General features: G+C 41.7%; 1 protein-coding gene across 1 annotated transcript; it reads left to right on the plus strand.

Annotated features, from left to right (window-relative positions):
- Positions 1 to 72,675: 72,675 nt before the first annotated feature.
- LOC147455720 (uncharacterized) lies at positions 72,676 to 73,460 on the plus strand. Its single transcript, XM_086513747.1, has 3 exons — positions 72,676 to 72,923; positions 73,018 to 73,128; positions 73,217 to 73,460. Exons 1-3 carry the CDS (start codon positions 72,676 to 72,678, stop codon positions 73,458 to 73,460), a joined length of 603 nt encoding a protein of 200 aa, XP_086369873.1.
- Positions 73,461 to 144,179: the final 70,719 nt, after the last annotated feature.

Genomic DNA, 144,179 nt, shown 5'->3' on the forward strand with positions numbered 1-144,179 from the left:
ATGAAGAGATCATCGACATTATAAAAAGAAAGCGACAAGTACCGAGTGATCAAGAGTCAAATCCAGTTAAAAGCCAAGTGGTTCGTCACATTAAAGCAATTTTGGAAGACTATGAAGAGTATTTAGCAGATCTTGAAGAAGAAGAGCCAAAGCCTGTGGTGGTTCCAAGCGGGATTATACCTGAGGTAAGAAACATGCATTTTAATGACGGTGAAGATGAAGAACTTATACCCAAGATTCATTTTTCGAGGACTCATTGGGCAAGAGCAACGACAGAAACAGTGGTAAAGCTTGGCGACATTGAGGAGCCGGTCTTAGCCCTCATAGACCATGGGTCAGAAATCAATCTCATGGCAAAGAATTTGCACCAAAGGGGGAAGTGGTATATTGATGTAGATCATGGGTGGCAGAGTGCACTATCCACATGTATAGCATCTCGTGCATAGCTCGAGGTAAAAGTGACATCCCCGTCACTAGTATACTCCGACACTACATCTGCCTCAACTGTCAAAGCAACTGAGTCCATGGCATCACTACATACATCTCTGAGACTGCCATGTCTCCTACGATGTCCAATACGACGAAAACAGCGTCGTCTAACGTGTCCAGAATGACCACAATACCAACATGTCACCTATCGGTGTGCTCGTGAATGTACATGTCTCACACGAGTCCGTGATGACTCAGATCTATCATACATATCATGTAATCTGCGCCAAAGTGCTCTCGAAGTAGTCTCATACATAACAAGAGCATATACAGATTTCGCAAGGTGCAAAGAGAGTGTAGATAGTGCCATCTCCTCTAGCTCCTGCACTGATCGTCAGACATGTTTGAAGGTCTACCCACATCACCACTCAATGGTCGATGCAACCCTCGCTGTGTCAATGCATCAAGCATACACTCTCTCCATGCTGCAAAGTCTGACCCATCAAACATGCACATTTCGGAGAGATCATAATCTGAGCGATCACCTGTCTCTGCCATGAGCACAATGTAGCAAACTAGAAAGCAAAACCACCTCACCAACAACACCTGGAAACTGTCTACAAATATGGCAAGAAACACAATGTAAAACCTGTGAGACACACTCCAAAATAGAGCTCCTGCAATGTCAATACAAGCCTCGCATGCTCTAGTATCACACTGCAATCTGTGAGCTAATCACCAAGCCCACACTGTGCGGTATTGATGCATACACATGTACAAATCTCCCACCTGCAGAGAACACCGCACGCAAATGCTGAGTGCAACCCGCAATCTCTACCTAGATCACTTAAATGATGCGCATAAAACTCTTGGGAAAATTTCACCAGAGTGTCGTCAGTAAAACGGCCACAAAACAAGTAACCAAACTGACTGCACGCTCAAAACCATGAGCAACCAAAGCACATCAAACCGCATGCCAAATGCATGCACCAATCTCCACACTTTGCATACATCATTGCAAACACCTGCAAATCTAGTACACACATATCTGCTCTACCTGTGTGACTGCCAAAAAACATGCTCAAGGCATACATTGCCGAGCTCAAAATGCAATCACATTAGTCTCCCTGAGCATCAAAACACATAAGGCATACATCATATCCTCCCACCTGTGAGGAAACTTGCAGCAAATATCACTCTCACATCTGAGAGCAAACCATGTGTGGAATCCTCGACACACAATAAACAACTGCTACTGCAGAAAATTCAGCGTTCAGAATTTTAAAATTCTGATATGACGAGCGCGTCCGGAGCATGCCAAAACCCCAAGGTAGACTCCTGGATCACATGTATCTGAGTCCGGGTGTGAAAGCTATGCCAAAAAACCTCCGTTTTGACCTAAAAACGCAGCATAAACTGCCAAAAGAGGGCTGAAAATGCAGCTCCTCAACCGTAGCTCAAATGAGGTTTCTGATGGCTCGAATGGTTTCGCAAGGGGGGTAAACCGCCAGGACTTCTGGCGGAAACGCTGTCGGAAAGCTGAATTTGCCGATGTCTAAGTCGAAACCCTGTTTGTACTCTTGAAAGTGCATGCGCACGCGGACGCGATTTCGGGAATGAAACTGGCTCTCCGCTGTCGTCGTGACTATGCACACACGCGCTCCCTCCGCACCTATGCTCTGACACCAATTGAAGGGGATCGGGGAGCACCACAGACGGAGAGTGAGAGAGAGAGATGGAGACACACACACGATGTGGGTGGGGAGACTGTGAAGTGGCAGCTCCCCCTATACAATATACTCACTATAAGTATAGGGTAACAGTGGGCGGGCGCCCATGACCTGGGCGACCGGTCAAGGCACATAGGCCTGAACCCCAACAAAACCTTCTCTTCAGGATTTCTAGGGTTAACATCTGAGGGTTCAATATCTTACAGGAAATTTAATGATTTAACTAAGTGGGAGAAACAATATGTTTCAAGCATTCAAAGTGACTTGCAGGGATGTGATGTGCTAGAACCGGATGATGAATCTTCGAAGAGATCTCTTATGTTGATATTATGTTAGAGCTTGAAGATATCAAGCAGAACAGGTTAGAAAGTGGAACTGAAGTTGTTAAAGTGCACTCAATGGACCTGTACGAAGAGTTGGACATATACGAGGCACTTATGCATATTAAGGATGACTTGGATAAAAAAGTTGAAGCACAGGTAGAGATGAAGGAAATGTGCTCTTCGGTTACTGAAGTTCGTCGGTTTTTGGGTACATTTGTTTTCTATCTTATTTGGTTGCCACATTTTGCTCATGTTGCAAAAGTGCTTTATCAACTGCTGAGAAAAGGTAAAAGATTTGTTTGGGAAGAAGTTCATACACAGGCTATCACGAAATTAAAGAAGATGCTTCTTGAGGCTCCGACCTTGAGGAAAGTCGACTACAAATGCGGAAGGCCAATAATTTTAACGGTTGACACTAGCTCGACAGGTATTGTGTAAGGAAATAAGACGTAGCTAAATAGATAATTGAGTAGATTACTTAATGGAGAGAGACAGATTTATATACATGAGATTATAGAGTAGAGAGAGAGAGAGAGAGTACACACGATATACGTGGTTCACCCAATGTGGGCTACGTCCACGGGAAAGCAGCCACTCAATGGCTTTAGTACTTCAAAACAAGAAGTAGTTTACAAAGGGATTATACCCTTAATGGAGCTCCCGCCTTGCTTCACTCTCACCACCTCACACTCACCTTGTTGCATCAACTTCACACTATGAAATGTGTGTAGAAATGGCCTCCTTTTTTATAGGCCAAAAGGGCTGCCCTCTCTTATGAGAGACAGCCATGTGTAGCCGCCCTTGTGCGAATAAGTCCAAATCGGACCCTCCAATCCGCCCATGTGTGGCCGCCCTTGAGAAGACAAGTCCGCTTTTGAATTCGGCCACCGGCCATTGACTACCGGCCACCGGCCAATTGACCGGTTGTTTTCCGACCACTTTCCGGCCGCCGTCCGGCCATAATATTTCGGCAAAAAAGAATATTCCGACGGAAAAAAAAAGTCTCGAGGGCGGAGGCCCCCGAGGCCTTTAAAGTTGCCCCTGATTCTTGTCCATGAAAATTTTGGTTTCTAGTGAGTGATTTTCCTTCACGCACGATGGCTTCTCCTCATAATGGGGGCCTTACAAATGTGCGCTTTTACCACAGAAAATTACAAGGGTAAATCAGGCTCCATACTTAACAATCTCCCACTTGGAGACTGATCTCCAAACCAAACCTGTGACTGCTTTTCATTCTGGCTTCTTATCCTTGAATGCCGATTGAAGATGAGCAAAAGCTCAACTTCTCCTTGTTGACCACCTTTGTAAACATGTCTGCAGGATTTTCACTTGTATGCACCTTTCCTAGCTTTAGTTGTCCCTCTTCCAAAAGAGTGCGTATGAAGTGATATCTCACCTCAATGTGCTTTGTCCTTGAATGAAAGGCTGAGTTCTTCGCAAGATGGATAGCGCTTTGGCTATCACTGTACAAGACACAATTGTCTTGTTTGAATCCAAGCTCTTCTAAGAATCTGTGAAGCCACAGAATTTCTTTGCTTGCCTCCGTCATTGCTACATACTCTACTTCCGTGGTAGAAAGTGAAACCAATTTGTGCAGCTTTGAAGCCCAGCTTATTGCTGTGCCTCCAGCCGTGAACACATAGCCAGTAGTGCTCCTTCGAGTATCTTTGTCACCTGCCATATCTGCATCAGCATACCCTTCTAGAAAAATATCAGTTCCTCGAAAATACAAAGCATTTGTTGTTGTCCCTTTTAGATACCTAAGTATCCACTTCACAGCTTGCCAATGCTCTTTACCTGGGTTGTCCATGAACCTACTCACAACTCCCACTACATGTGCAATGTCTGGCCTTGTCCAGACCATAGCATACATTAGAGAACCTACCGCTGCAGCATATGGAACTTTAGACATATAGGCTATCTCCTCTTGTGTCTTTGGATACATATCCTTCGTTAGTTTAAAATGACCAGCCAAAGGTGTAGAAACTGGTTTTGCATTTTGCATTGCAAACCTTTCTAGTACTTTCTTGATGTAATCTTCTTGAGATAGCTTTATTGTCTTCTTCGTCCTGTCCCTTGATATTTTCATACCAAGTATCCTCTTTGCAGCACCTAAATCTTTCATTGAAAAAGATTTGGACAGCTCCTCTTTTAGGTCTTTGATGTCCTGCATGTTAGCACTTGCAATCAACATGTCATCAACATACAACATTAGGATGATGAATTTCCCATCTCCCAAATTCTCCGTGTAGACGCAGTGATCCGAGTTGCATATTGTGAATCCATGATCCAACATCCATCAATCAAACTTCAAGTACCATTGTCTTGATGCTTGCTTTAAACCATACAAGCTATTCTTTAATCTGCAAACCATTTTCTCCTTACCTTTTACTTCATACCCCTTTGGTTGAAGCATGTAGATTTCCTCCTCTAAGTCACCGTGAGGGAATGCCGTATTTACATCCATTTGCTCGAGATTTAGATCATGAGCAGCCACAAGGCTTAAGACAAGCCTAATTGAGTTCATTTTTACAACAGGAGAAAATATTTCATTGAAGTCAATACCTTTCTTTTGAGAAAAACCTTTTACCACAAGCCTAGACTTGTACCTTTTCTTCCCACCTTCTTCTTCCTTTAGCTTGTACACCCATTTGTTTTGAAGTGCCCGCTTACCTTTAGGCAACTCAACCAACTCCCATGTTTGGTTGCGATGTAGTGAGTCCATCTCCACTTGCATGCTCTTCGTCCATTCTTCTTTGGATTCATGTTGCATAGCTTCTTCATATGATTCCTGCTCTCCAGAATCTGAGATCAAGAGATGGTTGAAGGAAGGAAAAAACCTTTCTGGAGGTCTACTTGCTCTTGTAGATCTTTGGGGAATAGGTTGAGGCTCCTCATTTGGTTGACGTTGTTGCACATTGTCACCGTTTGCAGTCCTTGAGTCTTCACCGTCCTCAAGCTGCATGTACTCATCACCTGTTTCTTTTGTTTGTTTTCTTTCCAAGTAATCTTTGTACATATTTTGTTCGTTAAAAATTACATCCCTACTCCTTAAGATTTTACCATCTTCAGGATTCCATAGGCGATACCCAAAGTCTCCTTCTCCATAGCCAATGAAGTAACACTTTTTGGACTTTGCATCTAACTTTGATCTTGGGCTTCTATCTATGTGCATGAAAGCCTCACACCCAAACACTTTGAGAAATGCATAATTCACCGGTTTACCTGTCCATGCCTCTTCTGGAACTCTCCCATCGAATGCCGTTGAGGGTGACCGATTGATTAAGTACATAGACGTACTTACAGCTTCCGCCCAAAGCTCAAGCGGTAGGCTGCATGTAGCCGCATACTTCATGCTCGTTCCATGATTGTCCTGTTCATCCTTTCCGAAATCCCATTTTGTTGAGGTGTCCTTGGGGTTGTCCTTTGCCTCCGAATGCCATTGCTAGCACAAAAGCTTTCAAAAGCTTGGCTGCAATATTCGCCTCCATTGTCGGATTTGAGGCATTTAACCTTGGTACCTGTTTCATTCTCCACAAAGGCTTTCCACCTTTGAAATATGGAAAATACATCGGATTTATTCTTCATGACATAAACCCATGTTTTTCTAGTCGCATCGTCTATGAATGTTACATAGTACAATGAGCCACCAAGTGATGGTGTACTTGCAGGACCCCAAACATCAGAATGAACCAACTCAAGTTTTTTATTTTTTCTTTCGTTTCCTGATTTTTGAAATTTTACCCTCTTTTGTTTACCATAAACACAATCTTCACAGAACTCTAAGTCCACTTCTTTCAAACCTGGTAGAAGCTTCTTTGTTTGAAGGATTTGCATTCCTTTGGCACTCATATGCCCAAGTCGGTAGTGCCACACCGCACTGTCAACATCTGTAGTTGCTGCACAAGCTGAAGGTTGCGTGCTAACAGTACACAAGTAAAGTGTACCGACTTTTTCACCCTTGGCAACCACCAAAGATCCCTTTGAGATCTTCCACCGTTTGTTTCCGAATGCAATGTTGTGACCTTCATCGTCCAATTGTCGTGTAGAGATCAAATTTTTGCGAAGAGAAGGAACATGCCTAACATCTTTAAGCTTCCATTCATTTCCGTTAGCAGTTTTGACAGAAACTGTACCTTTGCCGACAATCTCACAAGCTTCATCATCTCCCAAGTATACATACCCAAAATTACCTTTGGTGTAGTCTTGGAAATGTTGCTTGTGTGGTGTCGCATGGAATGAAGCCCCGGAATCTACTATCCAGGAATTAGACACATTGTCTAATGAGAGAATTAGAGCATCTTGCTCTACTTTACCTGCCACATTGGCCTCCGATGTTGACTTGTTGTCTTGAGACTCTGTCTCCTTCTTCTTCTTGGACCAGCAATCCTTCTTGACGTGCCCCTTCTTGCCGCAGTTCCAACATTCAAGAACTGACTTTGTGCGTGACTTGCTCCGCCTTGAGCGATCACGACCCTTTTGGTTTTTGAACCTCTCCTTAAGCCTTCCTCTTGTTTCCACTGATAGAGCAGCACTTGATGATTCTCCTGTGCTTCTCCTTCACATTTCCTCGCTTAGGAGAACACCCACAACATCATCAAACTTAAGAGTATTTGTGCCAGAGATAGAATTACTTACAGCCATCACAAGGCTGTCCCAACTATCCGGTAGAGATGATAGTATAAGGAGAGCTCGCACTTCGTTATCGAAATTGATTTTCACTGATCAAAGTTGACTTATGTTTGTGTTAAAGTCATTTAGGTGTTCTACAAGTGAACCATTCTCTGCCATCTTTAGATTGAACAAGCGCTTCATAAGAAATACCTTATTGGATGCCGATGGTTTCTCGTAGAAGTCGTCAAGTGACTTCATCAAGTCCTCCGTGGTCTTCATCTCCGAAACATTGAAGGCCACCGTTGACGCCAAGCTTAACCGGATTGTTCCCAGTGCCTTTCGATCAAGGACAATCCATGCTTCATCTGCCATTGTTGCGGGCTTCTTCGCAAGACCGCCTAGTGGCAAATAGAGGTCCTTCTGGTAGAGATAGTCTTCAATCTGCATCTTCCAATGTTGGTAGTTTTTGCCGTTGAACTTCTCAATCTTGAGCTTCCCTTCCTCCACCATAACTCCCACTCAATTCAAGGAATCATTTCCTTGAGATAATTTAGGTACGAGCAAACCTTGCTCTGATACCAGTTGTTAGGAAATAAGACGTAGCTAAATAGATAACTGAGTAGATTACTTAATGGAGAGAGACAAATTTATATACATGAGATTATAGAGTAGAGAGAGAGAGAGAGAGAGAGAGAGTACACACGATATACGTGGTTCACCCAATGTGGGCTACGTCCACGGGAAAGCAGCCACTCAATGGCTTTAGTACTTCAAAACAAGAAGTAGTTTACAAAGGGATTATACCCTTAATGGAGCTCCCGCCTTGCTTCACTCTCACCACCTCACACTCACTTTATTGCATCAACTTCACACTATGAAATGTGTGTAGAAATGGCCTCCTTTTTTATAGGCCAAAAGGGCTGCCCTCTCTTATGAGAGACAACCATGTGTAGCCGCCCTTGTGCGAATAAGTCCAAATCGGACCCTCCAATCCGCCCATGTGTGGCCGCCCTTGAGAAGACAAGTCCGCTTTTGAATTTGGCCACCGGCCATTGACTATCGGCCACCGGCCAACCGACCAGTTGTTTTCCGACCACTTTCTGGCCGCCGTCCGGCCATAATATTTCGGAGAAAAAGAATATTTCGGCAAAAAAAAAAGTCTCGGGGGTGGAGGCCCCCGAGGCCTTTAAAGTTGCCCCTGATTCTTGTCTATGAAAATTTTGTCTTTCGGTGAGTGATTTTCCTTCACGCACGATGGCTTCTCCTCATAATGGGGGCCTTACAAATGTGCGCTTTTACCACAGAAAATTACAAGGGTAAATCAGGCTCCATACTTAACATATTGGATGGGCTATAGGTCAAGATGATGAAGAAGGTAACAGGTATGTGGTTCGATTTGGAGCAAAAGTGCTCAATGCTCACCAAAGAAGCTACCCACAGGTTAAGAGAGAACTTTGGGGCGTTGCTACTGCTCTAAGGTCTGATAAAGTATACTTTATTGGAGCTTCAGTCATGGTAGAGACAGATTGCTTGCCACTTATAGGATGATTGCAAATTGCTCTACTCCGGATATTGCTATGCTACGATGGATAGCCTATATTAAGTCTCTTAATACTGAATTTTGTCATATTGCAGGTAGAGATAATCCTGTTGCAGATATGTTATCAAGAGCTAGATTTGAAGATGAAGAAGAGATGCTGACCACAAGTGATGATGTTGGCTTGAAGTTCTATTCGTCTTCTTATCTGCATGAAATTTGTGGAAATATTGCTCATACTTTTGAGGTATTTTCTGAAGAGCTCTATGAAGGAGAGTGGCTTTTGATTGGCTGCTACCTTAGCACTCTTACTAAGCATGAAGGGTGGATGGATCAAGAGTACAAAAAGATCAGGAAGAAAGCTTACGGCTATTTTCTGAAGGATGGGCATTTATGGAAGCAGCCAAAACGCTCTAAAGGAGTACCACAACGGGTTGTTTGTGATAAAGCGACTCAAGAGTTTCATGAAAGTTTATGGGTTGGACACAGAGGGGTTTGGGCAACTTTTGTCAAGATTAAGGATCGTTACTGGTGGAAAGGTATGTATAAAGATGTGGCTCAGTTTGTAGAGACATGCCTAATATGCCAACATTATTCTAATGTACGGCATCGAGATGGATTGCATCCCACCTATCCGCTAGCTATGCACTACAAGTGGGTGGTGGACCTGATTACCATGCCAGTAGGTGTCTGGCAGATGCGGTATATTGTTCTTGCCAGAGAGGATCTTACTAATCAGGTGGAAGGCAGAGCTTTGCGTACCAAGGCTACCAGTTCCATATGCAAGTTCTTGCTTGAGGATTTTATTTCTAGGTATGGATGTGTTGTAGAATTACTGTTGATAGACGAGACCTTGATGCAGATGAAGCTCGGGATTTCTTTGCTCGCTTGGGCATTAAATTGGCTCTCACTACAACATACAATCCAGAGGGTAATGGCAAAAGTGAAAGAGGGCATCCGCCTATTGTAAAGCTTTAGCAAAGGCATGCCAGGGACATATTGGTGATTGGCCTAAACTCTTACCATTTTCTTTATTGGCTGATCGAACTACACATAGTTCTGTTACAGGTTTTATGCCATTTGAGCTAATGTACGGGCAAAAACCCATTATGCCTACAGAGGAAGCGGTTATCTCCTGGACCGTAATGCCATGGGAAGAAGGTATGTCTACAGAATATTTTCTTGCATTGCGCATACGCCAACTTGAGAGACGTCAAGAAGATATTGAACAGGCTAAAGTAATGCTTAAGGAAGCAAGGTGGAAGAACAAAGTAGCGTTTGATGGTAAGCACAGACTACGACCTCGTGCTATTAAAGATGGGGATTGGGTCCTTGTATATGATAGTAGCCTGGAGAACCAGTACATTGCTATGCGGAAGATGGTTAAACGATGGTTTGGACCATATGTTGTACTTCATGTTTATGATAATGCGACCCACAAGTTATGCGAGCTTGATGGCACTGAGCTCAAGGTGCCTATTGCAGGGAAAAGAGTTAAGTTGTTTAAGCAATGAGATGGTGAGATTAATATTGGAGACTTCAACACAGATCAACCTCCTGAAGACAATGTTATGTATGCATCAGACGATGAGTCTGATGATGCTCTTGAAGATGCTTTATAGGTACGGCTGGTAGGGACCAGAGGCTGTGCAGGTTCAGAGGGGGTGGATGTTGTGCAGCTCCGCTCCCATGCAAAGAAAGATGCCATAAAAATGCACATCAAGTTTGTTTGAAGCATACATGATTAATACACAGTGGTTAAGGACTAGTAACAGGCCAAGTTCAATACTAAATGTATGTCAAAAGCGGCTGAAAGGGCCAAAACATGCCTTAATGATGTTAAAAGGTGTTATGGTTGAAGTGGGCATGGATGGGATATTGTGACCTAGAACTGCAGTGCTCGATGTGCTCTACTGCCCTGTCTTTACGGCTCGTCGATTGGAGCTACAGTGAAGAAGTTATGGCAGTTTAAAGTTTGAGTCGATTGCAGATCCGTACCGGATTGGGAAACTGCAGTTGAGGTGACAGAAATGAAATGAATGTTGGGATTAAAGCCCAAGTGGCCTCTTATGCGGATATGGCCGGCCGCCCACCTAACTCACTTACCTCTAACTCTTTGTATATACTAACTTATTCTTTGTGAATACTAAGGAATTGGGAGATAACCCTTCTAACAGATCTCTGCGTACTGTACTGTGTAAGCTCACTGTGTGTGTGTGTGAGAGAGAGAGTCGACCCACGCTCCGCTCCGCGACTTCAATTGGTATCAGAGCCTTGGTTCAGTGCGAATTTACGCAATCGCGCGCGCGCGCACTTTTCCGGCAGATTCTGGATCCGGAGTTCGAAAATTCACACTCGGCGTTCCGGGAGCGTTTCCAGTAGGCGACCTGGGGTTTTACCCCCCTTTCGAAGCCGTTTATGCCCTCAGAATTTCGTTCTGAGCACTACAGCAGAAGATAGATTTCAGCCGCAAAGAAATCCGTCTTGTGTAGATTGGCAAGCAGGAGGTGGTCGACATCAATATCGACATCGACATACATCACTTATTCGTCTTCAGAGCATCATCTATAGACCAGGTACACATATATATCATCAGATATATATATTGCAGTCTACATTGCTACTTCTTGTGCTTGCCAGGTTCCAGGGGAGGTGTGGCCATACGACGGCTTGACACCACTGGCATGTATTGCAGATTGATGTACTGTGATTGTGGGTCTGCTAGTTGTGAGTCACGCTAGCAGACAGACCGCCGCAGCGATCATAGGACAGTGATTGGTCTATTATAGGATGTATGCTAGTTCTGGGCAGTTTGCTGAGCCATCTGAGAGGGTCGTGTGTGAGGTTTTTTGAAGCCAAGCACTGGGGGCTGGGTTACCCAGTGTGAGGTGGATTAGGTTGCTGGAGTTCCCCTCTACACGCATCCTCTTCGGCGACTTTTATCCCTTAGGATGTATGACTTTGTGTCGACACTGGATTGCATCTTATGCGTCAGGCCGTTGAGGCATTGTTCAGGGTTCAGTCTTGAGACAGATACAGGTTCTGTCATCGCCCAGAGAGGAGACAGTGTATGCTTACAGGATTTGTCAATGGTCAGCTATTTATGATTGTTTCTTGAGCTATCTTTTGGTTCCCAGAGCTCAGTTTACAGGGGAGACTCTGTCAAAAATTTTCAAAAATACTGACAGTTCCTGAGGAGAGGTGTTCAGCTTGTTGATTACAGCTTGTTTACTGTGTACAGAGGCCAGTTTACAGGGGAAACTCTGTCGGATTTTTCTCAGGAGTAAACAGTTTGGCAGATATGGCATCTTCTCAAAGTGAGACTCTTTACAACATAAAGAAGCTGGATGGCACAAACTTTCCATTCTGGAAGAAGCAGATTTGGCAGGTTTTGGTGCAGAAAAAACAAGTGAAGCCACTGAAGCTCAAAGGGGAGAGACCAGAATTTATGGCTGAAGATGAGTGGGAAGAGCTTGACGAGTTAGCTTGTTCCACAATCATGCTGACACTGGCAGAAAATGTTTACTTCAACGTAGCAGAAGAGACTACAGCGTATGGCGTATGGCAAAAGCTATGTGATATGTACAAGAAACAAAGTGCTGCTTCTCAGATTTACTGGCTCAAGAAATTGGTGGATTTGAAGATGAAGGAAGGGACAACCATGTCAAATCATCTGAATGAATTTCACTCAATTTTCAGCCAGTTAACAGCACAGGAGATAGTCTTTCCAGATTCAGTGAAGGCTATGTTTCTCTTAATCACTTTGCCAGACAGTTGGGATACTTTTCGTACAACGTTAAGTAATTCTGTCATGCCAGAAGGTCTTACAAGTGCCAATGTAGAAGGCAGCTTGCTCACAGAGGAAGTGAACAGGAAGAACATTGACAAAGGCAAAGGCAATAGTGCTTTGGTCGTTTGAGGGAGACAACAGTTTAAAGAGAAGAAGGGTAAGAAGGCACAAAACCGAAGTAAGTCTCGTGATTCGAAGTCAAAGGATGACATAGAATGCTACCATTGTGGCAAGAAGGGTCACATGAAGCGAGACTGTACGAAGTGGAAACAAGAAAAAGGCAAAACAAAGAGTTCTGAGCAAGATGAAAAGAAGAGTTCACTGAAGATTGAAGAGGTGAATGTCACAGGATCTGGTTCAGACAGTGATTCTGGTATAGCAGCTGGTGACATCTTCCTTACAAGCAATCTTGATTCTGTTTTCTTGACTGCAGAGGATGGACATGCTATGAGTGATTGGATTATCGACTCAGGGGCATCTTTACATGTTTCTCCGCACAAAGAGTGGTTTACATCATATGTGGCTACTAAAGATTATGTCAGACTTGGCAATGAGCAGGTTTGTGACATACTTGGAGTGGGAGATGTGCAGTTGAAGTTTCAGAATGGCTCTTCTTTATGGCTCAAGAATGTCAGACATGTTCCAGCAATCCGAAAGAGCTTGATTAGTACAGGGAAGTTGGATGATGCGGGTTATGTGACAGTTTTTGGGAACAGCGCTTGGAAGATCTCCAAAGGTTCGATGACTGTAGCACATGGCAGCAAGTCAGGAACTCTGTACACTTTACATGTTTCAGAGGTTAAAAACCATGTAATTAATGTGATTGAGCAGCCAAGTGTGTCACTGTGGCATCGTAGGTTGGGACATATGTCAAAAAGAGGAATGGAAATACTTTCTCATTATGGTTATTTGCCTGGCTTTTCATTTCAAGATTTTGAGTTTTGTGAGCATTGTGTTTATGGTAAGCAAACACAGGAACCGCACAGATCAAAGAGGAATCGTAGGGACGAACGGTTAGCTCTTGTACACAGTGACCTATGCGGACCAATGCCTAGTTTGTCACTAGGGGGAGCAGCGTACTTTTGTACATTCATAGATGACTATTCTCGCAAAGTATGGGTTTACTTCTTGAAGCACAAGGATGAGGTGCTCAAGGTCTTTAAGACATTCTTGCAGCTGGTGGAGAATCAGAGTGGTCAGAAGCTGAAGTGCTTGAGAACTGACAATGGTGGAGAGTACGTTTCCAAAGCTTTTCAAGACTTTTGTGAAGCAAAAGGGATTAAGCGGGAACTTACTGCACCATATAATCCTTCACAGAATGGGGTTGCAGAACGTATGAATAGGACCATACAAGAGAAGGTCAGAAGCATGTTGTCAAATGCTGAGTTGCCTGATGGATTTTGGGCGGAAGCAGTGGCTACAGCAGTCCATTTGATCAACAGGTCTCCTAGTAGGGTTCTGGATAAGAGTGCAGTGGCCGAGATACTATGGACAGGCAAGGCACCTTCGTATAAGCATCTCAGAGTCTTTGGTTGTGAAGCTTATAGCCATATTCCTAAGGAGTTCAGAAATAAGTTAGAACCAAAGAGCAAGAAGTGTATATTTCTTGGCTACGGAGAATCGGGCGAGATGGGTTACCGGCTTTGGGATCCTGAGTCCAGAAAGCTTATTCGTAGCAATGATGTGCATTTCACTGAAGCCAAGTTTCACGCTAAGCCAGAGAAGACAGAGGAGATCAGAAGAGTTGTCTTCAGGGAAGATGGACCTAGTGCTAGCACATCAAGACAGCATGGTCAGGCTCAGGAACAGCCTATAGTGGCTAGAGAGGCAGAATCAGTTGTGGTGAGACGTTCTGAGCGTGTCTCCAAACCACCTGATCGTTATGTGCCATCTCTAAATTATGTCATGCTCACAGATTGCGGAGAACCATCTTGTTACAAGGAAGCATTACAAGTAGTTGACTCGAAAAACTGGCAGTTGGCCATGCAGTCAGAGATGACAGCTCTGCATAAAAACCAGACATGGAAGTTGGTTAAATTACCACAGGGCAAAAAGGCTCTACCTTGTAAATGGGTTTACAGGTATAAGATCACCGCTCATGATAGTCAGCCAAAGTACAAAGCAAGGCTTGTTGCCAAGGGCTTTAAGCAAGAACAAGGCATTGACTTTGATGAAGTCTTCTCTCCAGTGGTCAAGATGACTACATTGAGATGCTTTCTTGCATTGGTTGCTATATTGGATTTGGTGTTGCACCAAATGGATGTCAAGACAGCGTTCTTGCATGGTGATTTAGATGTGGAAATTTACATGCAGCAGCCAGAAGGGTTTGTTGAGAAAGGCATGGAACATTTGGTATGCCAATTGTTAAAGAGTCTTTATGGCTTAAAACAATCACCGAGGGCATGGTACCATAAGTTCCACCAGTTTATGCTTTCTCAAGGCTACAAACGTAGTGAGTTCGATCACTGTCTATATACAAAGAAGGCTAAGGATGGCAGTTGGCTGATCCTTATTTTGTATGTGGATGACATGTTGATTGCTGGCAAACACTTGGAAGAAATTTCAGCTTTGAAGTCAAAGATGGCAAAATCGTTTGACATGAAAGACATGGGTGAGGCAAGTCATATACTTGGTATGCGCATTGAGAGAGACAGATCAAAGAAGTTGATTTGGTTATCTCAAACAGAGTATATTGACAAGGTTTTGCAACGTTTCAATATGGAGAAGGGAAAGGCATTGAGTGTTCCATTGCCACCATATGTGAAACTTAGCAAACAAGATTGTCCTATGTCTGAGGAAGAAAAGGCTGAAATGGATAAGATTCCATATGCGTCTGCAGTGGGTAGTTTGATGTATGCAATGATTGCTACACGTCCGGATATTGCATTTGCAGTGGGAGTGGTTAGCAGATATATGTCAAATCCCGGCAAGAAACATTGGGAGGCAGTGAAAGGTATCATGAGATACTTAAAACATACAAAGAGTATGCGCATATGCTATGGTAGTCAGGATTTGAGTGTCAGAGGATACACTGACTCAGATTATGCAGGAGACTTGGATAAGAGGAGATCTACATCAGGCTATGTCTTTACATTGGCTGGAGGTGCCATATCATGGCGATCTCGATTACAAGATTGTGTTACGCAGTCTACTACAGAAGCTGAGTATGTTGCAGCAAATGAGGCATGCAAAAAAGCTATTTGGCTTGGTAGATTGGTTGCAGACTTGGGAATCAATGCAGATATGCCAGAGTTATATTGTGATAGTCAAAGTGCTATACAATTGGCAAAGAATCCAGTGTTCCATTCGAAGACTAAGCATATTGATGTGAAGTATCACTTCATTAGGGAAGTACTTGAAGACAAGCAGATACAACTGCTGAAGATCCACACCAAGGACAATCCTGCTGATCTACTCACAAAGGGACTTCCAGGAGAGGGCTTTGTGCATTGTCGTGAGTTATTGGGCATTGGATAGATGGCAGCCATGTAAATCTTTGTACATTTATGTTCATAGATTTACAGTTACTTAAAGTGCCACATTGGACTTTAAGTGGGAGGTTGTTGGGATTAAAGCCCAAGTGGCCTCTTATGCGGATATGGCCGGCTGCCCACCTAACTCACTTACCTCTAACTCTTTGTATATACTAACTTATTCTTTGTGAATACTAAGGAATTGGGAGATAACCCTTCTAACAGATCTCTGCGTACTGTACTGTGTAAGCTCACTGTGTGTGTGTGTGAGAGAGAGAGTCGACCCACGCTCCGCTCCGCGACTTCAATGAATGCATGGGCCTGAAATGCTCACTTTGTGGTGCACGCCCGTCTTTTCAAATGAGCGATCGGAGTTTCGGTTCCCAAGATATTAGCCGTTAAAGATTCACCGGGGGCTGGCTCCGTACCAGTACGGTCCACTCGATCGATGTGTCAACTGAGGGTTTTGGAGCCTTGCCAGGTTATGTCTATGTTCTAAGCAACGTATGAAGGTCATAGGAAGTGACGGCACAACAAACAGAATCGTGACGGGCAAGTTATGGCAATTTCAAATCGACGACTGTTATTAGCCGGGAGGTATCTGTGCGGTGCTCGTACGGAAGCACGTAAGGTTACGAGGAGTATCATGTCCGGAATGACATCTTTTGGAATGAAATAATTGCGGGGAATGCTAACACGGTTGGGACAAGGAATCTCTAGGAAAGTTAATTATATGCAAAGGGAACGCTTTCCGCTAAATGTAATCACCTATACCTACATCTTGAGGGCATGTGGCACTATTCAAGACCTTCTTACAGGCAATAGAATTCATGATGATACTTTGCTTTGGTCGGTATGTATGCCAAATGTGAAGGCCCTTGAGGGGAATTGCTTGCCCAGTGAGGCACTAAGGCCGCCCAAAAGCCGGTGTGCGCCCATAGTGGCCACCCAATTAAAAGGGCTTGAGTGTGAATGAGGTAAAAGGGAAAAACAAAGAAAAGATGGCGTGCAGGCAAGGGTGCAGGCAGCGAGAAGGTGAAGAAGGACTCGCCCCGGGCGGTATGATGCTCTCATGGCAGTGCGCAAGAAACGAACTTTGATCAGCTTGCAAGGGCGCTCCGTTTTGGTGCCACTCGCGGCGCGTTAGGTGCTGGTCGAAAACCCGGTGCCACGTCAGCTAGAGAGCAATTTTATGCCTCCCTAGCAACGACGGCGCCGTCGTTGCTAAGGGAGGATGCATGCTATTAATAGCGGGTCTTTTTTTGCATGCGAGGTGTGCAAAAGCAAACGAAGAAGAGGAAGCTTGGAAGGAAACACGGGAGCTCTCTCTCTCTCTCTCTAGGAGAAGGTGCTCGCTCTCTGTCTCCCGAGCTTAGACAAGGAGCTCTCTCTCTTTCGTTCTCGAGCTAAAGAGAAGGAAAGGCAACAAAGAGAAGGGGAGAGTTGTTCGAAGAGAGGAGGAGAATAGGAGAAGGTCAAGCAGGGATTTTCTCTCTCTCTCTCTCTCTCTCTCTCTCTCTCTCTCTCCAGATCTCGGGAAGACAAGAGGGGGAAGCCATCGAGCTTGGAGCAGAAGGTAGAAAGGGTGAAAGAAGCTTGGAGAAAGCACGATTCTCCTTCGGCTTAGGCAAGGAGAGACCAACAAAGGCTGGTAAGCAGTCATAGGAGAAGAAATAAGCTTCGGCATAGACAGTGATTGAAGACAATCAAATAGATGGAATCGACACAATGGGATTTTGTTCGTCGGCAGGCAACCTAATTTTATTTTTTCTTTTTATTGAATCGCGGAGCTGTTAACGGCCCGGAGTATTCTTTAAAGGGAGTTTAAACTCCTAAATCGTCATTAGTATTAATTAACGGTGTCGTTAACGACACTTCTTCAAAATTGTGCATCAATTTTGTCGGTGTTATTGATTTCCGAGCAAGTTTTGTGCGTCGATAGCATTACCAAGTGATTAAAAGCTGTTGTACTGTGCGGTGCGGAAAATATTTGCTCTCAATTTTTCCACAGCCAGTAGCCCGGTGCTGACCTGGCTCAAGTTTCGAACATGTTAACCCTCACGGCTCACGGACACCCTATCACGTACGAGACGGACGTTGTAACCTACGGTGGACATTGTATTATTTATTTGGTAGAGTCAAGTACCGGGCTTGTCGGTCCAATAGGAAAAGGGTAAGAGTGATCGCCGATGAGAGGCGCACTCTAACTGGGACATTCAAGGGAGTAGTTGGCTAAGCATGGGCGCCCAAGTGTGAATGGGGTGAGCTCATATAAAAGCCAACTAAACCTAAAATTCACTCATTCTCTCATTTGTGCAATAGAAGAGTGCTCTTGCTCCTTCTCCATCTCCATCTTCTTCTTCTTCACCTCCTTGTGTGTGTGTGTATGTGTGTGTGTGTGTGTGTGTGTGTGTGTGTGTGTGTGTGTGTGTGTGTGAGAGAGAGAGAGAGAGAGAGAGAGAGAGCGATTGAGCATTGCGGTGGCACGACGGCGGTGAAGTGGTTGAGCGCGACGTAGCGGCGTCTCCTTCTTCTTCGCGGCGAGGAATCCTCCACGGCAGGAGCATAGAGCGGTGAGTGACACACCATTGCCCTCTTTTGAGCTTACTAGTTAAGCTAGTTGTGTGCTTGGAGCCGTCTATGGCTCGCACACAGTGTTAGGCAAGGCCCTTGCTTCGACAGTGCGGCAAGGAGCGCACATTTTTGGCGCCGCTGCCGGGGAATCGCCCTGCACTAAGCCCAAGAGGCACTTTGTGCTTCTCCTATGAGTTGTTTGTAGTAGGAAAGAAGAGGAAGAGGAAGAGGAATGAGTTATTTTTCTGCAGGTTGTTAATTTCTGTATCGTCTGCAACTTCTGTGATTTTTGCATAATGTTGTGTTTTCTGTTTGCACACAGTCTTTGCATAATTAGTAGTCGTGAGCTTGTTCGCAGTGAATGAATAAGTAGGAAGGCAATTAACAATTTCTGTTTGCACACAGTCTGTACACAGTTTTCTATCAAGGTTTGCCTGCACACAGTCTTTGCACAGTAAGGTAGTGAGAGAGGAAGTAGATGGACAATTAGCCCATTGTCAGTAAGCAATTAGCAGAGTGGTTAACAGATTAGTTAGTGGTTAGCAGCACTGTTAGTAAGTAGATAAGGTAGTGAGCTGTCTATGAGCTGTTGACAGAGAGGTTAGGTAGGTGTTGACAGTGTGTGTGGCCAAGAAAGGGTCACCTAAACCGCGCGCGGTCGTCGCCTCAAAAAAAAAAAAAAGACCGAAAATATTTAAGCGTGAGTGACTGGGGGGCTACACTAAAATTTTGATCGGGATCGGGATCATTTCCCCAAGCCCAAGCCCAAGCCCAAGCCTAGGCCCAGGCCTCAGTCCTATGATATATACTTGAATCACTCTTATATATATACCCTACCCCCTCAAGAGGGAATGAGAGCATGTGGGGCAAGTCCTCCACTCTCCTCCCTTCTCTTCCCACTTGCACCCTTAGACTTTCTAATTTGGGCCTAGTTCCCTACTAGAAATTGACGGTTTTAGGGATTCCGAGGGCATAAAGTGACCCAACGGAGGGCTGTAAAGCATGGCACGTCCCTCTGACCGAGATACTCGTTTTGAGCTATCATACGTTCTATTCTATAGCTGGGTCAGAAAAAAAGGACCAAAAAATCAAAAAATAAAAAAAATTTAAGAAAAGACTTGGGTTGCAAAACACCCAAAAATACTAGGTGAGCAGCCTTCACGGGCACTCACTGACACTTCTAGGGGATCCAAGTCATATGAACCTACACTCTAGATGAGTGTTAGAGCATGAGCATATTGGTAGTGCCTCCATTTACGCGGGCACCCATTATTCCTCCACCCTAGGTTCTGGACCTTCGGCCAGGACTCAAGGTAGCGCGACCCAAGATCCTCATATCGCGTCTAGTGATTCTTCCTCTGACTACGAAGTCATGGAGGGGTATCCTACACCAAACCCTGATAGTTCAAGTCAAGACATGCATGCCATGGACCCACGGCCCGGGTCCAGTGTGTTTAGCCACTTAAAAGAGACCCTTAGTAGAGCTACTCGCTCCGAACATGCGGTTAATGAAATAAATGAAGGGAGTGGGGAGGTAAATTCGTCATTCATGCCTAAAATAGAACCTATGCTTCTTGAGAGTGTGCATGTGAATGTTCCATCCACTGCACCTCCTGATCCTTTAGGACTATCTCCCTCTGAGGTTTTACTACCCGATGGTAGGAGTCTTGCCGAAGTACAAGAGATCGAACGCTATATGCAAGCAACAAGGGAGAGGGAAATTGAGAACCTACGAAGGCTAGAACAAAGTCGAGCCCTGAAAGCAAAGGCTCCTATGACAACAATCATGCCAGCCGAGCAACTGAGTGCTCCCAAGGTAGCAGTCACGGAGGGGCAAGCGATGGGGAGCAATAATGCTTCCACTTCGAGGGAAACCTCCAGCACGCTAGGCCTAGATGGGATATTCCTAAACGAAAATTGGGAGTATGACCTACAAGCAGAAGCTTTAACTGATCGGTACACAGGACACACCTATCATGTGGGTTGGCTAGATGTTCTACAATCCACATCGGGTGCTACTAGCATAGATGAGCAACAACAGAAAGTCTGTGATGTCCTCCATAGGATTGTCGAGTTAGAAAGACAGAACACAGGGATCAACATGCCTTCAACAGGCCTAATGAGATTCTTGGATATGGGAAAGGCCAACCAACCAACCCTATCACAAATGGAGACTCCCTCAGTGAGCCCCATCGATCCTCCATATGTTGTTTCGCCAAGAGCCTCAGTACAATCTGAGCCCACAAGTGGTAGCTTTACCTTCCCAGATCTAGCCCATCTTTCTCTTAATGACACTACGGCTACCATGCATATCCTAGTGGTGAGCATGACAGGAAGTACACCATGGGGTTCATTTGTTAACACTGCGCCGATGCCTAGTAGCACAGTGCCCCCAACTATACCTACATGTATGTATCAATCGTGTGCACCTGTCGTACCTCAGCCTCATGTAGCTCCTACACCTCCGATTATTCCAATAGCTTACAATCCACAATGGCATTATCCAAGCTCTTATACAAGTGGAGCCATGCCATTTAATAATAACATGCCATATCAGGCACCCCCTATGCCTAGGGCCACGCCTGTAAACTTTGGACCACTGTCTGGTACACCACCATACGAAATATGGGACCCAAGAGCCGCGCGTATGCCAAGGCCAAGGCCAACTCCCATCTCACATGTGGTTCCAGGAGCACATACACCCATTATACTTGCTCAAATAGGAGATTTGGCAGCATTTGCTCAAACTATCGGTCGCTCTATTGCGGAAAACATGCGTAGTGCACCTAATAGAGAGCCTAGGAGCAAGGCAATTCAAGTAGCTAAGCTCACACAGAAATTCAGTGGAGACGGAGATGCTAGAAAGCATATGGAAGTCTTTGAATATGTGTGCGATTCCTTGGAATAGCACAATGAGCTACATAAGTGTAAGGCTTTGAGTTTGACCCTAAGCGGAAAGGCTGGAGATTGGTATAGAACCTTCTTGGTTAGGTCCAAGAGCGAGAGGAAGCGAGGGCTTGCTTGTCTTCAAGAGCAAGAGAAAAAGAACCTCCGTAAGCATTGAGAGCTAGAGAGAAAGCCCTCCTGCTTACCCTCTTCCCCCTCGCATAACCACAAACCTCCTCCTCCTCCTTTTCCTTGCTTGCTCGACACACTTAAAATAGTGCCTTTTCCTTAAGTCTTGCAATGATGGCGCCGTCACTGATGTGGCATGGAATTGGCCCCGATGATGTGGCGGGTGGCGGGCTGTGGAGCTGCACCAAAATCAACAAAACTAGAGCCAAAAATGAGTGTGCTAGCGAGCTAGGTGATTTACTTCTCTTGCGAAGAAAGAAATCCCTTAATGCTTCTAGCTCAAAACCTAGTTCAAAGACTAACATAGGGACAGGAGAGGATCCCGTGTATATGAATGACCCTGAGGATGACTCAGATTCGATAGAGACCACGGAGACCAAAACTGTTACTACAAAGGAAAAAGCCAGTGAGGAGGATCACGAGATGGAATTACGACGAACACCAAAAGAGTATTCAAAGTTAAACCACCCAGTTGCGAACCCCCAAGATAAGCCACGAGAGACAAAAAATGAGGATTGCAAGAGAAAGATTGGAACCTATCCAAACCCAACAGTGGAAATTGAACGAGTCCAACAACTGAGGGGTTTGGTGGAAGAAACTCAACGAACATTAGAACCTGAACCCAAACATATCCAGATGTCGGACACAGTGTTTCCCACACAAGTTTAACCTCACAAGAACCACAGGCCGTTAGCTATACCCAGTATCATTTGGGAAGAGAGTGCGGGTAGGACATCTGAAAGTGGACACACACCTTTCCTACTAGAGAGAATGTTTGGTGAGGGAATGCCCGACCCCCTTGAGGAAGTGGAGATTCCATCTTCACCATTCTCTTGTCAGGGTCCTACGTCCCACAAGATGCCATTAAATGTTGCCAAATTGATGGATTTCATGTCTTCAAAAGTTAGACCCACCATCATGTCCAAACTATATAAAGACCCCGAGCTAGTCTCAGCTCTTCGAGCCTTCCTCAATGGAGAATTACAGGCCGGATTACCACAGTTTGCACATATGAACAAACCTGACTCGGTAATGAATGATGAGGAACATTTAGCACCACCATCTGACCTAGCGGGACATGAATCTGTAATTGAAGTACCCGTTAACAAGTTGGGGCAATACTTTGAAGGTGATGAATCTAATGCTACTCTACCAATCACTACTAAAGGATTAACTGTAAAGGGGGTCCTTGACGGTGGTGCGCGAGTCAGCATGGTGACAAAGAGTTGTTGGGAGTCTATGGGGCGACCTCACCTTAAAGCCACAAGCGTAATGGTAAAAATGGCTAATGGATCTATTGTTACGCCTATTGGAATGCTAAAGGATCTCAGAATCAAGGTCTTGGGACACAAGGTAAAGCAGACTTTCATTGTTATGGATTTTTCCAAGCATCCTATGTCATTTGAGATGATCTTAGGGCGTCCATTCATGAGGGAAGCAAAAATGGTGCATGACTGGTCCAAAAACCACGTCTACTTACAGTTCCAAGACTCTGTCATTCGAGTTGATCTTTTAAGTGGTCGAACGCATCATCTAGGAAATAAATTCATCATTGATAATCGATCAGACACAACAATTCACTCAGCTCCATTACATTATTGTTACACGTGTAACGAAGACACGGATATTGAGGAGAACTCTCCTTATATGGATATCCTACCCGGAATGGCTGAGTCAGACAATGTCGATTGGGTGCACCTAGCGGAAACTATAGATACATGGGGAGCTAGAGGAACAATCTGGGTAACACCAGATGGGGAAGAGATACCACACATTGCACCAGTAAACATGTTAGGTGTAGCGCATGTAACATCCGATGATAAGAAAGAGGCACACCTACCTGAGAGTGAAACAGATGATTCCTCAAAGGCTTCAGGCCAATACACATCAGAAACGGAATCTCAGGGAGAAATGGATTCAGAACCTGAAGAAACATCAAGTGAACCAAGTATAGAAACTGAACACTCAAGGCCTAGTACAACCATCTATGGTAATTTATATGAGAGTGAAGAAGATACAAGCGAAGACCTATCAGGCGAGTCGAGTTCAAACATTTACCAAAATCAAAACCTTAACAAGAAACAAAGGTCATATAAGAGACGACGATATCGAGCAAATGTGAGAGCTAGGATAAACAAGGAAAGATCTACTGCAGAATGGCTTAGCTATCTAGGGGCATGTGATGCTCATCGAAAGCTAGTAGACAATTGGGGTGAACATCTCCAGAGTGTCATGTGGTGCAGCCCGCGACCCATTGACCTCGCTCAATTGGAGGCTACAGAGCTGAAATTGAGTCGAACTATAAGAAGACGTCAAAACCGAGAGTTAGCACAACAACAAAAGGAGGCATAACTAAAAGAAAGGTCTCCGTCAGGACAAGAGCCTGCTGACTTACATACGGCTCCTAAACATTTTAAATCTTATACCACGGGGGAGCGAAAGGTTGTGTATGCCAAAGCCCAACGAATACCTACCAATGGAAGCAGTGGAGTCTTTGATGGTCTAGCGGTAGTTAAAGAGATAGAATTAGCAGAACCAGGTGAGGAGTCTAAACGAGTCTTTATTGCTCAAGACCTTACCGAAACTGAAGAGGCTGTACTTAAGGAGCTCCTCAAGGAATACAAGGATATCTTTGCTTGGACATATCATGACATGAAGGGCGTTCCACCTTCTGTGGTGCAACATACAATTCCCATGATCAACATTGCTAAACCCGCCCAACAACGACCCTATCCAATGAATCCTAAGTACGCCAAAATTGTACAAGAGGAGATTGAAAAACTTATCCAATGTGGATTCATATACCCTATTGAGCACTCAGAATGGGTTTCTCCAATAGTCATTGTGCCAAAAAAGAATGGGAAACTAAGAGTGTGCGTGGACCTCAAGAAAGTTAATGCAGCTACTAGGAGAGATCATTATCCCTTGCCATATTCAGAACATATGCTTGAAAGAGTGCGGGCAAGGAAGCTTATAGCTTTTTAGATGGGTACTCTGGTTACAATCAAATCACAATTGCATTAGAGGACCAAGCTAAAATTGCTTTTATCACAGAGTTTGGAGTGTTTGCATTTCGTGTTATGGCTTTTGGATTAACAAATGCCCCTGCTACATTCCAACGATTAATAAACACTGCGTTTAAAGAATTTCTAAGGGAGTTTTGTGAAGCTTTCCTAGACGACCTTTGTGTTTATTTTTCTTGGGAGAAGCATTTGTTATATCTACGAAAAATATTTGAAAGGTGCAGATTTTATCGCATCTCATTGAACCCTTTCAAATGCCAATTTTGGGTTAAGCATGGAGTCATTCTAGGGCATATAGTGTCCAAGAACGGGATATCCACAGATGAGAGTAAGATTAAAGCCATTGCTGATTTGCCACCACCTACGAACTATAAAGGAGTTCAAAGATTTATGGGCCATGTTGGTTATTATCGAAGGTTTATTTTAAACTTTGCCGAGATAGCGCGTCCATTGTACAAGCTTCTTATCGAGTTTCACTGGACGGAAGAATGTCATCAATCTTATGAGTTATTAAAGAAGGCCCTAACAAGTGCTCCAATCCTGTGAACACCTGATTGGAATGTACCTTTTCATGTGCATATTGATGCATCAAATTTTGCTATTGGGTGTGTTCTAACTCAACCAGGAGAACATAAATTGGACTACCCTATTAGCTTTGCAAGTCGCCAATTAAATGATGCCGAGATGAACTACACTACTACAGAGCGCGAAGGTCTAGCTATGATTTACGCAGTAAAGAAATTTCGCTATTACCTTCTTGCTACCAAGTTTGTGTTTTATGTTGATCATCAAGCATTGCTATATTTGGTAAACAAGCCGTGTTCCACAGGTCGAATTACACGATGGTTGTTAATTCTTCTTGAGTTTGACTTCACCGTTGTTGTGAGGCCTGGGAGGAAACATGTCATGGTGGATCATTTATCTTGTATCCCTAATGGCGAAGCTCCTACGGGGGTTGATGATGAATTGCCTGATACTCCTTTGTTCATTGTTGAGACAATGCCTGAATGGAGTGAAAAGATTGTTAACTTCTTAGTTAATGGTTTTCCACCCAAAGAGCTGCGAAAAGATATAGCTCGAAAATTAATCAAGGAATGAGAACCCTATTGCTTACTGGCAGGAACTCTCTATAAGAGAGGAAAAGATGATGTTCTTAGACGGTGTGCCTGCGAGGATGAGTATTTATATATTCTACAAGAGGCACACATGGGCGTAGTTGGTGGTCACTTTTTAGGAAAGTTGACTACCCGAAAGATCTTACAGTCAGGCTATTGGTGGCCCACTCTGTTTAAGGATGCATCACTTTTTGCAAAGGGATGTGATGAATGCCAACGCTTCAACAAGCCACAAAGAAGGGATAGGATGCCTCTACATCCCATCAAGGTAACCCAACCATTTGAAAAGTGGGGCTTAAACTTTGTAGGACCGATTAGTCCGGCTGCACGTAACACACAATCACGATATATCATTGTGGCTACCGACTATGTAACCAAATGGGCTGAAGCAAAAGCAACACGAAAGGTGGATGCAAAAACAACAGCTAAGTTCCTCTTTGAGAACATTAACACACGTTTTGGATGCCCCTTTGAACTTGTGAGTGACAATGGAACTCATTTTATAAATGAAGTAATAAAAGAACTCACATCAAACTTCATGATATCTCACCACAAGTCTACACCCTATTATCCCCAAGCAAATGGCCAAGCTGAGAGTACCAACAAAACTCTCATCTCCATTTTGACAAAGACAGTCGAGGCTCATCGCACTGATTGGGACCTAAAGCTTACATCAGCTTTATGGGCTTATCGTACTGTGTATAAAGTTGCTATTAATTGCACACCGTTTAAAATGGTGTATGGCCAAGAAGCAGTTATGCCATGGGAGTTTGTCATTCCTAGTCTTCGAGTAGCTTCTCAAGAAGGTTGGGATGGTAACCCCTTAGTTGAGCGATTATATATCCTAGAAAGGCTAGATGAAGAGAGGCAATTAGCTGTGCGAAATGCTCTAGTGGAGAAGGATAGGAGAAAGAAGTGGTTTGATAGCCATTTAAAGGATAAAGACATCAAGGTTGGTGATAAAGTTCTTATGTATGGGGTACGTAATGAAAAGAAGAAATTGAAATACGCTGGTAAGGGACCATATCGAGTGTGTGAAATTACCCCGCAAGGTACCATTCGTGTGGAGACTCTAGATGGAGTTGAAACCATTGGATTCCTTAATGGGAGTAAATTCAAAAGATATTATGATCCTCTAAGCCAGGAAGAGTTGCAAGCCATCCATCAAAAGAAGGCTGCCAAGGAACAAGCAGAGCTTAGAAAAATCCAAGCAAGAGTTGAGGCTCGAGAACGACAACAACGTCTTAGACGCCAACGAGAGGCTAATTTGGGAATCACGCAAGCATTTTTCGAGGACACAGATGACGACTCATTAGAATCTGAGCTACCCCTACGATACCCAATTGAGCTAAATAGCCCCTATGGGAAAGTACTATAAAATGCCTTATTAGATACGGGAGCTAAACACAATTTGTTATCCTATGGAGTTTGGTGTCAATTAGGGAAACCGACCCTATCCCCAAGTACGATGCAAGTCAAGGGCATTAATAAAAAGAAAACTGCTATTCTTGGAGTCCTTCAGACCCCTATTGTCCATGACAATGGAAGCATAGTGCAGAGGTTTCTAGTCATGCCCGCGGGAGCTATGGAAGGCAACGTAAACCTGGGACGCACGTGGATGTTGGCAACCAAATGCACTATTGATTGGGATACTGGTAGTGTCACGACGCGACCACCGACTCTTACCCCTATCATTCAAGCAAAGTCACCTACGTTGCAAACTCTAGCAAAGTTGAAGGATAGCCAACATTCACAAGCCAAGGTGGTTAACTCGTCTTTGCCGGCTACCCATGAACCTAGCACTTCAACACTTGTAGTTGCAGCAAGCAGTAATATTGCAAGTACTCAACCTGCACGACCTAAGAGTACATATCAATGGTTCCCCAAGGACTTACTTCCAACTACCTCAACCCTCCCATCCATTCCAAGAAAAAATTTCCCTGGAAAACCAAGAGCGCGCTCTAGGAGGGTCAAGACCAAATCACGATGGATTCCAAAATGACTATTAGAAGCCCAAGGCTACTATGATGGAAATGAGCAAATCTGGGTACCTAAACGTAAAATGTGTCCTTCCCTATCGACAACAAACCCATATGAGTCAAACAGTGTAACGCTAAAGCCAATGGCAGACCGTGGGAAGGGAAAGATCACAGAATGCTACACACCTAGTCCAGAGCTAGTTTGGGCTCCAAGGCAAAACCAATTTATTCCACCTAGCTCAGGAAGGGGGGAGTTCCATGAAGCTTCTAGATCCTCATGTAATACATACATAGAGGTAAAAGCTTCTACACAGCCTTCACCTACAATAGTGGACCTCCATGAAGCTACAAAGGAATCCACACCTTCCAGTGTTCAAGAATCACCTAATGAACCACTTCAAGTTCGATCCTGGGAGAGTACCTTACCACCCTTGCAACTCGACGAGGCACCTAAGGTAATAGAAAACTAATGGCAAAAATATTCACCTATAACAACTTGGAACAACTGGTTTCAAAGGGTGACGACATCATTTCAAACGATATGATCTACCCAAGGAAGGGGGAGTGTTTGTGGACATCCATTATTCACTTGCTTCCCTCTCAACCTTTCTCCCTGACCTCTTAATCTCCAATCTTAGGGAATGTATATATAAAGCCTTATACTCACAAAAACGAGATAAAAAAGTAAAAGAGCAAGAGCCATAACACAAAATCATAAAAAAAAATTATGCACAAGAACACGACCCTTGTAATATTTGCGCTCTAACCATCATCTATTTGCGTGTACAGATATGGCTAGTACGCTAGAGTCATCCACTCCTGTCTTGGGTGAGAGGTACCCTCGTTACTTTTCACAAATATTTCACATGGTCTTTCCAGTGCTTGCATGTAAATGGGATTTGATAGGTACGCTAGCATGTGAGAGGAATTTTGAGGAGTTAGAATGGCTGATACGTCTCTTGACCACGTCTGATCCATACTTAGTAGAGAGCGTTTCTCCCATTGCACAAGCCTACCCTTTTGACCAAGATGACTATAGGCGTCTAGTGACCTTCTTAGTAAACATGTGCACCTATGATGAAGAAGAAAATTTATAGGACTACACGGATGGCACATATGGTCTCATGGATGATGACTTTGTTTATCTCGACGACGAGGATAGGGGTTTATCCTTAGGGTTTCCCCCCAACCTCTACAATATCCTATTCCCTTGACTCTCGAGGGGAGTGCAAATAATTAGGTTAGGGTTCTTTATGTTTTTTGTTGTGTTCAATAAGTGTTGGTACCTTTTCCCACTAATGTGCCTCCTGGAGGTATTCCTTTTGTTTCCTAGTGTGTACAGGAGCGTGTTGCTATTGCTAGGATTTGGACCTTCATGAAATCTTTATCTCGACTCACTCTTCAAATCAAGCGCGACCATCGACACAAACAGGTGTTTCTTGTCCATTAGCATTGCCCCTTATCTTTTTTGCATCTATGATTGTCTGCTTTGATTGTGATTGGCAAGATAATATCCAACACATTTGCTTAGTAACAAACATTTAATTCAATGTAATTTTTTGTCATAATCACTTGTCTAGGTTTAAAAATCAACCAAGTCTGACTAAGCTAGTTTGACCAAGTTAGGTGTTAAAAATCTTCTCTTAATACCATGGGGAATGCCTTCCTAATAATCAATGGTTACTTAGGTTCTTAATCCGATTTAGGCAGCATTGTGTGAAATGTACTAGGGATTTCTAGTGGGCTTGACCCTATTGACCTTTCGCTTAAGTATTATAAAGGGAGTTTACTAGTGTGATGAGCCTGGGGAGGTGTATCAGTGTTATATGACCCCCCAAAGTTACAAAATTAAAATGCCGAAAATGAACAAACAAAAAATTAAAATGCTGAAAATGAACAAACAAAAAATCAAAGTGCCACAATGTAAAATCTTAAGCTGGAAGAGAGATCTCAGCTTGATTTGGTACTTCACTCACATGTATTGCCTATGGTACTAGAGCCCTAGAGGTTCCCAGTGTGGGCGCTTTTCCTTGAAAAGCAAAAAACCCAAGGCATACAAAATAAGCACACACATCAAATTGAATCACTGTGAAAACACTTTGGGGGGTCAAAGAAAAGGTAATCAGTCAGGCGATGATTTCATGAGAAATTCCTTTTATCATAGCTTAACTACAAGGTCCTCTAGGTATAGCCTCTAGTCAGCCCTCGAACATAAAATACTTGGCTCTCGCGATTAAACAACTTAATTAACCAGAGAAAATTAAGAAGCTTACCCATGGTATTAATAGTCGATCTCTAGTGCCTTTCGACCGTTAAATTAGCAACCCCAGACTTGTTTAATTTTTTACCTTTACATCTGTTTATGCATTTGATTACATTGCAATTTAATGCTTATTGCTGACAAATTGTGTAAAATTCTGTTACCAATCAATTGTCTGCCTAAAATTGCATATGCTTTTTAATCGCTTATGAGAATGCAATGACTGTGCAATGTTGTTTGATTTTGCAGTGACTAATGAAGGCTAAGGACATTCATCTCAAATGCTCTTCCACCTCGACCTACGAGCTTCAACTCAATAGCTTCTGAGGATGGAATCTACATCAGGAAGGGGGTCATGTTAACCCTCACGGCTCACGGACACCCTATCACCAACGAGACGGACGTTGTAACCTACGGTGGACATTGTATTATTTATTTGGTAGAGTCAGGTACCGGGCTTGTCGGTCCAATAGGAAAAGGGTAAGAGTGATCGCCGATGAGAGGCGCACTCTAACTGGGACATTCAAGGGATTAGTTGGCTAAGCATGGGCGCCCAAGTGTGAATGGGGTGAGCTCATATAAAAGCCAACTAAACCTAAAATTCACTCATTCTCTCATTTGTGCAATAGAAGAGTGCTCTTGCTCCATCTCCATCTCCATCTTCTTCTTCTTCACCTCCTCGTGTGTGTGTGTATCTGAGAGAGAGAGAGAGAGAGAGAGAGAGAGAGAGAGAGAGAGAGAGAGAGAGAGAGAGAGAGAGAGCGAGAGCGATCGAGCATTGCGGTGGCACGACGGCGGTGAAGCGGTTGAGCGTGACGTAGCGGTTATCAATGATGACACCACTCTACAAATTAGTGCATCCATGATTCATAAGTGCTCCTTCCTTGCAGTGTTGGTGCTACTATCATAAGTTAGTTTAGGAGAAAGTTATTGATGCATAAGAGAAAGATTGTATATGATAATAACTTAATAATGGAGCATTGATTGTATAATTGGTATTTCATAGAAAAAAAGGCATTGAAATCTTTCCACTTTAGAGGGGAGGATCATTTTTAGAAGAATAGAAGCCATGCTTCTTTTGGCCGTAGCAACACGCGGTGTCGGGGGATATGTGTTCTGTGCGCTCCTTGCCGCACTGTCGAAGCAAGGGCCTTGCATGACACTGTGTGCGAGCCATAGACAGCTCCAAGCACACAACTAGCTTAACTAGTAAGCTCAAAAGAGGGCAATGGTGTGTCACTCCCCGCTCTATGCTCCTGCCGTGGAGGATTCCTCGCCGCGAAGAAAATTCTTACTACATACATAGATACATGTGTGTCCATCTATTCAAGCTCCTATCCTTGGGTTCGACATTGGGAATGTAGTTGGCATTGTTATCTTTATTGTTCTCTTCTAATTGCTTGCACTTTTGCCTCTTTCTTGTGAGAAATATATGTTAGCCATTCACATCATCACATAATCTATAATAGAAATCGTCTACCTAAGCATGATGTGAAGAGATAAGGGTCTATAACCACCAGTGAAACCAATAAAGGTTTGATGAAAAATTGACTTGCTTCGATCTTGGAAATGAAACTGAGGTCTCTTTTGCTTGATAACATCTCCCTTGATCTTGTGAGCCAATATAGTAGTAGTGCACATAGTCAATGCTACCAAGTGAGGTGGTACAAACTAAAAATGAGCTTGGTCCTTATAACTTTTTGCTCTCCCAACCACTCCATGGACTCTCAATTGCCACCCTCATATCCATAGTCCTCAAGTATCGAGTCATTGAGTAGCTCAACATAGAATGTGAGGTATGTTTCTCTTGGTCCCATAGGTCATATTTGACCTTCAAGTAAAAAAATACTCTCTCTCTCTCTCTCTCTCTCTCACACACACACACACACACACACACACACACACACACACACACACACACACACACATCACGACTTGACTTTGAGACTTGTCACACACATAAAGTTTGGCATCCCTTGCAATTGTTCCTACTACGTCACCCTTCTCTCTCTCTCTCTCTCTCTCTCTCTCTCTCTCTCTCTCTCTCTCTCTCTCTCTCTCTCTCTCTCTCTCTCTCTCTCGTATCGGCTTTTAAGGTTAATGCTCGTCGAGTAGATCTTTGATGTCTCTGGGTAGTGTTCCTAGAGTCTTCTCTCTCTCTGTGTGTGTGTGTGTGTGTGTGTGTGTGTGTCTCCCCCGATAACTCCTACTCAAGTCTTGAACTGAATACTTGTTAGGTAGATCTTTGATGTCTCTGTGAAATATATATATATGTATGTATGTATACACTGAGGCGGTCCGGGGCGGGCAACAAGAAGAGTGGCCTCTAGACACCCTTCAAGGCTCCCGTGCTGCTCAATGGGGCTGGGGCACAACACAACACAAACCAAAACAACAAACCCACAGCCAAATCCCAACTACACAAGGGGCACCACCTAGTTTAAGAGCGAACTAGGACGCAAAAGAGGAGAATCGTTAGAGCAACCCACAAACAAGCAAGGAATTTACACTAACCCTAACACCAATGGAACACTCTTACACACTAAAACACGATAGAGAGAGAGAGAGAGAGAGAGAGAGAGAGAGAGAGAGAGAGAGAGAGAGAGAGAGAGAGAGAGTGCTCGGGCTGCTTTGAAACGTATCGGCAATGATCAAGCAAACACAACTATATATGTAAGAAAGAGAGAGAAAGGGGGAGGGGCTGCTTGTTGCATTAATACCTTCTTACGAATCTGTCATGACAAATCAAAGTGAGATTAGTATTTGTTCAACATAGCTTGCGTAAATTTCACCACAACACATCACAAGAAAAGCCACCCCAATCACTGTCTTAAGGCCAGGGGAGTCCTCTCCACCCTGTCGCCCTCTTACAGTATGTGGGATTTATGGCTAGATTGATGACAACACTAGAGACAAGCTATCAAGAACTTAACAAAAAAACACCAAGACACTTACGCATCATTGTTGTCCATTACTTCACGTTGGAAGGGAGACAAAGTATCCAAGCTTAGTCCAAATCCACCCTCCTTGATTCAGCAAATGTTGGGCTTACACTAGTAGGAGAAATGATAGATTTCCTACTCTCAATTGAATTATCACTCTCTCTCTTACAATGGCATAGAGTTCCCTTGCTAATCCCCTATTACAACACATGCACATGCATAAGACAATGAGCTTCCACTCAAGAGCTCTTTCTAGAGAGGTTGAGCTTGGCTTCTCAAGCTATAGCATAGTGCTCTTGCATATGGCTCCCCCCCTTTTTGTGCTAGCTACACCCTCCTTTTATAGCAATTTTGAAGGCTAGGGTTACTTCTCTAACCATGGTTGGGTTAGATTTTCAGCAATTTATCTAATTTCTTTTGCTTGGAATTATCAAGAAGTTGGTGGGGAAAGAGAGAGGAGAGAAATGGAGGTGATAGGACTTTTCATAGTGGGTTAGTGTTAGTAGAGTTAGTATTAATTTACAAATGGAATTGGATATTTACAATGGGAGTATCCATGTAGGAATCAAATAAGGAAGAAAAACTCTTAAGAGGTAAGAAAAGGTGGATTTCTTACAAGGTTGATGCTCCAAGTGTCTTGAGTAGGGCCAATTTTGACGCCGGTTGACGGTCCACTAGCTTTGACGGTATATTTTTTCTCCACTCTTGACCTTCCTTGAGAGACAAGGTAATTGAAGCTGAGTAATCAACCACCATGATGCTGTCTTTTAAGAGAAGAGGCTGAATTTTGTGGTTTTTTTGATAGATATGGGTAAATTGGAGGAGGAAAAATGAGACTAGGTGGTCAATTTTGGAATGGAATTGTGTGTGGGAGGTATGAGTTCACCATGGTTTCTCTTATTCTTCAAGGTTGAGGAGAAGGTGAGTAGGGTGCAGAGAGGAGTGGTGAGAGAGGTGGGGATGATGAGTGGAGAAGTGTGTGTGAAAGAGGAAAATGATAAAGTGGAAGAGAGAGTGTGGCTGCATAGCATGGGAAAACTGGGGTCCACTAATAAAATCATAGCTCACAGCTCGTAGCTCAAAAAGATATGAAAAAATTTGAGGCAAAAGTTCAGCTCACGAGCTACAACTTTTGTTTGTATCACCTTTTCAAATTCGGAGAGCAAGTGAACTTTAAAAATTCAGCAAAACCGACCGTTTTTTTCCACTGCACAAGGTCCTTGTGGGGTCCTTCTTTGGATGATTCTTTTGAATACCTCCAAGAGTGAGCCCTCCATAGTGCATGTATGCATGCCACCTACCCTTGACCTTATTTGGTAGGTCTATAATTGAAGATATTGTTGAGATTATGATATAAGTGAATAGTACAACTAAGAAAATCAAATATTGAGGGGTCTAAAAAATATGTACATGTCAAATATAAATAATATAAGTGGAAAAAATATAAAGGGGTCAAAAGAAATCTCTCTCATTATGAGGCTACCATAAAAAGATAAATATTTTTGGTGTTCTAATTTTTTTTAAAAAAACAAAATAGATGTAGGAAGGGAAAAATCACAATAGTGAAAAAATATACACATAAATAAAACTAGTTTTTTTGGATTTTTGTTGGGGTGGAGTTACACCAAATATAAGAGAAGCTTACATGAAAATATTTCTATATGGAATAAAGAGTATGAAAAATGGTAAGAAAAATTGTGGTAATGGTGAGGCAATGTACAGAGCATAAATAACACACACCTAGGTAGAAATATTTAAATAAATACCGAAATAATTATGAGAAAAATCGTTTATTTAGGCCCTATATACAAAGAAATATTTACATACGCATGGGCCATAATATACTTATATTTTTTATTTTATTTTTATTTTTTTGGCTTAACTAGCCCAATGACTAGCTAATTGAGGGTTTTTAAAGAAGATATGGGAAAAGTCCCGTGACTCACGCACGCCTATGTACAGTGAAATGGTAGGGATAGCCACAGTGTTTGGGTGATTTTGGTAGGGTGAGGTAACTCACTGTGGTAATTACAAAGAGCCGAAAAATGGCTATCATTAGCCCTCCCCCTGGATGATGGTATATTCATGTACCATCATAGAGCATCTTTTCCAAAGAGAGTGCTTCAGAGTCCTTGACAAGATCTTCATTGTTTGGCCCCTCGGAATTTTGGCTAGAGTTACACTCATGCTTCATGAAACAATACTTACATGAGACAATGGCCTTTTGACAGATCTTTGGTAGATCCTTTGGTAGAAGGCGACTCAAATAGGGCTTCAAGCGATACCCGTTTACTTTCCTGGAGTGCTCTTTACCATTCAAGTCCATAAGCTGATAGTAACTTGAATTGAAAGCCTTCTTGACTATATATGGCCCTTGCCATCTAGTTTCAAACTTGGCATCAAAACGATTATCGAGTCGATTGTCATACCTTAGCACCAGATCTCCTTCATTGATGCCTTTGTCCTTTAGTTTCTTGTCAAGCTTCTCCTTCGCCTGCGTAGCTTTCCTCTTGTAGCACTTGTATGCTGCCTCTCTTTTCCACTCAAGCTCAGCTAAGGTAAGAAGTCGATCCATCCATGCTTCTTGATCATCTTGTACTGATTTGCCATGAAGTCGCATTGTTGGAATGTTTAGTTCAATTGGCTGTAAAGCCTCTTGACCATAGACCAAGTGAAATGGTGTGAACTCCGTGGCTTCCCTATATGTGGTTCGATACGCCCACAAGGCACCATCCAAGAAGTCATCCCACAACTTTGTCTTGTTTTTCACCATCTTTCTAATGATGCCTGCAATGACACCATTAGCTTTTTCTACCAAACCATTTGATTGGGGATAGTAGGGTGTACTGTGACGATGTAGAATGTGAAGTACTTCACAGACTTCTGTGAGCAAGCCCTTCCTAAACCCTGGACCATTATCAGAAACAATCTCCAAAGGTGTGCCAAATCTGCAACAAATGTGATTGTACACAAACTTGCTAACTGTCCTCTCATTCACTCTTGCCACACTTTGAGCTTCCACCCACCTAGTCATATAGTCTACAGCCACTAGAATGTAGAGTTTACCATTTTTTGTCCTAGGCAGAGGACCCATGGCATCAATGCCCCACTTTTCAAAGGGTCCATTTGCAATCACTATTTGCCTCGGGCCATGCACCAACCTTCTATTTCCATTTATCTGACAATTGTGACAGCTTTTACACCAATGTTGAACATCCACATGCAAGCTTGGCCAAACATACCCCGCAAGCAAAATCTTCTTCACAGTTAATTCTTGGGCAAAATGACCACCACATGCTTCTTCGTGCAAACCTTTTAGAATGGCTGGAATTTCCTCAATAGTTGGTACTCTTCTGCTCACTTGATCCTTCCCTCTTTGATAGAGGGAGCCTTCTAGGAAGAGATACATGATTGCCTTCTTCATGAGTCTCCTCTTCTGAGCTTTTGTGAAGTCTGGTGGAAACTCACCCTCCAAAATGTAGCCAATGATGGGAGCCAATGACTCCAATCCCTGGTACCTCGGTTGCTTCACAGCAGCCGCCACCATGATGACCTGCACTTCTTTATTTACACATGCAACGGCTTGTTGTGCAAGTAAATCAGCATCTTCATTTTGTTTCCTAGGAATATGATATAATTGCACCTCCTCAAATTGATTAAATAGCCTACGAATGGCATGAACTTTTGTCCTTAAGCTTTCATTCTTGCATGCCCAAATGCCTAAAATCTGTTTAACAATGAGAAGTGCATCTCCTTTTACCATGAGACGTTGTATCCCTTAGCCAATGCACATCTTCAAACCATGAAGTAGAGTGTCATATTCTGCTTCATTGTTGCTAGCTGAACTTGGTAGATTGAACTTCTCTTTCATGACCACCTCTCCACTTGGGTTGAGCAACACTAGCCCTCCCCCTGCTTTTCCTGTGGCTCGACGAAAAGCTCCATCAAAGAACAAGGTAAAAGCATTAGGAATACTTTTTGGTGGTGGCAATGGTAGGGTCTTTACTTGAGGCACCTTAATTTCCTTCTCATGTACCCTATAAGTGAGAATCCCTGCCAATTGTGCACGCACACTATCTTCTACCTTGAAAGAGTATTGGAACTCTTGCAACTCCATAATCCACTTTGAGATCCTAGTACTAAGATTCATTTGAGATGACACCCAAGGGAACAAATTTTCTGCAATGAGAATTACAAAAGGTTTTGGTAGCAGGTAGGATCTAAACTTTCTCACCGCAAACATGAGAGAAAGCATCATGAGTTCTACTTCTGTGTAGTCTCTCTCCAAAGCATTCATGACCCTACTAGCAAAGTAGATGGGTCGCATCCTTGTACTGTGGGGATCTTGTTATAGCAACACAGCACCAATTGTTTCCCTTCCAACACTAGAGCTAACAAAGAATGTGTACTCCCAACAAGGAGGCATGAGTGTTGGTAGCTCTGACAAAATGACTTTAATGTTACAAAAATACTCTTCAAGCTCATCAGACCATGCAAATTCTACTTGTTGTGTCAACTTTTGCAAAGGATGAAGCAACTCCGAGGCTAAGTGAATGAAGCGTGACATATACTTCACCTTCTGAATGAAAGAGATGACCTCCTTAAGACTCTTCGGTGATGGGAGCTCAATAAGAGCCTTTGCCTTTGAAGGATCCACCTCAATGCCTTTATAGGAAACCTTGTGACCGAGCAAGATCACTTCATCCTCACCTATGTGGCACTTGTCGGGGTTGAGTTGACCTCCCATGTCGTAGAGCTTCTTTAAACCTTCTTCTACCCTTTGTAGATGCAATGATTTTGAGCTATAAATGCAGAAATCATCAATGAACACCCTAATTGACTTTCCAAAGAATGCTTGAAACACCATGTTCATGAAACGTTGGAATGTTGCAGGAGCATTTGTCAAACCAAATGGCATGACTCTAAAAGCATAACAACCCCAAGGAGTGATAAAGGTTGTTTTCAATTGATCTTCCAATGCGATACCTATTTGAAAGTAGCCTGAGTAGCCATCACACACAGTGTACTTCTCATGACCAGCTACCTCATTTAGTATCTGATCCTGAAATGGGAGGGGAAAGTGATCTCTTTTTGTTGCCTCATTGAGTGGACGGTAATCCACACACACCCTCCACTTTCCGTTTTTCTTAGGAGTGACAACAATAGGAGAGACCCACTCTGAATTCTCCACTGGATAAATGAAACCTGCTGCTAGAAGCTTTCTTACCTCCTTGAGTAAAGCCTGCTCCTTGATGACTCCTAGACTTCGTAGCTTCTGAGCCTTAGGTGTGGCCTCTGGCTTCAACTCAATTTTGTGTTGAACAGCATCTACTCCACGCACATCGGTGTAGTCTTTAGCAAAAAGCCTAGGAAACTTCCTTAGCACACATTTGAACTCCTCTCTTTCATCCTTTGTAAGTGTTGTTGATAGCATACCTTCTAGCATCCCTTCATCTTGAACACCTTCGTTCTCTTGAGGACCTACCTCCTCCAAGCCTTGACAAGAGGTCTCTTGGTTGCTTGGCTTAAACCTTACCCCCATGACTTCGATGGAAGACTCCTCTTCAGTAATGCTGCCGCTACTTTCTTCTTCTGAAGTGCTATCGGTCCAACCTTCTTCCGTCCCACTTTGAGATGATTCTTCATAGAGCTCCTCTTGGCGTTGCTCCTTCATGTCAAAGACAACCTTCTTATGATTGTCATTCCTGCAAATTAATTTCCCACTCTCCCTATCCTGCAAAGCTCGCATTTTCATTAGCCATGGTCTTCCTAGGATAAATGGATAACCACTTCCCTTGGTCGACATAACATAAAAATCCACCGCTTTCTTAATGCCAAAGGCCTCTACAAAGACATTTTTACAAATGCCTACACACCTAGCCTTGCTATTGTTTGCCATCTTGACTTTGATTTCAGGTGTCTTATGGATGTGCATGCCTAGTCTTTGCATGAGCCCTTCTGTCATGATGCAAATTTGTGCACCCCCATCCACTAGACCTTTCCTAACCAATCTTCCTTTTATGTAACAATCTAGCACAGGTGTAATATCCTCGTTCATTTCAGCATGTGCAATTTTTACAACAGGAAAACTCTCTTTTACCTTTCTCCTAGTGCTAACTGCCTTTGTTAAATCCCTCCTAACTTGTGGGCATAATGCAAGAAACTGAGGCCATGAGATATCAGGACCCTTACCTCTCATGTCTTCCAACAAGTTGTACGGAGCCATACCATGTCCAAGAGGGAAGTCTTGGAGATTGATACGACGTCGAGTCCTCTTAGCTTCCTTGGTCTCCTTTGCCTTCTTGCCTTGTCCATGGTCACTCTGTGATGGGACACCCTCTTTCTCTTTACCTTTTCCTCGGCCACGCTTAATGCCATTTGCTTCCATGTCAACCTCATTTGAGTTTGTCACTTCTACCACATGCACATTTGGATCTGGCAAAGGTGGAACTCCTTCTACCCCTTGTGGAGGTGGTCTTGGTCCATTTGGTCTTTGTAGAAGCCTTGGTTGTTGACCAGTTCCTTCACCTGCATTCATCACTGGGTAATTCAAGTTAGGTCTCCCTGGCTCCCCACGGGGCCAAGGACAATTATACATCCCATGTCCAGACTCTCCGCAATTCCAACATTGAAAGACTCTCCTAGGTCGTGGATCTCGCTCTTTAGACTTCTTTGCTTGTCCCTTTGGACCTACAGCTTGTGCAAGGTGAATTGACAGGCTGCTTAAAGATTCGTTTAACTTCTCAATTACTTCCGCCGTTACCTCAGGAAGCTCCCTCGATGTTGATGCTTGTGACTTACCTTTGGGTCTAAGACCTTCTATTGGAACCTCTCCCCTTAAGCACTTGAGTTTCCTATATTTCTCAGCAGCCCTAGTTTCAGCTGCATCAAAGGTAGCAGGTGCACCCGCCTCAACTTTTACCTTAAGGTCAGGAAAGAGTCCGGCTATGAACCTCTCCTTCTTTAGAAATTCTGCACCATCACCAGGGTTAGCAACATTTCGTATCCATAGAGCCCAAAGACGTAGAAACTCTTGCTTATACAAGTAGTAGTCATCTAAGTCTTTTTGCTTATGAGAAACAATGTCTTGCCATAATTTTTGGGTGTTTTGGGGATCAAAGAAGTATTTCTTGAAACGATTCAAAACTTCTGTGTAATTCCCCTTAACTTCCTCAGGCAAAGAGTCAAACCAAGTGCTAGCATCTTTCCTAAGGACCACCTCAAACATTTCTACACGTTCTTGATCAGTTATTATCCTCTTGATACGGCAAGACATCTTGAAATTCGCTAAAAATAATTCTGCATCCTCTCCAGGCTCTCCAAAGAAAAGAGGATACCCAGACATTTGGCGTTGGCTTTCCATTGAATTGATTTCAAAGTGACACCCGTTTTTGTTTTTCTTTCTTAAAAAGATTTACACAATAATGTTTTCTAGCTTGCAATCTATTCTACAACAAAATAAAGATATTCACATCAAACGACCTATGATAATCAATAAGAGTTAGGATGACAGGGTTTGGTGATGCGAGAATTTCTCCTACTCTTTGGGAACCAAACATGAACACCATACGTTGTTGAAAATGGATTTTCCTACTAATTGCAATGTTTATTCTAATGTGTGGAGTGAAATGGAAGGGGAAAACCTCTATTCCTGGGCCATTATCCATGGTCTATGCATGACCTAATGCTTAAAACAAAACAAAAATATAGACGTCCAAACTAAGGTCGTACCTCATGAGAGGCAAAATAAAAGGATTTACTGAAGCGTTTATCTCGGCCAACCTAAGAGGACCTAAAATTCTACGAATGACACGTTGAAATTGCAACTTAGTACTAACAATTATATGTACCTTTTGCCTTGCAATGGGAATGAAGGGATCATCAAATTTTCGTGATTCATGCAAACTACTTGACTATGGTAAAGGTTGATTCTACACAAAAATACACAAGCCTTCCTCAGTGGGGGCACCAATTTGAGGCGGTCCGGGGCGGGCAACAAGAAGAGTGGCCTCTAGACACCCTTCAAGGCTCCCGTGCTGCTCAATGGGGCTGAGGCACAACACAACACAAACCAAAACAACAAACCCACAGCCAAATCCCAACTACACAAGGGGCACCACCTAGTTTAAGAGCGAACTAGGACGCAAAAGAGGAGAATCGTTAGAGCAACCCACAAACAAGCAAGGAATTTACACTAACCCTAACACCAATGGAACACTCTTACACACTAAAACACGATAGAGAGAGAGAGAGAGAGAGAGAGAGAGAGAGAGAGAGAGAGAGAGAGAGAGAGAGAGAGAGAGAGAGAGAGAGAGATAGTGCTCGGGCTGCTTTGAAACGTATCGGCAATGATCAAGCAAACACAACTATATATGTAAGAAAGAGAGAGAAAGGGGGAGGGGCTGCTTGTTGCATTAATACCTTCTTACGAATCTGTCATGACAAATCAAAGTGAGATTAGTATTTGTTCAACATAGCTTGCGTAAATTTCACCACAACACATCATAAGAAAAGCCACCCCAATCACTGTCTTAAGGCCAGGGGAGTCCTCTCCACCCTGTCGCCCTCTTACAGTATGTGGGATTTATGGCTAGATTGATGACAACACCAGAGACAAGCTATCAAGAACTTAACAAAAAAACACCAAGACACTTACGCATCATTGTTGTCCATTACTTCACGTTGGAAGGGAGACAAAGTATCCAAGCTTAGTCCAAATCCACCCTCCTTGATTCAGCAAATGTTGGGCTTACACTAGTAGGAGAAATGATAGATTTCCTACTCTCAATTGAATTATCACTCTCTCTCTTACAATGGCATAGAGTTCCCTTGCTAATCCCCTATTACAACACATGCACATGCATAAGACAATGAGCTTCCACTCAAGAGCTCTTTCTAGAGAGGTTGAGCTTGGCTTCTCAAGCTATAGCATAGTGCTCTTGCTTATGGCTCCCCCCCTTTTTGTGATAGCTACACCCTCCTTTTATAGCAATTTTGAAGGCTAGGGTTACTTCTCTAACCATGGTTGGGTTAGATTTTCAGCAATTTATCTAATTTCTTTTGCTTGGAATTATCAAGAAGTTGGTGGGGAAAGAGAGAGGAGAGAAATGGAGGTGATAGGACTTTTCATAGTGGGTTAGTGTTAGTAGAGTTAGTATTAATTTACAAATGGAATTGGATATTTACAATGGGAGTATCCATGTAGGAATCAAATAAGGAAGAAAAACTCTTAAGAGGTAAGAAAAGGTGGATTTCTTACAAGGTTGATGCTCCAAGTGTCTTGAGTAGGGCCAATTTTGACGCCGGTTGACGGTCCACTAGCTTTGACGGTATATTTTTTCTCCACTCTTGACCTTCCTTGAGAGACAAGGTAATTGAAGCTGAGTAATCAACCACCATGATGCTGTCTTTTAAGAGAAGAGGCTGAATTTTGTGGTTTTTTTGATAGATATGGGTAAATTGGAGGAGGAAAAATGAGACTAGGTGGTCAATTTTGGAATGGAATTGTGTGTGGGAGGTATGAGTTCACCATGGTTTCTCTTATTCTTCAAGGTTGAGGAGAAGGTGAGTAGGGTGCAGAGAGGAGTGGTGAGAGAGGTGGGGATGATGAGTGGAGAAGTGTGTGTGAAAGAGGAAAATGATAAAGTGGAAGAGAGAGTGTGGCTGCATAGCATGGGAAAACTGGGGTCCACTAATAAAATCATAGCTCACAGCTCGTAGCTCAAAAAGATATGAAAAAATTTGAGGCAAAAGTTCAGCTCACGAGCTACAACTTTTGTTTGTATCACCTTTTCAAATTCGGAGAGCAAGTGAACTTTAAAAATTCAGCAAAACCGACCGTTTTTTTCCACTGCACAAGGTCCTTGTGGGGTCCTTTTTTGGATGATTCTTTTGAATACCTCCAAGAGTGAGCCCTCCATAGTGCATGTATGCATGCCACCTACCCTTGACCTTATTTGGTAGGTCTATAATTGAAGATATTGTTGAGATTATGATATAAGTGAATAGTACAACTAAGAAAATCAAATATTGAGGGGTCTAAAAAATATGTACATGTCAAATATAAATAATATAAGTGGAAAAAATATAAAGGGGTCAAAAGAAATCTCTCTCATTATGAGGCTACCATAAAAAGATAAATATTTTTGGTGTTCTAATTTTTTAGAAAAAAACAAAATAGATGTAGGAAGGGAAAAATCACAATAGTGAAAAAATATACACATAAATAAAACTAGTTTTTTTGGATTTTTGTTGGGGTGGAGTTACACCAAATATAAGAGAAGCTTACATGAAAATATTTCTATATGGAATAAAGAGTATGAAAAATGGTAAGAAAAATTGTGGTAATGGTGAGGCAATGTACAGAGCATAAATAACACACACCTAGGTAGAAATATTTAAATAAATACCGAAATAACACACACACATCAAGCTTTGGGTTGAGATGTATTGAGAATTAATCATTCTAGAACATTAAACAACTCTCTCTCTCTCTCTCTCTCTCTCTCTCTCTCTCTCTCTCTCTCGCTCACACACACACACACACACACACATACACACACACACACACACACACACGAAATGCTAAAAAAAACCTAGATTTAGTGTAATCGCAAATACAAAATTTTGAGAGTTAGCTCTAACTTAAGATTTGGAGGTCACACACACATGCTGGCATCATTTGTGAGTTAGCTCTGAACCACTGCTCACATAAGCCAATTTTTATTATAATTTTGTTGGTTAGAAGTCAAAATTCTTGCTTATAATAGAAAATAGTTATGATATAGCCATGATTTATGTACAAATCATGTCTCGCTAATTAGATTCCTTTAAAGCATTAATGCTAAAAAAAGGGGTTTTCCCTAGCAGTGCTTTTATGGTATTAAGCCTTGTCCATGTGCAACAACACACCCTCAATTGGATGTACATGACAATAGCGGCGTTTGGTTTAGGGGAGTGTTGGGAGGGGTTGAAAATAGGACAATTCGTCAATTCCAATTGCATGACTGATGAGGACAAGGGTGAAGAGCTAAACGGAGCAAGGGGAGATGGAGGTGGGGAAAGTTGAGCATACATCAAAAGAAAAAGTAAGGGCGGCCAATTCACAAGGACGATTGGGATGCAAAAATTGTAGACTACGCTTGAGGTTTCTTCACAAAATGTAATGGAGCTTTTTGTATGCACCATGAGCTACATTACTAGATCACCGCCATCATGGTCATGTGTGTTGGCATAGCTAATGGTCAAGGATGACATTGTTACTACCAAGCACAACTACTCATCCTCACTACAACTGCATACCCAACAAACCCAAATTTGGAAGTGATGCTTGTTGATCCCAAACTTGGCCAACTCCATCTTTGAAAGAGCAATAGATATGCTACTCTTCTACAGCTTTGTACCCACCTCTTAACTAATTTGTATCCATTTGCATCTCTTGCTTAGTCAGCTACTATAAAGGACCACACCAAAAGTGGGTGAGTGAGAAATATAACGAGAATATGATCCACTTAAAGAGAGCGCTTATATTTACATCCACATCTTCAATCTAGGCCTTTCACACATTTGCATCCACACCTTCAAGCTAGGCCTTGCTATATCAAACTCCTTTGCATATAGAGAGTCCCCAAAGATATGATATTTGTAAGGTATGTGCTTAAAATTGCACAAAGGGAGTAAATTAGGAAGTCTTATGGATGATCAAGAATAGGAGGGCACTATTGATAAACTTGAGCACATGTCCCAAACGTGGAGTACAACTTTTCAACGTTTTCAACCCTATCTCAATATGTGATGCACACATGCATGGTTAGGGCAGTTGAGTCTCAAGTAGTAGACAAAGGGTTGGAAATTCATAGTGACATAAGCTTGGCTTCTTTTTCTCTGATGTATTGGCCTCAAGATACACACATAAGAACTTTTTTGCCACTCATCCTGTCACTTCCCTTATGTTCCACAAAGTTTTGAGGTGGACATCATCGGAAAACACAAAAGCATTGAGTCCAAGCAAAACATAATTCTAAAAGGGAATTTCTTATTGAACCGATTCCCACCTAGCTAAATAAATGGCAAGACCTATGTTGGGGATGTCCAATTGGAATATCATACTTTAGAATACATTATACGTGCCAATAAAAGCATGAATGAAGCCATGTCTATCATAGGGCAACAATTGCAAAACAACCCAATTCAGATCTTGCACATCACATCCAAGGGTAAACATGTCTCAATTTCCCCTATCATTCCGGTATTTGTTTGCTTTGATACAAATGTCAGAGTTTTTCTCCTAGAAGTGCTTTTTTCCCTCTTCGACTCAATCAAGCAAGAAAAGAAGTTTGAGGATAAAAGAGACCCTGTCAATATTTTTTCTTCCTTTCACCTCATTTCCTATTTTGACTAATAAATGGTAGTCTGCTTGGAGGTACATCTTTATCTTGTGATCCACCACTCCTACAAAAAGTTATTTTCTTCTACAATTTATGAGCAAATACGGATATATGTGATGTACATATATGCTCTAATGTCAATACTATCTAATCCTTGGGTCCTAACCTACCTACCTCTCTCTCTCTCTCTCTCTCTCACACACACACACACACACACACACACACACACACACACACACACACACACACACACACACACGCACATCTCACAACTCTTTGTTTGAGAAACAATGAGTAAAGTCTCTTACTCGGGAAAATATTTATTACCTTTCTCAATCATTGGTCCTTATAAATGTGGAAACTCATATTTAATTATCATGTCTAACAAACATTCATTGATCAATCATATATATATGTATAAATATATCTCTCTCACACACACACTTACATATCTACCAAAGCTACCATCAACTGATAAAAAATCTTTAACTTTTGTGCGAAGGTATCAATTACGCTTGAATATCTCAAATAGATTATATTTAAAGTGTATCATTCACGCTTATTGCAAACACCAAATTAAAGCGCGTTTTGGTGTTTCTTCTTATCACATTTTATTGCCAAACTTGCACACTACTATAGAAGGCAAGCTTTGCATGTATACAATAAACATAATCAATTTTGTTCCATTGAGAGTGACAGGGAGAGTACATGAAAGAGGGGAGTCCAAGAAAAAGGCCCTCATTTGCAAAAACAAAAGGAAAGAGAGGGAAGGAGGGAGGTTGTTGTTTCTTTGAGAGCTCTTCCTCCTATTGTCGGTCCTCCAAAATATATTCATCATGATTGTGTGTGTGTGTGTGTGTGTGTGAGAGAGAGAGAGAGAGAGAGAGAGAGAGAGAGAGAAAGTTCTCTTCTACTTGGAGAGCCCTACCTTCTTTCTACCAACATATCTTTGTCACCAATATTGTTTTCGCTTTGGAGCCCCGGTTATGTCTTGAAAGAAAATGCTTTAGCAGTAAGGTAATCTTTAGTATCCGTTAATACTCGATCAATTGAAGTTCCAAGCATTTGTTAGTGTCCCTATAGTGTTTGTCATCAAGCGCATCGCTCCTCCTCAATTGTAATGTATTTATTGGAGGACTATCTCTGTTTTCTCGCCACGTGCACTACTTCAAGGAAGAGTAAAGAGTATAGTAGTGTCTCTTTAGAACCAATTTTTAAAATATTGAAATATATATTTGCACATATTTACAAAAAATATCACTATTGGTTTTGAAAGAAGACCCTTGGAAGAAAAATCTTCATAGATTGGATTTGCATTGAAGGAAAAATCTCCCCTAGCTTTTTTTCGTTACATGCACGCAAACCCATACATTTACCCTATGTTGACTACCAAGTCAATACCCTATGTTGAGTACAAAGTCTTTTGACTTTATATGACACATTCCTTTGGCTTTCCATTGTCAAAGCTTTTCATTTCCCATAACTTTACCCTTTAAGTTTACATTTGAGATGTTTTAAAATATTCCTTGAAGTGAGCCAATGAGTGACACTTGGATAGCTTCTTTGGCCTTGAAATTTTTAACCTGCATTATATATAGTACTAGTATGTGACCCGCGTGTTGTTTCGGCCAAGAAGAGGCAAGGCCCAATTTTGGTGGCCCTCTTCTCCTTCTCCCTTGCTCAAGGTGAAAACGTTCTTTATGCATAGTGAAAATTATATTATCTTGATGCTTCTTTATCAAATTTGATCATCCTCCAAATCTCTAATGCAATGCTCCATCTAACTATCTTTGACATCTTATGTAGTGGGGAGGAGAAGCCATTTACAAACTCTCAAAAGAAAATCCAACGAAGAGCCAATTTAACTCATTTTTATATCATTGTTACTACTTATAAAGCTACAACCTGCAGCTCCTAGCATGACCCAATGCTTTTAGGGTCTTTAGATAGGGTGTGTTGGAATTAAGGTTGCAGAGAAGTGCACACAGCTTGGAGACGAAGGAAGCTCAAGGCACACAATAGAGAGTGTGCTACTTAGTGTGCAATGGAAAGATAGATAGCCCTAGAGTGATGGGCGTATATACAATGCTCGGGGGAAAAAACCTCTTAAAAAGGGGAAAAAATGCCACGGCGGTCCTAGTGTGTTCACACACATCACTACCACATGTATATGGTAACAGGGTGTATAACAATAATAAACTTTGTGTATATGCTATAACAATTTGAAGATGCATACAACACTACAACACTCGATGTCAAATGCATTTCCACAATACTTGCCATTGAAGTAGCTAAAAAAGGCATTTTGTGTTATCCTCAAGCTAATGTATGAGTTTATCTCTCTCTCTCTCTCTCTCTCTCTCTCACACACACACACACACACACACACACACACACACACACACACACACACACACACACAAAAGGAAAAGGGGATGCTCAAACATTACTTTGTTTTTTGAAAAGGAAGACATTAGTCTCAAAGTAATTGATCATAAAGGTGCCAGTTTATTGAACCCCTTATCTATGTGTTGGGTTAGGTAGTGGATATAATTGATGTCATAGTGTGTATTGTATAGGGTCTATTCTATGCCATGGATATGCTCTTTGCCCCTCTTTGAAAAATAAGGATATTCTCTCTCTCTTACTCACTTGATTTGAGCAAAGATGACATACAATTTTCCTCTTGATCGGTCTTCAATTAACACAATAATCTTATCTTAGTTCTTTCATATGCCAAATGCCACTAAGATGCAAGCATAGAGAATCATATTTTCTAAATGGCCCTCACTCTGTATTCATAAAAAATGAGCAAAAGATTCTTTATCCTACCCATGTTGCACTCAGCCTACAATATGTGCCATAAAAAAGCATACATCCTTGAACGTAGCTCTTCAATGACATGCTATAAAACAAAGCTTCTTGTGCCTTCCAAGAAACAAAAAGTTAAAATAACGGTCCAAGATACACTACAATTGGTATACATACTGACCACTTTGTTCCCTAAGCATGAACTATAACATAGTCAATGCTTCTTGTCTCTACCCTTATTGAGTATGTTGTGTGAACAATGAGTTTCAAGAGAGCACATTATGGACATGGATCTCATTAAAGGTATTTTTAGTATTTAAATAGTACATCACATTGGAAAATGTGTGGACCAAAGCATTTCCCCTCTTTATTCATCGGATCATGCATATGTTCACCGAGATGCAAGCATAGGAGAGGATCCCTCGCTTTGCATCAACCAATACCTTGTCTTCCCTATGAGACCTTGAAATAGCATGCAATAAGTGTACTCTTGAAAAAATATCCTAAATTGGGAGCATACATACTGACGAATGAGCATGCTTCCTCTTGTTGTACCAACTATCACAAATATCTGGATGTATCTTGTTGTGTTGGTAGAAATTGGTCCCAAGAAGACTGCTATTCCAACCTCATCAAAAGATTGGTTCCCTACGAAACTTCTTGAAGAGAAAGAAGTCGGGATAATGATGTTTGTTTGTATGATTCATGCTCACACTAACAAACTCATCATAAAATTTTGCATAATGCCACATGCATCCACTATGAAGGATAATGAATACAAAACAAAAATTGTCAATCCATATTTATCAAAATGGGCTATTGCTTTAGTCCACTCTTTCCTCAAAGATGTTGGGAATTTCCTACAAAAAAATGCACTCATAATTGATGACATTATTGATGGCATACATGTTGAGCACAACATCTTTTTCCTAATTCTTGCATAAATCCACATGCATGTAGAGATGCAAGAAGAGGTAACTTGAAATAAGACCAAGTGCTTCTTTGTCCCGCCCATGTTAGCTCCTCAACCACATGTTCTGGTCTTGAAGGTGCACCGCACTTGGATTTTAACGAGGTTACAATAGAAATCTTGTCATGCCACCCAAAATAGAATATCATCAATAGAAAGCACTCCAAGATACACTACAAAGTACATACATACCGAAAAATGTGTGTCCCTAAGGATGGATACATATTCACACAATGCTGCTTGGCCTTGCCGTTAATGGGCAAGTCATGCAACCATTGCATTTCAAGAGAGCACATTGCAAGCAGGAAACTCAACAAACATTGACATACATGTGGGCCAAAGCGTTGCTACTGACCAATAATTTCATCATGCATAGGTTCACAAATGATGCAAGCATCATGTATGGGTCCTCATTTTGAATCAACACATAGCTTCTCTACCTTGCCAATGTTGTATGTACCGTGCAATAAGTGCTTCTAAGAAACAAAACCTACTTTAGTAAACTAAAGCAACCCAAAATATGCTACACTTTATGTGCATATGTACTTATCAGCCTGCAAGTGTATCTAAAGTGAACCCTTGTCACAAATATATGTATGTATCCTACAAGCCCGGAATAGAGAAAGCAGCCCTAAAAATAAAATGATTTTTTAAAGGAGGCCAAGGCCAACAACCTCATCATGCAATTCTTTGCTTTTATCATCTTGCTAAATTTCACATCATGTTAAGATGCAAGCATATATGATTGTGCTGGATATAAAAGTGCAAAAAGAAAACTTGCTTGGTTGCAAACTGGGATGAATATTTTGAGAAGGCATCACCAACACATGAATGTAAAGAAAACGTATGTTTGGAGAAGCTAGAGAGTGTATATAAATAGAGCTATCTTCTCCCTATTGTCAAAGAAGCAATAGAGACACATGCTTCCATAGAGATAGATATATTTTATTATCGTCCTCGGAGGTCAAATATGACCTATGGGTCCAAAGTTACATGTGATGTAGTATGTGTATGGATGATGAGTGACTCTTGATGCTCCAAAATCTTGGTGACGAGAGTTGCAATGGAGAGACCACACTATGACTGGGAGAGGAAAGTGTGTAGGTATAAGTCATGGCTCAAAATGTGAGAGAAGCAAGTTCGGATGTGACCAAAAGTTGAGCACTCTAGTAGTGTGTGGTACTCAGGCTCTCAAACTTGAAGTGAGCATAATGTGCATAGTTGATTTGACTCTTCTCCATTTCCCCAACGCCTTGTCTTGCATCAAAGGAATGGGAACTAAGCCGAATGGTTGCAATAGTGCGTATCACCGACAAGGAGATAGGCTCAAGCATGTAAGTGTGAGTACGGTTTCCTCTTTCAATGAAGAACATGGTTTTGTAGTTGGAGGCAAGATGGGTGGTGTAATGTATGAAGCATGACCCACCGGATTTCTCCCAAGCCGTAATACATTGGCGTTGTAGAAAAGCTTCATTGACTTGGGAGTCAATTGAAGCATCATGTAGCAAGTGTAATGCATCCCATCTCCCAAACCACTTATTTATGTCTTGCATCCATCTCGTGCTCAAGATCTTGCTTTTATGCGTCTTTTGAACTTTTTTTCTTGCTTCCCATGCAATTGTAGGAAGTTGATGTGAGGGGTTTTGACACATCTTTATCATGTACTCCATAACCCTTTCCATGCCCATAACCTCAGTTGGAAGAGATCCCGACTCAAGAAGTAGGAGCGTATATAGTGTTTGTGTCTTAATTTGTAGAAAGTTTGTAAGAAAATTCTTTTGTACATTCTCAAAATCTATCCAAGTAGACTTTGAGATGCTCCCGCCCCACACTTCAACTCCATAAAGAAGAACCGATGTCACCTATGCTTCAAAAGGATACTTCTTGAGAACCCAACACTTGATGATTACACATGTTCTCAAATGCATAATATGCTCTCTTTCGCGCTTCTAAATGATGCATAGCACATTCATGTCACTTGTGATTGGATGGAACCTCAAGGCCAAGGTACTTAAAGCTCTTAACAACCCCGGGGGATTCACTATTAGTAATGGGGGGATGTCACCTGCGTGAATCAAAATTAGAGAAACCCCCCTATGTATGATATCTTACATGCTAACCTACCCCCCTAATATGGACGTTCTCGCAATGAGCCATCCCCCTTCATACGGATTTCATACGGGAATGTAATGACCCACTATTTTATGTATACTAGTAACATAACAATTTTAGAAGCACATGCTTTTGCAAAAACACATGATGAACTACAAATAAACAGAAGTGTACATTGTAGTGTGTTTTTATTTGCAATAGATTTTAACCTAATGTGACACATTGGTATACCATATTGCACTTTGAAAGCTAGAAGAACTGAAGGTGAAAATCGATAGCTCAAGATGGCACACCCGATCAAGCCATATAACCATGTGACAAATTGAAACTATATTTGTAATTATATACAAAATAAAGACATTGTGTATGTGTGAAATGTAGACCCAAGGTATGTTAGAAGTGTCTTGGCAAGAAACTATAGCTCAAGATACTAACACACTCAATCAAGCCATATGACCATGTGGGAAATTGAGACTATAGAATTTGTAACTACTTGGAAAAAAGACTAAGAGTCTTAAAAACTTTAATGCTTTTTATCATAAAAGGAGGCACAATTACACATTTGGTAAGAATGGATAGCTCAAGAGACCTGGTCAAGCCATATGGATAGCTAGAAGAACTGAAGGTCAAAATCGATAGCTCAAGATGGCACACCCGATCAAGCCATATGACCATGTGACAAATTGAGACTATATTTGTAATTATATACAAAATAAAAACATTGTGTATGTGTGACACATAGACACAAGGTATACTAGACGTGCCTTGACAAGAAACTATAGCTCAAGATAACACACCCATTCAAGCCACACGACCATGTGAGAAATTGAGACTATAGAATTTGTAACTACATGGAAAAAAACTAACTCTTTAGATCGTAAAAAGAGACACAACTACACATTTGGTAAGAATGGATAGCTCAAGAGACCCGGTCAAGCCATATGAATAGCTAGAAGAACTAAAGGTAAAAATCGATAGCTCAAGATGGCACACTCGATCAAGCCATATGACCTTATGACAAATTGAAACTATATTTGTAATTATATACAAAATAAAGACAAACACTTTGCTACACTCTCTTGGCTCCATGTCAAAGAAGGCATCAAGTAGTGTGGCCAATCTATCACGGATATCCGTATATAACATGAAGCTCTCCCTTCAGGCCTTAAAGTTGACTCCCTCCCCTAATATTTTGACTAAATATACATGACTCTTAGTTTACATTTTTTGAGCTTCAAATGACTCTTAGTGTGTAGAAGTTGAGCGTCGATGCTGTGAGGCCCTCTATGGTCGTGGATGCTTAGATTTTCCTAGATCAATTACTTGATCAATCAAAGTACCTCTGGTGTGGTTGAGATCTGAAATCTGCTGTTACGATTGCTCCTCTAGCTGTAAGAAAATTTGTGATCCGTCTCTGAGACCTTAGACTAGCTCTCCCTTGATGTCCTCAGAAGGGTCTCTCTATACTTGCGCATCTCAAGTAAAGGCAATCCGAGCAACCTCTAATCATCGTATCTTATGACTCTAGAGAGTGGTCCAAAACCATCTTTGAACGGACATTGGAAGCATCCTCGTCTCTCATAGTACATCGGGCAATGACATATATAGTGTAGCTTTGTCTCTCACTCTATACAACATAAGTGACATGTTCTGGCCTTTTCTCATACTCCTCAAAATTTCCACAGAGAAAGAGAGAGAGAGAGAGAGAGAGAGAGAGAGAGAGAGAGAGAGAGAGAGAGAGAGAGAGAGAGTGTAATGAAATTGATATTTTGATGATATATTTGTGGAATATTTGATATTTTGATGAAGCATTGCAATGTTGATTTGAATTGTGGAATATGATCACTTGTTGGGTGTTTGTGAGCAGATCAGTGATTGGCACGTGCTGGACAATAAAGCGATAGCAGTTATTCGGAATAAAACTGCCACCATTGGATTTTCTTTGGCAAGCCTTAGTATTTATGGTTTAATTATAAGTCGAGATGTAGACAGCTATTAATTGTTACATTGAGCTCTTTATGAGCCAGGACTATTTTATGCCCAAATGTGAAATGGATGTAACTCATTTTTGAGTATGAACTTTTCTATAAATTATGTACGTGCAAGAGGGACATGCTCACTCTTGCACGGGGGGAGATTGCACCCAGTGTCTGTGTATTCTTCTCTCCTCTCTCCTCTCTTCTCTCTCGCCGTGCCAACGTAGCACTCCACTCTAGGAGGTGCGCCTGCACGCACTCACGAGCTCTCTCATTTATCCATCTCCTTCTATGTCTATGTCATGCCAGATTTGGCTATGGATTCTTTGCGTACACGATTGTGCAGGGACGTGGATTTGCTAGATTGATCGTCGATTATGTGCTAGCTGTATGTTTTGCAGGGCCTCTATGCTCCCGTTTGTAGCAGTGGTATCAGAGCGTAGCTTATGCTCCTGGAAGATGTAGCAACCATGGGATGAAGATGCCTGCAAGCGAGTCGAGTCAAAATGTCGGTGTAGTTGGGCAACAAATACTCTTGCAACTTGAAACCCACCCATGTGCTCTAATCGACTTTTTTTTGTGGTGGCGAGCGCTGATTGAAGCTAAGTCGTGCTCAACTTTTAAATTTGTTTTTGTGCTTTCCAATTTCTCTTGTTTTCTAAGTATATGCATGCTACGATTTATATCAGAAGAGGAGAGATTATTGTTGTTCTTATTGTAGTTACTAACTTCTTTTATCATATCAAGATACTAAACTAATGAGACTAAGGAATTAAATACAAATTTTAACCTTACGAAACCTCCCCAATGCTGTACGCACGGCTCTTTACAGTTCTGTTTCTATAAATATAAACATAATTATATTTATAAGACCTGGTTGTCGACAGTAGCAACGCAGTAATATGGTGTGAGAAAGAGGGAAAAGAACAGAGGTATTTCTTTTTTTCGGGGGATGCCAAGTTCAGTTGGAGCAAAAGGAGCGGCACCACTCTCCAAAGGGCCGTTCAACACTATCGAGCAGTGCCGAGAGGCTGCCAACAGAATGAAGCCGACAAAGGAAACGAGAGATAGTGCATGACCTCCAACAACAACATGAGAGTGCTTGTGGCATCACCAACGACCACCACCATGCATACGACAACCACCCCACCCTACTTGCCCCACCTTTCTTCGCATGCCAATCGGCACCACATGTTGTGTAGTGATTCTCCCTCTCTAATTTTGTACAGTATTACTTTATTGTTTTTTTTCCACACCCCACCTTTACGGTTCTCTAATCGCTTCACGTCTCAACAATAAGATATACACACCCTCTTTTAATCTTTACCTATGTCAAAGCTCACGTTTTTTTTTCCACGACCCTCTCCTTTTTCCTTCGCCTAGTCTCCACCCATACTTTTTCCAAAAAAAAAAAAAACTGCCTCATATCATTGGCAAGAGTAAACTTTTCTTTGGAGACTTGCTCAAAGGGAACACACACACCCATTCATTTTTTTTGGGAAACAATAAGCAGACCATCACACAGAGAGAAATTTGTTTTTTCTCTCTTCACCATCTCTAAGCAAGAGCCACGCACACACACATACACACACCCCAAGAAGACGACATTCATCTCGTGCGTGCCATCCTCACCTTTGAATCGCGATTTTCAGTTGATCACTCTAAGTCTTAATGCTCTCCCTCGTGATGGAGACAAACGGCGCCAGTAACCCTTCCGATTGGACCACCGATTCACCTCTCCCGACACCGACCTTGGAGCAACAAGTATTCTTGTTGCAACAAGAATTAGACATTGCGAATCAACGCCTTGCAGCAAATGATCAGAAACGAGCACGCGAAGACGACAACGAAGATGAACGGATGATCAAAATTTTGAAGGCTGCGTTCGAAGCTCAACAATCTCGCAAAGAGGCAAAGATAAGTAAAAAATCTTTCACGTTTTTCAAGTTCGATGGTCGCAAAATTGGTAAAATAGTGCTATCTTGGTTAACTCAATTCGACGATTATTTTGCTGTCGAATCTTTCACTGAAAAAGATAAAATTAAATGTGCTACTAATCACCTTTCTGGTCAAGCTTCACTATGGTGGAGCGTGCTTCGCAAAACGGCAGAATGACCATCAACATGGGACAGTTTTCAACAGCGGGTCAAAGATTCATTCCTACCCCCTCAGTTTGGTCTTGACGCTCGTCGTGCTTGGGCCAAATTCTCTTGGATGCAAGAAGACACTATTTCTCGTTACACTGACCGCTTCTGGGAACGTCTTCTACTCCTCCGTATGGTAGAAGAAGTGCCCGCAAAGTCTCTCCAACGCAAATATGAAGACGGTCTTCCCAATGGTATTCAGTCAAAACTCAATTCTCTTAAACCGACGTCTCTTTATGAAGCTATATCCTTGGCCTACGATGCTGAGAAAGAAATCAACTCTATCGTCCATGAAGTGCGCAACACGCGTAACCCCAATCGTCCCAATTTTCAACCTCGCAATCAGTGGGGTAACAACAACCGCAATCGCAATTGCAACGGTAATAATTTCAACAGGTATACTTCAAATCCTTGCACAAATAATTACACACAAAACCGTCCACCCCCCTTTCCCCGTAGTCACCAAAATAATCATTTCCCACAACACAATTCCGCCACTCCACCCGCACACACTGCACCTCAAATTTCAAACACACATCCCAACCCCCCTGCACGTCGTAATGGTGTTCGGTGCTTCAAATGCCGCCAATACAGCCATGTTGAAGCCAACTGCACCAACAATCGACCACCCGGACCTCGACAACCCACAGCTCGCATACACAACATCGAAGATGAATCAGAACCCCTAGACGAAGCCATGGCTGATTGGATAGCCGCAACACCACCTCACGTACCAGGTACACAAATTTCAATTCATGCTTTGCTCCGTCAGAAAGGCAAAATTCAAAATTCAAGTGTGTCTATCTTACACGATGATGGTAGTTCACACGATTTTATCTCTGAAAAATTGGTACGAAAATTGAATTTAACCACCACACCATCTGCCTACAAAGTCAAATGTGCTTTTCAAGGTACTAGGTACAATGGCAAACGTGAAATTAAATCTCTCACAATTACCATTGGTGATTACACAGAACAGCGTGATTTTTTAATTGCACCATTGCAATCCACCTATATCATTTTGGGCATGCCTTTTCGACACCAACCTAATCCACGCATTGACTATCGCACACACACAATGAATTTCACTTTCAATGGCAAATCTATTTCACTTTCTGTTGATGCATCACTTACTATGTTGCCCTTGATATCCCACACACAAGCAAAACGTGCACTACGAAAGGATGACAAAGCATACATGATATTTGTTACTGAAGTGGAGCACACACAATCATCTCTCTCTCACACACATCATGATTTCCTCTCACAGTATAATGATTGCTTTGTGGATGATTACCCTCCTCACCTCCCACCCTCTCGTGGTGAATTAGATCATAAAATTGAAATTTTTCCAGGCTCACAACCTCCACACAGAGCACCCTATAGACATAGCCCCTTGCACCAACAAGAAATCCAAAAACAAATCACCGAACTCATCCGTCCTAGTGCATCCCCTTTTGGTGCCCCAGTTCTCCTAGTCCAAAAGAAAAACAAAACTTTTCGCATGTGCATAGACTACTGTGCATTAAACAAGGTTACTGTCAAAAACCGCTATCCCATCCCACGTATAGACGGCCTCCTAGATCGCTTACGCGGAGCGAAACTGTTTAGCAAAATTGACTTGAAATCAGGATACCATCAGATCCGTATGCACCCTAATGATATTTTTAAAACTGCATTTCGTACCCAGTCTGGTCATTATGAGTTTATTGTCTTACCGTTTGGTCTCACAAATGCACCTTCCACATTTGCTAGGATGATGAACAAAATATTTCTTGATTATCAAGACTTTGTTATTGTGTTCTTTGATGACATTTTGATTTTTAGTCGTGATGAGCACGAACACAAAAGTCACCTGCATATTGTCTTTGAGTTATTGCGTGACCACCAGCTGTTTGCAAATCCAGAAAAAAGTATGTTTTTTCAAACACACATTGACTATTTAGGCCACATAGTCTCAGAAAAAGGAATATCTGTTGACCCTCAAAAGATTGACACTATTAAAACATGGCCTATCCCCAAATCCGTGCATGACATAAAATCCTTTTTAGGTTTAGCAGGATTTTATCGAAAATTTGTTAAAAACTTCTCACACATTGCGTCACCGATGACCACTTTACTTTGTCAAAAAGTACCATTCAACTGGGGTCCACCACAACAAAAATCATTTGACACGCTCAAATATCTCCTTACACATGCCCCCATCCTACAATTACCCGACTTCACACAACCCTTCTTTGTAGTTGTTACAGATGCGAGTGGCTCAGGCATAGGCGCAGTCTTAATGCAAAATGATCACCCACTTGCCTATGAAAGTCGAAAACTCAAACCATCAGAAACCAAATACAACACATACGATAAAGAATTGCTAGCAGTGGTCCACGCTCTAGACATGTGGAAACACTATCTTATGGGCTCCAAAGTTCTAATCAAGACTGACCAACAGACCATTAAACATCTTCTGACTCAATCCACCATTTCTGACCATCATATCCAATGGGCCGGTTTCATTCAAAATTTCCATCCTATGATACAATACCAACCAGGAAAAGCGAATGTAGTAGCAGACGCATTAAGTAGAAAACTGAAGTAAATGTACTCTGTGTTACTCGTTCATATGTCTTCGATAAAATCAAGCATGTTTATTTGAATCACATCTCTGCGAGTCATGTGCAATCTTTTCATTCTATGCCTAACACATATGCTCACGATCCACATTTTTCACGTGCTTGGTTTGAATTAACTCACAATAATGGTCTTCCCTATGAACACTACACATTGGCAAATGGTTATCTTTATTTTCAGCAAAAGCTATGCATTACAACACCCTTCAAGGAACTAGCAATGACTGAAATGCATGCACCACCATATATGGGTCATCGAGGAATTCAATCCACACTCGGTACATGTCAAGATCATTTTTTTTTTTGGCCTGGAATGAAGCACGATATCACAAAATTTGTTTCAGAATGTTTGATATGTCAAAGAGTTAAACGTCATCATGGTAAGTCTTATGGTCTTTTATTGCCTCTCCCTATCCCTGCTGGCCCTTGGGAACAAATCTCCATGGACTTTATCATAGGACTTCCCACCACATCCTCACACAATGATATGATATGGACCATAGTTGATCGTTTTAGCAAACAAGCATACTTTGTACCCTGCAAAAAGACATTGTCTGCACCACAGGCTGCAAACCTTTTCCTCAAAACCATCTTTCCCTACCATGGCTTCCCCAAAGTCATTCTCTCTGACCGTGATGGACGCTTTTGCAATCATTTTTGGGTCGCCCTAGCCAAAAACTTAGGCTCTAAAATGGATTTCACATCTGCATTTCACCCTGAAAGTAATGGTCAAACATAAGCCACTGATCCGAGCCTATCACAAATTTTTGTTTACTATATTTTGTTGGTTTTCCTTGCTTCTAGAGGTTTAGAATAAAAGAAAGAGTGAGAACAAACTCTTGGAAAAATTAAAAAAATGATTTGATGGAAATTTTTCCTTGACTAGTTCACTGGAGGTGAAAGGGAGAACCTAGTGGTAAAGGGAAGGGAAAATATGTAAATGTGAAAAGAAAAGATATGATGTGGTTGTGGAGCCATGCACCATGATTCAAGGGTCATGAGTGGCTCATATCATCATGGCTTTGGAGCCATATGATGATTCAAACAGATGGGACCCAGGTGGAAGACTTGGTAAAGGAAGCAAACAGACACATGATTTTGCTGGATTTTAAAAAAATACTTCCACTCCGATCCAAGAAAAGTTGTCTTCATCAAAGTTGTAGCTGATGAGCTAGAGATTCTGACCATATGTTTTTTATAATTTTTGCATCTATGGTCTAGGAGATATGGCCAAAATGGCGGACGCCAGTTTTTTCAATTGTGGTGGAGACTACCCCCTCTACCTTTACACACACACACCCTTCCTTTTCCACATTGAGTCCTTCTCTAAAAATAAGCCATTAGTCTTCTCACCCTCCCCTCCTTCCTTCTCTCTCTCAAGCTCAAAAAACCATCACAAATTCCTCTTCTAATCACCTCTCAAATCATGCTTAATCTTGTTGTAATTCATAAGTTCTCACTCAAGCCCTTTCTATTATTACTAGATATGTATTGATTTTATGTAGATTCTTTACATTTTAAAATAAGGAAGCTCTTGGACTCAAGCTATGGAGGAAGGAGTGAAGACAACACAAGTGATGATGGAACCAATTAGTTGCAAATTGATCAACAAATCACTTGGAAGGAGCTTCTTCATTGGTTGAATGTCTCTAATCGAGCTTTATTTGTACAAATTGCACTTGGATCTTAACCTCACTCCTAATCACTCTCTTTCGTATTTAAAGGAGCCCCCCCCCCCCCCCTTTGTAATTTCAAGTCTCCCTCTGCCCCATTGAGTCTTTGTATCACTCACCATGAGCCCATAAAGCTCATTCATTCACTCTATTCTTGCACATTCTAGAGTGCAAATTATTTTATGCTAGTAACCTCCCCTCCTCTTACTTATGTTAATTAAGAGAGATCTTTTATGTGTGTGAGAGTGCTTGATGTGATTTTTGCTAATTCTTGAGTTGTTGTTTAGTAATTTACATGCTATTTGTGTTGGGAGTGCTTGAAGTTATCCATTCCTTGTACACACACTAAGGTTAATGCTTCATTCATAGTAATAGCTCTCTCTCTCTCTCTCTCTCTCTCTCTCTCTCTCTCTTTGTGTAGCGGTCCTAGTCCACGCTTCCAAGACTAGGTGGTGCCCTCATCTCATTTTCCTTGTGGCGCAATGGAGTTTGTTTTGGTGTAGAGGCCGCCATTCCAAATTTCCTTCGTCATAAATTGGTGCCCCCACTGAGGAGTTCTCAAGCAGCGCTCTGCCAATCCTATGAAGGAAGGTCCATCAAATTCTCGAAGACTTCCACTATGGTCTTCCCAAGAAGATCGAGAAAAGAAGCGTCTTTATCGACAAACGACACGTATGCGGGTAAAGAGAGTTAACTACATACACCCTTCTTTGCTTCAAGGAAAATCTTGTAGTCATCAAGTCCCTCGGTCAAAGCATTGTGTTGAGTGCTTTGTGGCTAGTGTGAAGACACTTCCTTTGAAGCCTCGACTTAAGGTGGTGAAAGCACTCCCAAACTCGGGTATTAACAAGTTTTTGGAGGGGGAGCTACACATCAATGGTGTGCGGTATTGGCAAGAGGCTACATATGGTGATGCACTCCAACTACTACTAGCAAGAAGGCTCAAGGTGGTTGAGAGGGTAGCCATTGAACCCTATGAACTCTACAAAGCTGAAGATGGTCACACCAAAGCTAGGCTAATCACTGGTGAGCAAATTCTTCGCATCTCTCAAATGGTGGGATCTAAGAGAGCTGAACTTCAATGAAGTGCTTCATGGAAGTTTGTATTTAATGCACCAATGAATAATCCCATTTTCTACAACTTTCAATCAGTTCAGAATATTAGGGTGAATGTGCACATTGATAGAAAGATTTTTTTCCAACAAAGATTGGTCTTCTATTTTGGAGCTGAGAGGTTGAGAGAGATATTGTTGTCCCTTGACCCTATAATATTTCCTATTTTGGAGTATAATGTATCTTTTGATGTTCATATCTTCATCTTGCTTTAAGAATACTCCATGAATCATAGGGATTTATATGGACCTTTCCAACCTCTTGCTAGACAAACGGTGCATATAATAGCTAGCACAAAGCTTAGGTTCCAAAACATCATAGGGAACTTACTAGGCCCTCGTCGTCTAGCTGAGATTAATGCATCTATCAATCCATTTATTCAACCCTTAATAAGATATGATTTGGGCCTAGACGTTTTCATCTTTGTGCTGTATTGAGAGGAAGGCAACCCATATTATAATGGCTTTCTCTAATTTTTTTGAGCATAGTGGGGAAAATGCTGAGGATTTTTTGGATAACTTGGAGATGGATTTCCTTGTCTCTGGGAGGGATGACGAAGCATTGAAATTGAGAGCTTTTCCTTTGGTGCTCAAAGAAGAAGCTAGGGTATGGTTCCAGGCTCTAGATCCAACCCAAAGAGCTGAATGGGAGGGATTGAAGGCGGCTTTCCTACGAAGATTTCAACAAGCCAATTCGGCAGAAGAACTATGGCAACGACTTCTGGCCCTTGATCAAGTTGACCCTCATGGTTATGCAACCTATGAGAAAGGTTTTCTGAAACTTTGGGGTCAATGGTCAGACTCACTAAACCCTGGTGAGCGAGCTCCCAATTGCCTCCAAAAGGATCGATTTATCTCAGGTTTGTACCCCTTGCTAAGGGAGAAGGTAAAGAGCAAATTTCCAAATGCTTTTGAAGGTGCCTTAAGAATTGCCAAGGAAAAGAATCGAAAGATTCTCTATCAAACCCAAGCTGGCCAGCTAGCTTTGGGAGGCAATATCACAACTATAGAAGCTTCTCACGTACCTCCAAATGTGCCTAATGCACCAGGCCTCAATAGAGGTCAACAAGAAGATATGCTCCAACAAATAAACAATCTCACAAACCAGCTAGAGGGTTTGAGAGTAAATCTTGTGCAGGGTGCAAGAAGGCCTATTGAGGGGAATGGTGGGAATCGGCCACCAATGCGACGTCAAGCAAGGGAAATTTTGTGTTACAATTGTGGGGAAAATGGCCACGGCATGTATAATTGCCCTCATCCCAGAAGATATGACTACCCTGTCAGAGGTCCTCGACAACAAGTAAGTCCTCCCCGTGCTAGAGCTCAAGCACAAGAGCAACCGCAATCTCAAATTTTGCAGCCACCTCGTGCTCAGGCTCAAGCCCCTGCTACTCAACCAAATGTGAGCATCATAAGGATGGAGGAGGTCGTCAAGGGCAGAAGCAACGAGGAAGAAATAGTTAAAGGGAAGATGAAGATAGATGAAGTGGCTAAAATGCCTATCAAGCGTGTGCGTGTCCAAGATGAAGTAAGTAAAGAAACGAGCAAGGATGCAAGCAATGAAGCAAGTACATCTCGGGCAACTAAAGATGAAGCCAAGAAGAGAAAGACCCGTACTAGGTCTCAAATTGACATCTCTGATTTCCCTATGGGATCTCGGACACAACCTTATGACTTGAAAGCTGATGTGAGTTCTCAAGGACCAAAGATTACTTGGCCACAACTACTTCATATCTCCCCAAAGCTGCGACGACCGTGGTAAAAAACGGTGAGCACGAGGGCAAAGCGAAGTAAGCTAGTAAGTGTAATCAAAGCCTATGGTCTCAAGGATATAGTGCCTTTGGTGGAGGCTCAAATCAAGGGACAACGGATTCCAAAAACTTACATTGACAGTGGAGCAGAGGTTTGTGTCATGACAGAAAAGCTCATGCATCAATTGGGTTTAGAGGTAATGGAATCATCAAACTTTAGGGCAAAAATGGCCAATAATGGCTCTGTCACTTGTGTGGGTGTAGTGAAAGCTTTGAGAGTTTCTGTTTTTGGAATCACTACAGAGGTTGATGCTTAAGTGATGCCATTGAAGGGAGAAGGATACCCCCTTATTTTAGGACGACCTTGGCTCATGGGTATAGGAGCTAGGCAATATTGGGCAACAGGAGACTTGGAGTTGAGGCCTTGCATGGGTGGCCATAGTCGAAAGGTGGTTTATAACTTGACGAATGGGCGACAAGAGAACCTTGAACTAGAGACGTCAGCTGATGAGTGGAGCTCAAGTGGATGCTCCTCATCCATGGACGAGGAAGAGAGTTCAAGTGAAGAGAGTGATAGCACTCTCGAAGTCATGGGCGTCACCATAAAGGAAACTACCTCATCAGAAGACAACCCAAGGATCCAAATGGAGAATGTGTGGGATGCCAGCCTAGGAAGAAGAAAAGGAGGGTTATGTAAATGTTCTCAAGAAGCATGCATCATTGTTTATTTTTGATTACACTCACATTACAGGTATCACTGCAGTGAAGCATCATATCCATCCAAAAGAAGGGAGCAAGCCAGTAGTACAAAAACTAAGAAGATTAGGAGTTGTGCAACAAAATGCACTGTTGTCCGAGGTTAAGAGACTCTTAGAAGCAGGATTCATATACCCAGTAGAAGATTCAGAATGGGTCTCCCCAATAGTGGTGAGGCCAAAGAAGAATGGTAAATGGCGAGTGTGCGTGGATTACAAGCCACTAAATGCTGCAACAAAGAGGGACCACTTCCCTCTCCCATTTCAAGATGAGATTCTAAATGAAGTAGCAGGCCATGAGTGATACACAGTGTGTGATGGCTACTCCGGCTACTTTCAAATACGCATTGCAGAGGAGGACCAGAAAAAGACTACTTTCATCACACCATGGGGCTGTTTTGCATTTCGAGTCATGCCTTTTGGTCTCACCAACGCTCCAACCACCTTTCAACGATTCATGAACATGGTCTTCCAACCTTACTTTGGTAAGTCCATAAGGGTTTTCATAGATGAATTTTGTATTTACACCTCCAAAAGTATGCATCTCGACAAGATTGATGAAGGATTTACTCGTTTAGCTAAGCTGGGTGGACAACTAAACAAGGACAAATGTCACATTGGGGAAAGCAAGGTTACACTATTGGGGCATGTAGTGTCCATTGATGGAATCGAGGTAATTCCTGAAAAGATAGAAACATTGCTAAATCTACCTTCCCCAACTTCCATCAAGCAATTAATCTCTTTCTTGCAAAAGCTAAGATATTTGAGTAGATTCATACACTTACTCTCCCAAGTGATATTTCCTCTACAACAGCTGACCCGTCAAGAGACGCTTGTTTGGAGTGAAGAAAGTGATGGGCATTTTAGAGAGATAAAAAAAATGTTAGGGTCACTCCCTGTAATCCTCCAACCTTGTTGGGAAGAAACATTCTTTGTAAACCCTAGTGTGGGAGAATAGGCCATTGGTGCTTTCCTCCTACAAAAAGATCCAAAAACATCCTTTATGAGGCCTGTGTATTTTGCTAGCCGCCTCATGGAAAACACAGAGAAGGCCTACACCCTGATGGAACAGCTAGTGTTAGCTCTCATGTTTGCGGTAACCAAATTTTGGCCATACTTGCTGCTGAAGAGGTTTGTAATTATCACTGTGGAGGATATGTTTCCCTATGCACTACAACATATGGAAATCTATGACAAAGTAGCAAAGTGGGTGGTGCGACTTCAAGAGTTTGATTATACAATACAGGTTGAAAGAACAACTCGAGCATGCTTAGCCGACATTTTAACAAACAAGTGCTATGAGAAAGTGTTCCATTTGAAGAGAAAGGAACTTCCACCACCTCCAGCTCTAGAGGCTCTGGTCAATGCTTATAGCCTCTACTTCGATGGAGCATACAAGAGAACCAAGGATAAGGCAGCTGCAAGCATCGTGGTCTTATCTCCATTGGGAGAGAGGATCCATGGTGAAGGGATCACTCTAGAAGATGTCCACTCCAACAATGAAGCAGAATATCAAGCTCTAATTCATGGCCTTTGTTGGTGCCTGGATAATTCAATTAAGAGATTAAATGCTTTTGGTGACTCCATGCTTTTGGTAAGGAAAATGCAAGGTACATGGGCTTGCAAAAATGCCAGTCTCTCTACTAAAATGAGAGAAGCCAAAGCTCTTATGAGGAGATTTAGGGAGGCACAAGTACATCATGTGCCAAGAGACAAGACCAAGGATGCAGACCACCTAGCATCATTGAAGTTAAATGAGTCAATAGTGGGAGCAGTGGCCATCAAACTTCTACTTCAGCAAGGCAAGGAGGACTTAAAAGATATTATGCACATTCTAGAGCAAGGAGAGGCTCCTAAACACTTGAATGGTGGGAAAAGGCGATGGTTAGCTAGGAAGGCTACGAGGTATCGCATAGTAAATGATAACTTGTATTGTCTTGGTAAGGATGGTGTGCTTAGGAGAGTGCCTTTGAAGAGTGAAATTGAAGAGATTTTAAAAGCTTGTCACGATGATATGTGCGGAGGACACTTTGCATACGACATCACTAGTAGAAAGGTTCTACAAGCTGGGTTTACTTGGCCAAGTCTTCATCGTGATGTCAAATACTGGTGTCAAACATGTGATGAATGTCAGAAAGTAGGACCACGACGGCTCATAGCTGAACCTCAGAACCCAATAAAGGTATATGGGCCCTTTGAGAAGTGGGGAATTGATGCCATTTAAAGAGTACATCATTATGGGAGTAGACTACATGACTAGATGGGCTGAGGCTATGCCGACCAATAGAATTACTGCTAAGGATGTGAGTCAGTTCATCTTTGACCACATCTGTTGCCGGTTTGGCACCCCTCTTGAAATACTATCTGATAGAGGACCAGGGTTTAGAGCAGACTTGGTAGGAGAAATCATGCAGAAGCTAAATATTCAGCATTAACACTCTACTCTTTACTACCCACAGCGCAATGGCTTGGTGGAAAAGGTAAATGGAATCATTTGCAAAATTCTCACCGAACAGGTACATGCCAAGCACCAAGATTGGGACAAACACATGAATGGAGCTTTATGGGCCTATAGAACCTCCTTCAAAACCACATTAGGGTACACACCCTTTCATTTGGTTTATGGAAAGGAGGCACTTTTGCCCATTGAAGTGAAGTTAACAAGTCTTCGAATATTGGGTAGCCAGGTAGGCTCTCAAAAGGAGAAAGTACATCAAAGGATCATGGATCTAGAGAGGCTGCAATTGGATCGTGAAGAAGCCATCAACCACTATTCTCAAGAAGCAGAGAAGCGCAGAGAAAAGTTCAACAAAAAGCTAGCATCCAAAGACATCAAAAAGGGATCTCTGGTGCTTCGATATGACAATCGCTTCGACACTCGTAAGGATGGAAAGTTTCTTATTCGATGGGAAGGCCCGTTCTTGGTCACCAAAAAGTTAAAAAATGGCTCTTACAGACTTCAAGACATTGATGGTAAAGTGCACAAGACCAGGACAAATGGATGGCGTCTAAAGCCTTATCACATCAGGATAAGGTCAGCCCAAGATCAAAGAAAGTAGGCTAGAGGCATAAATACCCCTAGCCTGGTTTGGGGGGGCTATGATCCGAGCCTATCACAAATTTTTGTTTACTATATTTTGTTGGTTTTCCTTGCTTCTAGAGGTTTAGAATAAAAGAAAGAGTGATACCAATTGAAGTCACGGAGTGAAGCTTAGATCGACTCACACACACATAGAGATACACACATGGAGCTTACACAATACGCAGAGAATTCTTTGAAGGGTTATCTCCCAATATTGTATTATTCACAAAAGTATAAGTGAGCATATACAAAGAGTTAGTGATAAGCGAGTTAGGCGGGCGGGTGGCCATATCCGTTTAAGAAGCCACTTCGGCTTTAATCCCAACAAAAGCCTAGGCCAAAAAATCTTCAAATGGCAAAAAGCCTTTCTCATTTCAAAAATATCCCTCTTATAGGAGATATCAACCTCACAAAAGGGAAAAAATTGGCTTCATGTCCTCATACAGTTCATTTTGAGCTCATTTTAGCTAACTGCTAAGTCAACTTTTCATGCCTCGCCACCTCGATAAGTTTCCCCCACTTCCCTCCATGGGAAACACCCTCTGCTGGGCCTCTTAACCACCTTTGGACTTCCCTTGTCCGGCTGTGAAACTCCATTGGAGTGACCCTTTGACCTGCTTTGCCAGCTTTGGAATTCCTTGGAGCCCCTCAACTTCTCATATGCCCTCTCCTCCATGGTTTTACATGATCCCTCCCTCTACCACTAGAGACGATGCTTGGTTGGGGGGGGGGGGAGCTTACTCAAGGTCCTGGGAATGGCGGGCCCCTTGAGGGCGCTCCCTTCTGCCATGTCAACAACCACACACCACCCGTCGGCCCTAAAATCCTTCGCGATGCCACATGGTGGCCAAAACCGCCACCTTTGTCACCACGTACGCTAGAGCCGTCCGACACGCAGCACTCAACTCAGGATGCCATGGCCCAACATGATCTCTCTCTCTCTCTCCTCTCTCTCTCTCTCTTTATCTCTCTCTCTCTCTCTCTCTCTCTCCTCTCTCTCTCTCTCTCTCTCTCTCTCTCTCTCTCTCTCTCTCTCTCAATTTGATACCCCAAGTGGCCTATGGAACCACTTTTTGATAATCATCACAGCATCTCGATATGTAGGCGAAAACCTCATTTGATGGCCTCAATACCACAATTAGCATACATTCCAACCATCTTCTAATGTCAAAGCAGAATCTTGACTAAATTATAAGTTTGGCAAACCTTGAAAATGCAACAAGATCCTCGTCTTTCATAATGTGCCCACAAAGCGGCACAATCAGTATATGCCAACCATTATTCCGAATGGCGAGTAAAAACCTGTAAATGTATAAGGAGTGCCCCATTTTGTGCATGCTTTGAAACCATTTCCAACCTGTGACTTCATTAGAATATACCCTCCTCTAGGATCATAAGAAAACCACAAGAATTTTCCCACAATAGAACATAAGCATGGAGTAACCCGTAAACCGTCATGAACTCCACGTGTATCATATGGCATATAATTCAACCTCCCCAGATCACAAACATACCCAGTTCCACTCGGATTAAATGGCATATCAATCAATTGCCCTAAATCATGCATATAACCCTCTCCCCCTCGATCAAAAGCTAGCATAAAATCCCCTATATCATAGGGTAACATCAAATCCCATAAATCATTAGGCGTCATTAAACTTCCATATTCCTTGTGAAACCTGCTCAACCAATTGTTGATCATCAATTACGAGTAGGAGCATTGGTAATGAAGTCTCACCCCATCTAGCATTAGAATTTTTGTCTTGCGTATCTAAGTCCATGAGTGCCCTGGAAAAACTCTCTTCATGTGGTTCCAGAGAATCATCAAGAAAATTTTTCCTTTTTGATACATGCCTAGAATCTAATAGAACCTCATACAAAAATTTCATAAGGTCAACATCAGCCGTTGCATCTGGATAGATTTGGTTATGCATAAAACTAGATTTTTTGGTACCCTTTGCATTTGCAATTGAGAATTCTTCCAAAGATTTTTCCAATAATCACATAAGCTCTGGTCCATCACTTCAGAAGAGTCTTCTATTTTTTACATTTCAAACTTCAAACTAGACTTTCCATATGTGACTTGCATACTAGCCACATCTGTTGTGGATTGCTCTTCAATTTCCTCTCCCTCATCCAAATATCTATGAGCTTATGTAACACAAACCTCAGCATGCTTATAAAAAATATCCACCACCCTATCCATATGATCAACACAATGAGTCCAATCATATGCAACACCAAGATATTACACTTTATTTTGCACACCCTCTAAATAGACAGCATCAAATGGAGGGTGAGTCTGCCACATTGTGATCTATGCATCGCCAAAGCTTGATAAAAAAGGAGTCTGTACCCCCTCTAAATCATCACCTTGTAGATCTTCAATTAGATTCTCTTGCTCATTCAAGCCCTCAAAATCTAGTGTATCCAAACCTTGTAGATGCTCATGCACATCCACACCCTTTGAGCCCTCGTGTGTGGACAGACCCTATGACTCCTCATGCCTTTCTCGACACTAGTAATCTTTAGCTTTGACCTTCATCATGAATTCTGCAATCCCAAGCTTTGCATAGATTGCTTGAAAAACTTCTTCATCATCCTTATCATGTAATAGCCTATCATCTTCAAGCAAGAACTCATCAATAGTAGTTTCAAGCTTAGCCCAATCTCCTTGCAAACCTTTGCATGAGTTGGCACAATAGCACAATCCTCATCATCTTAACACATGCTTGGATCCTATAGTTCACGGATGACAGTAGCTTTAAACTTGCTCCAGCTATGCAAATTTTGTTGTTGAAACTCATGGACTCGCTCAATAAAATATGGGATCACAAACCTGTCAAACTTTAGAATCCAATTCTCTCTCGACACCCCATGTAACTCCAGCTTCTCTTCATAACACTCCAAGTAACATGCTAGATCATAGACATCGAAAAATCTTCGTTATCAAAAACTGAGTGTTTGGCATTTTCAAGTGCCACTTGTTGCACCATCTTCCACTTCCAGCTTTCTACCTCTTTAAATTCCATTTTTGATATTGCTGACTTTGATACTTGAAGAATTTAGACGTTATTTTGCTCTTGAAATCCACCTAGGTCACCTTTTGTAGACGACTGCTATTCCCAATTCTCGGTTTGCAAACTGATACATAGATTTTGGTTCATAATCTACACTTGATTTAATATTACTACTACAAAATAGCAGCCATTAGCCCCATAATTTGCTACAAATCTTTCTCTTAGCTTGTTGACATGGTTTGCTCCGTCTACCGCAGTCAATTTCGCATCGGGTTCACCAAATTTGTCGGAGAGCGTAGTTCTTGAGGGTCGACCGGGATAGCACCGAGATTTTTGCTATAGACAGGAGCTTAGCAGACACTCAAACTAGGATAAATGAGTACATATAGACTTAATTAAGGTTTAATACAAGTAATACTCGTGATTAGAGAGATTTCAAGAGAAAAAACTGTAAATAAGAACACTATTGATTGTTTAAGCGGTAAGAAACATAGAATCAAGTCAAAAGAGACGCTATCAGGTAGATTTTTTATTAATCTTTAATAATTCTATTGCATACGCCCTCTTTGGTATGCCCTTTGAATTGAAACCCTTTGATAAAAAACTCCCAAAAGTTGCATCGTCATCAAGTCCTTCTGTGCTCCTGACACTCCTTCAGACCTCCTTTGATATACACAAACTGCTCTAAAGAACTAAACTGGAAGAAAAAGAACCCTAAACTCACAATGGGCTTTTGCCGATTTCAATAGTGCCAAAAAAGCCCCATAAAAAACTCACCCACACACATTGGCTCTTTGTAGTCAGCTCCCCAAAAAGCCTGGGCCAAAAAAATTTAAAGGGCAGAAAGCCTTGCTCATTGAAAACATTTCCCTCTTATTGGAGATATCCCCAACAAAGGAAAACATTTGGCTTCCTGTCCTCATACAGTTCACTTTAGCTGATTTTAGCTACATCAAGTAAACTTTGCATGCCTTGCCACCTCGAAAAGTTTCCCCCACTTCCTTGCATGGGAAACACCCCTTTACTGGGCCTTTCACCAACCTCTTAACAACCTTTGGACTGCCCTTGTCCAACTCGGAAACTCCATTGGAGTGGCCCTTTGACCTACTTGGGCGGCTTTGGAATTTCCTTGGAGCCCCTCAACTTCTCATATGCCCTCTCTCCATGTCTTTACATGATCCCTCCCTCTACCACTAGCGATGTCTCTAGTGGGGGGAGCTTACTTATAAAAGAATGGTCTTTCAAGATCGTGGGAATGGCCCCCTTGAGGGCACTCCATTCTACCATGCCAAAAACGCCACCTTTGTTGCCACGTGGACTAGTGCAGCGCCAAAGCCACCCGACATGGAGCGCTCCACTCAGGACACCATGGCCAAGCATGAATTCTCTCTCTCTCTCTCTCTCTCTCAATTTGATAACCCAAGTGGGTGCGCTATCTAGGCTAAGTACCCTCCAATTTACCTTCCAAACTTCGTATATGGGATACATTGAAGGGCCACATGGAAATTTGCCACCAAACCACTCTCCAAAGCCTTCCAAAATCACCACATAAGGCGCAAAAACTTTTTTTTCCCTCTGTCTTCAATCACTTGCAACTTATTTCCCACCAACCCAATTGTCAAGCTGTCAAAACCAGCTAAAAGTTTAAATTTCCAACTTTAGTCCTCTCGATCCCCTCTCCACTCAAACCCTTTTGGCCCCACCAACCACTACTAGCCATAGGGGGGGTTTGCGAGGGACTAATAATTGACGGGTGTCATTTAACCGATGACGAACGCGTCGCATAGACGAGGTTTTAGTCGTATAAGCAAGGATATTAAAAAAAAAAAAAAAACGGCCGTAGCATAAACAACCACTGCCGTTGCATAATCGACGACTTGAATTTGTAGCCGTGGCATAATCGACGCTTCAAATTGTGCCTTTCTTAAACGACGCAGCGAAACGAGGTTCCTACCGACGCGTGCACACTGCCCCTTCTCTCATGCGACGAGGCACTTCTATATTATTGTTGCAAAGCCTTTGAAATCTGACTCGCGCGTGGGAAATTATACACAGTAGCGAGCTCCACGGCAGCACTACAACAAAATACACAAAAGAAGAGCAGGTACTCTCCCCCCCCTCCCCCAAGTCACTGCATTTCAAGAGACATCTCAGACATAAAGCCCTTGTTAGGTGTAGCGGAATGACTGTTTGCACTTTTCTCAAGATGAGTGCTCCGAACTTTGCTCAAGATTCCTTTTGTTTTTTATGGAAGGTAGAGTCTTCCGTTCTTAATGAGAAAATGCTATGATCACAAACCAAGTGAATGGACACTGTGTGTGCAAGTGAATGAGACTGAGAGATAGAGAGAAGAGAGATACGACACCAGAGACGTTGTAAAACCCTCCTCCGAAGGCCCCACTCTCGTCGGCGAGCGTGGTCTACTTTTTGATTGCACAAAGTGGTACAATGCATATGCAATGGACTGATGCAACCTGGGACCTGCCAATGACGATGACGGTGATGACGATGAAGACTTTAGGGCTGAAATCTATGGTCTTCTAACTGCTGAAATTTTGCAAATCTTTGGGCTGCTTCGGTTGGCTGAAGATGACTATTTTGCTGCGTTTTTATGGCTGAAAATGGGGGTTCTCTGCAATGCTTCAAGGGGTTGATCTGGTACTATGTCTAATGCTGAAAACGTTGCTGCAAGTGCTTTATCAATGGCTGATCTGGGGTAATCCCTTCAGGGGTGAGAGAGAAGGGAGTAGCGATGGTTGGGGTAATCCCTTCAGGGCTGAGAGAAGGGAGTAGTGATGGTTGATCTGGCTCCATAGCATAGAAAATGCAGCCTAAGAGGTGAAAACGCTGTTGTTTGTAGAAAACACAGCCACCAAGGGGGAGCGATCTCAGTGTTGAGGGAGTTTTTCATGACGGAAGCAATCAGCAGGGGATCGTCGGCTTGGGAGAAGAACCTCAGCATCTTATACCATGTGAGAGTAGGCAGAAAAAGTAAAAGCGAAAGTGCTACCAACAACAGCATATAGCTCAGGTTGAGTCCTTTCCAGGAAAACATCCAGGTCTGCTTCATTTTGTCCACATCTGCCATATAGTTATAAGCTCGTGCTGCATTCGACCACAAACCATCAAATCTCTCATGTAGCGTACTCTTGCATTGAATTTGTTAGTGAGCATGTTTCTCTTTTAGTTTTTCTACTTGATCTTGCATTTGATTCATAACCTTTTGAAGCATCTGTAGCATTTTTGTTTGATCTATTTTGTTGTAGTCTACTCCATTCACGGCTGCTTCGACCTCATCTGTAGATCTATTAATATTTTTACTTGCATTGATGTTACATTCAGATACGATGTTTGTGTTAGTTTGACATATGGTTTGTTTTAAATATACATATACGATGAGTGACCAGGGTCATAAAGTGAAGTTGACGTTCATCAAGACTTTCCTACGTACCACTGGACTATCAGGAGAGGCTTTGACGGAGGCTATGTCAGATTATATGGAGATGGATGACACAAGTTTAGACAGCTCCATCGAGTTTCTTGGGCGATTCAGTTTGCCCGTACGTCCTGGAGAGGGTACATCCTCCCAGCCACACGCAGGAGTGGAGACTTCCTCTCATGCAGATCAGACCATAGCACATCGGTAATCTTCTCGATTGATAAAGTAGTAATGTCATTCTTTTTTTTAATATAGAAATCTTAATATATGTATTCCCTTGACGTCTTTATTTGCTTAGGACTCCTATTCCAGGTACATCACATCATGAGAGTCAGCGGCTTACTCCTAATGTACCTCCTAGTACTCAGTTGACACCTTATTCACAAGCTAGTGGCCGTCAGTCTTGGAGGTATATCGATTATGGTGATTATGAATTAAATATCAAGTAGTTTTTAAGAACTCTCATCTAATCTGCCGTATGTTTATATTGCATGTAGGCATCACCGACAGAGTAGCACGCCACCAGGCCGATCGACTCGTGAGACACCGCCTCAGTTGCTAGCTCCCCCATCAGTGCCTCCACCTCCACCAATGCGCACGTGCATTGGCAGCTTGGGTGTCACATGTGACATCTTGCCTGACGGGGCTATCCTCCAGCTCGGAGCCGGCATCGCCCTCAAACGTTGGATGGGAGACCTCTGCTCGTCTTATCTAAAGCAAGTTCATATACCATGGGAGTAAGTATTAATTAACATTGATTTTCATATTTTTTGTAAAGGTAGCAGATTTTACGCTAAGTGTCAGATTCTACATATCTTGTACCAAATCAAGTACCAAGTTTCAAGTTGCAAGTACTAAGTACCAAATCAAGTACCAAGTACCAAGTACCTTATACCAAATCTAACACTAAAGAGGTTTTATTGTTTTCATGTTAATTTATTACAGTACCACAAAGTTACATTGACCAATTAATACCATGGACCATGTACCAATTGCAAGTACGAAGTTTCATTATGGAACCTTCAGCCAAATTAAAGCAAGGACCAAGTACCAAGTACCGACATGTACCAAGTATCAAGTATCAACATGTTTCTAAGTACCAAGTACGGACATGTACCAAGTTTTCTTTATTTTCATGTTAAACCCACATGTCCCGAGTTGTATGAAATAGGGACAAGTTTTTTTTTTTTTTGTGGACTCTAGAAATAGTCCATCGGCGAACCGTTGGAGCTCTTGTGAGCCCACATGGAATGTCCATGTACCAATGAGGCATATGGGCAAGCTATACGTCTCGCTAAGAGCTCAAAAAACTCGTTGATATATGGATCGTTTTCAAAGTCCTCGAGCAAAAAACGCTCAAAAACAATACATCGGTCAGCTGTTTGAGCTCTTGACGAGTCCTATAGCTTGCCCACATGCCTCTTTGGCACGCGAAAAAGCTATGTGGGTTCGCAGAATCTTAAATGCTTCGCCAATGGTCCGTTTCCAAAGTAGTCCGTGAGCATTTTTTTGATCATGGACTTCAGAAATGGTCAATCGGCGAGCTTTAACGAATGGAGCCCACGTGCCAATGAGGCATGTGAACAAGTTATACAGCTTGTTTGAACTTTGAAAACGGCCCATTTGTGAGCCGTTTGAGATCTCGTGAGCCCACATAGCTTGTCCACGTGCCAACGAGGCATCTTGGCAAGCTATATGGCTCACGAGATCTGAAGTGGCTCTCCAATGGATCATTTTAGAAGTTCGCAAGAATTATTTCTGTTATACATTAAGAACGTTTTTCTTAACTGAACAAAGGGAGCCGATTTAGAACTTATAGAAACGTCTGCTACATGACAAAAATCATGGGTTTGAGATTTAATATTGGCTTGAGGGCCTGCTATTTTATTTTAATATATATTTTTAATAAACAAACATGATCGTCTATTTTTTATTTAATTTAAAGTTCTAACTTAAAAAATTAGCAAAAAGAGAGGGAGAGACCTGTTTACCATAATTCATCTTGAAGCCGAAATTGTAGATTTATATCGCTTACGTACGCACCGGTCCGATCAACGTCCGCACTACTATGCGAAATGCCAACAAATATATGAGCAATGAGAGCAATCACAATTGCAAGAACACCGGCGCGAGAGAGAGAGTTAGAGTTTGTGAGTGTGTGTGATGTAGAGAGGATTGATTTCATGCATAAGAGGTTGCATGAGGATGCTTGGCATTTTTATGAATGTCTTCATGAGCATGTGAAATATAGTTGGATACTCATGAAGTATTCTTTGTTCAAGTATTATGCATGTTCAACGCTGCCAACAAGAGGTCATCCATATTTTTGTGGGACTGCAAATGAGTGTATAAAGTCATGGATAACACAAGTTGAGTGTGAGATGATGAAGCTGGCAATTGAAGATGATGTGACAAGAGTAGTGTATGCTTCTCAGGGCTTGTCCCACGATGCTTTTGTGTTTTTGCATATGCTTATTGAGGATTGGCAGTATAGCTGAGCTTTTTGTATCAAAGAAGGGGTTTCCAACTGAGCATGTGCTACTGCCTTAAGGAGGATGGCTATTGTATCCTTGTCTAGAGCTTGTACCTTGGCATAAAAAGTTGAGTTGAGATAACCTGAGCTTGTTTAAAAGGCTAGCAATATTTGATCTTCTTGATGGGAGGTCCATGGAACAAGGCTAAGCTACATGACAAGATTCTTGCTTTGAGTTGGACCTTTTGGAAGCTAGGGGGTTATAGGGGTGAGATTCTAAGAAAGTGAAACACAGTAGTATCCTCGTTCATAGGAATGGAGGGAGACCTTCATATACTTCAAGTGATCCATATTACATTGGTCCCCATTGGCTCTTCAAGCTTAGAAGAGGATCCTTGCTGATGGCTGGGTCAACACCACGACATAACTCAATTTTCGTACCAAAGCCTTATTCTCTGAGAGTTATGAAATTTTGCGGATTATGGTTATACACATCATTTGTAATAAATAAGTAGTCTAGTAGCAGAAGCCAAGGGTGCAATGGCACTTCCAGTTTGTAAATACCAAGCCATTTGATCCCTCAAACTCTATTTTTGGTTAACTTAAGGTAGCCTTAGTATGTAAGGTACCTAGGCCATTTGTAAAGAGAACTTTTATCATAATCATAAGTTTAGTGGTGGCGTCTACTGTGTCTGAGAGACAAAGAGAGTGAGCGCTTCATCCTCACGCTACACCCGTCTTGTTCATTGCATACTTGATCCGACTACACCATTGACGTAGCCTTGGAAAGACCTACGCGACAATGCCAAGCATTCCTCGCGGTACAGAGCAAACACACTCGCGCACCTACGAGCTACTCATGGCCGTAAGTGTACCTAATGATGTTTGTTTTTGGCCAGCAAGTAGTCGTTAGAATCGTAGCGACATAAGCTACGCATAGGTACTCATAGATTTCAGTTTCTGATACTTTCAAAATCCAGCTCTGTCTTTATACGCATTTTTTGCAAATGGGTTTAGAGCTAGGATTTTGAGTGTAGAGGCTTAGGGACAGGTGTATCCTGGGGTGGGAATAGTGTTGCTTAAGTTTCATATGATTCTGGCATGATTTGATGGGTTTCCTTCCGTTTGTGTGTATATGGCTTAGATGGTGTAGTTGAGAGTAGTGAGATTCTAGGTTGTGGTTTAGTTGGCCTTCCAGAGTGTTGTATGCGTAGGATGGTCTCAGCCTGACAAGCTAAAGAAATTTCCTCCGTGTGTCCATCGTGTCATTTGTGTCCTCGATTGACATTATGTTGATTTAGGTTGTGATACATGCACTTTATGGGTGGTGTGATTCGGTCTTGCAACAATCCTTGAATACCTTTTGGAGGGAAGTTACCAAAAAGGTGGAATAACAAAGGGATCACTGAGATGACATTTTTTGGGACAACAAAAAGTTCCAGTGAAAGGGTGTGGATCAATTAGTGGTGTAACATAGTTTGAATCTAAATGAAAGGACATTGATCAATAGAGTTTTATAATCTTGATGTAATGGTCCAATGGCTATTTTTTATTAGAATTGATTAGTAGAGTCTTAGAAGCTATGTGTAATGGTCCAATGTCTATAGAGTAGAAAGCTTACCATTGGACCAGAAATATAATCTTTATGCTTCCCAAAATGTTGGAACCTTACAGCAAGATATAAAGGGGATTTGTTCACTTCTCTCAACGAATTGTGGAGGGTGAATTCACTAGAAAAGAAGTGGGGCTAAAGAGTAAAAAACAAATTGGGAGCCAAAGTGGCCACAATCATGAAGATGTTCACATGGAATGAGACATGGAAGGTGTTGTGGGGGGCTATACCAAATGGTAACAAGATTCTTGCTAGAGGGAGCAAGAGGTACAAAAATAGCTTGAGATGATCCTCTACATTAGTTTAAAGGTCGCCCTCCCTCACAAGGGCTTGCCACCAAAACCTTTAAATGGATGCAAAGATCAAGGAAGATAATCTTCTTTAGGAATGACCTTAGTTTTGGGAGGGAGAAGATTTCAAAATCAAGCTATTTCGGTTACACATAAACTATTAGGTTTGCTATTTGAAACAAATTTGAAAAGCCCATAGCCTTGGGGAATGATGATATTGCAAGTGAAAGCATTGAGCTATATATAATGTAGGATCATTTTAGGGTTACTTGCACAATCCAAGGATTGAACACATACGTTGAGTTGCATCGGCTACTTGGGTGGTGTTCAGTCCCTTTTTGAAAAGGTTGTCCCCTCAAGGTTGCACAATCCAAGGAATAGACACAGACGTTGAGTTGCATCGGCTACTTGGGTGGTGTTTGTTCCCTTTTTGGAAAGGTTGTCCCCTCAAGGCACATGTAATGTTTGATATTCATTGTCCATTCTTTGCTGATTTGATATAGCATCTTCACTCACAATTTTGAGTGTGGAAAAACAAGAAATATTCTTTACATTGCAGACTATGGAGCCTTTGTTACGTTAATGTATTCTCCCCGTGTGTTAAGAATTGATCCCCCTATGTAGTGGCGAGCTTAACCGAATGCCTACAGTATGACCCAAAACAAAGTGAAGCATCACGTGGTGGGAATTCTAAAACAAGAGAAGATCACATGGTCCATTTCATATTAGAGGGACCCTTGGCAAGCTACAAATACACATATAAAAGAATCTCGAGGGGTGCACTTGTAAGAAACTATTCATATAACATGCGTTCAAAGGGTATTAAAAAGAACCTCTTTACTTACATGCTTAAAGTAAAATAAAATGACCCTTTTTTTTTCAAACTTATGAGTTTCTCTCTAAAATCAATTAAAAAATCCCTTCTGTTAATATAATCCTGTTAAAATTTTAAAATTTTGACAATTTAAAAATCCATTCATTTGAAATCATGTGGTAACTTCCATGTCTAAGAGATGAACTCCCCCCCCCCCCCCCCCCCCCCCCCACATAAAGGATACAATGTTATATCTCTCTTCTCCTCTATGGCATGTAGCTCTAACATGCCAAAAATGCACACTCCACACATGCAATCTTGCTAGCTATGAAGGGGATAGTCCTTAAAACTAATACGGCTACTACTTAAAGCTCTTTTGTTTTCAATTATTGCGAGTCTTAGTAAAGGCCAACCAATAGATTTCTGCGCTTATCTTCAGCTTTGACTTGCACGTTAAGATCTTATGTTCAAAATATTCTCTTGTCATGAATTTGATGCACATTACCATATTGAGTATTATGTGGACATTGGCAGGCTATTCTTATTGTCTCTATCTATTGGTGATGAGAGTCTTCCATGACACTAAGTAACACCCATCCTAAAATGAGAAGTGGTAAATGGATCAATGGCAGTGTCGTGTCGCTCCGCTTAGACAGTGGGAAATAGAGCTAAAGGATGCACAACAAGATTATTTGCGAGATAAGCTTTCAAGGCTATGTCAGATGAAATAGTTTACGTATTATTAAATGGCAAATTATTGGGCAATTTCGATTCAAATTGGTGGTGGGAAATTCGATCCAAAAAGTTATCACTTGGATTGCCTTGATTGGGGGATATGTCCATGACGGTGGCATCAAAGTCTTGGAAGAACATATTGTGCTCGACACTGCTTTGGTCGATATGTATGCTTAATATGGTGCTTTTTGAAAACCAAAAGAAGTTCTTGGTGGGTTTTTTTTTTTCATCTGAAATGTTGCCACATTGGAATGCCATGATTGTGGAACCGAAGGAGATACAAGATGTCGGAGAATCATGTTGTACTAGGCAATGCCTTCATTGTTATGTGAGCCATGATGGAGCTATTTGTAGCATCGACATCAAGGGAGTGTGAACCAAGGAAAACTAAAGGGTTCCTTCTATTTTAAAAGCACTACATTAAGCTGAATAAAGAGTTAAAGAAAAGAAAACAAGTTGCATCATGAAAAGGAGTGCATGAAAAGGGCGTCCACAAGTTGCAGGGGGGTGGGGGAGGGGGGGGGATCCGTAATAGAGTTGTCCATGATTGGGAGGTGTAGGAGGGTCTGTCTGCAGAATAGGGGACCCTTGCCGACTGGAGGGAGTCGCCAGTTGCACGTCAAGGGCATGTGCTCTATCAGGAGGACACAGCAGGGTATGCAGGAGCTGATGGCCACCATCTGCAAAGAGTGATGAAGACCATGAGCTGAGGATTGGCTAGTAGACAAGGTAAGAGGAATGAGAATGCGAGCAGCAGGGAAACCAATGGGCTACAGATTGGAGGCCGCCAAAGAGGACTGTTGGGTGTCGTGAAGGGAGCTGCAGAGGAGGGGTTCCATTGGATGCAATTGTAGGGAGGGGGGCGGGGGGTGTGCTCGTTGAACCGGGCGTAGAACAGAGGGAAGGCAGCGGACCGTGAGCCAAGCACAAGGAGGGTGGACATGCATGAAAGAGGCCATATCTTGCCATGGGGCTATCATACCAGGTGTAGGAGAGCAAGCGATGCAGATAGAAGGAGGGAGTCGTGACCTATTGTGTAGGGCTCGCATGAAGCAAAGAGAGTGGCATCACTTGCTGTAGGTGCGGGAGCTGCTCGGTGCTGCAGAAGGGTGGCCTTAAGCAGTGCAAGAGCAGAGCGGCAGGAGATGGTGGGGGCCATAGGCAACAATTAGTTGGTCATGGGTTGCGCCATGGAAGGATGCTCGAGGTTCAAATCTGCCAGTTGTTAGGGTGCTACTGATGCAAGAGGTGCTCTAGGGCACTGTAGAGGAAGAGGAAGGAGGGCATCTGCAAGGTCGATCTCAGCGCTAAGGGCTGCATCATCATCTAATGTACGTGCGAGCTCAAATTAAAGCTGATCGGCATCGTCATTATATTCTCACTGCTGAAGTGAATTTTATCATTCTCTCTCCCTCAAAGCATCATATATTTTGCTCATGGTATACAAATATCCCTTATGCAAAATCTTTGTAGTGTTATCTCTCTCTCCCCTCGCCATCATTAAAAAGCTTACATAACCATACAACTCTCTTTCATGCGGAAGGGTGATAAACATAAGTTTTGTAAAGAATTTGAATATAAACAATGTTCGGATTTATTTCTTGGGATATTGGTGCTTCTAGTGGTTGCTCTCTTCTACATGTGTGCAAATCACCTCTTTGCTACTCTCTTCTCCGACTACGCGATCTCTACCATACATGCTCTCACAGCCAAGCACCTCGTGTGTTTTTGGTTACACGAAATACACTCCGACAACGGTCGAGAGGGGGAATGGGGATTAAACTGATCATTTAATGTGGGGAAGTGCCAGGGGAGAAAAAGCTAGAATATTGGTTAAGCTAGCAGACCGGTCACAGTAGGGATCCAAAGGAGGGAAAATAGGGATCCAAAGGGGGGCCCATATACAAAAGAGTCATGTGCAACAATGGGCTAAAAAGACCCTAAGGTTCAACCCATTAAGACTTCCAAAATGCTAAGGTTCCAAAATTCAAAGGTTGTGTCCAAAGGTCAACCCTAGGGGAAATTGGATGCTTTGTGTGTAACTAAAAAGTCTTTGCATATCCCTACATGGGAGGGGGCGAGCCCTTCTTCTAGGGGATGAGAGAGAAAGTCACACACACACAGGCTCCCTTTACACAAAGGGAACCAGGGACACATGTCAGCTCCCTAGCCCAGACGCCCACAAGGTGTGTCCAATTCCTATTGGATGGCCTTGGAGGTGGACCAATGAGAATTAGGCTAGAGTAAATCTAGTTTAATTAATTTAAAAACAGAACCAATGAGAATTAAGTCTCCTAGAAGACTATTGGACGGTCTCCCAAGGGGTCCAATGAGCATTCAGGAGCCTAATGGCTTGCCTAATTCCTATTGGCCAGGAGGCAAAGGGGTCTAATGAGAGTTTAGTTTAATTATTAAATTACCTAAATCTCTCACAAAAGGGGAAAGGGGGACACATGTCAGAAGGCTATCACTTATGTTGCTTAATAGCCATTGGCTTGACTTGGGGAGGTCCAATGGGAAGCCTGCAAGAGAAAATAGCAAGAGGGCTCGCCCAAGAGAGAGAGGGGGGCTGATTTTTGCAAGGCATTATCACACACACATACTCACACAATCTCATGTGTGAAGAAAGATAAGACCATCTCTTCCCAAGCTTTAATGGAGAGCTCATCACCTACTCCAAGCTTGCGAGATAGAAGCTTACATCGACACACTCTTGGCTTGTGGATGCAAATCCAACCAAGAGCCAAGCTTCAATGCATGCTCATCTCCTCTACCAAGATAATTACTAAGCTAAAGCTATGCTAATATAAGTGATTATGTGAGGAGATGTACATCTTTCTCGTAAGATACTCCTTCCTCTCAATCTACTCTCATACCCTGCTAGCTCTCAGCATCTTCGAAGGTGTGTGAGGTCTTGGGTCTGAGAACGGGGATAATTAAAGTTGTGTTTGCTAAGTGTTTTGCTTAGTGCATGAAGCTTTCATCTTCATTGCACTAGCTAGTCTTGAAGGAACACAAAGAATTGTATTGTACAATGTCTCTCTTGATGGGAGAAACCATAATACAAAGCCTTTAGGAGGGGGGACCGGCTCCATGCAAATCCGGTCCTCAACTGTTGTCAATAGCTTAATTTCTCTCTCTTTTGAAAGTATTTTTGATGCTATCTAACTAGGTGTTATACTTTTTGTTGCTCTCTCCACCCAAGCACTCTTGTAATTCTCATTAGGAATCTATTCTAATGAAATGCCCACAATGTTCATGCTAATTTCCGCTACACATAAGTTTTTAGACCATTAAATGTTACATTGGTATCAGAGCACAAGGTTTCTATTTTCTTGCTCAAGAAGGGAGGTCCTCAAGCTAGCTATAAATGGTTGGTATTATTAATTGCCTGTGAGTAAGTAGAATAGGGATTTTTCAGCCTTGTAGTGCGCCTTCCTTTGTGCAGTTAACGGGGCATCACCGTCGAGAGCTATGGTCTTAATAGTGGAGTCCTACGGGGCTTGCCTACGGCTTAACCACTATTGAGCTATTAGAAGCTTGACAGGAGCCGGTGCTGTTTTGGTGTCGAAAGACCCTCTCTTCTATTCCTTGCAATTAATGGTATTCGAGCCGCGGGTACAGTAGCTTGAGTGCTTTTTCTAAAGGGGTAAAGAGGAGTAGCAACTAGGGCTTGAAGTGCCAAAGTACACCTAAAAAGTTTACACCTAAAAGTTGTTAGAATGGCTGACAATAGTAAAGAGAGTGAATTAATGTTGATAACTTTGATTTTGCTCATGAGCAAGCTACTAATGATGCTTCAATGCTTGTTAACTATCTTGTTTCTAGGCTTCAACAAGCCATGGACAATCCATCTCTCCAAAGTGAAGTGCAACGGCAGCTCCGTGCTCACGAGATTCTCCAAGCTCATCACCATGACGAGAGAACACCTAGGAAGCCTTCTTGTGAGACTACCAAAAGAGGTCTCTCTCCGATTTGGGAAGAAGAAGAGAATCCATACGAATGGCTCAAGAATTTACTTCTTGATGATGCATCTCCTTCCCAAAGGAGAACTCAAGAGCCTCCACCGAAGGAACGAGAAAGAAGTGAGTCTCCCGCCACCTCGGCGGAGATGGCTCCACGAAGACGGCGGGCTAAACGCTCTCCATCACCACCAAAGCGGAGAAGACCATCACACTCTTCTCCACGCCATGATTCAAAGAGGGATGATAAAAAGCAAGAGAAGAAAAAGGAGAGAAAGAGGACACCCTCTTCTCCATCTTTTTCATCCTCTTCCTCTTATGAAAGTGATGGTGAAGACAACGAAGATCAAGACAAGAAAAAGGCGAGAAAGAGGTCACCCTCTTCTCCGCCTTCTTCAAATTCTTCACCTTCTGAAGAAAGTGATGGTGCAACCTTTGAACCATCAAAAAGAAGAGGCCATAGGAAATCCTATGCCGCATGGAAGAGGTCGTCCAAGTTGAAGAAATTCAAAGAGGGAGGGAAGAGCATCTCTTTCCTTACCTATGATGGCACCTTTGGTGCTACAGCCAAAGTCTTGGCCTTTATCCAACAATTTGATGCGGCGTTTGGAGATGAGGGCTTCACGGAGTCCTCTAAGCTACGCCATGTAACTATGCACTTTCAAAAGTCTGCCAGGCAATGGTGGTCTAGCCTACGAGCCAACGGTGAAGCTCCACGAACATGGAAAGCTTTAAGAGCTTCCATTATGAAGCAGTTTTTGGCCACCGATGCCAAAGACAAAGTACTCACCGAATGGTGAAGCTTAAAGCTTTCTCCCAATGAATCCATCCACAAATATGTGGACAAGTTTTGGGACCTACAACTCAAAGCCACTGTCTTTAAAAAGTTGGATTTTGGAGAGCAAAAGCAACAATTTTGTGCGGGCTTAACCGAAGAAATGGTGGAGTATGTCAACTCCCAAAGGCCACGTACCATATCGGCGGTAATACACCATACTATGGTGGCCTCACGAATCAATTTCCAAACGGGGGCTAAAAGAAATAATAAGCCCCCAGAAAACAAGGGTTCCAATGAGCCTAAGGGGAAGGACAATGTCCAAAAGTCTCCTAAGGGCAACTCCAACAAAGCTAAAGAGAAGGGAGTTTGCAAAGGTAAGAACAAACTCTCTCCTGAAGAGCTTGAGCGTTATCGCAAGGATAACCGGTGTTTCAAGTGCGGCGAACAAGGGCATGCGTACCGCGCTTGTCCCCAAAAGAACAACCGCCAAGATCCTCCTAGAGCTTCCTTGGTTGAAATCCAAGAGGAGGAGACTCACCAAACTCATCACAAAGGATCTCCTCTATGCCATGCTTGGGAAAAGGTAAGAGAACATGATGCTTTTATTCTCTTTGACCCTGGTTCTACTCACAATTTTATATCTATAGAGTTGGCTATCAAGCTAGACATACAATCCTACGAGATGGGAGATGTCCTACCCGCAGACAGTGCCTTCAAGGGGCAAGAAGCTTCAGTCACTTCCCTTAATCGGGAAATTGAGGCTTCATGTCGTTTGACCGCCTGGCTGCCGATGTTAAATTTCCTGAAAGCAAAATCTCCTTTAAAGACCTATTTAGGAATTTTGGAAATTATTCAAGTCCCATTTCTTATAACGCTATTAAAAAACTTAGTATTTTTGTGTAGTTTGAGCTATCATCTATTTATGGTTACACTCTATGTTTCATATACCCCTTAACACATATCTATAGGGATATGTGTATTTATATACATACTTATATGCATCAACTACAATGACATCAAAAGAATGAGGGAAGCATGACACTAACTCAATTTGCATTATACTACATTATTCATGTAGAAAAAGTTCTTTGAATCAGTAGCTCAGATTTGAGACATTAACGTTAAAGAATTGGCTATATCACTCATAAAAAGAATCTACAATAATCAAAAATAAATTTTAGAATTGAAGGGACCTCAAAATAGTGTGGTGTTTAGAAACGCCAAGATAAAAAATAAAATTCAATTCACATATTTACATGGATCCAAGTATTGTACAACTCATATGAGGAAATGATACTATGTCAAGAGTCTCAATGACTATAAATACATCATTAAACTTTGCGTTTTCTCATGTATTGCTTCAATACGTACAAGGTTTCTCTATCACAAGCTGCTTTATTTACCAACATATTGCAAGTATACTCTCGTTTGTCCCTTGCATAGATCCAACCAAGTAACCATGCAGTGATTGTTCTCTCCAAAAAACTTTCAAGCTCTTCATTTGATTGATTCCACATTTTTGGAAAAATCAAGTAGGTTCCAGGCATATTCCACATTACACTGTAAAGGGCCTCATCAAAAATTAAGGTATTATTATCCAGATCATGAAAAATTCTCCATGCTACATCCAAGTCCTTGTGGTATACAAATCGATATCCAATTAGAAGATCTGTCTTTTGGCATGCTGCCTGTCCTGCTATGACATTAAATTTTTGATGGTATTGTGGAAAGCATAACTCAAGAATACGACGAGTCCTTTGCAATCTATTAGTGCTCCAAATCCACACCTCAAACCATTGCATGCAAAAATCAAGGAAAGTGAATGCATCTTTGCGAATAAAATGCCACACATTTGTACTCTCTTCAACGAGATGCATATGTTTTCCCCAATCTGGGCATACATCACCATGTTGCATTTCAATGGTCTTAAGTAAAACACCATTGAGTTCAGGGATCAATACTCTTCTTTGTTTCCGTATAGTATCTGAGGGTGGTGGAATCAATTTCCTTCTAGGCCTACGAGTCCTCAATGACATGTGCCACCTCAATAGTAAATGCTTTGTACATTTAAAATCAAATTTATATGCTTCAGAATCTCTTGTTCCAAAAAAAAGGCATGATGGTCAATGGAAGAGATATTATTTTCAATTAACACACTGTGCACCAACATTATTTATTTTATCCATGATATATATAGACTTAAACCTTGAGAAGACAACAAAAGAAAATATTTTTCTTCAATACACAGAAGAAATCTTGTACAAAGAGCTCCAACCACAAAGATAAAAGAGAGACTTCTTTTCCAAGGCTGAATAACATCTAGTTGATGAAATATAAAAGTGTACATATTTGGTTCATGTTCAAATAATTGGACCCAACACATTGTTTTGGCCGGAATACTAGAGCCCAACACATTGTTTTGGTCAAAATCTTCTTAACACATTTCCACCACTCTAGATGTATGTGAACATTCCAGGTAATTGAGTCAACGCGCACGCCAAGCCCTTACTGGTTGTTTTCTTCCACCTACAATAACAAATATGCTAGATTAGACAAAAATTTGATTTGATTTTTTATATTTTTTGATAAATCTAAAGTGAGTCCTACCCATAAGCTTAAGTAGGCCTTTTGTAGCTTTGATATGTATGCTTTTGCTGCAACTCCGCTAATGAAATGACCACGACCATACCCCAAGCTAGTAGCATAAGCAATAGCATGTTGATCACTCAAATTTTTTGTTTTGTGAGACAATTTTAACAAGTTCAGCTGGTTTGAAGATAATAGTGGCACACCAAACTTGGATGCCAACATAGCTGAATCCTTGCTTAAGGAGTTTACTACTTTCTTGCCTCTACTTTCTTGAACATAACTTAACTTGTTATTGCACAATGGTAGCTGTGAAGATGCACAAGATGAGCTTTCCACTTCGACTGAATTGTTGTCAAGTTCTTCCCTTAGAACTTGGACATTGAACATGCCCCATTCTTCCATAATGTCTTGAAACTTTGTAAATAGGTCATGAACCTCTGTGATTGGAGATTGTCCTAGCCGATTGAGTGAAATAACAGATCGAATGTTATCTGTATTATTTAGATTTAAAAGGTATGGTGGAAGCTCATTGCAAAGAAGATAGTCAGGCCTCCCTTGAAAACTTTCAGGATATAAGCAGTTATCATTTGGGTTAATACATCCTTTGAAAGGGCTATCATCAATGAGCAATGTATTCTTTGTATTGCATAAATTCGTGCACTGATACCAAACCCTCAACAAAGGCTTAAACATAGCCTCAAAATTAGGCTTATCCGGTCTATACACTTTCGAAGATTATGGATGTAGCAATCTTCTTGTGCCCATACCATAAAGAAATGATATTTTTTATGTGCATGCTTTTCAAGAGTGTTCACATAAGTGCAAACATTCTTTTGTAGCATGGTTGACCAAATACCAACATGAAAGTATTGACATATCTCATCCAAAAATTCAAAACAACCTGGACGAACAACAATTGTGGTGTGACCAAGGTCAATTTTGACACAACCTGTACATGGATGCCTCTTGTCTTCTTTGCTGAGTAAAACTCCATTAAGATCAAGAATGAGTGCATGTTTCTTCATGCTGATTGCATGAGCAATATTTTCTGCATACGATACAAAAGAATGATAACAATTTAAGTTTTTGCACTTATAAATCTCAAAACAAGGGACCATATATTTGCAGCACACAATTGTAAATTGCACACGTTTATTTACGTCTCATACTCCCATACTCATCTATAATGATGTCTCCTAAAAGTTATTGCATTTCTCTATTGATGTGGGAAGATTGAAAGACTAGTTTATCTCCATCTCTCTCAAAAGAATATAAGCTTCCAAGTGGCCTACGTTTTCGTGCATGAGGATGTAGCTCCTCAATGTTGATGTCTACTTGTGGCACACTGGATCCTTGATTTTGAATGTCAATTTCACCCGCAAAGACAACATAATAGAATTTTGTATTATCTTCCAAAAAGGGCCATATTTATACTAATCACATTGGACAAATAAGTACCTTTGTTTTTCTCACCAACTTCAATCCCTTGATCCCTTTCTTGAATGCTTTGGACTTTGTTTGTATCTGGTGTCGCTTTTCCTGTCCCTTTGTCAGTTTTTTCTTGTATGTCCTTGGTTGCAAGAGTCGCTTGGAGCTCTTCATTGGCTTCACCCTTCTTCTCACTACCCTCTACATCCTCATCTCTTTGAGGCATGTTGTTAGTGTCATGTGAAGGTTTTGGAGAATTTTGCACAACAAAATCACTTTGATGCTCTACCACCACCATCTCCTCTTCACTATTCCTAATATCACTTTCATGAATTTGGGTCTCTCCAATTGTAGGTAGCATGTTCTTGCTCTCTTTAGTCATGTCATTTGAATTTTTTTGAGAGGTTTGTTCTACAAGATTACTTTTGTGCTCTACAAGATCACCTTTATGAAACTCGGTCTCTCCAACAATGGTGGGCAGTACTTGTGCTGCTTGAGATATGTTATCTCCATCTTCTATTTTGTTGTCTTCTTCTTATTCTGAAAGATGAAAAAAGACAAATTTTTACCTATTTAGAAAATAGTCTAGTGGATTTTCAATAACCATAGAATCCATTTCATTTCCATCATCTAACCGAAACGTTTTATGCTAGAAAGGCTCCATTTAGCACATTAACACAAAAATGCTAACCTAGAATGATACCTAAAGCACATTTGAAAGTGAGGCTTAATCTTAAGCTCATCCTAAGGCTTAAGTCTCAAAAGTTTAGGCTTTTGTTTTAAGCTTAAAACTTAAGTCTCAAAATTTATGCTTATGTTTGAAGTTAAAATGTAAGTCCTAAGTCCTTTTTAGTCTTCATCATTCACTATGTGAAAACCTTTTATACTATGTGCACTGAAGACCTATTTATGAAACCCCTTATCTATGAATTTTTCAAGGTATCATCCAATTTTCTTCATAATCTATAAGTATTTTGTTATTTGTAACATTTTTTTGCTACAATGCTCATGAGACTGGACTCATATGGTAGTGCTACACTAACATACAAATGCAAGGCTCGAACTTAAGTTCGATCCTACAAAATAAATTTCAGTTTCTTGTTATAGATTGTGAATCTTTCTCTTTCTTAACATATGTAATCGCTACAATAGGATATGAAATTGTGAGCTTTACTTGGAAGTACTGAGGTAGGATTCTATGACAAGGACTTTTGAGGTTCAAACTTAAGTTCATGCCTAAGGCTTAAGTTTTAACCTTAAGCTTATGTTTCAAGTGTAAGGCTTAAATCTCAAGCCATGTCTAGTCGCAACGCATTCACTATGTATAAAATTATTATATCGTACACATCTAGGGCCTATTCAAAAAACCTCTTAACTATGAATTTTCAAGGTATGATCCTTTTTACTTCATGATCCATAAGTATTGCTACTTGGAAGATTATATTACTACAATTCTCTTGAGATTGGCATAACATGGTAGTGCTCATGAGCTCGGCCTCACATGGTAGTGCTACACTAACATGTGGAGGCAAGGTTCAAACTTAAAGTTCGAGCCTACAAACTAAATTTCAATGCCTTGTTAGGCACAAAGACATTATGAGTTTCACGTAACATATGCAAGTGCTACACTAGGATAAGGAAGTTTAAGTCTTACTTAGAACAACTCAGCCATGACTTTTTTGATTGAAGTTCATACACAAGTGCTTCACTATCTCTCCTTGTTAGTTTTGAACTTAAGTTTGAGCCTCATTAGTGTTTGATAATGCTTCATTATTGTCTCACCAAAACCAAAATTTCTTACTCTTAAAACACATCTGTATGTTAGCTATGCTTTGTGAATTGACACTTTAAATAAAAACATGTGCTTTGTGATGGCTCAAACTCAAGTTTGATCCCCCCCATCATTTTTTAAAACAACAACAATTAAATCTAATTAAAATGACATACTTTTAGATAAAGACACAAGATAGTATTAAGAAAATAGTGTTTGAAGGACCTAAAGTATCACAATTGATCAATTCAATACACTATCCTGCCTTTTTATACTTTAGGAGTCTGTTGGTCTATGATAATGGCATGCATCCTTAAACCTAGTATCAAAAATACTCTAAGAAGCATTCGCACCTTTTTCATCGGCTACTACAATGTCTTGAGGGGCTCTATCATCCTCTTGTGCATCCTCATTGCCTGCATCATCATCCTCATTATCTTCATCATTTTCTTTTGCACACTCAACATCCACAAGTGGACTCATTTCTCCAACATTGTCTGCCCCCCCTTGATGATCAAAATTTGTAGCTTCTTGAACTTCACTGTAATCCGTGTTGTCTACGTTATCGTTGTCTTCATTTCCATTGATCCGAGCCTATCACAAATTTTTTTTTACTATATTTTGTTGGTTTTGTTTGCTTCTAGAGGTTTAGAATAAAAGAAAGAGTGAGAACAACCTCTTGGAAAAATTCAAAAAAATAATTTGATGGGAATTTTTCCTTGACTAGTTCACCGGAGGTGAAAGGGAGAACTTAGTGGTAAAGGGAAGGGAAAATATGTAAATGTGAAAAGAAAAGATATCATGTGGTTGTGGAACCATGCACCATGATTCAAGGGTCATGAGTGGCTCATATCATCATGGCTTTGGAGCCATATGATGATTCAAACAGATGGGACCCAGGTGGAAGACTTGGTAAAGGAAGGAAACAGACACATGATTTTGCTGGATTTTAACAAAATACTTCCACTCCAATCCAAGAAAAGTTGTCTTCATCAAAGTTTCTGACCATATTTGTTTTATAATTTTTGCATCTACGGTCTAAGAGATATGGCCAAAATGGCGGACGCCAAATTTTTTAACTGTGGTGGAGACCACCCCCTCTACCTTTACACACACACCCTTCCTTTTCCACATTGAGTCCTTCTCTTAAAATAAGCCATTAGTCTTCTCCAGCTGATGAGCTGGAGATTCTGACCATATTTGTTTTATAATTTTTGCATCTACGGTCTAGGAGATATGGGCAAAATGGCGGACGCCAGTTTTTTCAACTGTGGTGGAGACCACCCCCTCTACCTTTACACACACACCCTTCCTTTTCCACATTGAGTCCTTCTCTTAAAATAAGCCATTAGTCTTCTCACCCTCCCCTCCTTCCTCCTCTCTCTCAAGCTCAAAAAACCATCACAAATTCCTCTTCTAATCACCTCTCAAATCATGCTTAATCTTGTTGTAATTCATAAGTTCTCACTCAACCCCTTTCTATTATTACTAGATATGTATTGATTTTATGTAGATTCTTTACATTTTAAAATAAGAAAGCTCTTGGACTCAAGCTATGGAGGAAGGAGTGAAGACAACACAAGTGATGATGGAGCCAATTAGTTGCAAATTGATCAACAAATCACTTGGAAGGAGCTTCTTCATTGGTTGAATGTTCCTAATCAAGCTTTATTTGTACAAATTGCACTTGGATCTTAACCTCACTCCTAATCACTCTCTTTCCTATTTAAAGAGCCCCCCCCCCCTTGTAATTTCAAGTCTCCCTCAACCCCATTGAATCTTTGTATCACTCACCATGAGCCCATAAAGCTCATTCAATCACTCTATTCTTGCACATTCTAGAGTGCAAATTGTTTTATGCTAATAACCTCCCCTCCTCTTACTTATGTTGATTAAGAGAGATCTTTTATGTGTGTGTGAGAGTGCTTGATGTGATTTTTTCTAATTCTTGAGTTGTTGTTTAGTAATCTACATGCTATTTGTGTTGGGGGTGCTTGAAGTTATCCATTCCTTGTACACACACTAAGGTTAATGCTTCATTCATAGTAATAGCTCTCTCTCTCTCTCTCTCTCTCTCTCTCTCTCTTTGTGTAGCGGTCCTAGTCCACGCCTCCAAGACTAGGTGGTGCCCTCATCTCATTTCCCTTCTGGCGCAATGGAGTTTGTTTTGGTGTAGAGGCCGCCATTCCAAATTTCCTTCGTCATAAATTGGTGCCCCCATTGAGGAGTTCTCAAGCAACACTCTGTCAATCCTATGAAGGAAGGTCCATCAAATTCTCCAAGACTTCCACTATGGTCTTCCCAAGAAGCTCGAGAAAAGAAGCGTCTTTATCGACAAACGGCACGTATGCGGGTAAAGAGAGTTAACTACATACACCCTTCTTTGCTTCAAGGAAAATCTTGTAGTCATCAAGTCCCTAGGTCAAAGCATTGTGTTGAGTGCTTGGTGGCTAGTGTGAAGACACTTCCTTTGAAGCCTCGACTTCAGGTGGTGAAAGCACTCTCAAACTTGGGTATTAACAAGTTTTTGGAGGGGGAGCTACACATCAATGGTGTGCGGTATTGGCAAGAGGCTACATATGGTGATGCACTTCAACTACTACTAGCAAGAAGGCTCAAGGTGGTTGAGAGGGTAGCCATTGAACCCTATGAACTCTACAAAGCTGAAGATGGTCACACCAAAGCTAGGCTAATCACTGGTGAGCGAATTCTTCGCATCTCTCAAATGGTGGGATCCAAGAGAGCTGAACTTCAATGAAGTGCTTCATGGAAGTTTTTATTTAATGCACCAATGAATAATCCCATTTTCTACAACTTTCAATCAGTTCAGAATATTAGGGTGAATGTGCGCATTGATAGAAAGAATTTTTTCCAACAAAGATTGGTCTTCTATTTTGGAGCTGAGAGGTTGAGAGAGATATTGTTGTCCACTGACCCTATAATATTTCCTATTTTGGAGTATAATGTATCGTTTGATGTTCACATCTTCATCTTGCTTTAAGCATACTCCATGAATCATAGGGATTTATATGGACCTTTCCAACCTCTTGCTAGACAAACGGTGCATATAACAGCTAGCACAAAGCTTAGGTTCCAAAACATCATAAGGAACTTACTAGGCCCTCGTCGTCTAGCTGAGATTAATGCATCTATCAATCCATTTATTCTACCCTTAATAAGATATGATTTGGGCCTAGACGTTTTCATCTTTGTGCTGTATTGAGAGGAAGGAAACCCATTTTATCATGACTTTCCTTAATTTTTTTGGGCGTAGTGGGGAAAATGCTGGGGTTTTTTTGTATAAATTGGAGATGGCTTTCCTTGTCTCTGGGAGGGATGACGAAGTATTGAAATTGAGATATTTTCCTTTGGTGCTCAAAGAAGAAGCTAGGATATGGTTCCAGGGTCTAGATCCAATCCAAAGAGCTGAATGGGAGGGATTGAAGGCGGCTTTCCTACGAAGATTTCAACAAGCCAATTCGGCAGAAGAACTATGGCAACGACTTCTGGCCCTTCATCAAGTTGACCCTCATGGTTATGCAACCTATGAGGAAGGTTTTCTGAAACTTTGGGGGCAATGGTCAGACTCACTAAACCCTGGTGAGCGAGCTCCCAATTGCCTCCAAAAGGATCGATTTATCTCAGGTTTGTAGCCCTTGCTAAGGGAGAAGGTAAAGAGAAAATTTCCAAATACTTTTGAAGATGCCTTAAGAATCGCCAGGGAAAAGAATCGAAAGATTCTCTATCAAACCCAAGCTAGCCAGCTAGCTTTGGGAGGCAATATCACAACTATAGAAGCTTCTCACATACCTCCAAATGTGCCTAATGCACCAGACCTCAATAGAGGTCAACAAGAAGATATGCTCCAACAAATAAACAATCTCACAAACCAGCTAGAGGGTTTGAGGGTAAATCTTGTGCAGGGTGCAAGAAGGCCTATTGAGGGGAATGGTGGGAATCGGCCACCAATACGACGTCAAGCAAGGGAAATGTTGTGTTACAATTGTGGGGAAAATGGCCACGGCATGTATAATTTCCCTCATCCCAGAAGATATGACTACCCTGTCAGAGGTCCTCGACAACAAGTAAGTCCTCCCCGTGCTAGAGCTCAAGCACAAGAGCAACCGCAACCTCAAATTTTGCAGCCACCTCGTGCTCAGGCTCAAGCCCCTGCTACTCAACCAAATGTGAGCATCATAAGGATGGAGAAACTAGGAAGAAATAGTTAAAGGGAAGATGAAGATAGATGAAGTGGCTACAATGACTATCAAGCGTGTGCATGTCCAAGATGAAGGAAGTAAAGAAACAAGCAAGGATGCAAGCAATGAAGCAAGTACATCTCGGGCAACTAAAGATGAAGCCAAGAGAAAGACCCGTACTAGGTCTCAAATTGACATCTCTGATTTCCCTATGGGATCTCGGACACAACCTTATGACTTAACAACTGATGTGAGTTCTCAAGGACCAAAGATTACGTGGCCACAACTACTTCATATCTCCCCAAAGCTGCGACGATAGTGGTAAAAAATGGTGAGCACGAGGGCAAAGCGAAGTAATCTAGTAAATGTAATCAAAGCCTATGGTCTCAAGGATATAGTGCCTTTGGTGGAGGCTCAAATCAAGGGACAACGGATTCCAAAAACTTACATTGACAGTGGAGCAGAGGTTTGTATCATGACAGAAAAGCTCATGCATCAATTGGGTTTAGAGGTAATGGAATCATCAAACTTTAGGGCAAAAATGGCCAATAATGTCTCTGCCACTTGTGTGGGTGTAGTGAAAGCTTTGAGAGTTTCTGTTTTTGGAATCACTACAGAGGTTGATGCTTAGGTGATGCCAGTGAAGGGAGAAGGATACCCCCTTATTTTAGGACAACCTTGGCTCATGGGTATAGGAGGTAGGCAAGATTGGGCAACAGGAGACTTGGAGTTGAGGGCTCGCGTGGGTGGCCATAGTCGGAAGGTGGTTTATAACTTGAAGAATGGGCGACAAGAGAACCTTGAACTAGAGACGTCAGCTGATGAGTGGAGCTCAAGTGGATGCTCCTCATCCATGGACGAGGAAGAGAGTTCAAGTGAAGAGAGTGATAGCACTCTCGAAGTCATGGGCGTCACCATAAAGGAAACTACCTCATCAGAAGACAACTGAAGGATCCAAATGGAGAATGTGTGGGATGCCAGCCTAGAGAAGATGTTATCCAAGGATATAAAGGAAGAAGAAAAGGAGGGTTATGTAAATGTTCTCAAGAAGCATGTATCATTGTGTATTTTTGATTACACTCACATTACAGGTGTCACTGCAGTGAAGCATCATATCCATCTAAAAGAAGGGAGCAAGCCAGTAGTACAAAAACTAAGAGGATTAGGAGTTGTGAAACAAAATGCACTGTTGTCCGAGGTGAAGAGACTCTTAGAAGCAGGATTCATATACCCAGTAGAAGATTCAGAATGGGTCTCCCTAGTAGTGGTGAGGCCAAAGAAGAATGGTAAATGGCGAGTGTGCGTGGATTACAAGCCACTAAATGCTGCAACAAAGAGGGACCACTTCCCTCTCCCATTTCAAGATGAGATTCTAAATGAATTAGTAGGCCATGAGCAATACACAGTGTGTGATGGCTACTCCGGCTACTTTCAAATACGCATTGCAGAGGAGGACCAAAAAAAAGACTACTTTCATCACACCATGGGGCTGTTTTGCATTTCGAGTCATGCCTTTTGGTCTCACCAACGCTCCAGCCACCTTTCAACGATTCATGAACATGGTCTTCCAACCTTACTTTGGTACGTCCATAAGGGTTTTCATAGATGAATTTTGTATTTACAGCTCCAAAGGTATGCATCTCGACAAGATTGATGAAGGATTTACTCGTTTAGCTAAGGTGGGTGGACAACTAAACAAGGACAAATGTCACATTGGGGAAAGCAAGGTAACACTATTGGGGCATGTAGTGTCCATTGATGGAATCGAGGTAGATCCTGAAAAGATAGAAACATTGCTAAATCTACCTTCCCCAACTTCCATCAAACAATTAATCTCTTTCTTGCAAAAGCTAAGATATTTGAGTAGATTCATACACTTACTTTCCCAAGTGATATTTCCTCTACAACAGCTGACCCGTCAAGAGACGCTTGTTTGGAGTGAAGAAAGTGATGGGCATTTTAGAGAGATAAAAAAAATGTTACGGTCACTCCCTGTAATCCTCCAACCTTGTTGGGAAGAAACATTCTTTGTAAACCCTAGTGTGGGAGAAGAGGCCATTGGTGCTTTCCTCCTACAAAAAGATCCAAAAACATCCTTTATGAGGCCTGTGTATTTTGCTAGCCGCCTCATGGAAAACACAGAGAAGGTCTACACCCTGATGAAACAGCTAGTGTTAGCTCTCATGTTTGCGGTAACCGAATTTCAGCCATACTTGCTGCCGAAGAGGTTTGTAATTATCACTGTGGAGGATATGTTTCCCTATGCACTATAACATATGGAAATCTCTGACAAAATAGCAAAGTGGGTGGTGCGACTTCAAGAGTTTGATTATACAATACAGGTTGAAAGAAAAACTCGAGCATGCTTAGCCGACATTTTAACAAACAAGTGCTATGAAAAAGTCTTCCATTTGAAGAGAAAGGAACTTCCACCACCTCCAGCTCTAGAGGCTCTGGTCAATGCTTATAGCCTCTACTTCGATGGAGCATACAAGAGAACCAAGGATAAGGCAGCTGCAAGCATCGTGGTCTTATCTCCATTGGGAGAGAGGATCCATGGTGAAGGGATCACTCTAGAAGATGTCCACTCCAACAATGAAGCAGAATATCAAGCTCTAATTCATGGCCTTTGTTGGTGCCTGGATAATTCAATTAAGAGATTAAATGCTTTTGGTGACTCCATGCTTTTGGTAAGGAAAATGCAAGGTACATGGGCTTGCAAAAATGCCAGTCTCTCTACTAAAATGAGAGAAGCCAAAGCTCTTATGAGGAGATTTAGGGAGGCACAAGTACATCATGTGCCAAGAGACAAGACCAAGGATGCAGACCACCTACCATCATCGAAGTTAAATGAGTCAACAGTGGGAGCAGTGGCCATCAAACTTCTACTTCAGCAAGGCAAGGAGGACTTAGAAGATATTATGCACATTTTGGAGCAAGGAGAGGCTCCTAAACACTTGAATGCAGGGGAAAGGCGATGGTTAGCTAGGAAGGCTACCAGGTATCGCATAGTAAATGATAACTTGTATTGTCTTGGTAAGGATGGTGTGCTTAGGAGAGTGCCTTTGAAGAGTGAAATTGAAGAGATTTTAAAAGCTTGTCACGATGATATGTGCGGAAGACACTTTGCACATGACATCACTAGTAGAAAGGTTCTACAAGCTGGGTTTACTTGGCCAAGTCTTCATCGTGATGTCAAATACTGGTGTCAAACATGTGATGAATGTCAGAAAGCAGGACCACGACGGCTCATAGCTGAACCTCAGAACCCAATAAAGGTATATGGGCCCTTTGAGAAGTGGGGAATTGATGCCATAGGGAGTAGACTACATGACTAGATGGGCTGAGGCTATGCCGACCAATAGAATTACTGCTAAGGATGTGAGTCAGTTCATCTTTGACCACATCTGTTGCCGGTTTGGCACCCCTCTTGAAATACTATCTGATAGAGGACCAGGGTTTAGAGAACACTTGGTAGAAGAACTCATGCAGAAGCTAAATATTCAGCATCAACATTCTACTCCTTACTACCCTCAGTGCAATGGCTTGGTGGAAAAGGTAAATGGAATCATTTTCAAAATTCTCACCAAACAGGTATATGCCAAGCGCCAAGATTGGGACAAACACCTGAATGGAGCTCTATCGGCCTATAGAACCTCCTTCAAAACCACATTAGGGTACACACCCTTTCATTTGGTTTATGGAAAGGAGGCGCTTTTGCCCATTGAAGTGAAGTTAACAAGTCTTCGAATATTGGGTAGCCAGGTAGGCTCTCAAAAGGAGAAAGTACATCAAAGGAAAATGGATCTAGAGAGGCTGCAATTGGATCGTGAAGAAGCCATCAACCACTATTCTCAAGAAGCAGAGAAGCGCAGAGAAAAGTTCAACAAAAAGCTAGCATCCAAAGACATCAAAAAGGGATCTCTGGTGCTTCGATATGACAATCGCTTCGACACTCGTAAGGGTGGAAAGTTTCTTTTTCGATGGGAAGGCCCGTTCTTGGTCACCAAAAAGTTAAAAAATGGCTCTTACAGACTTCAAGACATTGATGGTAAAGTGCACAAGACCAGGACAAATGGATGGCGTCTAAAGCCTTATCACATCAGAATAAGGTCAGCCCAAGATCAAAGAAAGTAGGCTAGAGGCATAAATACCCCTAGCCTGGTTTGGGGGGGCAATGATCCGAGCCTATCACAAATTTTTGTTTACTATATTTTGTTGGTTTTCCTTGCTTCTAGAGGTTTATAATAAAAGAAAGAGTGAGAACAACCTCTTGGAAAAATTCAAAAAATGATTTGATGGGAATTTTTCCTTGACTAGTTCACCGGAGGTGAAAGGGAGACCCTAGTGGTAAAGGGAAGGAAAAATATGTAAATGTGAAAAGAAAAGATATGATGTGGTTGTGGAGCCATGCACCATGATTCAAGGGTCATGAGTGGCTCATATCATCATGGCTTTGGAGCCATATGATGATTCAAACAGATAGGACCCAGGTGGAAGACTTGGTAAAGGAAGGAAACAAACACATGATTTTGCTGGATTTTAAAAAAATACTTCCACTCCGATCCAAGAAAAGTTGTCTTCATCAAAGTTGTAGCTGATGAGTTGGAAATTATGACTATATTTTTTTAATAATTTTTTCATCTACGGTCTAGGAGATATGGCTATGCATCGATCAATTGGAACAAATGGTACTTGACTTTATGCAAGAAGAAGGCATTGAAGAGGTCACTATTTGCAATGCGGTAATCATGCTTTTGTTGTATGCGGATGATGTAGTGCTTCTAGCACACACTTTAGAAGATGCACAAAAGCTTATGGTTGTCCTTGAGAACTTTTGCTTGCATAGTGGGCTGATTGTAAATGAATCCAAAACAAAGGTTATGCTTGTGAAAACCAACCATAAGGAGAAGCCATGCATTGTGTACAACAACGAGACACTTGAAGTTGTTGAGAGCTTTAAGTACCTTGGCCTTGAGGTTCCATCCAATCACAAGTGGCATGAATGTGCTATGCGTCGCTTGGAAGTGGGAAAGAGAGCATATTATGCATTTGAGAACATGTGTAATGCGGGAAACATCAAGTGTTGGGTTCTCAAGAAGTATCTTTTTGATGCATTGGTGACACCGGTTCTTCTTTATGGAGTTGAAGTGTGGGGCGGGAGCATCTCAAAGTCTACTTGGAAAGAGTTTGAGAATGTCCAAAAGCGTTTTCTTACAAACTTTCTCCAAGTTAAGACACAAACACCATATATGCTCCTACTTCTTGAGTTGGGATCTCTTCCAATTGAGGTTATGGGCATGGAAAGGGTTGTGGAGTACATGATAAAGATGCGTCAAAACCCCTCACATTGACTTCCTACAATTGCATGGGAAGCAAGCAAAAAAGTTCAAAAGACACATAAAAGCAAGATCTTGAGCACGGGATGGATGCAAGACATAAAGAAGTGGTTTGGGAGATGGGATGCATTACACTTGCTACATGATGCTTCAATTGACTCTCAAGTGAATGAAGCTTTTCTACAACGCCAATGTATTACGGCTTGGGAGAAATCCGGTGGGTCACGCTTCATACATTACACCACCTATATTGCCCCCAACTACAAAACCATGTTCTTTGCTGAGAGAGGAAACCGTACTCACACTTACATGCTTGAGCCTATTCCCTTGTCCGCGATACGCACTATCGCAGCAATTCGGCTTAGCTCCCATTTCCTTCGATGCGAGATAGGGCGTTGGGGCAATGGAGAAGAGTCAAATCGATTGTGCACATTATGCTCACTGCGAGTTCGAGAGTCTGAGTACCACACACTACTAGAGTGCTCAGCTTTTGATCACATCCGAACTTGCTTCTCGCACATTTTCAGCCATAACTTAGACCTACACACTTTCCTCTCCCAGCCAAAGTGTGGGCTCTCCATTGCGACTCTCATCACTACAATTTTGGAGCATCGAGAGTCACTCATCAGCCATACACATACTACATCACATGTAACTTTGGTCCCATAGGTCATATTTGACCTTCGAGGACGATAATAAAATCTATCTCTCTCTCTCTCTCTCTCTCTCTCTCTCTCTCTCTCTCTCTCTCTCTCTCTCTCTCTCTCTCTCTCTCTTTGTGTAGCGGTCCTAGTCCACGCTTCCAAGACTAGGTGGTGCCCTCATCTCATTTCCCTTGTGGCGCAATGGAGTTTGTTTTGGTGTAGAGGCCGCCATTCCAAATTTCCTTCGTCACTATCAACATCCTCTCCACTGCTTTGTTGCTCATCGATGTCAAGATTGTTAAGGTCTTCTTTTTCTTTATCATCCAGCTCCACTGTTTGTCTCGCAAGTGATGCTTGACTTGCACCACACCAGTCCTGCAAGGACGGATTGCTCTGCAAAAGACTAGAGCATTGAGATTCTAACTCCATTGCTTCAAAATCATATTTACATAGAGCAATTGCCCTTCTCTTCTTCGACAAGCTTTGCTCCAACACAACTCCACCGCAAAAAAATTCCAACACATAGCTTTGCTCAAGACAAAACCCTGTGATAAGGCCATCAATGAAGTTTCTATCAATAAATTCATGATCCTTGCCACGAGAGCCTGAGAAAAATACTCTTTTTGTATGAGCTTTGTCAATAGCCTCAAATCTATCAACCTTGCTAACAAAAAGAGCAACCATTGCAGAGTCCACAGTTCTATCTATCCATGAGTCATCTCTTGTTGCTTGGATATTTCCATATTCAATATGGACCTTAGTTGACTGGCTAGAAACCCCTTCAACAAGCATTCCGATATTGATGAAATCAATGAAACACACTAGCACATATTCGTATTGTGTATTCAATGTGTTTAGATTGAGTGCCAAATTTGCAAAATAATCTATAGAGAGCTTTTCTTTAGTACTATGAAGATCCAAGACAACCAATTGAAATGGTACATGCTCTGTATTGCAAAAGTCTTTGATCTTCCCCATATCAAAGCCCACCCCCTTGATTCTCCATGGAATAGACTCATCTTGAGATATTATGCCCATATTAGCTCTATAAAGATGATTGAGGAGAGTTATTACACTTTTTGGAAGTGAGGGTGGAGTCTTCTTTACTCTGTTGAGGGAGTCCTTGACATAGTACTGGCTATAGCTCCTCATTTGATTGTACTCATGCTCTCCTAGCTTGTACTTCTCACAAACTTGCTCCCAAGATAAATTTTCCCTTGTCAAATCAAAGAAGAATGATATTAGTATTGCTTCTTTCAACACTCGATCTGTTTTTAGCTTCCAAGCCATCTCATCCATGTCCATTCTATGAGGGGTATGCTTGCTCTTCTTTAGCAAGATGATTTTGTCTAGGCCGATTGCATTTTGTAGTTCAAGAACTTCTTTATTCTCGAGGCCTAAAATGCACCTGAACAATGTAGGTGCCAGTGTTGCTCTGCCAGGTGCTTGTCGAATCTGACCACCCTTCATAGTTAGAAATTTAGGATTTTCGTTGAAACCTTCGTCAATTGTTTCTCCCGTTGTATTTGGTAGCAAGCCTCGAGCATATTGTCTCACGATCTTGACCCAATTCTTCCACATCTTCTCATCACATAGAAGCAAATGCAAGTCGGTCTTGACAAATCCCTTTTGAAGTGTGTGCTCTGTTGGCTCAACAAAGGTCTGCAAAATTGAAAATTCCAACATCAATATTGACAAGGCTCTAACTTGTGGGATTGAGACGTATACTTAATAAGTTCAAGCCTATCTAGATTGAATTGTTTCTTTATATGCTCACATACATCTATGCAAAGTCCAAAATACATGGGTATATGTAAGTGGGGCTCAAACTTAAGTTCGAGCCTCGCTTAGCCTCATATGCAAGTGACACTAAATCTTAAGTTAAAACCTGAATTTAAGTTCTAATTGAGCACATGGAGGTCTTGCTTGAGCCTATGATAGACTCTAGTTTACAAATAGATATTGATTAAAAAGACTCACATCCATGTTTTCAAAGAATCAAACAAGTACCTTCCAAGCCTCAAAGTCCTTCTTGGTTTGGTTGACACCAGGTGGTGGCTTAGAAGGACAACCATTTGCATGCCATTGTGCTCATGCTTGCATAAGTTGGTCAAGAAATGGCTCCTTTTGCATTGACATTGCAACAGATAGATTTGCATCTTTGGAGATTTCACGAGAGATCTTTGGTGGGCAATTGAGAATAATCTTTGATCGTCTATATTTGAATTGTTGACGCAATTGAGGGGTAACCTTTGCAACGTTTGCACCCCTTGCAAACGTTTTGCAGCACTAATGGAGTGTTGTCCAGAGATGATCCAGTAATCAACATTGCGAACATCCTCTTTGGCAAGTTTGTCAAGAGGATGTTTTTTGGAAGGATCACAAGGCATCAAAATTGCTAGTATCTCCTCTTGCTTTGGTTCTTGAATGAAGTCTAAAGTCAAAATCGTGACCCAATCTAGATTTAATCTTCTGTACACATAGTTTGATGGAGCAGGAAAACACCTTGTCACGTCAATGCTAAAGACTTCATTGATCCCAAAAGGATAGAATCCCTTTCTTGATTTCTAAAGAGGTCAGTGCCTTGTTATCTTCGGATGGAGTTTCCATGTCCATCAACTCCTCTTCAGAAACCTCTTTTTCTTCTGCACTCTTTTTCATCTTCCTCTTTGCTAGTTTTTGTTGATCTTCCTCAAGAGTAGAATCATCTTTTTCTTCTGAGTCCTTGTGCATCTTGCCCTTGTGAACCTTCTTGCTCCTCTAAATTAATGGTGGCAGTGATCTTCTCTACATGTGTTGAAGCGCTTGCACGGGCACCTCTTGATGCTGCAAGTGCACTCCTAACTATGGCTTTCCCTGTCTTCTCCACAACTTTCTTAGGTAGTGCCCCTATTGGTTTCTTTGCAGGTACAATCTTCTTTGGTAAGCTCAAGACTTGCTTTGCATGTTTCACTGCCTTCACTAGGTCTTCCACACAATCCACACCCGAGTCTTCTTGATTAGTGAAGCTGGCGATCTTCAATCCTAATTTTACAATAGAATTTTCTTTTCCTAGTTTGCTACCATTCATGTCTGCTACATGAAAAGTGCCCAATGATAAGCAAAACTTGTTTGCCTTTGTGGTGTCTCCAATAGGTAGCACATTACATGCAAAGCATGGCATTGCTGTTGCATCCACATCATCTTTGACACCCACAACAATCCCCATGTCTCCATATTTCATATCACCTTGTGACAAATATAGATGGATGTCACCTTTGTAGTTTGCATCTGTATCGTAGGTATCCACAAACCACTTCACTCCTCTTCTTTTGTTAACTCAAAGGTCTTGTCAACCTTTATTCTTGGAGCAGTAGTTTTGGCGTGAGTGGACATTCCAAGAACATCGAGTGTGAAGACTTGTGCACCCTGCTGTGGTATACTTGGTACATTGGAAGCCTCCATTCCTGAAACAACCAAAAAGAACAATTTTAGAACCTAAACAAGGAGCATGTGCTTAAGTTAAATAGTACATTTAAAAAAAAACACTAGCATGTGTAGGCGAGGCTCGAACTTAAGTTTGAGCCAAAAGATGTTGTTTTGTACCCTTGCTAGCCACAAGGATGTCATGAGAGTAGTCTTGCAAGTTAGTGCTACATTAAATTTGAGCCTAAAAGTGAAGCTCTATGATTTTTCTAGCTAGAAGGATGTCATGAGGCTAGGCATGCACCCCAGTGCTACATTAGCATATGGAGAGGAAGCTCAAACTTAAGTTTGAGCCTAAAAGTGATTTTTTACTCCTTGATGCACTTGAGGCTCGAACTTAAGATCGAACCTAAAGGTGCTATTCTATGCCCTTGATAGCCACAAATATGTCATCAAGCTAGCCTTCCATGATAGTGCTACACTCAAATATGCAAGTGGGGATCAAACTTAAGTTTGAGCCTCTTGTCATTGGTAACCAAAAGGATGCCATGAGGGTAGACTTAAGTTCGATCCTAAGTGTTTTGCTATTCTTGCATGAATCCTAAAAGGACTTAGTGAATCTAGATTTTCATGATAGTGCTATACTAACATATCTAGGTGAGGCTCGAACTTAAGCTCGAGCCTCTTGTCTTTGGTAGCCACAAGGATGTCCCTCGGCTAGCCTTACACCCTAGTGCTACAATAGCATATGCAAATAAGGCTAGCCACAAGGATGTCATGAGGCAAGCCTTGCATCCTAGTGCTAAAGAATATGCACTTGAGGCTCGAACTTAAGATCGAGCCTAAAGGTGTTCTTCTATGCCCTTGGTAGCAACAAGCCCTACATGCTGGTGCTACTCTAGTATATGCAAGTGAGGATCGAACTTAAGTTTGAGCCTACTGGCATTGGTAGCCACACAGATGTCTGAGGCTAACCTTACACCCTAGTGCTAAAGTAACATATACAGTTCATGCTCAAACTTAAGTTCAAGGCAGACTTGCTATATTAGCATATGTAGGCAATGTTCGAACTTAAGCTCGAGCCTCTTTTCCTAAGTAGCCACAAGGATGTCATTAAGCCAGACTTGCTACAATAGCATATGTAGGCAAGGTTTGAACTTAAATTTGAGCCGCTTTCCCTAAGTAGACACAAGGATGACATTAAGTTAGACTTGCTCTGTTAGCATAAGTAGGCAAGGTTCAAACTTAAGTTTGAGCCTCTTTCCCTAAGTAGCCACAAGGATGTGATTAAGATAGCCTACAATAGCATATGCAGGCAAAGTTCGAACTTAAGTTTGAGCCTCTTTCCCTAAGTAGCCACAAGGATGTCATTAAGATAGCCTACAATAGCATATGCAGGCAAGGTTCGAACTTAAATTTGAGCCGCTTTCCCTAAGTATTCACAAGGATGTCATTAGGTTAGACTTGCTATACTAGCATATGTAGACGAGGTTCAAACTTAAGTTCGAGCCTCTTTCCCTAAGTAGCCACAAGGATATCCCTTGGCTATCCTTACACATTGGTGCTACAATATCATATGCAATTGAGGCTTAAACTTAAGTTTGAACCTAAAGGTGTTGTTCTGTTCCCTTGGTATCCACAAGGATGTCATGAAGCTAAACTTTCATGCTAGTGCTATACTAGCATATGTAGGCAAGGCTCAAACTTAAGTTTGAGCCTCTTGCCCTTAGTAGACACAAGGATGTCACGAGGAAAGCCTTGCATCATAGTGCTACACTAGCATATGAAAATGAGGCTTGAACTTAAGGTGCTATTATATACCCATGGTAGCCACAAGGATGGCATTAAGCTTGCATTCTAGTGCTACACTAGCCTATGCAAGTGAGGATCAAACTTAAGTTCGAGCCTCTTGGAATTAGTATCTCTAAAGGATGAGTCTAGACATACTCCCTAGTGCTACAATAGCTTATACAATTGAGTTTCGAACTTAAGCTCGAGCCTCAAAGTGTTTTCTTTTCCTTTGGTATCCACATGGATGTCATGAAGCTATACATGCATCGTAGTGCTATACTAACATTTGTAGGCAAGGTCTACACTTAAGTGCAAGCTTTTTCCCATTGTTTGCCACAAGGATGCTATTCTATGACCTTAAGTAGCTATAAGGATTTCACAAGGCTAACCTTTCCCCCTAGCGCTACAGTATGAAATACTCAAACTTTAGCTTGAGTCTAAAGATATTTTTCCATGTCCTTGATAGCCACAAAGATGTCATGAGGCTGTGCCCTTGCATAGTAGGGCTGCAGAGCAAGCAAGGCTCTTTCCATTGGTAGCTACAAGGATGTTAGGAGGCAAGCCTTGCATCCTAGTTCTAAAGAATATGCACTTGAGGCTCGAACTTAAGATCGAGCCTAAAGGTGTTCTTCTATGCCCCGTGTAGCAACAAGCCCTACATGATGGTGCTACTCTACTATATGCAAGTGAGGATCGAACTTAAGTTTGAGCCTACTGGCATTGGTAGCCACACAGATGTCATGAGGCTAACCGTACACCCTAGTGCTAAAGTAACATATACAGTTGAGGCTCAAACTTAAGTTCAAGGCAGACTTGCTATATTAGCATATGTAGGCAAGGTTCGAACTTAAGCTCGAGCCTCTTTCCCTAAGTATCCACAAGGATGCCATTAAGCCAGACTTGCTACAATAGCATATGTAGGCAAGGTTCAAACTTAAATTTGAGCCGCTTTCCCTAGAGCTATTATGCTCTAGCCCTAGTTAAGTCTCAAGCACTTGCATGAGGCAATGCTATGATGCTAAAATATCCACAATAAGCTCATGAGGTCACACTAGAGTGGAATATGCTAGTGCTTTGAGAGCATTAGAAGGTGAGGTTTAAGCTACATCAGCTCATTGTTCTAGTTTCTCAACAAGGAAACAAGGCACCAAAAACGAGCTAAATATCAAAAGCAAAGAATCTACGTCAAGTGGAAATGTCACACTCAGTACCCAACCAAGTAAGTGTTGTTATCTATCTTTTTCTTCAAGTAGATTAATTACTTAATTACAGTTAAAAAAAAAGTTAATTAAAGTACTTATTGATTAAGTACTCTAATTAAAGAATAGACACTTACTTTCAATTTATAGAGCGTGATTTTAGACGTAGTTGTAGTTTGATTAACTTAATGATAGAGTTTAAAAGGTGTATTAAGGAGACGGTAGCAAACAATAATGAGTATAAGTAGTCATTAGAAGTAGATTAAATAGAGATTAGAAACTAATAGAATGATATTGAAGACTGAACTTTTGAGATGCAGGTTTAGGAGAGATTAAAAGGAAGGGAGGGAGTGATTAGGCAAGGGAGATTACATAGAGAGATTAGAAGAGATTAGGGAGTGATTAAGAGGAGGCAAGGGAGATTACATAGAGAGATTAGAAGAGATTAGGGAGTGATTAAGAGTAGGCAAAGGAGATTACATAGAGAGATTAGAAGAGATTAGGGAGTGATTAAGAGGAGGCAAGGGAGATTACACAGAGAGATTAGGGAGTGATTAAGAGGAGCTGATGGTAATTACATAGAAAGATTAGAAGAAGATATCACACACACACACACACACACACACACACACACACACACACACACACACACACACACACACACACGAGAGAGAGAGAGAGAGAGAGAGAGAGAGACAAAGAAGTGCACCTGGATAAGCCTTTCGAATTGGAAATTCAAATTTCAAATCTAATGTGCAATCAGATCTTCACCTGCAATCAAAAAGAGAAATATATGCACACACACACACACACACACACCCACACACACACACACACACACACACACACACACACACACACACAGAGTTAATGTAGAGCGTTTTGGGACTGCAAATAGATTCATAGAGGAGAGGGAGATGGGTAAGTAAAGAGCCATACCTGTCACGTCGTCGTCAATTTTTTCACTGTCTGCACAAAAACTGAAACCCTGTTTTAATGTAGAAGAGAGAGAGGGAGAGACAGAGAGATAGAGAATTAATCTAGAGTTGTGAAAAAGAGCCTTGTGGGGCCGCGAGCAGATTCGCAGAGGGCAAGGAGATGCGGGAGTAAAGAATCTCACCTGTCGTGCCATCGTCGAATTCGTCACAGTCTGTAGAAAAACCAAACCTATTATAATATAGAAGGTTTTAAAAGCATTAAAAAGCCTTTAACACTAGGTTGGTAACATGACATAGTTATGTCCTAGGACACTTTTATGTCTTGTTAACTCGCAATTTTGCCCGAATTAATTCTAAAAATATAAATAGGACTAGTACATGGGACCAATCCTCAAATTTCTCAAAAGACTTGAAAAAAACTTGGAATTAATTTCAAACCGGTTGCATGCCAGCAAGGTTGGGTAATTAACTCAATCAATAATTCAATTGATGGATTTTATGACAATTGGCCAATTGTCCATGGCATGTCGTGCAAGAAAAATGCTTCCATGCGCGTGCCTAGGCTCTAAATTGGGGGCCGATCTTGACCGTAGGTTGAAGAGGGGATCCAAGGGTTGAGGGTGAAAGCCCCAAAACCCAAAATTGAGTGAGCCCTTGAGCGGGGTCTGGCAAAAACCGATTTTTCCCCTCTTGGAGCTGCCGAATTTTGCAACGTAGATGGCGTCAAATCAGAGGCGTTATGCTGCAGAGGAAGTTGGTTGCAGATGCGCTAAACGCTACCCATAGTTTTTGCAAGCCCAAGAAGGTGCACTCTTGCAGGTCTCGGCAGCTTGGTTTGGGGCATCATGGGCTGAGCAAGAATTTGGAGAAAAGCATACAGAGGTCTTCTTTTTTGGTGTCCTGGAAGACCACCTAAATCACGTAAGCGGTGGACAAAAAAGAGATTCTTTTTGCTTCTAATTGCTATGGTGTGCAAAAAGGTGAGGTGTTGCGCTTGGTTGGTGATAAGAGATTGCCTTTCTCATGTCTGGAACTTGCCGTGAAATATAATGCATGCAAGGCTGGTTGTGATGTCTTTGATAGCAGGGTTCTTGGTAGTGGCTATAGCTTGCAAAGTACAATGCACGGTTTTAAGTGGTGGCATGCAGGTTTTTGGGGTCTCATGGATTCTGTTTTCACAAATTGTTGGATTATATGGAAGGAAATGTATGGCAAAAAGGATGTGTGTAGATTTGACTTTATGCTCCATATGCATGAGCAGTTGGTGGACAATGCATTTCGGCCTTATTTATGCAAGAGGCCAGTTGTTGAGGATGCATACAATGGTCACTTTCCTATCCGTTTGCATGATGTAGCCAGCAAGTACTGTGTCGTTTGTTCAGCTAAGCGAAAGAAGCTTCTTTCGGAGCATAAGGAGGTTGATAGCTCAAAGCCATCACACACCATTTGGGGGTGTGGTAAGTGTCAAAAGGTTATGTGTGCTGACCCTTGCTTCAAGGAATTCCATGCAAGGGTTGTTATCGACTTTCTTTATGATGGGCACTCACGAGTCTCTAGACGACGTCATCCACCCTTATGTAACTTCTCTGTATCACTCTCTCTTTATGTGTGGGTATTTTTTGCATACATGGCTGGTTTTTGTGCTCATTGACTCCCTTTTTTGTTTGTTTGCAGGAAAGCTTTTGCAGGTGGGATGCTATTGACTAGTTTTTGATGTAAAATGCTGGTTTGTGCTGCAGAATGTTGGTGTATTTTTCTACAGAACAGGTTTTGTGCTCATTGACTCCTTTTTTTGTTTGTTTGCAGGAAAGGGTTTGCAGGTTTCAAGCTATTGGCTGGTTTTTGCTGCAAAATCCTAGTTTTTGTTCATGGCTGGTGTTCGGCGATGGTTGGTTTTTGTTTATGGTTGGCTTCTTATCATGGCTGGGTTTTGTTGGGTATGCCTATTATTCAAAAGCCTTTTGTATTAGCTTTCTTCTTGCTTGTATGGATGTATCATCATCGTTTTTTCCCACTTGTGATATGGTTATAGCATCATAAGCCTGCTCACCTTTGCATCATGTTTATGGTATCCTGCAGGCAGCGGCTTATACCTTCCTTTTGGTAGTAGCGGATACACATGTAGTGGCTAAAGCAACTATTACATGGAAGATTGTGTTTTGATTGCAGTCATTTTGGCCAGTTTTAGTGAGACATGGATATTATGTATCACCTATATGAGGCATTTTGCCAAGTCTTTTGTCACTCAGAATTGTGCTTTGCATTGCTGTTTCTGCATCAGGCTCATGACATGCTTGGTTATGGAAGGGATTCTAAATTGTGCTAGACTTGGTGATTAGGTTTCTTCATGTCTTTGCCTCGTCAAGTGTGTTTCACCATGTATATCTTTGCATCAAGTTTGTGAGGTGCTTTATGCGTGTGTATTGAGATGATAATTTATCTTGCCATGTATTTTGAACATGGAATTGCAACATGTGCTAAGCTATGGTTATTATGGCTTTAGTCGTCTTGGTGCATAGCCCTATCAACTTTATCTTTGTTGATTTAATTCTTTCTATCTAATGCGACCTGTTGATAGGTGCATAGCCCTATCAATTTTATCTTTGTTGGTTTAATTATTTCTATCTAATGCTTTTGTTTTGTGCTAGGCTTGATCATGGCCAAATCTGCCCTTCATCTCTAGAGAAAATGACAGAAACTCGGCTCGCAGAGTTTCGTATGGGTGTATGCTCATGGGTGCGTGCGTGTGGGGTGTGTGTGTGTGGGAGTAAATGTTCATGCGTGGTTCTACACCCACTATTGGGTGCTAATGAAGTTAGTGGGGATGTCTTAGTGTTTGTGGATAGTATGCATGATGTAGCTAAAGGGTTATATCGTCTTGTGGTTCACAACCATGACCTTATAGCTGCACTTTTTTGTTATAGGTGAATTTGGTCTTTTCCTGGATTCATCTAGGTAAATATTAGTCGTCTTGGTCTTTATCTTGCCTTGTATTTTGGTCGGCTTTTATGTTTTTGTTGAAACATGGAATTGGAACATGTGCCAAGTTATGGTTATTATGGCATTGTTGCCTTGTTATGGCTAGGACTATATTACAATGCAATGAATAGTTTTGAAAATGTTAGAATGCTTATTATGGCTACTGTTTTGGCCAATGTACATATGGTTCTTTTCCAAATGGTTGTATGCTATTGTTCATTAGGTCTATCTATCCTTGCGACTATGTTCATTGTAACTTATGCTGGTTGAAGAGTGGTATGTGCAAGTTTGTGTAAGTGTGGTGGTAATACCAACAGGTTATGCATGTTGAGATGGAAGCATTTGTTTTTGGTTATAGGTTGGGACCTTGACATGTTATCTTTGTGTTACTTTGAATGGCTCTAATAAGAGATTTCTTTATCTTTGAGGAAGAAAATACTTTGTTCTATAATGTTTTTTAATTGATGTTGTGCATATTATTTTCATGCCATCTCTTTTTCATTGTGTATTATATATACCTTATCATTAGAGCTTGATACAAGCCTCCAATTTTTTTCCTCTGCAATATAACCTACTAGTATTACAGTGTTTTGTAGTTGGGAGATAGAATGTCGTGAATAATCTCCTTCTCATTATGAATGGAAAATGCAAATAATTGGCTTCTTTGTGTCGATGACATCTAGGAAAGAGTTATAGTTCTCATGAAGTGGATGGTATACTAAATTGAACTCTCATTTAGGTATTTGTAGCCCGACATGTGCGTACACCCCAAACTGTCTAAAAACATGCTAATTTGGAGTAAAATGTAAACCATCTAGTAGAATTTTTGCGGTAGTGAGCACTCATTTATTTGAAAGCTATAATATTGTAGATCCCTAGAAAAATGTCAGAATGGCTAGACCAATTTTTATTTTAGAGTACCAAGCGTGTACTAATGAGATTCCCTGGTTTTTGCTGTTTGTTCAAATGCACTTACTTTGAGAGCTCGGTTCTCCCATTGGATTGTACATTTCACCATACTTATAATTTTTCCAAAAGCACATGGGTATTGTGAATGTGCTCAATGAAGGGTTTTGTGAATGGAGTCATCTTCTAGGAATTGTAAAGTTTTTCTTAAACCCTGCAAAGGACACTTTTATGTCCTGTTAGGTTACCAACCTAGTGTTAATAGCTTTTCCCACCAACCCTACCAAGGTTAGATTAGCAAACTCACATGCGTGGACCAAAACTAATGGTTTTCATGATGGTTAAAAGAAGTGAAAAAAAAACTTTTCACGAAAATCAGCATAACTTTGACATACGGAGTCCGATTGCAAAACTTTTTTTATGAGCTTGTAGCTTGAGAGCGGCTCTACACTTTTCTAAACAAACCTTCGTCAGAATTTTTTGACCCCTTAAAATGTAAACCATCTAAACGACGTTTAAGGGGTCAAAAAATTCGACGAAGTTAGGGGTGTCTAGAACTAGTTTTTTGAGAGTTTTGGGAAAATAATACTCACAAGTTGGACATAGTTTTGACTTCCCTTGGCTAAAACCTCTTAGGATCAATGAGTGAGGGACCCACCTCCACCAACCCTCTTCCTTAACCGATTTCATTGCACCTTTTTGCATGTAAAATTGTCCTGCTACAACACATAAAACACCAGGACTATAATCACCAAGAATCGATTTACACATAAACAACTGAGAAAAAAACCTCATTGTATTTTGAATTTCCATCAACGCTCAATTGCCATAGCATAATCTCCAAGCCCACCTATACTCAAACTAATGTCCTATCCTAAAAGAAAACTATATGACTAACTAGGCTCGAACTTAAGTTTGAGCCACTCATACAACTACTTTGAAGCCTCACCTTCTTGTAAGCTCCGACTCTTTTGATAGGTCATTCAAGGAAACTTAGGTTTGATGTAAAGCTCATCATTACCTTGGCTCCACCTTACAACTCTTTAAATGTATAATATAGCTCGAACTTCAATTTGAGTCTCCTTCCAAATTCAAGGCTACTTCAACATAGCTTGGGTTTTTTCTCACACCTGTTGTTGCTCGTAGATTTCTAACACTTGAATATGCATCTATGCTCAAACTTGAGTTTGAGCTTTCTACCAAATTCCATGGGTGCCTCCATGTAACTTGGGCTACATCTTGCAACCCGTGTGACAAGTATAGATTTCTAACACTTGGATGTACATTTAGGCTCAAACTTGAGATCGAGCCACCTACAAAATTCCATGTTGCCTCTATGAAACTTTGGCTTTGTGAAACTTTTTTTATCTAGGTATTTATAGCACTTAGATGTACATCTAGGATCAAACTTGAGCTTGAGCCTCCTACCATCGTGCGTGGGTTGACTTATAGCTTGAGATCCATCTTGCAACTATTTTAAGCTAAATATTTCTAGCACTTAGACCTACATTTAGGCTCCATCTATGCTCCGGAATTGTAACTTAGGCACCATATTGGACCTATTTTCAGCTTTAGATTTCTAGCACTTTGATGTACATTTAGGCTCAAACTTGAGCTCGAGCCTCCTACCATCCCCAATGGGTTGATTCAGTATAGCTTGAGATCCATCTTGTAACTCTTGTGAGCTATATATTTCTAGCACTTGGATGTGCATAAAGGCTCCATCCTCCTATCAAATTCCATGGGTGCCTCTGCAATGTAACATAGTCCCTATCTTGCAACTCTTGTCAGCTTTATATTTCTAGCACTTGGATGTACATACAGGCTCAAACTTGAGCTCGACCCTCCTACCATCCTCCATGGATTGACTCAGTGTAGATTTTCTTAATTGAATGGGATGCAAGATTTTGCCAAAATTGTGAGTGTATCTTGGGAATGCATTAAATTTTGAGTTATATGTTCAGGCATACAATTTTATTGATATCTCTTGATTTTCTCAAAAATTGCAGGGTCCAAAACAAGGTGATTCAGTGTTTCTTGTTGATGGTTCCACAAGGAAAGCTCGTGGGGTTATTCATTCCACTGATGCATCTCAACGTCGTGGTTTTGACTTGATTGGCACAATGTGTGTGGCGATACATGTACTAGAAAGTTTTGATGACACCTTCTTGATTCCATTTGTCACTATGGACGCAAGAACCATGTCTCAAGCAGTTGGAAGCATCATCAAATGGACATTGCATAATATTGTTATGGATAGAGGAAAATCTCACACAATAGATGAGGATTTTCTTGTTGGTCAAGAAGATGGCTTGATAGATAGAGCGAGTTGGAAAGAGAAAAGAGTCATCCTTTGGGCTGACAATAGATCTACAAAACTTGGTAATAGAGTGGTATTGCTGGTCCACCCATATGAGGCTATAAACTGTACTGAACTAGGTGAGAGTAGCTTGGGTGTCATTGTGGAAGGGTCGATGCATCCACATCAAAGTGATATTTCAAGTTTGAATTTGGTAAGCTGGCCTATTAGGCAGCTCACATTTGAGAATGGTGAGCCCTTGTAACATTTAATGGCCTAAAATCTTATGTGTAGCGGAAATTAGCATGAACATAGTGAGCATTTCATTAGAGTTGATTCCTAATGAGAATTACAAGAGTGCTTGGGTGGAGAGAGCAACAAAAAGCATAACACCTAGTTAGATAGCATCGACAATACTTTCAAAAGAGAGAGCAATTAAGCTATTGACAACAGTTGAGGACCGGATTTTCATGGAGCCAGTCTCCCCTCCAAAAGGCTTTGTATTATGGTTTCTCCCATCAAGAGAGACATTGTACAATACAATTCTTTGTGTTCCTTCAAGACGAGCTAGTGCAATGAAGATGGAAGCTTCATACACCAAGCAAAACACTTAATCAATCACAACTTGAATTATCCCCGTTCTCAGACCCAAGACCTCACACACCTTCGAAGATGGTGAGAGCTAGCAGGGTATGAGAGTAGATTGAGAGGAAAAAGAAGTATCTTACGAGAAAGAAGTACATCTCCTCACATAATCACTCATATTAGCATAGCTTAGCTTAGTAATTAGCTTGGTAGAGAAGATGAGCATGCTTTGAAGCTTGGCTCTTGGTTGGATTTGCATCCACATGCCAAGAGAGTGTTGATGTAGGCTTCTATCTCACAAGCTTGGAGTAGGTGATGAGCTCTCCATTAAAGCTTGGGAGGAGATAGAGTATTTTCCCTTCACACATGGTCAAGTGTGTGAGTGTGTGTGTCAATGCCAAGCAAAAATCAGCCCCCTCTCTCTCTTGGGCGAGCCCTAGCTGCTAAGTTAGTCTGGCTTTTGCCTCATTGGACCTCCCCAGGTCAAGCCAATAGGGATTAAGCAGCATAAGTGATAGCCTTCTGACATGTGTCCCCCTTTCCCCTTTTGTGAGAGCTTTAGATAATTAAATAATTAAACTAAACTCTCATTGGACCCCTTTGCCTCCTGGCCAATAGGAATCAGGCAAGCCATGGGGCTCCTGAATGCTCATTGGACCCCTTGGGAGACTGCCCAATAGTCTTCTAGGACACTTAATTCTTATTGGTTTCTTTTATTAAATGTTTTTAAATTAATTAAACTAGATTTACTCTAGCCTAATTCTCATTGGTCCACTTCAAGGGTCTTCCAATAGGAATTGGGCATACCTTGTGGGCATCTGGCCTAGGGAGCTGACATGTGTCCCTCATTCCCTTTGTGTAAAGGGAGCCTGTGTGTGTGTGTGTGGCTTTCTCTCTCATCCCCTAGCTTTGGGGCTCGCCCCCTCCCATGTAGGGATGTAGAAAGACTTTTTGGGCACACATTAAGCATCCAATTTTCCCTAAGGTTGACCTTTGGACACAACCTTTGAATTTTGGAACCTTAGCATTTTGGAAGTCTTAATGGGCTGAACCTTAGGGTCTTTTTAGCCCGTTGTTTCACATGGCTCTTTTGCAGATGCCCCCCCCTTTGGATCTATTTTCCCTCCTTTGGATCCCTACTGTGGCCGGTCTGCTAACTTAACCAATATTCTAGCTTTTTCTCCCTTGGCACTTCCCCACATTAAATGATCAGTTTAATATGAGAAAATCATTTAGGAGAATTAGATATTGATTATTATGACAGCCCTTGATCAAAGACACGGATCCTCTTCTGCCATTGAGGGTATTCAAGATTTCCTCATGGAAGAAACGGGAGATTCCTTTGACAGCTTATATGCTTCCAGTGATGACTATGAGGATGATGGCATAGATAACAACACTTAAACTAGTTTTGAAGAAGGTACTACCAGTACAGAACTAGGTCTTCTTCTTCATATGCAAAATGATAGAGAGCAGGATTCCATTGTCGGTGACTATGATATAAGAGATGGGACATGTAAGAAAAGGAGTTATGTACATAGAGCTAGGCCTAGAAAAAAAAAAGGTAATGCTCATGCTTTCAACAAACAATGTGATGCTGCAAACATTCACAAAGTTGCAACAATTGTTGTGAGATGAGATGCTGCCAGATTGGAAACAGATCCAAAATCATGCAAGCGAGGGTAGACTTTTGGGGACAAAGCTACACTAGTCGATGCACATTTGTATTGGATTGTATGAGCATGGCTCATAGAAAAGATCAAGAAGAGGAATGCTTTGACTTTACTTTTGATGGAAAGAAGGTATGTAGTAAAGCATGGTATGTAATGCATGGAATAGGAAAGTCAACATTTTACAGGCTGCGTAAAAAATTCTTGGATGGAGCATGCAATGGCAATCATGGAAACACTGGAATAATAAGGAAGAGCTTGACACATGTTGAGATGGAAAAAGCACTCATACAAGGCTTCATAGATAATAATGCATATCAAATGCCACATAAGCCAAGGACAACCATGCATGGCACTCGGGAAACTCAACGTGTTCTACCAACGATGTACAAACAAGTGGACATTTTGCGGGAAGTAAACGACACACTTGTCACAATGGAATACAAAACGTTGTCACAGCCAACATTCTCAAGGTTGTGGAACACAGTCTTCAAGACAATCACTTTATCAAAATCAAGCACATTCTCTAAATGTGACATTTGCACATCCATAAAGGTCAAGCTGGAGTCTACCAAAAATCAGGTGGAGCGTGCTAGATACATGGCACAGAGGAGATCACACATGTTGCAAAAAATGAGCTGTAGAAATCTGTACTATGCTTGGAGGAGCTCTTCAAAAATGAATCCAACCAAGTTCTTGTGCATTATACATGACAAGATGGACTAGAGTAAGATTTCTATACCACAAATTAAACCAGTTCCAAAATCTCTCAATGGAGTTGACAGGCTTCCAGTATCCTTGACAGGAATGCTCACTCATGGACATGGACAAACAGCTTATGGTCACTTTGCATTGGGATTATGGCCGAGTGATCCCAACTTCACAATTGCATCTCTCTCAAAATGTCTAAGAAACTTAGAAAGAAGAGATAAACATATGTTTGGTGACTTGAGCTTAGAAAACTCAAGTGTAGAACCACGAACAAATCTTTTTGATTGTGTTTTGTCTACAACTTCTCTCTATCACCATATGAAAGTGCTTAAGGAGAAAAACCAGTACTGCAAGGAACAGAGTGCTCATAATGAAGAGGCAGAGACTGATCTAATCACAAATGTGAATGTGGACACTGAGAATTTTGCTTCTAGATAGGGAAATGATTGTCCAAGGATGCAATCATTCTTTGGTACTAATGCACATGTACAGGAGGATGGAAATGTATTTGGGTTCAAGAGGTTGCCAAGAATATTGCTGTTGCAACTTGACAATTGTGGTTCAGAAAATAAGAATCGATATGTGTTTGCATACCTATCATTGTTGGTTGCACGAGGAGTCTTTGACACTGTACAACTTGGATTTCTTATGGTTGGTCACACTCATGAAGACATTGATGCATTGTTCAGTCGCTTTTCTGAGAAGCTTAGAAAACAAGCCATTTTTACATTTCCACATTTGATGAAGATCTTCAGTGAGTGTGTTAGCATGCATCCAGCACCTTTTCTCCTACAAAAGGTGGCAGACTTTAAAGGATTTTTAAAGGGGTTCTTACATGATGGAGTAGATAGCTTAGTGGGTCATTCAAAGCCATTGCAATTTAGGTTCTATATGAGTGATGGAATACCTTTGATGCAGTACAAAGTGCACCCTAAAAATGTGGATTGGTTACCCGAAAATGGTATAGAGTTATGGAAGAGAAATGACCAAGGAGGAGCCAAGCTTCTTGAAGGTGTTCCAAAATTATTACCAACCTTTGAGTATGTTAAAGACAGTGAGAAAGTTATGGAAGGAATAAAGAAGTATGTTAGTTGGTGGAAAGATCACTTGCAAGAGAAAGGAGCTGAAGTGAGTATGCTAGGTGGATCAACCCAGTTCTTATGTACTGGGAGAATCTCATACAAGCTATGCAAAACCCTGGACAAAGTTAAAACACTTTATTTGATGACATTTGGCCAAGGAGTATGCGTGAACAAGATCATCCTCTTGAAGTTCCATTGGAAGATGGTCTAGATGAAGCACTTGACATAATAGAGGGCCACTATTGCGGTCCAATGTGCAACAAACCCACTGAGGAGTTCAACCCAACTCTTGATGTGGCAAAGGGAGACTTTGTACTTGTGCAACCTTGTGATGAAAATTACCCAATTTGGTTAGGAGTGGCAGCAACAGATATTGATCAGAACAATGACTCGAAAACCTATCTTCAAGTGAAGATACAATACTGGGCACCAATTTCAAAGAAGAAGAATGCAAGTGATGTGGAGGTTTACAAGGATTGTTGGAACAAGTATTGGAGAGAGAACATCAATGATTCTCAACGTTGGGAAGACACTAGCTGCATCATTTGGGCATGGAAGCCCAAGGGTGGACGAATTCCTGAGAAAATCAAGATTCCAAAGGCAATAATCCTCAAGGCCAAAGAGAGTCAATTGAAACTTGATGAACATGAGGCACCATCAAATGTCAATGCAAATGAAGAGGAATGATCGCTTTGCATTCACCTTTCAACTTTGTAATCTTCTAGCAATGGGTCCAATTAGTCCACCCATAGCTATGGTCATTATCAACATTGATAATGGCATCCCACCTTTGTAATCTTCAAGAAATCTTATTCAATATGAATGGCGTTTTTTTTCACATTAGTCACCCAAGTTTTTCTTGCAACTTACATTTTAATTGTTTTATCAAATGAAGCATGTGTGGGAAGAAAATTTTGGGTGCATGAGCATGTGTGTGTGTGTGTGTGTGTGCACGTGCGCGTGAGTGTGTGTGTGTTATTTTTAAACTAATATGTGCAAAAACACTCTAGTGTATAGTATGGTTGTTGAAAACGGACCATATTGGATCTTGCAGACTCATAAGCATCCACTAAACATTGTATCTCAGTTTTCATATGTGCAACAACCTAGTACAATACAACCTTACCTCAAGTCCATGAGACACAAAGAATCGTCCCAAATGTGTGAATTTTTCCCTATTTTCCTAAATAGGTGTTTTTAAGTTCAGGGAAAAAGACATGTACATAGATGCTAAGGAAATGGGTAACACTATCCCCATTGTACATACACCAACTTTCAACAAGTCAATAAAGAGCTCTATTTCCGTGTACATGATTTTTGTTAAAGATTTTCAAAATGAACCTAATGCTTTAGCAAAAGAAAATAAAAGAAACCATAAGGAATTAGAGTTATCCAATTTTCTCAAGGGGTTTCAAGATGTTTTTATTGACGACATCCCTTGTGAGCTACCTCCTAAACGAGGTAATGATGACCATGCAATTGAACTTCTTCCAGGAAGTTCACCGCCTGACAAACCTCCTTATAGAGTTTCTCAAGCTCAAAAAGAGGAGATTATGCGGCAAGTGTATGAGTTAGTTGAGAAGGGCATGGTTAGGCCTAGCTCATCTCCATTTTGCTCATCTATGCTATTAGTGCAAAAGAAAGACGGCACATATCGTATGTGTGTCGACTATAGAGCACTAAATAGGATCACTATCAAGAATAGGTTTCCCGTTCCACGGGTAGAAGACCTATTTGATAAGCTACAAGGATCGACCTACTTCAGTAGGATTGACCTAAAAAGTGGCTATCATCAAATAAGGATAGTTGATCAAGACATTGTAAAGACCCCATTTCGCACCACATTTGGTCTTTACGAATATATTGTCATGCCTTTTGGCTTGACCAATGCAACAACCACATTCAATCGCTTGATGGAGAAGCTGTTCAGGCCTCATCGAACCTTCACTGGATTGTTCTTTGATGATATTATCATCTATTGTAATTCATTAGACGAACACAAGCAACACCTCCAGGTAATATTTCAAGTTTTAAGAGAGAATAAACTTTATCTTAATCGAAAGAAAAGTGAATTTTTCTTGCAAGAGATTCAATATTTAGGTCATATTATCTCTCAAGATGGCATCCAAATGGATCCATCAAAGTTAGAGGTAATAAAAGGATGGCCTAAACCAAGGAATCTTCATGAACTAAGAAGCTTTATAGGTATGTGTGCATACTATAGACGCTTCATAGAAAAGTTCTCACAAATTGCGGGACCATTACATCACCTAACAAAGAAAAGTGTTAGGTATACATGGTCTGCTAAGGAGAACAATGCTTTCAAAAAGCTTATCTCTCAACCTGTGCTTACACTACCGGATCTCTCAAAACCATTTGAGGTCCAATGTGATGCTTGTGGTGATTGCCTTGGAGCTGTTTTGCTCCAAGAAGGGCACGCCATAGGCTATGAGAGTCGAAGGCTCGACCCTGTTGAGCAAGCTCTAGGCATATATGAAAAGGAACTCCTTGCATTTCTACATGCCTTAGACTCATGGAAGCACTATTTGTTGGGGACTCCTTTCATTCTGCGAACGGATCACCAAAGTCTTAAGTACTTCATGACGCAGACCAAGCTCTCCAAAAAACAAATGAGGTGGGCCAATTTCCTTTCGCAATTTCATTTTCATATTGCTCACATTGCTGGCAAGCATAATCAAGTAGCTAATGCACTCTCAAGACGGCCGAGAGTGAATGCGGTTTCCATAGCAACTCACAATGATCTATCTTCAATGATAGATGAGTACGCTATTGATCTCGATTTTAGAGATGTGATTTCAGCCCTTGCATTAGGGAAGAAAGAAGAACCATTTACTTTACAAGATGGTTATCTTCTCTATGGCAATAGACTATGCGTTACTAACTCACTACGTAAAAAAGTAATGTATGAATCTCATGCTCCACCGTATGCGGGGCATAGAGGGATTCAGTCTACCTTAAAGGGAATTGAAACATATTTCTATTGGCCTACCATGAAAGTGAACATACAAGAGTATGTTTCTAAATGTGTGCTTTGCCAAAAGACAAAATTTGATAGAGGGAAGCAACCCTTGCCAATCCCTTGCCAATCCCTAATTCACCATGGGAGAGCATATCCATGGATTTTATCTTTGAATTACCTAAGTCTATCCATGGGAATACGAGAATATGGACGATAGTAGACAGGTTCAGTAAACAAGCTCATTTTATACCTGTCAAAAAGACTATCAAAGCCCATCAAATGGCAACCCTCTTCATTTCACAAATTTTCAAGTACCATGGCTTGCCAATGTCTATAGTGTCGGATAGAGATCCTAGAATGACCAGTAATTTCTGGAAGGGTCTCTTTGAGAATTTAGGGACAAGGCTAAACTTCTCTTCGGCCTATCATCCACAAATGGATGGCCAAAGTGAAATAGCTAACCTAACCATTCTCGATCTACTAAAAGCCTATGTAACGGAAGTAGATCAAAGATCCCAATGGGAGAAGTAGTTACCCTTAGTGGAGTATGCTTACAATAACACTGTACATACTTCCACGGGAAAAGCACCTTTCGAGGTAATTGAGGGAAGATCAAAAAGTCCCTTGCTACTTAAGGTACATGGGAAGATCTTCGCTGCAGATGAGTATATCTGAGACCTACAAGAATCTATTCAAAAGATTAAGGATGCTATCTCTATCTCATAGCAAAGGCAAAAGGCTGCTGTGCTGACAAGCACAGAAGAGCCCAAGCCTTTAAAGAAAACGATTGGGTCTTGTTAAAGTTTCCCAAGGCTCGATTAAGGCACACGACGGGCAAGAATCCTACTGGCCACCAAAAGTACTATGCTAAACTAGCAAAAAGGTACTATGGTCCCTTCCAGATTCTTAGGCCAATCAATGAGATGGCCTATCAACTCAAGTTGCCCAATCATTGGCTCATACACAATGCTTTCCATGTGAGCCTATTAAAGCCTTACAAAGAAGAGCCACCTCAAGAACCAACTATTGAATACCCACCGGAGATCGAGGACCAAGAGGAGGTGCTGCAGCCCGAGTCCATTCTCTGACATGAAGACAAGGTATTAAGAGGCGGTAAGACTATCCGACGATATCTTATTAAGTTTAAAAATTATCCTTTTGAAGATGCTAGATGGATGCAAGGCATACAATTAAAGGATAACCTAAACCTTGTCCATGCTTACAATGCTTCCCAAGAGTAAGCAAATGTACAAAATGTTAAAAATGAACAAAGTTTTTGTTTTATAAGACTCTTTTTCTCTATTGTGCACAAAAATGAAGTAGTATGCATGCTTAGATCAAGTTTGCGAAGACGATGTCTCCCAAACACCAAGTAGAGCTTGTCACTCTACTATGGAAGACTGATAGGACTAATGTGCAGACATGCTTGTGGCAGCCTCAGGCTCTCAAGCGCCAAATGGACTAGTCATCCATTGTGGAATGATGTCGTAGGGTAACATAGGGATCCTCTACCCGCTAAGAAAAGGACTCATGAATATGCTTTATCTTCTCTACACCATAGTCGAGGACGACTATGATTTCAAGAGAGAGGTAATGTCATAATAATCAATATCTAATTCTCCTAAATGATTTTCTCATATTAAACTAATCATTTAATGTGGGGAAGTGCCAGGGGATAAAAAGCTAGAATATTGATTAAGCTAGTAGACCGGCCAAAATAGGGATCCAAAGGAGGGAAAATAGGGATCCAAAGGGGGGGCCATCTGCAAAAGAGCCATGTGCAACAATGGGCTAAAAAGACCCTAAGGTTCAGCCCATTAAGACTTCCAAAATGCTAAGGTTCCAAAATTCAAAGGTTGTGTCCAAAGGTGTGTCCAAAGGTCAAACCTAGGAGAAATTGGATGCTTTGTGTGTAACTAAAAAGTCTTTGCATATCCCTACATGGGAGGGGGCGAGCCCTTCTTCTAGGGGATGAGAGAGAAAGTCACACACACACACACACACACACACAGGCTCCCTTTACACAAAGGGAATTAGGGACACATGTCAGCTCCCTAGCCCAGATGCCCACAAGGTGTGCTCAATTCCTATTGGATGGCCTTGGAGGTGGACCAATGAGAATTAGGCTAGAGTAAATCTAGTTTAATTAATTTAAAAACACTTAATAAAAGAACCAATGAGAATTAAGTCTCCTAGAAGACTATTGGACAGTCTCCCAAGGGGTCCAATGAGCATTCAGGAGCCCAATGGCTTGCCTAATTCCTATTGGCCAGGAGGCAAAGGGGTCCAATGAGAGTTTAGTTTAATTATTAAATTACCTAAAGCTCTCACAAAAGGGGAAAGGGGGACACATGTCAGAAGGCTATCACTTATGCTGCTTAATAGCCATTGGCTTGACTTGGGGAGGTCCAATGGGGAGCCTGCAAGGGCAAATAGTAAGAGGGCTCGCCCAAGAGAGAGAGGGGGGCTGATTTTTGCAAGGCATTATCACACACACACTCACAAAATCTCATGTGTGAAGAAAGAGAAGACTATCTCTTCCCAAGCTTTAATGGAGAGCTCATCACCTACTCCAAGCTTGTGAGATAGAAGCTTACATCGACACACTCTTGGCTTGTGGATGCAAATCCAACCAAGAGCCAAGCTTCAATGCATGCTCATCTCCTCTACCAAGCTAATTACTAAGCTAAAGCTATGCTAATATGAGTGATTATGTGAGGAGATGTACATCTTTCTCGTAAGATACTCCTTCCTCTCAATCTACTCCTTCTTTCTCGTAAGATACTCCTTCTTCCTCTCAATCTACTCTCATACCCTGCTAGCTCTCACCATCTTCGAAGGTGTGTGAGGTCCTGGGTCTGAGAACGGGGATAATTAAAGTTGTGTTTGCTAAGTGTTTTGCTTAGTGCATGAAGCTTTCATCTTCATTGCACTAGCCACAAAGAATTGTATTGTACAATGTCTTTCTTGATGGGAGAAACCATAATACAAAGCCTTTAGGAGGGGGGACCGACTCCATGAAAATCCGGTCCTCAACTGTTGTCAATAGCTTAATTTCTCTCTTTTGAAAGTATTGTTGATGCTATCTAACTAGGTGTTATGCTTTTTGTTGCTCTCTCCACCCAAGCACTCTTGTAATTCTCATTAGGAATCTATTCTAATGAAATTCCCACTATGTTCATGCTAATTTCTGCTACACATAAGTTTTTAGACCATTAAATGTTACAGGGGAAGACACCCGACACACAAACAACTGCCTTTATATATCTCAGGGTATTCACAACACCCTTGTTCTCTCGAAAACACCTTCAAAAAAGACGATTCACAATAGCAAGGTCTCACCTGCACTTCGCCCAACGCACACACGCTTTGCATAACCCTCAGACAGCGATCACACCGATCTTACCCGCTTCCAGCTCTTCCACATCTGAACACCCCTCTCTCTCTCTCTCTCTCTCACACACACACACACACACACACACACACACACACACACACACACACACACACACACACACACACACACACACACACACACACACACACACACACACACACAGGGGGACCGGGGGACGCACACGCTCATACACACCGGCACCACACACCCTGAAGACGAGCAAAGAAGAAAGGGGGGAAGAGGGGAGAGACGACGCCAAAATCTGTAGTTTTTGCTTCTCCTTAAAAAAAAAACACTATGTACAAACTCCATGAACCGTGTTCAAGGCTACACCATGGCCATCGCCGCTTCATACAGAGGGGCACACACCTCCCTCGACAAACCGAATCCGACGGCATACACCTCAACGAGAAGATTCACCTCTGGTTTCACTTCCGCAGTAGCTCTTCTCTTGGCAGCCCTCGCTGGCTTCCTTTCCTATAGAGCTCTTGCCTTTCGAGCCACTTCACGAGCAACACTTCACCATTGTGTGTCGACTCCGATTGTCAAGCACACGAAGCTTCCCTCTTTCCTCCTTCCCAATTCTCTTATTCTTCCCCCAAGCCCAAAGAAAAAAAAACCCTCCTGTCGAAAAACGCCTTGCTCTTCCTTTTTACTTCACTTTCCCCTTCTATACTCTTATAATGCAGCTTAAAATTTTGAAGGAAGGTGAGGGCATCCACGTGTCACTCCCTGGTTCATTTCAAAAAACACCTTACAAAACATCTAATTAAAGCAAAGGGTAAGATTGTAAGAAATGACAACCTTTGCTGAATGTAAGAACTGACAAGCCTTTTCAAGTGTAACTAGTATGTGACCCGTGCGTTGTTGCGGCCAAGGAAACAATGCCTCTATTCTCATAAGGCTATCTTCGCTTCCAAGTGGAACACTATCAATACTCTTTTTCTACACGTATAGTCTATCACATTTATAAAAGTGATCCATGACACGACCTCTTCATAGATGTTGCAAAGCATTCTTTGATACCAAGATTGGAAGCTTCTCATAGACATTATTTTTCATGAGGTGCTAACCCTTGTTCAACAAAATTAGGAGTGCTCTAATTCTATTGGGGTGTGTGTGTGTGTGTGTATCAAGAGAGAGAGAGAGAGAGAGAGAGAGAGAGAGAGAGAAAGATTCCTCCTTTTGGTCTACCTTGATCTAGCAACACTACAAGACATGCTTAATAGTAGCAACGCTCGTAGTGAGACGCTCAAAAATAAAAAAGCACGGCGTCGCTATATGCGTCGGTATAGGCGTCGCTATGAGCGTCGCTATGTTACAAGTAACATAGCGACGCCGCCAGGGCTAAAGAAAAGAACCGAGAGCGTCCGAAAACTCAGATCTCAGATCTGAGTTTTCGACGCGCGCTCAAGCAAACAAGGTAACTCTCTCCCTCTCTCTCTCTCTTTCTTCTCCACACACACACACACACACACGAGGAGAGGAAGGAGAGTCAGGTATGCTCCTTCCCTCTCCTCACTCTCATGTTCCCTTCCCCTCTTTCTCTCTCCCTCTCTCTCACACACATACACACACACACACACACACGAGGAGAGGAAGGAGAGCTAGGTATGCTCCTTCCCTCTCCTCACTCTCATGGTCCCTTCCCCTCTTTCTCTCTCCCTCTCTCTCACTCTCTCTCTCTCACACACACACACATACACATTGTGTTCTTGAGAGAGAGAGAGAGAGAGAGAGAGAGAGAGAGAGAGAGAGCACAAGCATAAACAAAAAACGCACACACACATGCATAAACAAAAAAAGCACACACATTGAGAGAGGAAAAGAGGAGAGAGAGCATGCATAAACCAAAATCGCACACACGTATGCATAATCAAAGAATGCACACACACATTGAGAGAGAGAGAGAGAGAGAGAGAGAGAGAGAGAGAGAGAGAGAAAAGAAGAAGAAGAAGAGAGTCTTAACATCGTAGGAAACTATCCCAAGAGACCTTAAAGATCTAGTCGACAGGAGTTAAACTCAAGACATGTTATTCATAAGGGAAATGGCATAACCAATCTATCACACTTCAGTGATAGAAAAGTTATACCATTTTCTCATTTTTTTATTGGCGTGCACACACACCCACACACACACCCGAGAAGAAGAGAGTTTAATTTAACGTCGTAGGAAACTAAGTAAAGAGACCTAAAAATCTAGCCGATGATGAGTTGAACTCAAGACTTGTTATTCAAGAGGAAAATGGCATAACCAATCTACCACACTTGGGTGATAGAAAGGTTATACCATTTTTCTCTTTTTATTGGCACACACATACCCACACACACACACACACACACACACACACAAGAAGAAGAGAGTTTTAACGTCGTAGGAAACTATCCCAAAAGACGTTAAAGATTAGGTTAGATGTAGACTTACGTTAAATTAGATTTAGGTTTATTTAAGTTAAATTAGATTAGATTTATGTTTATTTTTAGTTAGATTTACGTTTGATTAGATTTAAGTTTATTTACGTAAGATTTAGATTTACGTTATAATTAGATTAGATTTAGGTGTATTAATTTAGGTTTATTTATGTTATATTAGATTAGATTTAGGTTATTTACCTGTTATTGAAGAGGAAAAATGGCATAACCAATTTACCACACTTGGGTGATAGAAATGTTATACCATTTTTCTCTTTTTATTGGCACACACACACACCCACACACACACACACAAGAAGAAGAGAGTTTTAACGTCGTAGGAAAATATCACAAAAGACGTTAAAGATTATGTTAGATGTAGAGTTACGTTAAATTAGATTCAGGTTTATTTAAGTTAAATTAGATTAGATATAGGTTTCTTTTTAGTTAGATTTACGTTTGATTAGATTTAGGTTTATTTACGTTAGATTTAGATTTACGTTATATTAAATTAGATTTAGGTTTATTAATTTAGGTTTATTTACGTTATATTAGACTAGATTTAGCTTATTTACCTATTATTGAAGAGGGAATTGGCATAACCAATCTACTACACTTGGGTGATAGAACGGTTATACCATTTTCTTCTTTTTATAATTTAAGATAAGGTTAGAAGAAATGGCGAGAAAATTTCCTGCGCTCATAGCCTCGACAGTCCATGCGGACCAGCAATTCCACCTGCATGTTCGACTGGTGCTACCATACAATAAGCCGTCATGTTCAGCTAATGAAAGAGAAAATTGAGCCTACACAGAAATTAGTGATGCGAGATGACGATTCCAAGGGTCACACACACACACACATACACACACTGTAATGGCTATTGCCCACACATGAGCAATAGGCATTACGGGAATGATTACCCGCAACTACATTATATGAACATCAATGCACAGAATGACAAGAGAAGGAAGTACAAAGTACACAGACACAGAACAACCCTTGCTTCATTCATCTATAATCCAGACACAGAGTACAATAGATGATGCCATGAATATCATAGAGATTGGTTAAGTTACATCAAAAGACAGGTATGCCCCTCCATATACAACCGCTTCTCCAGCGCAGATCAGGAACGGTGCACACACTCCTGTCCCATGATATCCTATGAAGAACTCCCTCTCCGGCCGCCGCATACCGCATGACTCCTGACTCCTGATCCGTAGTGTCCAGAGGACCGCAGGACTGCAGGACCGCATGTGCGGCTAATGCCGTAACACCTGGCACGCACGGTGGATTGCGTGAACCCACAATCAACCCCTTCAGTTGGAAGGTTCCGATGGTTGCTCTGCACCCTGCTCTGGTGAAGAGGAAACATCAATATAGCCAAAGCCCCGAAAATTTGCAGTATGGGCTCGATAGACCTCATCCAAAAGACGTGGATCTATCTCAATTTGTTCTGACCAGGCAGCCCAAGGAATAAACTGCGTTGGCAAGGAGATAGATTGAGGCGGCTGTGGTACAGGAGCAAGAGGTGTATGCAAGGGATAATAACGAGTAAGGTAGTGATTAAGAGCAGCCCAAAATGGAGGGCAAGGTGGGAGACTGAGAGAAAAGGAATGAGCTAAGGTCTCCACCCAAAAACAGACCCTGCGCCTCTCCTTACGAAATCGACGAATCATTTTCTGCAAACGAGAGACATGAGCCTAGGCTTCAACACAATCCTTTGTAGCTTGTGCCCAATCAGCAACATCAAAACCCTCTAGAACAACACTCTTACCTTTGTCAGTGTTGGATGACTCGGGTTGGTACACCACAACCTGCTGAGCGGGTGGCTGTGCTCCCACCTCAGCAGCCAAGCGTGTGCTCCAGCTTTGTAATTGATTATCTAAAAACGTTCGGAGATCCTCTTGCATCTCCACTGCCAATGCATCCAAATCAGTCATATTGATCATTACATCGCCATGGTGCGAGGTTAAGTAAGAAGCTAGGCTATGCTGTGTTCTCAACTGAAGAAGTTCTTGTTGAATAGACCTTACAAACTCAACATTAGCCCCTCTTAATCTTTGTATTTCTTCCCCTTGCTGGCAAGTAGTGGCAGTCAACTGTTCATTCTGAGTGTTTAACTCGTCGATTCGAGTTTGCAAAGTCGCTACCTGCGCTTCCAGCTCATTGACTCGTCCCTCTGTGGCTGGGGCTGGCCAGGCCGCACGAATAGACTCTGCAAGACTGCTAAAAAATGTGCCGCATGCCTGTAATTGGTCAGCAGGGGCCACTGCTGCCGTAGCCTCCCAGGGAAGTGCTACGGGGAGAATACCTCCCGTCGAGGCAGCCGCATTCGTAATACCCGACGTTTCCGGTTGAGCAGGGACGTCCGCAACCGCAGAGGTCATCCTCAAGGGAGTCGTACTGCTAACTCTTTCCTGCATTCGGCGGCGCCAGCGAGCCACCGCAAAATCTTTTGCAACTGGAGATGCAGTTGCTGGAGGTGGTGTTGAAATATGCTGCTCCTCACGGCCGTGCTTGCAGCTTGCTGATCCTACACCTGCAGTGGACATCTCCTGGGCTCCAGAGGATACCACCGTCGTCGATGAACCAAGAAATTCCACAGTACCCACCTGTTGCTGCTGTGTTTCCCTCTCCGCCGGCACTGCCAAGCTTTGTGTTTGCGACAGAGGAGGATTAGTGCTGAGGCGATCCGGGGCGGGCAACAAGAAGAGCAACCTCTAGACACCCTTCAAGGCTCCCGTGCTGCTCAATGGGGCTGGGCCACAACACAACACAAACCAAAACAACAAACCCACAGCCAAATCCCAACTACACAAGGGGCACCACCTAGTTCAAGAGCGAACTAGGACGCAAAAGAGGAGAATCGTTAGAGCAACCCACAAACAAGCAAAGAATTTACACTAACCCTAACACCAATGGAACACTCTCACACACTAAAACACGAGAGAGAGAGAGAGAGAGAGAGAGAGAGAGAGAGAGAGAGAGAGAGAGAGAGAGAGGGGGGGGGAGAGAGAGAGAGAGATGGTGTATAACTTAGCTTCAACTTTATATTTTGCACAAAAAGGAACTTAGAGCTTGCGGAATCAAGTGACAAGATTTGGTTATAGCATCACTAGCACATTGTCTTAGGGTTATGGGAGCCCTCTCACCATCCACCCTCTTACAATGGTAGCCAAACAATAGCCAATGAATCACAAGCAACAAAACAACAACCTTCAATGAAACAAGTCACCTTATGAAGCTGAATGAGTTTGCCAAGCCAAATTGGAGGAGAAGCGTGAGCCTTTGGACATGAATTGCACCCAAAACTACCAATTCATTGATGTTGGGGTAGATACAACAATGGTAGGAAGAATATCTTCTACTCGCACTCACTCAAACTAGCTCAAGCTTTTCAATGCACCAAGGTGATGGTGTATAGAAAGCTTACTCTCTCTTTACAACCAAGATAGAACTGGCGTGTGGTATGCTCAATCTAGTGTGCAATGGTATAGTGATGTCTTTTACAAGGAGGAATGGGTTCTATTTATAGGTTTTAGAAGCCTTGATTAGGATTAAGCCTAATCAATTTTATTAGGAAAGATCAAGGATTATGAATTTTTATGAATTTCAAATGAGAATGGGGTCTCTCTTTTCTCTTGAGTCACATGGATGTGGGCTCAAGTAAGAGAATTATTGATGTGGTGAAAGGAAAGAAACTTCCATGGGAGTGAGTGAATTTGGTTTACTTGTGCGGTTGCCTACTCCATATGTTGATAGTGTGGGTGCATTTTTACAAGAGAAGTTAGTTGTTAGTGGTAATAATCACTAGAATTGTTAGTGATACATTTACAATGGGTAGGATGAGTTGATTTGATGAAGGAAGAGGGGTGAATTAAAAGAGAATCATTGAGATGGTGAAGCTTTGAAGAAGCTTGAACTCACCCTTGTGTAGATTGTGGAAAAAATGACGGCTGGTCTTCTTCTTCTTCTTCTCTTCTTTACGCCGCCGCCACGGTTGACCACCACGTTGAAAAGAGGATTTGTTGATGAAAAATACTCAATTTGCAGAAGTTATCATGGTTAAGATGCTGAATTTTAGATATTTTTAGGAGAGGTAAATGAAATTGTAACATAGAAGCAATAGAGAGAGACATGGAGAGGGTGTATGTATGTAGAGGTTCATAAAAGAACTATAGGGATGAGAGAGAAGGGTAATGGTGAAGAGGGTGGGAGAAGCCATGGAAATTGCAGGTTTGAGTGAGGGAAGGAAAGGGAGGGATGTGTAAGAGTGAGTAGGTGTGTGGAAGGGTGAGAGAAGATTAAGGGCTACTTGTGAGAAAAGTGGGCAGACTGGGGTCCACTCAAAAAATCATAGCTCACCGCTGGTAGCTCCAAAAATCATGAAACAATTTGAGGTGATTATTCAGAGCGTGGGCTACATTTTCGTTTTTGACTACCGCTCCAAATTCGGAGTGGAGATAGGTGCCAAAATTCTCACCAAAAAGCCTGTTTTTATGCCTGCAAAAGTCTTTTAGTGGCCCCCTCCTTTGTTGAATTTGTACAATGCATCCAAGAGTGAGCCCCTCCTTTGTCATATTATAATACAAAGCATCCAAGTTGCCCTTGACCCATGCATGGAGGAGGATTATTGGTGAATAAAGAAATATATACATGGTGGGACTAGTGTATGCACTAATCATGGACTTTAGCTCAATGAGCACATGGTGTTAGAATAATGAGTAAAAATAATAATAAAAATATGGAGGAGTTATGGATATGAAAAGATATTGGAATCATATGATATGGTCCCTCTTTGAATTATTTTGGGTGAAAGAGGAAAAAGTATGCAAGTAAATAATATAATAAACGTAACCAATGAGTAGAAATCAATTTTTTGTTTTCACGAGGGTGAGGGTGAAAATGTGGGAGTGATTTGTATAAAGGAAAATATGAGGTTAGAGTATGTACATATTGGCAAAAAATGTAATTATGGTGTAAGAGGATGAAAGAAGGTGTACATAGGTTTAATAAAACACACACCTAAGTAGAAATATTTAAATAAAATACCAAAATAATTATAAAAAATACCTATATTTAGGCCATATATACAATGAAATATTTACACACAAAGAGGCCATAATATACTTTTATTTTTTTATTTTTTTGGCTCAACTAGCCCAGTGACTAGCTACTTGAGGATTTTTAAGAAGATATGGGAAAAGTCCCCTAACTCACACACGCCTATGTACAGTGAAATGGTAGGGATAGCCATAGCGTTTGGGTGAATTTGGTAGGGTGGAGTAACTTACTATGGCAATTATGGAGAGCCGAAAAACGGCTATCATTAGCCCCCCCCCTTAGATAATGGTACATTCATGTACCATTTATCCGATCATACAGCATGTATATTATGTAACGTCTGTCTTTGTCTGCTCTTATCTTTGAAGAACCTTTGTTGTATGATTAAAAAACCTTGTGTGATATGGAAGGTTCTCCGAGCCAATAGCAAGATGAAATGAAGTGATGGAGTAAACCTCCTCCATTGAGAAAGTTTCCATAAGCACCCCCCAGGATCAAAGATCTTGAAATATCTTTCCCAAAGCGAGATGTATGGTATGGAATCACTTATTGATTTCGGTTGAAGAAAATTGTATATTTTACTGTTGTCCATCATTGCATCTATCACAATGAATGTGATATAAAAGATTGGTTGCTCTTCCTCCTGTGTAAAGTTTATGTATCTGCTATGATCTTCAAGAGCTTGTATGAGCGAATTCCTGAACTATAGCTCATAAAATTCATTCAACCTGGGTAGGCTCACCAAGTCAAAAATTATATGGCCTTCATGATTTAGGAAAGCTTGATCCATGCTTCCAGTTGCTATTGGAAGGTATTGCAAATAGTTTACCACATAAGTAGATAATAGACGAAGGTTTCTATTGCTTCCAACACATTGGAAGAGAATAGATTTTGGTACTGATTGATGAAATATCCACATTTAGCAATCAACAAGTTTTTCATCTATGATGAAGACCAGAAGCATCACAATGTGCGACCTCCATACACAAAAGAACCAAATGAAGAAGGTTTGGAAACATCCGTTCATCACCAAGTATTCATGTCCTCCTCCACTTAAGAAGGTATGGTGCCCTCGATGAAAGGTATATGTGAAGAGAGGAGAAGTTGACCTTGAAGAGGTGAAACCCAATGTGAAGATGATTGGGGCTTCAAAAGCTTCGATTTTCTTGCTAAGAGATTGTCCCATGAATGAAGAGCCACCCACTAAAACACCATTGGAGAGAATGATACCCTTCTGATAGTTTCCTTTTATGATTTTATTTTTTACTACTCTCCCATGTTCTTCATCCCCTTTTAAGCCCCCCCTTTGGCAAGGTTGTAACTCACATTGTACCACCTCAAAGGTTGATGGAATACTGTTTGATTTTGTGAAACATTTGGCTTCTTGCATGATAGGTTTCTCTATGCTTAACATACATGGGTCATACCAATGCTTTTCAACATCTTCAAACACTTCTTCAAGATTATCCTCACCTGGATTCAACTCACACTCTTCTACTTTGTTTTGGATTTGGCATTCCATGTACACAATCATCTCTTTATGATCAATGTGGTCTATGATCTCTCCACCTATGATTTCATCTTCTTCTTCACTCTCTTCTTTTAGACAAGATACACTCTCAGAACATTCCATAAGATCAAGGTTACCTTCAAGTTCTTCATTCTCCATAGAGTCATGTTGCACAAAAGCTTCGTCTGCTCTGACTAGAAATTGATCCTCCGCCAAAAGGTTGGATGTATCCATTATTGAATCATCAATGCCATTTGAGATATCTTGTGTCAATTTTTGCATGCTTGTGATAAAGGTAGAAGAAAGAGATTCCACATTTGAATCTTGGCCACACACTTTAGCACTTGAATAATTAGTTGGCATGTAAGTAACTTCTTCAACATTTGTCGGAGTAGAAGGAGACAAGTATGGCAAAGGAGATGACTCCTTGATAGAAACACTTTCATGATGGTTGGTTCTTCCAGCATGATGGAAACCATTTTTGATGTAGAAGTACTTGTGAAACTTCCTTCGGGCAATAGTGACCGCTTCTTCAAAGGTAGAGGGTCCACTACAAGTAACCTTAGTCTTTAGGAAAGGAGACAAACCCGAAATAAATTGATCCATTTTTACATAATCTGGAAATGTAGAACAAAATCCACATCCTTCCCATTGACGAGAAAAAATATCCTCATAAGCATAGTAGTCTTCACCATGTTGTTGAAGTCTCTGTAGTGAAGCCCATGCTTTCTCTGTTGTTGGAACTTTAGAGAATCTGGCCTTCAAAGCTTTGGAAATTTGGGTATATCCATCTTCAATCTGAGAAGACATACTCCAAAACCATTGCTTAGCGTTGCCGCTAAGGCATAGCAATAGAAAATCCCCTTTTTCAATGTCATCCCTTTTACCAAGGATATGACAAACCATTCTAAAATCAGCAAGAAAATCATCAACATCTTCTTCTGGATTTCCGAAGAAGATTGGGATATCATCAAAGGTATAGCGTGTCATAGTCTCTCAATGCTAGAACCACACAAAGATTAGTTCCAAACAATCATCAACTAACTACACAAAGTTTTGAAAGGTCTTTCAACATGAATTCTAGACTTTTATGTGAAAATGTTTTTTTCCTTTCTTATGTTATGCATAATCTGAACCATATTCTAGATCAATTTTTGTTTCCTTGAAATTAAACTCGGTCTGTTTTCATGATTCATAAAATCTACTTGATTATGCTGAAATTCAAGCATTCATGCAATACAACAACACTAAGCACACAATCGCTCCTCAGTGGGGGAACCAAAATTGAGGCAGTCCGGGGCGGGCAACAAGAAGAGCAACCTCTAGACACCCTTCAAGGCTCCCGTGCTGCTCAATGGGGCTGGGCCACAACACAACACAAACCAAAACAACAAACCCACAGCCAAATCCCAACTACACAAGGGGCACCACCTAGTTCAAGAGCGAACTAGGACGCAAAAGAGGAGAATCGTTAGAGCAACCCACAAACAAGCAAAGAATTTACACTAACCCTAACACCAATGGAACACTCTCACACACTAAAACACGAGAGAGAGAGAGAGAGAGAGAGAGAGAGAGAGAGAGAGAGAGAGAGAGGGGGGGAGAGAGAGAGAGATGGTGTATAACTTAGCTTCAACTTTATATTTTGCACAAAAAGGAACTTAGAGCTTGCGGAATCAAGTGACAAGATTTGGTTATAGCATCACTAGCACATTGTCTTAGGGTTATGGGAGCCCTCTCACCATCCACCCTCTTACAATGGTAGCCAAACAATAGCCAATGAATCACAAGCAACAAAACAACAACCTTCAATGAAACAAGTCACCTTATGAAGCTGAATGAGTTTGCCAAGCCAAATTGGAGGAGAAGCGTGAGCCTTTGGACATGAATTGCACCCAAAACTACCAATTCATTGATGTTGGGGTAGATACAACAATGGTAGGAAGAATATCTTCTACTCGCACTCACTCAAACTAGCTCACGCTTTTCTATGCACCAAGGTGATGGTGTATAGAAAGCTTACTCTCTCTTTACAACCAAGATAGAACTGGCGTGTGGTATGCTCAATCTAGTGTGCAATGGTATAGTGATGTATTTTACAAGGAGGAATTGGTTCTATTTATAGGTTTTAGAAGACTTGATTAGGATTAAGCCTAATCAATTTTATTAGGAAAGATCAAGGATTATGAATTTTTATGAATTTCAAATGAGAATGGGGTCTCTCTTTTCTCTTAAGTCACATGGATGTGGGCTCAAGTAAGAGAATTATTGATGTGGTGAAAGGAGAGAAACTTCCATGGGAGTGAGTGGATTTGGTTTACTTGTGCGGTTGCCTACTCCATATGTTGATAGTGTGGGTGCATTTTTACAAGAGAAGTTAGTTGTTAGTGGTAATAATCACTAGAATTGTTAGTGATACATTTACAATGGGTAGGATGAGTTGATTTGATGAAGGAAGAGGGGTGAATTAAAAGAGAATCATTGAGATGGTGAAGCTTTGAAGAAGCTTGAACTCACCCTTGTGTAGATTGTGGAAAAAATGACCGCTGGTCTTCTTCTTCTTCTTCTTCGCTTCTTTACGCCGCCGCCACGGTTGACCACCACGTTGAAAAGAGGATTTGTTGATGAAAAATCCTCAATTTGTAGAAGTTATCATGGTTAAGATGCTGAATTTTTAGATATTTTTAGGAGAGGTAAATGAAATTGTAACATAGAAGCAATAGAGAGAGACATGGAGAGGGTGTATGTATGTAGAGGTTCATAAAAGAACTATAGGGATGAGAGAGAAGGGTAATGGTGAAGAGGGTGGGAGAAGCCATGGAAATTGCAGGTTTGAGTGAGGGAAGGAGAGGGAGGGATGTGTAAGAGTGAGTAGGTGTGTGGAAGGGTGAGAGAAGATTAAGGGCTACTTGTGAGAAAAGTGGGCAGACTGGGGTCCACTCAAAAAATCATAGCTCACGGCTGGTAGCTCCAAAAATCATGAAACAATTTGAGGTGATTATTCAGAGCGTGGGCTATATTTTCTCTTTTGACTACCGCTCCAAATTCAGAGTGGAGATAGGTGCCAAAATTATGACCAAAAAGCCGGTTTTTATGCCTGCAAAAGTCTTTTAGTGGCCCCCTCCTTTGTTGAATTTGTACAATGCATCCAAGAGTGAGCCCCTCCTTTGTCATATTATAATACAAAGCATCCAAGTTGCCCTTGACCCATGCGTGGAAGAGGATTATTGGTGAATAAAGAAATATATACATGGTGGGACTAGTGTATGCACTAATCATGGACTTTAGCTCAATGAGCACATGGTGTTAGAATAATGAGTAAAAATAATAATAAAAATATGGAAGAGTTATGGATATGAAAAGATATTGGAATCATATGATATGGTCCCTCCTTGAATTATTTTGGGTGAAAGAGGAAAAGGTATGCAAGTAAATAATATAATAAACGTAACCAATGAGTAGAAATCAATTTTTTGTTTTCACGAGGGTGAGGGTGAAAATGTGGGAGTGATTTGTATAAAGGAAAATATGAGGTTAGAGTATGTACATATTGGAAAAAAATATAATTATGGTGTAAGAGGATGAAAGAAGGTGTACATAAGTTTAATAAAACACACACCTAAGTAGAAATATTTAAATAAAATACCAAAATAATTATAAAAAATCCCTATATCTAGGCGATATATACAATGAAATATTTACACACAAAGAGGCCATAATATACTTTTATTTTTTTATTTTTTTATTTTTTTGGCTCAACTAGCCCAGTGACTAGCTACCTGAGGGTTTTTAAGAAGATATGGGAAAAGTCCCCTAACTCACACACGCCTATGTACAGTGAAATGGTAGGGATAGCCATAGCGTTTGGGTGAATTTGGTAGGGTGGAGTAACTTACTATGGTAATTATGGAGAGCCGAAAAACGGCTATCAGTGCCTTGGACCACCAAGCGATCATCTTCAAAGTGGCAAAGAGGACACATGGTGAGAGGAAACACTTCTCTCAAAGGAAAGATCAATGTGAGCAGTTGGCCCACCTTTGTACTGGCTGGGGTACCCCTCCCAAACTGTGCCATCACTCGTTGGCACTCCGCCAGCAGTCGCTCCCTGACCACTGCTGCCCAAGGTACTGGCCCAAAGTTGGTTGAATGCAACACATTTCTAGCTCGGGTCGAAATAGTATACGTTTTGGCCTGTAGCCAAATCGCCTCAAGGAACCACCGATATGCATCCCTGGTTGCCACATCTGACAACCTTGACAGTTTATACTCCCCTTTGACCTTCAAGCCAAATTCTTGCTCGAGATCTGCAGCAGGGATCACATGGGAGGCTCGCACCACGCCATCATTGGGTACACAGCAACATCTTGAGATTCTTTCTACTGTCAACTGTATCTATTGATTGTTGAGGACCACCATATCACCAGCCGCGAGTTGCTCGATCAAACGTGCTGCCTGCGGGTGCATTGGGATTCCTTGCCAGTCCAGGTTGGCGAACACACGCAGCCGCAAGTCTTGCAGCCATGCGTCCACTCGTCGAAGCGCGAGCTGCTGCACGGGAGTGAAAGGGACACATTGCAAAAGAGAAGCTGTCATGGTGGCAATGAGATGCAGGAGCAGAGAATAAAACACTAAGAGCGTGCGACACACGAAACTAGAGAACCACAATAAAAAACGTCTGCATGCAATAGTAACCCTTCCACAATGAGTTCCCAAAATAGGGCGATCCACGGTGTCGCAACCATCATAGATCTTTTCCCGCTTCCCAAGATTGCATGCAAAAGAATCCCCAATCATGATTAAGGCGGCTTCCGGCTCTTGTATCGCAGCAAAGGGGCACTGAATTGTGGTAGGTGAAACATAATGGCGCTGTCGAGAAATTTGCGGTGTTGCCAGAAAAGCACCGGGCTTATGGCTGTGAGAGTTTGTGAGAGAACTCAACAAAAACTATATGAAGGAGTTAAACCATAGATGCCATGAAGACTAGGGTTTGGAAAGAAGTGCAATCAAAGAAGACTCACTCTTTCTCTCTTGCATTCACACACACGAAGAAAGAACACAAAAGAGAATGTCAAAACAATACGAAGATGAAAACATCAAGGCTATGGTTATATCGTATCATGGGTAATATGAAAGGGTTAATAGATGAGTTAATGGCATTCAATCTTGGCTGACCAAATAGGCTACGAATTTTTCTTTGGAATTGTAGTTTTGTGCTTACCATAATATATATATTTTGTCTAGTGATTGGGATTAATTGTGTGTACAAATCCTCTTGGTTCATAGCAAGATAACTACGCTTACATCAAAAGAAAAATTATAGTCTATGAGAGGTAGTATGATGGGATCCGGTGATAGAAGTATTTCATTGAGCCTTTCAGGGCCGAAGAGAAACACTATACGTTGTTGAAAGTGTATTTTACGGCTAATCCATACGTTAATTCTAATAGATCGTACATAGTGAAAGCGATAGAAATGATCATCATGTGGGTTATTCATCTAGGATAGTATGTGAGAAATGTAGATATGAGAAAAATGTAGATATGAGAGAAGTGAAGAGATAAGAAGTTTCCCTCCCAAGCCCTATTCTTACCCGTAGGCAATAAGGATACTGCGGGGAGAGATGTACCTGTAGCAAGGAGAACCTAAAATTTGTAGAGAGGATGAATTACTAAGAGTGAGAGAGATAGGTTTGGTTAAGGAGATGAGATTAGATACATATATATATATTTTGGATTAGAGATGAAAATGAAAACAACAAGAAATCAAGAAAACATCAATGTAGAACACATCTTACTTGACAAACCCTTTTGGCACCATTATTGATGGAGAGAGAAGAAGAGTGGATAATTCCACTTTGATTGATACACCAAGTGCAAGACCTTCTTTGATTAGAGTTGATCTTCCAAGGTTAGCTTGTTGCAAGAATGGCTAGTCTCCCTCTAAGAGAAAGTGTAGGCTTGGGCTTATGTTAATGGCTAAGTACAATTAGGCATTACTACTCACTCCCTCAAGAATTCCTCTCCTCAATGGCTTGAATGCTTGAGTTCCTCTTTTCAAGGAAGAAGAGGTCCCCTTTTATATGTGAAGGGAACCCCCAAGGGTTTACACAAGAAAAGAGGAGCCAGTGTGAATAGGAATTGGAAAAGTTGGAAATGAGCTGTCCCTGGATGATGTGGGCAGACTAGGGTCTAGTATTTTGATCATATCTCCTCAACCGTGGATCCAAATAAAAAAGTAAAAATATGGGTAGAAACTTCAGCTCATTAGCTACGATTTTCATTTTAAAATCATTTTCGAATTCGAATTGGAACCTTGTGTAAAAAATTCATCAAAATAGGGTCCATTTCTGGCAGCAAAAGTCTTCCCGTGGTCCCCTTAGCCTAGACTTTCATTTAATTCCAAAGGACACCTCATGCCATATGAAAGCATGACATTGCTCCTTGACAAAGTTTTGTAATCATGCTTGCAATAATGCATTAAAATAAGTGTATCTTTGAAATCATGCCACCTAGTGTCCCACTAGGATTTGATTCCCTCCTAGTAGCTATTTAAAAAGAAATATAAGAAAAGTATAAAAAATACATAGAATATATATATATATTGGAGTTTACCCTAGATATAGGATCTAGCTAGGGTGTGAGATGATAATGAGATAGTAAAAATAAAGAATCAATGCTTTTTGCCCCAAGTTAAAGAGGTGGAGCTATTGAGCTTTTCCCATAGTATTTTCTGATGGTAAAGTAAGGATAGGTTACCACAACCTGCTGAGTGGGTGGCTGTGCTCCCACCTCAGCAGCCAAGCGTGTGCTCCAGCTTTGTAATTGATTATCTAAAAAATTTCGGAGATCCTCTTGCATCTCCACTGCCAATGCATCCAAATCAGTCATGTTGATCATTACATCGCCAGGGTGCAAGGTTAAGTAAGAAGCTAGGCTATGCTGTGTTCTTAACTGAAGACGTTCTTGTTGAATAGACCTTACAAACTCAGCATTAGCTCCTCTTAATCTTTGTATTCCTGCCCCTTGCTGGCGAGTAGTGGCAGTCAACTGTTCATTCTGAGTATTTAACTCGTCAATCCGAGTGTGCGAAGTCGCTACCTACGCTTCCAGCTCATTGAATCGTCCCTCTGTGGCTGGGGCTGGCCAGGCCGCACGAATAGACTCTGCAAGTCTGCTCAAAAATGTGCCGCATGTCTGTAATTGTTCAGCACGGGTCGTTGCTGCCGTAGCCTCCCAGGGTAGCGCTGCGAGGAGAATACCTCCCGTCAAGGCAGCCACATTCGTGATACCTGATGTTTCCGATTGAGCGGGGACGTCCGCAACCACAGAGCTCATCCTCAAGGGAGTCGTACTGCTAACTCTTTCCTGCATTTGGCGGCGCCAGCGAGCCACCGCAGAATCTTTCGCAACAGTAGATGCAGTTGCTGGAGGTGGTGTTGAAAATTGCTGCTCCTCGCGGCCGTGCTTGCGGCTTGCTGATCCTACACCTGAAGTGGCCATCTCCTGGGCTCTAGAGGATACCACCGCCGTCGATGAACCAAGCAATTCCACAGTACCCACCTGTTGCTACTGTGTTTTCCTCTTCGTCGGCACTGCCAAGCTTTGTGTTTGCGACAGAGGAGGATTAGTGCCTTGGACCACCAAGCGATCATCTTCAAAGTGGAAAAGAGGACGCAGGGCGAGAGGAAACACTTCTCTCAAAGGAAAGATCAATGTGAGCAGTTGGACCACCTTTGTATTGGCTGGAGTACCCCTCCCCAACTGTGCCATCACTCGTTGGCACTCCGCCAGCAGTCGCTCTCTGACCACTGCTGCCCAAGCTACTTGCCCAAAGTTGGTTGAATGCAACACATTTCTAGTTCGGGTCGAAATAGTATACGTTTTGGCCTGTAGCCAAATCGCCTCAAGGAACCACCGATATGCATCCCTGGTTGCCACATCTGACAACCCTGATAGTTTATACTCCCCTTTGACCTTCAAGCCAAATTCCTGCTCGACATCTGCAGCAGGGATCACATGGGAGGCTTGCACCACGCCATCGTTGGGTAAACAACAACATCTTGAGATTCTTTCTGCTGTCAACTGTATCTGTTGATTGTTGAGGACCGCCATATCACCAGCCGCGAGTTGCTCGATCAAACGTGATGCCTGCGGGTGCACTGGGATTCCTTGCCAGTCCAGGTTGGCGAACACACGCAGCCGCAAGTCTTGCAGCCATGCGTCCTCTCATCGAAGCGCGAGCTGCTGCACGGGAGTGAAAGGGACACATTGCAGAAGAGGAGCTGTCGTGGTGGCGATGAGATGCAGGAGCAGAGAATAAAACACTAAGAGCGCTCGACACACGAAACTAGAGAACCACAATAAAAAACGTTTGCATGCAATAGTAACCCTTCCACAATGAGTTCCCAAAATAGGGCGATCCACGGTGTCGCAACCATCATAGATCTTTTCCCGCTTCCCAAGATTGCGTGCAAAAGAATCCCTAATCATGATTAAGGCGGCTTCCGGCTCTTGTACCGCAGCAAAGGGGCACTGAATCGTGGCAGGTGAAACATAATGGCGCAGTCTGAAACCATTGACCGGCACAGAAATAACCTCCCCCCGCAAATCCGCCAAATAAAAAGAAATAGGCCCTCATGCTTGAAAAATCCAAAATGGTCCTGACCACCTTAATTTAAGCTTCCCCGGCATCTTCCCGAGACGGGAATTGAAGACAAGGACCAGCTATCCTCAAACAAATTGCCGTGTTTTCGGGCGATCCAGCCATTTTTTTCGCCTAGACTGTAGATCCTGCAGCACCGCAAAGCTCTGCAGCCGCTCTTCGTCCAATTTCTGCAAAACATCCAATCGATAAATCACGGAATCCTCCAGAAGAAGCCGATCCGCAATCAACATCCGCAAACTCGGAATCACATGCTCCACCGGAGTGATTGACTCCATGCCAAATGCTAACTTAAAAGGAGTCAATCCTGTTGCCACTTTGTAAGCTGTCCGATAGGCCCATAAGGCAGAAGGAAGTTTCACATCCCAATCCGTTCTATTCATATTCACTAACTTTGTCAAAATTTGAATCAATTGTTTATTGGTTGATTCTGCTTGCCCATTCACCTAAGGATAATATGGAGAAGATTTCCTCTGCAATACAAAGTAAAACCGCAACATTCTCTCCATCACCTTATTCAAAAAATGACTTCCCCGGTCACTAACCAGCTCAATAGGGCAGCCATATCTAGAAAAGATATCCTTATATAAGCATCCCGCCATAGAAATTGCAGTGTTATCCCTCAAAGGCCATGCCTCCACCCATTTGGTAGCGTAATCCATGGCTGTCAAGATATACTTATTCCCTGTGTGAGCTGCCACTGGTTTAAAAGGACCAACAAAATCCAAACCCCACTTTTGAAAAGGCTCCAAGGGCAAGACTGGCTGAAAAGGCATTCTCGACCGTTTGGTACGTTGCCCCAAACGCTGACACACATCACACTGTTGCACATAGTTTCTCGCATCTTGAAACAATGTGGGCCACCATAATCCTGATTGGAGAACCTTTCTAGCTGTAATTAGTGCTGCAAAGTGACCTCCGGCAATACCCGTATGTACTTCCTCTAGGACTGCTTCCTGCTCCTGTGGTAGCACACATCGGAGTAACACCTCTGCCACCATGCGGTAATAGAGCTTCCCCATAATGATCTCGAAATTCTTGCTTCTAATAGCCATACGTTTCCTCTGATGGCTGTGAAGGAGTACGAACGAAAGTGCGACACGAGAGAGAGTGCGAGAAGAAGAGCACGACGATATGGTGAACTCCCTCTACTGTAATGTGTAGAGCATAGTGAGTTCTTTTTAGGTTTTTACAAAAGAATATGTGTACATACCTGGCGGCCCGCCCACTTACCTGGGCGACCACATTGGGCTGTATACCCCAACAACCTCCCACTTAAAGTCCAATGTGGTACTTTAAGTGTGAGAGAAGCTACTATACAAGCTAATATACAAGAGATGTAGAGAAGTGATGTACTCCCCTACACCTAATTGCTTGCGAAAATGCGCAAAGCTCTCTGAGGGAAGTCCTTTTGTAAGTAGATCAGCAGGATTTTCTGTGGTGTGAACTTTGACAAGCTGAAGTTGCTTATCCTCGAGCATTTCCCTGATGAAATGATACTTCATATCCACATGCTTTGTCTTTGAGTGATAAACTAGATTGCGAGCCAATTGTATAGCACTTTGACTATCACAATATAACACAGGCATCTCTTCTTTGATTCCCAAATCTGTTACTAGTCGATTAAGCCAAATTGATTCTTTGCATGCCTCTGATGCTGCAACATATTCAGCCTCTGTAGTAGACTAAGTAACACAATCTTGTAATCTAGAACGCCATGATACTGCTCCACCAGCCAATGTAAAGACATACCCTGACGTAGACCTTCGGTTGTCTAAGTCACCTGCATGATCTGAGTTTGTAAAACCCTTTACACTTAGCTCCTGACTCCCATAGCATATACGCATACTCTTTGTAGCTTTCAGGTATCTCAATATTCCTTTCACTGCCTCCCAATGTTTCTTGCCTGGGTTTGACATGTATCGACTTACTACTCCCACTGCAAATGCAATGTCTGGGCGAGTAGCAATCATTGCATACATCAAACTACCCACTACAGACGCATATGGAATCTTATCCATTTCAGCCTGTTCTTCCTCAGACACATGACAATCTTGTTTGCTAAGTTTCACATATGGTGGCAATGGAACACTCAATGCCTTTCCCTTCTCCATATTGAAACGTTGCAAAACCTTGTCAATATACTCTGTTTGAGATAACCAAATCAACTTCTTTGATCTGTCTCTCTCAATGCGCATACCAAGTATATGACTTGCCTCACCCATGTCTTTCATGTCAAACGATTTTGCCATCTTTGACTTCAAAGATGAAATTTCTTCCAAGTGCTTGCCAGAAATCAACATGTCATCCACATACAAAATAAGGATCAGCCAACTACCATCCTTAGCCTTCTTTGTATATAGACAGTGATCGAACTCACTACGTTTGTAGCCTTGAGAAAGCATAAACTTGTGGAATTTATGGTACCATTCCCTCGGTGATTGTTTTAAGCCATAAAGACTCTTTAACAACTGGCATACCCAATCTTCCTTGCCTTTCTCAACAAACCCTTCTGGCTGCTGCATGTAAATTTCCACATCTAAATCACCATGCAAGAACGCTGTCTTGACATCCATTTGGTGCAACACCAAATCTAATATGGCAACCAATGCAAGAAAGCATCTCAATGTAGTCATCTTGACCACCGGAGAGAAGAATTCATCAAAGTCAATGCCTTGTTCTTGCTTAAAGCCCTTGGCAACAAGCCTTGCTTTGTACTTTGGCTGACTATCATGAGCGGTGATCTTATACCTGTAAACCCATTTACAGGGTAGAGCCTTTTTGCCCCGTGGTAATTTAACTAGCTTCCATGTCTAGTTTTTATGCAGAGTTGTCATCTCTGACTGCATGGCCAATTGCCAATTCCTGGAGTCCTTCATTTGCACTGCTTCCTTGTAACATGAAGGCTCATTACAATCAGTCAACATGACATAGTTCATAGATGGAACAAACCAATCAGGAGGTCGCGTGACACGTCCAGATCTACGCACAATAGGTGGCTCAGGCTCAGCCACAACCTGTGGTTCCAATCTATCATGTCCTTGCTCCTCTTGAGCCCTGACATTTTGTCTTGCACGTGCAGGTCCATCTTCTTGGAAGACAACTCTTCTAATCTCCTCAACCCTCTCTGGTTTAGAATGATATTTGGATTCATTAAAGTGAACATCATTGCTGCGGACAACCTTTTTGGATTCGGGATCCCAAAGTCTGTACCCCATCTCACCAGAATTA

This window comes from Adiantum capillus-veneris, chromosome 6, assembly GCF_014529385.1.
Source record: "Adiantum capillus-veneris isolate H3 chromosome 6, ASM1452938v2, whole genome shotgun sequence".
In the NCBI taxonomy this organism is placed as follows: Eukaryota; Viridiplantae; Streptophyta; class Polypodiopsida; order Polypodiales; family Pteridaceae; genus Adiantum; species Adiantum capillus-veneris.

Excerpts from the sequence above, each read along its gene's own strand:
- LOC147455720 (XM_086513747.1), top strand. The coding sequence starts at position 72,676 with ATGAGTGACCAGGGTCATAAAGTGAAGTTGACGTTCATCAAGACTTTC. Across the intron at positions 72,924-73,017 it reads GATCAGACCATAGCACATCG|GACTCCTATTCCAGGTACAT; the intron begins GTAATCTTCTCG and ends TTATTTGCTTAG. Across the intron at positions 73,129-73,216 it reads AGTGGCCGTCAGTCTTGGAG|GCATCACCGACAGAGTAGCA; the intron begins GTATATCGATTA and ends TATTGCATGTAG.